Raw genomic sequence first — 136,282 nt, 5'->3', positions numbered from 1 at the left:
ATGGATACAAGAAGAATTGTAAAGATATTCTACAGAGAAGATGAACAGTGTAAACGTAATGCTGGGCATATGCTTGTAGAATGGTAAAGACATGAAATTGATTTTGTTTGATTCAGATTTTATTATTTTATTAGTACCTAGCTCCCACAACAGTTTTGTAAATTAATTATTGGCCATTTTAATATGTATTTAATCATTTTTAAATGCTTATTTTAAAACATTTACAAATACAGAGACAGCATAAAATTGGTAGTAAGACATACAAACAAAATTACATAGGAATAAAATATGAATTACAAATTATTTCGGATTCTTTATAGAAATAGGTATGAATTTCTGACCACAAATTAAAGGCCAACAGTTCGAGCCCCGGATATTCAGGTGCCGGGAGGGAAAAACAAAAAGTCACAGCGTAACTTAAAGGATTGTTTTATTGTCTGAGTGAGTTGATCACAATGGAGCAGCGACACGTCAGTCATTTTATCTTCTTCAGGCTCCGCGGGACACAAAATGGACGTCTCAGTGTTCCAAACTGCTGCCAGGCTTCCAGGCCGGTGTAGCTCTAAATTAGCAATTAACTCGCGAGCACCTGGAAATAAGCCAAAGTCTTGGAGGAACATTGTGTGTTTGCTTGTTGGAAACACTTGGGGAGTGTCATTTTCTTTTTCTGTACAATCCCTAGGAAGGTCAAAAGGGCCAAAAGCATTGCGAGGAGAATTAAATAGTTTTGATTTAGCGTGGAACAGTTTAACTTTGATTCACTATTTGAGAATTGCCTCTCTTGGGCGGCGAATACAATTGAATTGTGTGCCACAACAACTGACACAAGTCAATTACGCAGCTAAGCGGTGACAAAGCTGAGGACACAGAGGTATAAGAACAGGCAGATATCTCGCTTTATGCCTTTTTTGGTACCCAATGTACTGTAGCACCCAGACAACAATAGACAGTGCAGTGCACACCTTAAATTAAATGCACTTATTTAAACGTTCAGTATGAAATCAGCAAGATTTTTATTTTGGTTTATTGCACTCTGATAGAGTTCATGTGATCCCAATTGGACTCGTACAAGCACTATTAGAGAAGAATTAGCACTGAACATTAGTACTGTTGACAGTGGGCAAGGAAATCACACTGGACTACAGTTGTTTCTGTTCTCTTAATTATAATATATACCTGACTAGCAAGCTAGCTGAACATATCCATATCAAGATGTTCATGAGTGTCATATCATTTTGTTGTTGTTGTTATATTTAGCACACATCTTTATCGCAGCATAATTGATTACGCCTCCATTTTGTATAATTACTTGTTGATGTTTCTGGGTATTTTGCGCCATGCTCATTAGCACATGAGCAAAGCCACTCCAGCTTCTTTGCTGATGCGTCAGGGTGACTCCGTGCCATTTTATTAGCAGCTTGAACATGCTCTTTGTGTCTCTCGTCTGATAAAACAATGTATCGACATTATAAATGTTACACTAGCTAGTAAGCCATCCAAATATTGGCATGCCAGAATGACAAATATTGGACTATACTGGTGGGTTCCCATGCATCCAAAATGGATGTTTCATGCCAGGAGACGAATTGATTGTTTTGGGGTTTTGTTTTGTTTTTTTTGCTGAAAATGGCCAAAAAGTCATCAGAGTTATAGCATAACAACTGACAAAATTAAAATGACTCCAACATACTGTATCTGCTCATGCTTTTGTTTGGTAGTGTTGTCAAAAAAAACCAAATAGTAAAGCATGTGTAATATTATTAAACCCATACTTAGCTCAGATTGCTGTAGGTTACAACATATTAAACAGACTGTTTTGATAGTGCCAGCTAAGCAAATCCCCCTTTGCACACAGAGTAATTACTTGCGATCTTAATGGTGTCTCCAAGGGTCCCTCATCAGTCAGTCTGACATGAGACAAATAAGGCTTTAAATCTCTCTCAAAGTCGTGATTTAATGGTTCATAAGACACTCCTAATAACATTATATTGTTATCTTAAGCCCTCCCCTCTTATTGGTTAGTCTCTCTATCCTCTGTTATTTCGGGAAATTTACTGTATTTGTACTTAGGGGTCTTTTTTTGTTTTTTGGAGATTATAATGTGGGGCAAAAGGTCACTTGACTATTTTTTGGCCGGTAGGAGGCAACGCAAAGGTCAAATTTGCGCTGATAATTTTGTCCTAGGCTCCAATAAAGTCTCACTCTCTGGCTAAAGTACGCATTAGCGGACTATAACTGTGAGTCCATTGTGACAGAACACGACTTTCCGGGATTTGGGGTGGATGTTAGTTTGTCAGTGTGCGCTTCAGTTTCCTTGCCGAATGCCCTCCAGCTACTCTCCTGGTTTCCCCAGGTCACCATTCATCATTATTGAGAGGTTTGTTTCCCCTACAGTAGTTCTCCCATGACACGCTTTATGGATTTAGTGTGGAAAATAGGCCAACAGCGTGAAGGTGTGGACTAATGTGTGAGATTGAATTCCAGTGCTCCTCGTGTGGGTAGCAAAGAGTGTAATACAACTGTCAATTAACAAAAATTATAATAATTTTTGTAATAATTATGTGCCTTTGAGTGAATTCATTTATTTGATCATGCACCTATCTGTACACCCGCATTTGTTTTGGTTTTTTGTTTTTTTAAATGTAATTATAATTTAATTTAATCTACAGTGTCTTCATATGACTCATGTGTAACTGAAATTTCAGAACCAATGAAACAAAACTGATATCTATACGGAGCAAAAATCCATTTTTAAATTTTTTTTTATTTTTTATTGAAGCGTTTCAAATAGTTACACACCAATTACTTGTAGATTTGGCTTCCAGGGGGCTTGAGGAATCCCACAAAGCCCTTGTGAGGCACAGAGACTGATGAAACCTTCATCAATTCCTTTATCATTCCCTCCACAGGGAACATTTCGGCGGGAAATGCGAGCCACGGGACATCCGGTCCCTTGTATGTAATTGGAAATAATGGAATGAGCATTAGCATCAATGCTTCATAAACTAACCATTGTGAAAGAAAGAATGGATTATAGTAGGTGTAGACAGTTTTTTCTCTCTCTCTCTCATTCTTTTTTTTTTTTTTTGTGATGCCTTGGAGACCAATTAAACATTCCTCTCAGTGCTGGGTGGGCTATTGACGATGAAGTAAGTGAAAGAATCTAAAAAGAAAAAAGTAAAGCATTTATCTGCGAAGTAACAGCTGAGAAATATAAAATAAATGGCACTGCATATAATGCTTATAATCAATTCAGCTGTATATTCAAAGGGAAAACATTAAGTGACAATTAATTACTTACTTAATGTCACCAGAGATCATTTAATTAATTGCATAGTGTTTTATTTTTCAGTACTTCGTAAGATTTTTTAAATCATTGAGAAGTAGAAACATAAACAAAGCAATGTAAAATGCCTTTCAAAACTTTAGAAGTTGATGTGAAACAATAATTTTTCATTCTAAAATGAAACTAGGTGGATTTATTCTTTTTTTTTCTTTTTTTATGTTCTTTTGTTTCAAAATATGGCACAAGTACATTTAACTGCATTTTAAAGACTATAGCATTATGGGAGACATGGATGCTCAAACAAAATGAAACTTAGAATGCAATAAACACACAGTCCAGCTTTCAGTCTCCCATTAATGCCAGCAGTATACAACCGAGATGCAACATGCAGCACTGCTTTGTCATTAAGGAATCTCAGAGTGACCGCAGTGGATGCAAATGACTGTGGTTAAGACTATGCGCCAAAACATGTTGTTCACGCTAAATGTTTTGGGTTTTTTTTTTAATGTCCTAGCCATAGATTAACTTGTGGCTGGCACTCATTCAAGAGCAGTGTCATTGACAGAAACGATAATGAGTCACACACAGAGAGAGTGACTCTCCACTTGTTAGTTCTTATACGTCCGCTGTCATAAGAGACCCGAAAGTGCCCCTGAGGGTGAATGACCACAACAGACATAAAGCAATCAGTTCATCCAACCCCAGCTAATTAGAGTTCACCCGCTAATTACCAAAACAATTAAAGTAAAGAGGAGAAGCGTATTTTTCCAACAAGGGCACCTCTTCCAGTCCCCGAGTGCCACCTCGGTTGTCTTTGCGCAGTGGACTGAACAATACGCTCTATTTAAGAGGATAATGTCCCGAGGGACGGAGAGAGAGAGAGAGAGAGAGAGAGAGAGAGAGAGCAGACAGGTGCCACGAAAAAAAAAAAAAAAAAATACAACACGGCAGTTATTTCAAAAAGCACAAAGAATATGTCTGAAACGGAGTTAGCTGAAATTGTAGCTCCCGTATCTGTTCAGTCCCGTTGTTGCGAGTGAATTATGGTGGTAATTAAGTCGTAATGGATGAATAGTCATTATGGTTTTGCATCAGTTTTGGAGAAGGTACATTGCGCAGCAGAGTAATCCAATAATAGCATTGTTATTGTTGTTTTAGCTGACAGGGAACAGAAAATGTTTTACCGATGAATTATTGGCTTGTCTTCTTCCATTTTTACTAAGCTGACTCCAAAGGTAGCGATAGTATTTTGAGTCCAGAATGACTGAATGAACATACAGATATTGAATCAAAGCCCTGAGTCCTGAAAATTAAATGCACAACCTGTCCTCCAAAAACGCGTGGTCCATTTATATGAATTTGTTGAAGTAGATCACTTTGTACTGCTGTGCACAGGGTCTCTTTTGAGTATTTTCTTTATTCATTTGTGTGTCCAGAGGGCACTAAGTAATTACTGTAGATTAAATGTTACAGTGCTAACAGAAAAACACACTCTATTTAGCCATCTCCGCCCCATTGTTGCGGGGTTTTGTTTGAGAGAACACTGTCCGCATTTGAATGTCACAAATTGTCCTAATATGACCTAGGAGGCCTGCCCTTAAAAAAAAAACTGTTTTAAATCTGCATGTCATATGGATGGGATGTTATTGATAAATATTTGTAGTGCTTTTATGATGGTCCGTTAGCATCGCTTGGAAAGCTTACAAAATTGAATGCCTGTCAAACATCTAATATCCAAAATAAAACTCTCTTTACAGAAGTCATATTCATCGCAGGAGAAAGACACCGCAGTCACACAAATCCCCTCAGTTGTGCTCATTTCAAGTCCAAAACTTCTTACCAAATATTACAACACAGACTGCTCTAGCGCACTGTTCTACTGGGATGCTCTACTGCCAGTTGTAGCCAAATGGCAATTTTTTTCCGTGAAAGGCTTTCAGAGAGCCTTTTTAAAGAGGACGGAAGGCCTTGGGGAAAGTGCTAGCACACTATGAGGGCATATTAGCTCCACAGTTAGCCTGTAATGCACCTCCATGCTGCGATGGTGCTTGGTCACCACACAAAGTGAAGTATTAAGCATTAAGAGGCCAGTATTCTGTTACCAAGTTAAGAATTTTCACGGTAGCAGAATGCTTGTTTGGTTTGGAAAGAATTAGACATAGGCGTAGACAAAGAAGATGTACAGTTATAAATTCATCTGTAATCTATATTTATTCTAAATATTCCCACAAGAGAATTGAGGATTGACTCTGGGGTGGTTGTTGGTCAAGTACCTATAGACAACAGAAGCTTGAGGAAAGGTTAAGTTTGGCTGTTTAATATGTCAGGTATTCCCTTTGATGTAAGTTTTGGCTTACCTTGAGCTGGGATAGCTCAGGCTTTCTCTGTTGTGTATAAGGATGAGCCTGACAGGTATAATGCAGTTACAGGATCAAGTGCACTTATTTTAAAACATGTTTTCTTTTCTTTTTTTCTTTTTCCTTTTTTTTTGTTGAAGCTTGAAAAGAATAAAGAAAAATTGGTTTTCTTTCATCCCTTCAGTGAAATCTCAGTCCCTCAGTTCCTTAGAGATGAGATACCAAATAGTGTTTGTGCTTTTTTTTCTTGTGGATTTTTCATGAATATTTCCTTGAGAATAGCACATTTAAATTTTTGAATTTCAAAAAAAAAAAAACTGTTGAATCATGTGACTTATAACTACCCATTTCAATGCGTAACACCATGTCTCTGATGCTTAAAAGGACATTAAAACATAAAGTTCACAACATGACATCACACAAATGGGCCATGTAGTGACACGCCCACAGCTCGCACAACCCTGCGGGAAGGTGCCGCATTGCCTGATCTGGTATGAATGCGGCCTTAAGCCTGTCCCAGGCATTTCCAAGGCGTAGCACACATTCAGTCCCATCACATGATCCTGGGCTGTTGCACCAGGCATATGGATTCCCCACGCTTCAGTTTCACATTTCATGAAATACTGCATGTAAATCTATGCAAAGCTCTCAAAAACTTTCTCCTCACATTTGAGAGGAGCAGCATTTTTTGAAGAAAAAAAACTAACATTTGTGTAAGCGTTATATAAACCTAGGTTGTATTAGGCCAACACATTTATATTAATTTGATGAAAATCCTCAGTGTTGAGAGTGAGATGAATTAAATCTGCAGTCTCTCTGTTACTGTGGAAATCAGACCTGTCTGAAAACAAATATTTACATAAGTTTTCCATTAGCTAGCTGTCACAGGCTTCATATAATTCTTCTGTTTGTTTGTTTGTTTGTTTGTTTTTTAAATTCCAGTGTACTGGAACAAAGTCATATCAATATTTTTTGGCAGCACCGAACAAGAACATTATGTACACATGAACATATAAAACATAAATATGATATGATTAATATGACATTTGATATTGAAAAAAAATCTGTTGTAAAATACTGGCAGTTCATAAATTCTAATTATGTTTAATGTTTTCTAAACATTTATGCAAAGGTCTTTACAGTAAGTGAATTGACTATACTTTCTTGGGGTTTCCCATGGCAACCACAGTGTAAGATGCCACTCAGATTGCGTTGTTCTTTGTGTGTGTGAGCCCTGGTTTCCCGATCCCCCTGTCTTCACAAGCTGTTGTTTGAAAGAGAGAAGCAGTCCCAACAACATTCATTCAGCATGAGGACAATTGCCTAATGATTATTCAAAATTACACACATTTAGCATAAAAATTATTAGCATTATTTTTTATTTGTAGTTGTGGACATTAAAGGACGTGGTAAATGTGGTAGTTAATTCCAAAAACGCCGTTTTGACCTTGAACGATAAAACATAGCCCACAGCTAACTGCGAACAATGGAACGGGGAGGCCATCTTGTTTTATTGACACTGATGAAACGCCTTGGTATATTAATGGGGACCGAATGCCATACAAATGCTGTCTGGAGGCAAAGAGCAAATATTAATAATAAACAGTTAATCTTTACAGCTCAGCCAACCTTTAAGAATACCTTGAGGAGCCGACTGCCTTACATTTCATTTTTCTTCAGTCACCCCATGGGTCCTGTCAATGGTGGAGAAAAAAAAGAAATGTAAGCATTTGCATAAGCAGGAAATTTTAATTTTATTTACGGCATTTAAATTTGAATGCAATAATTAACTCTGGAACAAAATACCCCCAAGCTCAAAAGGCAAAATATTTCAGTAGTTTATAATATTAGCCATTGTGTATAATTGTTTTTTTCCAGAAGAAAATGGCAATTTTAGAGGCATAAAAAACCTCATACCTGCAATATCCCCTAATAAAATGTAGGGATTTAGCCATTAACCTGGAAACCATTGCCCTATACACTCTCATGTTTAAAAAAAAATGCATAATCAACAAACAAACATATTGTAATTAGTGGGATGCTGAATACTTCTGACTCTGATAAAACAAAGAAACGCTCATTAATACTTATAAAAGTATATAATCCAAACTCTAAAATGGCTGAATGCAGCGACTACTTTAAAAGAGTATTCTGCATGCCCCTGGGGAGCCACTTTTGGTGACATGACAGGGATTACCCTCCGGACCGAGGCCCACCCTGCCTGGGGCTCTGCGTTGCCTAGCTTAGATTGTTTTTTTTCTTAACATATTAACTGTTAACGTCCAGTAAATAAGTTCATTTCTATAACATCACCTATGTTGGACATGCATGTTTCCATAAGAAACATGTCAGAAACAACTTCTCAAGGTCAAATTACTCTTTAAGTCAAGAGCTGAGGTATATTGTTTTTGGTAGGCGTGTTCCTGGCATCTTTGCTCTTCAGAAGGACAGTTTTTTTTTGTAAAGCCTGTAAAATGTGCGGTGCAGTGACTTACCCATTCACCCTTTTATTTATTCAAGGGTGGACCTTCTCGTCTCCCTTATGAGAGAGAGACAGAGAATGCGGAGGGACTGGGAATGAGAACGGAGCAATTTGGGGAAAATAAAATGTATGAAACCAATCCATTAGCTTTCATAAAAGAAGGGCTCTTGTGCGAGCAGAATGATTTTTTTTTTTAAATTGTTACGTAGGAAAGTCAATGAATGGTCGGTAATGGCGTTCCTTTTATACGAGAACTGTCCCCTGTCTCTCCTTTGAAAATCATTTTTAAAATCCCGTAGCGTTGCTTAATTGGTCCGCCATTATCTGGACTGCAGGGATGAATTCGGCGCTGTTTGGTTCAAATTCCATGAAACAAAGAAATAAAATTCAGTTCAGTGTGTCAGAGGCCCTATTAAGCGTCTCATCAGCAACATTCTTTGCTGGTGTCCTGTGCAAACAGCCACTGAATGGGCCAATTATGCCCACCAGCCAGTTCATCAGAACGCATATTCCCCCATTTCATGCCCATCCATTTGTCAGCTTACTTCCGTCAGATAACTAACTGGAACATTCACGGTAAATTCATGCAAAGCAGTTACCTGACACAAATACGTTTAACGGCAGATGGGTTAAAAGTTCAAATGTTTCACTGTTTGTGCGTGAAATGCTCCGACAGAACCATATTTTAAAGCCTGCTTTCTGCAGAGATGTCTAGAAATGTAACAGCTGTAAAGCGTGGCCTCTTGGATATAGGTTTTTTTTTAATGTTCCCATAAAATATCTATAAAAATTTAGTATTCAAATGTATGTTCAGTGGTGTTCCAGACATAAGACTGCGATCCAAATTCGTAGCCTTTGGGTCATGTTCGTGGCTTCTGGTGAATGTAAATGGAATAATCCAAAGCTCTGGAATTTCTACTAAAGCCCATTCATGCAAAACAGGGAGAAGGAGCTACGTCGTAAGGAAGTTCGGTATGGATAAAGGCATGAGCTGGACACACTCCGAGCTGCAGGACAGGGGTCGAGGTAGTGGGTGTGCGCTTGCCCCCCTGCTGGGTCGAGACGACTTACTGTACGTTGTTCATGCAAATCCACCGCCACATTCCATAATGGGCTCCTGCAGACCTTCGTTGGCATGGAGATCGACTAGCGCAAGGTCACAACGTTGTTACATCCAGTATCACAGGCGTCATGAAGTTTTCCATATTGTTCAGACTACTGCTGGTGTCATGCCCCCTTTCAACCGGTTTCAACCGGTCTGCTGGGAACTGTCTAACCTATTCTCTTTTTTCCTTAATGAAAATTTTTTTTCTATTACTACTTTTACCATTTTTATTCACAGAATACTGCAGTGTCATGACCTGTCCATGTCAGTATTTGATTTAATGGGATGATTGAATAACATGTCAGATGTCATACTCAGTACATGCTGTACACTGTGTGCTTTTGCCAATCTTGTGAAGCTCAGAAGAATCTCAGGTTTGTCAGCGGACTGAATTTTCATGCATCACCAAGTACCTGAACCAAACAAAAAACAGAAAACAGAGGTAGAGAAAATGCATTTTCAGCAAATCAAAGTATCATGTTCTCTTATACACCACACATACGCAAATCTGAGCACTAAGTATGATTTCACGAAATGCTTTTAAAGGGCTTTATCCTCCTGCCATAAATCTTAAATCTGCAGAGACAGGCACACACCAAGAAAATAAAAAAATAGACACATCAATGTTAATCCATAATTCTGCAAGTTTTGCCGAATAATCAATTTTTTCTTTTACTTTTTCACCTGTGACTTCGTCCAACACTTCTTGCAATTTCAGTCAGCAAGATGGAATACTTATGGTCATAAAGACCCATTAGTTGACCACTGCACATCAAAGTGGTTTTTTATTGCAAACACCCGCTATTTCACCATATTTTTCACAAGCAGCAATTTTTTTTTTTTTTAAAGGGTCACTAAAGAGTAGCTTTATAATACACATTACTCTTTCAACGACCATTCTTTCATATTGCAAGCCTGCCTATTGCAGCAAAAAAAAAAAACTGCAGGGTAAATGCAGTTTGAGTTCTCAGCAGGTTATACAGTGCACACGGATATTGACAGCTGATCTGTTTATCCAGACACAAGCCTGCTTACGCCAGAGTCAGGGCTGTCCAGTTCATTTCGTAGAGTCCATTTCTTTTTTCTCTCTCTCTCTGATCTAATCCCAGCTACACGGGCGCGAGCGTACGTATCTCACTGCACACGGAGAGTCTTCTCCTTGTTAGCAGTTTTAATCAGAGGCTCCGAAACGTCCTCCACATCCATGACTGATTGTTCCGACGGAAGGTTTGTCACGTCCACAATTTTTTTTTTTCCATAACGTGGCATTAGCGTTAATCCCCCGAATGCCAATCTGCACAGATGAGACTGGTTTAATAAAAACGCTGAATTCTGGGGCCTCTGGTGGCACAGTCCGTGGGGCGCTATCCACATGCTCAATGCGAAGCGCAGCATTGGTGGTTCGAATCTGACCGCCGACCTTTGTCGCATGTCTCTCCTTCCCTCTCCTCCTAATTCTTCCTGTCTCTCTACACTGTTCTATCCAAATGAAGCTGGAAAAGCCTGAGGAAAAAAAAATGGTGAATGCTAACATAAAGATGTTGGGAGATGAACAAAGCTGAGAAAAAGGAAGTGGTGAGGGTGTCAGGCGTTTTCCTGTCGAGACAATGGCTGCCAAAGTGGCCAAGGCTGACACAGGCCCATTTGGCCTGAACAGAAGGGAGTGTCATTTTCACAGTATGCTTGTCTTTCTTTTCTTCTTTTTCTTTTTTCTTGGTGAAATGTCCACACTTTACTGTGCGCAGCATGCTTGATACTGAAATGCCTAAATGTTCTTTGTGATATCTTATCTACAGCTTACAGTACAAATTGGCAAGGGACTATGGAAGCTAAAATGAACTTCTTACAAGTAGTACGAGCCTTCTCGAACATGTATTTCTTAACAATGTCTTAACTTTGCAGAGGTGTAGAGAAATGAATGCTGATAAGCGATTTAAAACCAGGATATTTCTGTATCGCCAAAGAACAAGCTTGACCTTTGACCTTGAGATTTGACCTTTGACCTTGAGATTTGACCTTTGGGTAAAACAGGCTTATGTGTCACACTTGGGTGTGATACTGGGTAGGAAAGGATGGTTCTGGAGCGCACCTACTTACAGTGGCTGATGGTCCTGTGGCCTGGGGGGGTTGGGGATGAGGAGGGGGGTTGGGGGGGGGAAGGCAGTTGGATTCCTCACAGCTCTTATTTGTCTCTTAGCTTTCTTCTCCCTCTCCCTCCTTCTCCTCCTCCTCTCTCCCTTCTGTGTCTCATGTCCTATTCCATGTTTTCATGTTTAAACATTTAACATCAGCTGGAAGAACACACACGCACCGCTTGTTTCCTTACCCAGTTTAAATCCCACAGCGCTGGAGGCCTCAGGATTCATGCGGGTGGGAAATGAACACCCGAAATATTCGTGACAACAAAGATGGGGGTGGGGTGGTAGGGTGGGGAAAGAGTACAAACTGACAGGACAGTTTTTAACAGCATTAACTGGACTGAACATAAATCGGAGTGGGCGATCAGTGTAGCCTATTTTCACAGGGAGGGGAAGAACTGGGCACCCACTCAAAAAGCTTGGCTCACTGAGTCTGGATCTTTGAAAGGCCTTCAGAAGGTCTTTGACGTAGATCTCAATTGAACAAGCGCCAAGTGTGAACTTGCATGGGATTACAAAAAAGTAAAAGCTCCTTTGGAAACAGAGCAATTACTCCGTGCCGTCCTGTGATCTCTGAACATTGCTAATTCAAATGTATTTGTTAATTTATTCATTGATTAATTCAATTGTTTTTGCTCCTTGTTGAACGAACGCTGCCGCACTGATTCAGTGGTGTGTGCACAGTCTTAATTGCGTTCCTCAATGACAGATATATCTTTCCTTCATCAAAGGATCCGACGTGCCGTGGGCTTTCATCAGCGAAGCCCTTGCTGGTGCGGTTATCTCCTGCGTGTGATAAGCACTGACAGTTCCTGGAAGGTTCTAGCAGACTAAAGGAGGTTACTAAAAGGAGGTGTGACGTTTTACTGCTAGCCTAATCTGAATTAAAGGTAAAAAAAAAATGTACTTTTGTTGTGACTCAACAAAATTTTATGTTGTCAGGTTGATTTCTGAAATACATACATGTTGCTGTTAAATGGTAAGAAGGTTCCTGTCAAAATTAAGCATTATTTTACATGTGACACTTTTTTCCATATTTTTTTTCCCACAATTTTACAATATGTCTCATCATCCCACAAGCGATACCAGATAACAATATCAGACACGTCAGAGATGCTAAGAGCTTATATGTCTAAAGATGGGATTCAATTAACATTGGTCCTTAACTTTGACTAACAATTAAAAGCAAGAATCACTGAAACACTTTGTGTGAAGAAAAAGTATAACACTTGCTTTACAAAGTTAAGGACAAATTGGGATTGAAGAAAGTGAATAAAAACAACACCAAGTCCCTGAACACAGTGCTGGGTCACCACTTGTGGCCAGTACAGCTTGTATACTTCATGGCAGCCAGTCTCCCAGCATTTGGTGTCCTGCAGGAGGGAATACAATACCATTTACGCTCATGCTCAAGTGGGCTTAGATCTAGTGAATGGGAAGGCCTTGACACACTGAGCTTTTCAGTGTCATGCTCCTCAAACCACTGGGTGACCACTTACTCTCCGCAGATGGGAGAATAGCCATCTTGAAAAGACACCCCCATCGGCAAGAAGACTTACAGGGTCAAGATAACCTCTCAGTAGCGTTAAGCAACAATCGACATCATTTAGGCACTCAGCCGATCTCCAGAGTGTCCTACTTAAGTGCATACATACATGCACATCGGCAACGGACAGTGCCGATGCCAAGTCATCAGGGTTCATTGTCACAATTATGACATAAACCTTCCCTTCTATGGATTATGAGTGCAACCATGCCAGGAAAATTCACACCCAGACCACGACAGAACCAACCAGCAGAGCCCTCCACTGATGGTACACTGTTGCACTTCCATTTGTTTGTTCACTAATGATACGGCATTTTAATAGGAAATCTGTTGTTCAATGTATTAATGGATCTCCATATCTCCATCAACAACTGCTTTTAGCTTGACTAATAATTGACTTAGTTTTCTATACTGTATATGAAACCCCAAAAGAGTTGATCAAAAAGTCTGCATTATAATGTTTCTTTTTTTGGTGCATTTGCTGGGTCTCAGCTCAATACCTTTTGTTTTTTCATTTGACCATTTTAGTATGTATATGATAAAATAAATGTGTTGGTGTTAATGGCAATGAGACGGAAAGTTCATTTCATATCATAATACACTTTTGATATAGCTCCATTCAAATAAAGAATTTAAAAAAAAGAATATGAATTTCATCTCATTTAAAGGCTGTGGGATCTTAACACAGGCCGCTGCCAGGTTAACCACTCTGTGTGAAAAAAGTCATTGTGGATTGTGATGACAGCATGATATCTATTACCATTCCCATATGAATGTAAGAGAGAACAAAGTCAAATTGTGTGGGTGCGTGTTGGGCACCGCTCCAGTGATATTAATGAAACATCTATTAATGTCTGGCTTACCTTATTATAAGAGTGTGTGGGGGGGGAGTGTATGTGGTGCGTGCGGGTGTGTGGTGTGTGTTGTGTGTGTTTGTTTGTTTGTGTGCGTGTGTTTGTGTGTGCGTGCGTGTGTGTGTGTGTCCCTATCTACACATCATAGGGAGGACATTGCACATTCAGTGATGCGATGTCCTGCTTATGTTGCTGTTGTGATATGCATGAACAACTGTATAGATTTCCATATTACAGTTCCCAGTTTAGCGAGCTGGGAAATGACATTCCCTTTTCACATAAAATTATTCTGCTGGTAAGTCCATGAAACAGCAAATCTAGGGCTTGAGTATTGTTCCAGTTTACACAAGCACAGTCACTCTTTGACTGGAGTACGATCTCATTTAGGGGACTGCAATTTAAAGGAATAATCAAAGTGTCGCAACGGAACGATAACTAAATTATTAAATGTTTAGCAGGAGCAGTTATGCGGAGTTAAATAAGTTCCTCGAGCCGTAAATCTAGCAGAGCAAGTCTATTTCTTGAGTAACACGCAGCACCCACAACCTGTTGCACGTTCTCATATGTCAGGCACAGTAATTAACTGTCCCGGCATGAATATAAATTATGCATTCTGCACACATTGTTAAAAGTAACATTGTTAAATGCGAGACCCAGCTCTGAACTCCCGCTGATATCAGCCCTTTATTGCTCCAGAGGGACAGAATGTGAACTCACTGTGGTCATTAAAGATCCCATGACACTATTTGCAAAAAGTAGGGGGGTTCCCCGGTTCCCCGGTGTCCTGGCTAAAATCCCAGATCTGGCTCTCACAAAAACTTGCCGCCTAATCATCCCCTGATTTAATTGGCTAAAAAAAATGTCCTCTCCCTCCAGTGGAGCTGCTCAGTGGCCAACAATAGAGGATTGTGGCTGTACTGGGCAGCTCCCAGGTGTGAATGTGTGTGAGTGTGAAGCAGGGCGTTCCTGCAAAAAGAGCATCCGTGCTCAGTGAACCTACCCTGAGTAAATAAAGGTTAAATAAAAAAATAAAATAAAATAAAATAAAATAAAAAATAGAAAGGATGCTGTTCAGCCCACACCACACCACGATATCGTGTCAAGGACTGATATATCCTGTAGTTGTCGGGGCATAGCTTAAGGATCTACTGCGCTGTATTCCCTGTTGACAGAAAGGAAATACCGCCGGGTCCTTTGACGTAGAGCAACCACAGCATGGCCGTGGGCAACATCGCAGTACCAGGGGCTGCTTTATTACCCCCGCAAAAACAAGGTCTCTGCGTGGATCATCCCATAACTACGTAGTATCCACGCATAAGAAGGGTTTTTTTAAAACATTTTTAGAATCCATCACCCTGTGAATACCAGTGATTTCTTTACCTCTTCCATTTCAGGGCTCTAGGAATTCTGGGTCAATCAAAAGCTTAGGAACTGCCTTATAGTTACTTTTTATCACTACTATCATGTATAGAAAACTTGTAAATAATGTCCCAACCATTAGTTGGTATCTACATCAGAGATAGAGTCAGGGCCTCCCTCTATTCCCAGGGCACCAGTTATCAATATTATCTGACCAATAACTCTCAGTATATTACACATCTTACCTATTATATTTTCTATAAGCCAGAAAGATAAGTATCAACCCTGAGAAACTGCAGTGGTGACCAGAGTCTGATATTTCAGGATTCAGGAAACGACTACTCAGTCTACATGTGTATGGTCTTTTGACTTGTACTTTTGCACAGAATGCACAGTATCTCTATTTCCTTAGTCATATGTAATAAAAATAACCTACCAAAGAGAAGCGTGTTAATTCTTCTCATACCTTACACATGTATTAATACCATGTTGTCATCAATACAATTTTTACATGCGTTATATTTTTATCTATTTCAGTGTTTGGTTTAACTGTTTGAAAAATAGTTTTATTTATTTATTTATTTAATTCTACGTCAGTGTTCAGCACAGATTGTGACATCAGCATTGGAATGTTCAGTTAAGAACATTCTAATTGAATATTTGTGATTAGACACCTAATGAGAAATGTAAGGTAAGAGAGTAAGGTATAAGCCATTAATTGTAGGGGAGTGTGTATAACCTCTTAATCTTAGCTTGCATTCACTATGCCTTGAAATGTCGGTGTTCTTTGAAGACTGCTCGATCAGTATCAGGTCGGTGGGACTTTAAATTCCTCTCCTGTGCTGCTCCACTGCATAATAGCAATCAAAACAGTATAGGCCTTTCTCACGGGATGATTCATGTTATTTTGACATTTCTATTATCACTACAAGCAGGTCATTTATTTTTTTGTAACTTTCCCACCATTTCTATCTGTTCTTATTTGCCTTTACCTTGGACACTTTCAGGAGTTATTTTTCATCTGAATAGAACAGGAACCAGGATAAGAACGTCAATACTTTTTTTTGTTCACACATTAAAAAACCAGTTCGGTACAAATACACATTTTTCCACCTTTTGGAGAAAACTGGAGAAAATCTCAATTTAGCCATCCGTCTGAAAGTCCCCGTCATTAAAATCAATGTACCTGCAACATGCTGTGTCCCAGTATCTGCACCTGCACAAAAACACAGTACGGTCACCGCGTTCTGATAATGCTAAGTGCATTGCATCATCTCTGGCCGCCAGACGCAGATATAGATCATTTTGTTATTTATGCTTCACTCACGTTTTATTAGCCAGCGTAGGCATCGCTCCCAGTTTCATTTCAGGTCAACGGCCCTGTGCTGTCTGCATGTAGTTTCATGCTCGGTCGTCTGAATAAAGCAAGACTGCTGCCATCACTGCAAAGTAACATTGGTCTTGAATTAACAGGTTGTGTAATTATAGAGGTATGCACTGTGCACATGCAGTAGAGGCCAGTATAAATGCAGAAATAAATGAAAGTAATCAATGTGAAACTCTTATTACCATAAATTCACATATACCTTCTATATATTCACACATTCACATATACCTCTATACCTTTGTGTAAAAATCCAATAAATGCTTCTTGAACTTGTCAAATAGTTGTACTTAAGCATTCATAATGTTAGTGGCACAATTACAATAATACTGATAAATATAAACATACCGAAAATATATAAAAAACTATGTTTTAAAATAAAGTGAGAACCAAAGATCAAAATACATGACTCTGAAATTTAGAAATGGAGAATATACCATAGCAACTCACCTAAAAACGTGTCTTGTTTTTAAGTGTCTGATTTATATGTGGCACAATGTAATTCAATCAGTGTAAAATGACATTTTAAGTTTAACTAAGCAAATCCAGCTTGAGCCAAATTGATCGTAACACCAATATTGCCATTCTCATTTGCCATTCAATCCTCAGATAAGTGTCCATGCCTTCACATGAAATCTTTGTATCAGACACGGTCCAAAGTTCAGCCGCATCTCATTCCCATGCTAGACCAGCCGCAAGGCTCTGTTACCCCCGGAAACAGAAACGAGCAGATGTCTGCCACAGATGAAACCTGCGGCAAAAAAAAACAGTAATTGACCATTGAAAATGCAATGTTTTAGGATTCAAAATGCTAACTGGAGATAACAAAATACTAGAGGGAAAAAAAATATTCTGGATTAAATGTGGTTGGATCATTTAGTTAATATCACATTTGCTTATTGACTTATAGGTGGCTGGGCCATTTAGAGAGGGGAATACCTCCGCAGGAAAACTGGTAATAAAAATGAAAACAAATCAATTTAAACTGAAACGTAAAAGAATTTCTTTTCTGACTTTTCTTCTCCCCCGACTAAAAATGAGGGGCTTTCCCTTTTGAACTCTTCTGAGCTTTCCCGCTGTCTCCTCGGTTACCTCGAGCTCGCAGCGTGATGTCACAGAAGTGCAGAAGTGAGGTTATGAAATAGTGAGCTCCCCCAAAAGAAAATGTGTCACATTTGACGCTCCATCCATGTGTTATACGTGTTTTGGATTTTAAACGCCCTGAGAATAGTGATCAAATGCAGTGCTCAGACACTGCAAAGTCAGCTTTACTTTGAGGCATGGCCACAATGTCTCTAAAGAGAAATGACGGGGTCAATTTTAAAGGAACATAGTGTCCTCTATACATATATATCAGATGTGAAGATTGTCTTTACCCCCTGTACAGATTTACAGATATAATATCATAGCTCTCGTGCGACCAGGATGTAGCTAGAGATCCGTGAGCGATACGTCTGTATCACTGTGAGCCTTTATACGAGCGTACGCTGCTCTCCAGAGGAGCAGCCAGAACATACAGCAGCCATGAAAACATATGGAAAGACATATGGGAAATGGCTGAACAGGCCACATATCAAGTGAAGAAATGTGCGGGCTTTGATTAGCTGAAGCCCAACGAGTCCCAGGGAGACCTGCAATGAGTAAATTAGCCATTGGCTCTGTGCAACCCTCCCCCCAGCCTCCTCCCCACCCCCCACCTGCACCCCCCCCGCCCCCCCCCCCCCCCCGGAGAAATCAGTGTGTATGCGCCATTCCGGAGAGACACGCACAACAAAGACCGGAGCTGAAACACTTTCAAAGTCGTCCAGACGGAGTTTTACGCAAAATCCTGAATTAATCATAAGAGCGGGAATGAGAAGATTGATAATTCGCTGAAGACGTCTACACGTTGTCCGCAATATCGTAGCACCAGCTCTGCACGTGTCCGCGTGGGTTTTTGTCTCTGGGTACTCCGGTTTCCTCCTACAGCCCGAAGACATGCAGGTTAGGCTAATTGGAGACTTGCTAATTGCCCATAGGTATGCGTGTGTGAGTGAATGGTGGGTGAATGGTGTGTGTACCCTGCGATATATTGGCGACCTGTCCTGGGTATATTCCTGCCTTTTGCCCAATGCATGCTGGGATAGGTTTGAGCACCCCCCAAGACCCTGCCCAATGCATGCTGGGATAGGTTTGAGCACCCCCCCAAGACCCTGACCAGGATAAGTGGGTATAGATAATGGATGGATGGATATCATAGCACTTTAAAAATTTAGTGTAAAATGGTGCCTCTTATGGTACTGTCTCCTTCAACAGGTTTCTGTATCTGCACGCAGCTCAGCGAGCCGACATATTCAAGCTAAACAAATTTTACTTGAAAAGTCATAGACAGTGATGGCGGGATTTTGAGATTAATGCCAGACGATTACCAACGTAGCCAAGCGCATGTTGCTCCCGTGTTCGGCCTCATTTCCTGTTCTGTCTCACCAGATGGGGGAGTCTGGAAGGGGGACAGTTTAGGAAGCAGCAGACATTAATTTTAACTGAAAACCAGGATACAAAAAAAACAGCATTTCGCTCGTATGCAATTGCGCAATAATGATAGCATTCCATCCTTCTGTGAAGATGCATTCTGGCACTTTTTTTTTTTTTTTTTACCCCAGAGATAATGTACATAAAACAGCCACACCATATAATAAATAAATAACTCAGGGAAAGCCCATGTCAACTATAAACAGAGTTATAATGATGCTGGGGGGAAAAAAATAAGATAAAAGATGGAAGGAGTTGAACACATATGTTCCAAACGTCCTAGGGGCCTCCTGCTCCTGTAGAAATAAACCATTCATGAGAGACTCGCTCAGAATTTTTTTACGGCAGGTATTAAGTCCATGCACTGGCCGCCCTTCCGGCTAAAACAGAGATCCAGTTCTGAGATGACTAGTGCACCGGCTCGGCATTATATCACCATTACAGCCTCGCCTGATCCCAAAGCCACTCCGCTAAGCGTGAAAAATCCCCACTTAAAGGGGGATCCTACGCGAGGCTTTATTTACCGGCAGTCGATACGGCGACCGCGCCCTGTGTTTTAATGGAGGGCAGGTATTCGGGTGTACAGTCTCCGGTGAAACGATTCATTCCAGTCAGTCCTCATCGTGCCGGTATACAGCGCATGCCGTACCGACACAGCGCAGAGGCATTTTTATTTACGTTGCATCTATAACGCTTTTCTCCACCCGTGACCGGTGTAGACGGCTTAGTTTGTGAGCCGCGTCTCATTCTAAAGGGGCTGCCTTTCACACCGCCTCTCTTCTAATTGTGCCCGCTCTTCATCCGTCAGCTCCTCTTACCTCTGATTACCGGGGATTTGAGTGGATCCGCTTCACGTGCCCCACTGCTTTCACCGCCCAGGACACTGCACCTCCCTTTTTAGAGAAATAACCGTTTGCAGGACACGTCAGTATTGTGAGCAGCGTCAGTTAGGCTGGGAGAAAAATAAGCTTTTTTTTTTCTTTTTTTTTAAACAAAGAAAACAACACTAAAATTCTGTCCAACGAAACAGAATTTCAGAATGTCAGACGGCTTCTCAAGCAGAAATTCAGAATGTATGACTTGGAAAAAATAAAAGTCGACCGACTCTGGAGTCTGGAGTCAGTCATTATATGTTTCGGTACATTTTCCAACAGTCCGTTCAGCTGAACTTTGTAGGAGCGTTATACTTTTTGTTTTGTTGTTGTAAAAATCAATAACGTACCTCTTGAAGTATGGAGAAGGCCTACAAGCATTAAAAACGGGTGCTTTTGTGGTGGAAGCTTCGGAAATTCGGTCAATAACTCCATTGTACTGCAGAATAGGCCTACTCTGCCTACATACTGAGGCATTTTCTGGACGCCGTCTATAATTGGCCACATAATTGGCCTAATGAAAATGTAAATACCAATGAAGTGCATCCATGAAATCATTAGAATGCATCCCATCAGTCAACGTGACATAATGACAGCCATTGTTGCCCTAGAAGTCTAACTCTATTGGCCTTTCCTCATCCACTGCGACTACATTTACATGCATCTCACATCTCATCCCCGCAGGACTTTCTACAATTATTACTTGGCTGCAGATCTTTTGTTTCTGTCGCGCTATAATTGCGTGCTATTTAGACAGGGTTCAATGTAGTCAGCGCTGTGCTGTCGGGGGGGGGGGGGGGGGGGGGGGCGGGGTGTATCTATTTTTATTGACTCAAAGTGTTGATGTGACTTTCTGGTTTCAGGATTCCATACAGCGTCGTCTTGTACTGCAACCAGCCTTCCAGCAATCGCCTCTGACAAGCATTTTGCTGCCATCAAGGTCATCCCGCTGTCATAATGTCAGCCTTTATCTTCGGCCTGTTTATTTTCTGTTAAGCCAATTAATCATGGCCGCATCTCACAAGGGGGAAAAAAAGGCGTGATAAAAGTTTTAAATCCAATGCATCGACCGGCAGAGAATCCCAATGAAATGATCATTTGATAAAAATATTTGGCGTTTGTTTGCTTTTCATTTTTCAAGGCTTCATTTATGAGCGAGCGAATGTCTCACTAAAAGAAAAATTGCACGCCTTATCGGTCTAGTTGGCCTGTAACTATAGTGCATAAAGACCTGTCAGTAACTAATTTCCTGCAATGATTTGCATGCAGTAACTTCAATGTCAACATCCACAGAAGGTGACCATCTCGCTCCTGTACATCAATGTTGCTGGATTAGTGCTGCCCCCTGCTGGTCACTCACTTTTTTATTCAATGTTTCCCGGTAAAGCAGTCATCTTCCTTCCTGGTCCTGGCGGGCCGCAGGGTCTGCTGGTTTTCGTTGTCACTCGGCACTTAATTGATCAAATAAAGCGGTCGATTACGCAGTTTAACTCACCTCACCTGGTTTCTTGGTTTCTGAATTGGCTGCTGATATTAAGGCAAAAAACAAAAACCAGCGGACCCTGCAGTCAGCTAGGAGGACCGGGAAATAAAATCACTGCTGAAAAGCTTCAAAATCAAATTTACGCACCGTTGCCATCCTCCTGCCCTTTTCCCTTTCAGCAGTTCGTCCACGGTGACTTAAGGCCTGGTTCCGTAGCTTTGTGCCTCCTCGTGTAGCCTTCACTGTAAATCCAAAAGGCTTTCAAAAACCAAAAACAGGCCTTTCCGCCCCCCTCTCAGTTTAATGCCTTCCTTCTTTAAATTTCGCTCAGATTCGTTTTTCGGAAAGAAAAAAAAAAAAAAGAACCAAAAAATAAATAAATAAAGAATCTGTGGTGAGCAGTGATTGAGCTAAGAACCAAAACGTTTACTCATGACAATATGCCACGTGTCAGAATTGTAATGTAACAAAGCTAGGAATATGGATGACATTAGCTTCTACCAGCTGTCCCCCTCACGGTGAAGCTTCATCTCACCACATGTTACGCGAGACTGTTATGCAACATTAGCGCAGGCTAAAGAGAAGCTCTGAAGCTTTGGGGAGAAAAAAACTGCTAGTAAAAAAAAAAAAAACTGCTCTCTTATTTTTCATTTTGATACAGAATCCAAAAGTAGTTAGTTTGATTCCCAGGTGGAGTGTTGTTGTTACTTCACCTGGACTGCTTCAGTAAAATAAGTACATAAATAAAAAAACTTGGATAAATGAGTTGTATGTTAAACAAATAACGAAATAAATAAATGAATCTCTGTAAGTCACCCAGATAAGACCATCTGCTGAATGTCCAAATGTAATGAAAGTTATCTGTTGTCTTACTCATCACTAATAACACAAATGGATTGATTAGCAATGGTTTTCCCATTTTTGCCTAATAACATGTCACCTTGGCAAGATAATTAGGAAGCCTAACAAGTACCTAATACTTGCTTATTAGATGCTAATATATGATGACCTGATCGTTAATTAAGTGTTAACGATGACTTTCATAGTGCCTTGTACATGGTCACCCAGAATAAAGTGTTGCTAGCAATGCCACTCTCAAAATGTCATATCCATCAAAATAGAACATTGAACGCAGAAGGACTACAGCCTGGGGAAACATTTCACAAAAGCTTTCGCAAAAAACAACTCAAATTAAACTTTTAAGAACTCAAAGATGTCAAAGCAGACGTTTATCCTGCAGCTACAGCTTCTGTGAAAGATTCATCTGAAATTCATCCGGAACTTTCTTTCAGGATGTTTTTTCTCACAACATTTCCATCAGCACACTTCAGTCCATCTGCATTTCAATGGAGTGAATTACTCAGTCGTGTTCACAGACAGAAAAGTACTGAGCACCAGAGGGGTAAATGGATGTGGTACAATTAACATAACAAGGAGTCTGAACATGCAGTCTATGATTTAATGTTTGGAAAAAAAAAAAAAAATACCACGGTATATATTCCACTAACATGGATTGCAAAAAATTTGCAAGGAAGCCACATGAAATGAAAAAAAAATTGGAATAGTTTGCACTCAGCTGAACTTACCACAGAAATATTTATTGGGGAATTTATTTTTGTGTTGCTCTTGTAACTTTGCAAGTCACTTGGTCTAAAAGTGCCTGCTACAATTAAATTGCACATTATATTGAAATAGCATTTTTTTTTTCAGCAGAAAAGTCAGAAAGTGCCTAATACAATGCACACATGGGGGCTATTTTTAAATCAACCTTCAACCAACTGCTAAATCGGTTTTTCCTCACATTACGTTCCTACTAGTGGGTGTCATCATCAAAGAGCAGGTTGCTCCTGCACATTTCCGGATAGTAAAAGTTAAATTCATAAATGTGTAGACATGAGCAGTGCCCATTGATTAGTCTTGTAGAGAAAGTCCTTTGTCACTGAAGGGACATTTCAGTGTACAGTAGGTGTTCTTTCAAGCAACACTGCCACAATGTACTAGCTGCTGGTGGTTGTTAGACACCTTATAAGCCCTTGTTCTTCTCTTTCCCATCTCTATCTCTTTTTCTCTGTCCTTCCACTGTGTAGTTCCTGCCAGTGACCTCTTGACTGGCCTGCGACCCTAACAGTCTGACACCCCAACTAACCAGCCCCCTCCCCTCCGCTGTCATTGTGTTGGCTCCTCGCAAAGTATTGTGAGGTGAAGATTTCTAATATTCATAAAACACAAAGTCAGAACACAGCCTTATCAGGCAATAAAGCGAGGCGGCATGAATTAAATCAACATTTGTCCTGAAACGTTTCGAATTAAATGATAGCGCCGTTTATTCCTTGTCAAGAGTCTCTTTTTTTTTGTCGGTTCAAAGATCACGATATGAAATGAACGGCAATAAAATGTGTGTTTGCACCCGGGCGCTCGAATTTGTTTGCGAAGCCAAAGTCAAGGACAACGGCCTGGATTGAAAGGCAGGCCCCAGTGTCCTTTCACTAAAAAAAAAGAAGAAAAGAAAGACAAATATATAATTGTTTATGCGAGTGACACGGCAGTCACCCCTGGATTGATTTGCTTTTTTTCCCCCATGCAGGCCGTTTTTGTAAAAGACTAACATAATGTAATGAAATAAAGTTGTCTGCCGTCCTCATCTGTCAGCGACACACTGGATCCGCGTGGCAGTTAAATGGATGTCTGAGCCCAAGGGACATCTTTATTTAGAGAATCAATCTGAATGGCACAAGTGATAATGCAATTGCTTGTGTGGTTTTTTTTTCTTCTTCTTCTTTTAAAAAAAAGTAATAATAAATCCTGAAATGAAAATTAATTTGTATGGTTCCCTTGGGGGTCAGCTAGGACAAATCAGAATTTACAAACAGATGCATGGAAAATAATAAATCAGACACCGCCAGTGTAGGTGCCTATTATACTGATAGCACTCATTATACTGAAAATGATCATTCCCAGATATGTAAAGAACTTTTTGGAAATTGTTCCTTAGACTTCACAGATTAGCATGAAAGATAACATGCGGGAAAAATCTACTTTCTCCAAAGGATTTTTCAATCGATATCTGGAGTTGGTTGTCTGTATATATAACACTGAAAGCAAAGGAGCTTGATGTATTTCATGTGTATTGACATGTACATAATAGCACTATGCTACACCTCACTATTTGATTTCCGTAGACATAAATGTTTTGCTCTCACTCTGAACCTGGATATTTATTTTACAGTACAAAAAAAAAAAAAAAGCTCAAACTATTAAGCAAAATGAATTTGCATGTACAGCATCCAAGCAAGAAACCTTGCTATATTTGAGATTTGCACTCAACAGACATCACGAACGACGCAATTATCTGAAAAGCCAGCCTCGCGTAATCTGATTTTCTTTACGACGTGAACTTAACAAAGATGACAGTGCCTCAGATAATCTGCTTATCCCAGGGTCTTCTCTAATGGCCTGGCCAGCCTGTACCTACAGCGACTGGGGAGAAATAAAGGCAAAATTCAATATCTGCAGGAAAAAACTGGCAGCCTGGGAGGCTGAAGATAATTTATATAATTCTGGGTAAAAAGGACTCAGGGGCAGCACAGTTCCCATATAATAACACCAGAGAACAGAGCGAAAGTGATCCTGCCTGAGACACCAGCGCCCCAGTATGGGCAGAGGTCCCCCCGACTCAGGACACGGCCATATTTCGTGATCTCGGCTGGTTACCAGACAACCCTGTTGGGGATTTTATACCCTCCTCTCTGCATTTGTTTGCATAACTACCCTGTTTCACACCTGGAAGAAGTATATGTTGCAGGGTAGAGAAGCAGGTTTTTGTTGTTGTTGTTGTTGTTGTTGTTGTAATTACATTATTACTAAGGGAAAGACTGAGCTACAGTCATGGAATATAATTCTGATATAAGAAACAATCTACACATTTTCTTGACGTTACATGTCATTTTGCAAATAAAGTCAAACTAGATTTGAGGGTCATCTAATATTCACTGTGAATGCAATCTCATCCACAATGCCATGCATTGCTAACACAGTCCTCATGGAATGGAGTCAACCATTATGACATCACAAGGCCATAGACATCACGGTCAATTATGTCACACACCAGCTACAACAAATCATACAGCCACTTTTGACCCAATGAAGTCAGCCTCAGAGTCATAATGGATCAATGATATTCAGGAACGGGCCTGAAGCGGCCTGGTTTTATTATGACTTCTATGAATCGTGAGCCCGGCAATAAACCCTCCACTCATTTCCTTAAGTGCTCCAGTCGACAATAAATAAAAAGAGGCAGCATCACGTCAGGCTGTGGTCTTTGTCTGACCAAACATCCCTGGTGGCCATTTTGTTAAAAATGTGTCAAGTCCTTTCCGTGCTCATTTGCTCTTATAACCAAAGGCTGTTTCACAAGACGACAGGAATTCCTCCCCCCCTCCCCCCCCTCCCCCACCCCTCACAGCCTGCTGTAATAGCAGTCGCCGTCTATCGCTGATTACACAGAGCGATCACGTTTATCTAATTTATGGGACAAATGTGCATGCGGTGGCTTCCACAACATATCAGACATATTTATCATAATAAAACTGCTTCTTTTCAAAAGAAAATGATATGAAGGCTTTGAGGTTCATCAAGAGGACGCTGGTATGACCGAAAAGTGACTCCGCAGTGTACTGCAAAAGCCTAAGAATGGTGTTGGTGTACTGTATGTAATGTGTGCTGTATTGAGCAGCCCCAAAGACAAGCAGACATTTGAGTGTCCTTTTGAGTGCACCGTGCTGTGTCCAGTGCAGGGTCCAGGGCTCGACACACCGGCGTCAGATGGACGCGTCTGTATTTGCATGTGGCTCCCGATAGGCCGATACCACAGGATCAGCCTTCCTTCGGCACTGAAGCCTCCCAACACCCAGCCTCAACACCTCGTCAAAACGCCGCCCCCGGCCGGCACAGGAGGAAATAATTAAAGAGACGGCGCCCCGGCACTCGTGCAAAAATCCCCCCCCCCCCACGCAGAAATGGGCAGAAGACCGGTACGCGTGGATTTGGCACGAGGGCCCCCGTTTTTTTTTTTTTACCGTCTGAGTTTTGGACTCCCTTTGTCTCTGAACAGCGTGTGCTGGGGATCCAGACGGGCAACTTTGCATGGGTGCTTTTCCTTCAGTGATGGAGAACCTGTGTAACCTCTGGGACACGTGGAACACAGTGGGGTGATGGAACCACAGTTAAGCAGGTAAGCTTTAATTATTAATCTAATCACTACACAGATTAGATTAGAGTTCTATGACTGATTTTTCAGGAGAATGTCTCTTTATGACACTGGCATGCTAAAACCCATTGCGACAACATTGTACAAGTGGGTCCTTTTCCAGATTGTTAAATCTGAATCTCAAAACTTCCATCGCAACGCTGAAGAGACACAGGTCGAAATAAAAAATCTACGCGAATATTTACAACAGTTGATATGGTCTGCGTCACTGGCCACGGCTTGCATATGTGCAAGAAACGGACTTTCACATTCGAAAGGCTTTTTCCATTTGCAGTAAATAACGCAAGCAGATGGACGCGGTGTTCATCGGACCGATTTGCACGGGCGGTGAGTAGCTGTTAATTGAAAACAACGCCTTGGGACACAAAATGAAAAGCACGTATGAGAAATGACGAGTCCAACTCTCGGAGATTGTTAGGGTAATGGACACAACATGGCTTCCCAGACAGTATATACAATAGCTCCGCTATACCGTCAGCGACTGAAACACTTAAGAACCATACGTGCTCATTCAGACCGATTAATCCCAAATTAAATTACGCAATTATATGCCGGGAACTCCTAAAAACCCGGAGGACGCGACTGCTCTGCATGACCACAGCTGCCGAGCCAAGATAAGCTGTCAAATCTGAAGAGTCAACTTTCTGAGCCATTATGACTCATTACAGATCCTTATTACTTATCTGGCAGAATTCCAAAACTTGTAATGCAAGTGTGACATGTAGAGGGGGATGGCAATGAGATACTAAATTCATTCAGTTTTGCAGCAGCACACATCTCTAATTTTATACATTCTCTTTTTTTAGGAGGGAAGCCGATTTTTATTTTATTTTCTTCTAAATTAACATAAAAAAGGTGAATGTAAAGTTTGACTACAACCTCTCTTAAACTAAGTGTTATTGATATTTGCTTGTGAAATCTCTCCTCTGGGATAGACCTGGGACTCCTTTAGTCTGTTGTTATTATTGTTTTAATGGCAGCAGTGAGGCAGAGTGGTAAGGGACATAGCTCTGATATTGTAGATTCAGATCCCAGGCCATTGATCACACAATCCATCTTTCCACTGAGGCAATATGGGGATCGTGATTCCTGTCAAAACTGCAGAAATGTATCGATGCTGATTTTCTCTGCTAAAAAAAAAAAAAAAAAAAACAGAGAGAGAGAGGAATGCAAAACAAGATCAAAAGCCGGCTCTGTATGCTAACATTAATCATGCTTATAAAAAAAGGCAATGATGGATGGATGACGTTACTCTTCGTCGGTGGGGTCTACAATTTGTACTTGCACATCAAATCAAGCCTTCTGACAAAAGTCCCCAACATTAACTGAAGCGCTCATTTGAAATCCCATCGCTGAATGTATGCGTAACAGTATAATGCAGTTTGGTGTTAAATATATTACAATGGTCTTGTTTTTTTACCTGGCATTAAGAATCAGAATAAAATCTGCAAGAGTTCCCAACATAAAATACACTGAAGCTATAAAATATACAATCTAAGTATTGTACAACTACCTAAAATTATCCCACTCACCGATCTCCTGCAGTCCTGTTCTGTAGGTAGTAATTATTTTGTGTATCACATGGATTTAATTAATTCCCTGTTGAAATCTTTGTATTGATACCGTATATATGTGCAGATCTATGCACACTCAATCTTCAGTACGGATTTTTTTACCTGACCTTAAAAAACTGTAAAGATTTTGTTTATGCATTAGGAACATGCATATGCTTTCTGAAACAACTGTAGTTAATATGCAGTAAATGAGTATTGTCTTGTTTAATTAAACCAACTGAGACTTTGCAATGTGCAAGGTTTTGTTGGCAAAATGTGAAATAAATCTTTAACCAGTATGCAATCACATCTCTGAAAGCCTAAGCGACAGGCCTAAGCCATGTAGTTTCCAAGGCTAAGTATAGCGAACTGACTAAGAGTAGCTTAAAGAGGCATACCACATTTGGCAATATGTTATTTCTTATTTTAGAACACACTATTGTTTGAAAAACATAGACTACAATTATGTTGTGGGTACTGGTGGTCATTTTTACATCATTAATACTTGGCAAGGGTCAAGTTTGAAAGCGAGTAAGGGTCGCATCTGAACTAAAAGTTATCACAAAGCTATATTCTGAATTATGGCTTCATTCATATTAACTATCAATCGAAGAGTAAACACATACATTTGGAAACCTGTTTGAATTTAATCACCACTTCTACATTTCCCAATTAAATAGTGGATGTTTTCTTTGTGTCATGGTATTATCAAGTATATCATATGGGAAATTTAGCAAAGACACAAAATGTCCTGCACCAAAACTAAGCACAGGAACAATATTTTCCAGGTAAAATAGTACAGTTGAGCACTAGCACCACTCAACATATTCGCCCCCAAAATTCCATAAGCCACACATGAAAATTTTCCTGGATTTTATGTCTTCAGGCACAAAAAATGAATGTAGATGTAGAAGGGAGGTCCTGTAAGATATCTACCTGTCCTACCTGAGTTTCCAATTCACCTGCGTGGCGACAGAGGAGCTCGGAACACGACCAGCGATGTTAGACATCACCGCACAGCCGTGTGACCTGCCAGAATAAAAATGAGATCGCATCGTTAGGCCTGCTTCTTCTCTGTGTTTTGCGCCGCAAAATATAAAAAATGCAAATCCCCGCCTGACTGCTGCGAGACATTGCAAGCGCTCCAGCTGTGAAAATCTGCCGCTGGATTACAAGAGAGCAGCTAATTTCTTGTCTTACCATGAGACCAAAACAAATCAAAACTCCCATGCATATGAAAAATGCCCAAATGCTGCACCTTCTATTTAAAGGTTATTTTTTGGAACAAAAACCTTCTACACTGTAACTGTAATTAGAGAGTAGTTTGTAAAGCAATGCACAAATAGGTCAGAATGTTTTTTTCCTTTACATACACACACACACACACACACCATACTACACTTCCAATGTGGACAACCCTTCTAATTAGTGATTTTTTCATTGCTAGCAGGTGCATAAAATCAGCCATACTGCGATCTCTGTAGACAAACACTGGCAGTGGAATGGATCATACTAAAGAGCTCAGTGACTTTCAACAGTGGCGCTCATAGGATCCCATCTTTCCAACAAGTCAGTTCGTCAAATTTCTGCCCTGCTAGAGCTGCCCCAGTCAACTGTAAGGGCTGCTATTGTGCAGTGGAAACACACAACGCAGGCCTTATGCCCAACATCAGTTGCAAACCTCACTAATGTTCTTGTGGCTGAATGGAAGTGAATCCCTGTAGCCATGTTCAAAAATCTACTGGAAAGCCTTCTCAGAAGAGTGGAGGTTGTCACAGCAGCAAAGGGGGGGTCCAACTCCATATTAATGCCCATGGTTTGGAATGAGAAGTTCAACAAGTACATATGGGTTCGCATAGCATTATGAGAAATAAACAAGAGCTATACAATATTCCAAATACTAACATGATGTTTGAAAATGAGATGTCTTTGGAAAGCAAATGATACTTCTATTGTTGAGTACAGCATATTTCTGTGTGCAATACATTTATTTAATATGACCTCTCACCTCTGTAAACCACTTAATCTATTTATCTAAATCTAATTATCCAATGTAAAAAGATTTTTGAGTACATTTTGAAATGGTTACACTAATGATAACTAATTACTTCATTATTTATTAAAATGACATGATTGCCACAAGGTATAATTTGAACCTGCAGGACACCAATGCGCACCAATCAACAATACCACGTTTTGACTGACAATATATGCAAATTGTTTAAGTACTGAATCACTTAATAGGGTTTATGTAGCTGGGTGGCAAACATATCATTTCATATCTTAAATTCATAAATTAAGGCCAACTTAAAAATTACAGTTACACATAGAAAAAAACATCCTTAGAACAGAACAGCAACATAAGCAGTGGCAATGCAGTTTAATTAGCATAATTAGCTGTGCTTAATCATTGGCATCTGATTATTACAGGCAAAAAACAGAATGCTTCAATGATTGGTTTTGTTGGGTGACACATAGAAGTACTAACACTAATTATTCAATTCAGGCAAATACATAAATATTCAGTTTATTCAAGAATAAATATTAACAACCGTTAAAGCACAGAAGCACTCCCCCGGTAGCACATCTGTCATCACACGAACAAATTCTCATGCATTTTGTTTTATCAGATATTTATTTCAAATAAAGTGAAGGAATATGAAGTTTCCCCAGTAAACCAACACGGACGGCACAGTGTACCGGAGACAGAGGCAGCGGGAATGCGCAATTATCCAAAGGAGATCTACACTGTGTATAAATCACCGAGCATTATCATTCACCTGCGCGGCGCCTAGCCACATTTCATACAGCGCGTCCGCTTCTGTTCTTGAATTGTTCATGATAGCTGGTGGTGCTGCGGCTGTATTAAGTATGGATCATGAATTATACATTTAGGAGCGAGAGAGAAAGAGAGTCTCTTAGGCATAGCCCCATAAACCTTTCGGTTGCGGCGGCTTCTAAATTTAAATTCATTGCTATTCCGCGGCAGCTGTCTTACTTCATCATAGGTTTTAATCTACTGTTCGGGGGCGGAGCGTTCACCTGTACTTTCCTGCCGATGGTGTCCTGTGCCTGTTCATCGACTGTAAATACCGGCTGTGTGCTCGCGTTAAATGCGCTAACACCAAATGATAAACATAAATCAGGGAAGCAAGGGAGACTCAACTGCAGCTAAACGGCTGTCGTTGCTTACCAAAGTCCGTCAGCTAATTCAAAAAGAACTTCTGACAGCTGTCACTTTTTCATGGAGTCAAATATTTCACAATACTCCTGTCATGATGGCTTTGGATTCTAATCACGAAGCATACATTACTATTCTCAAAACTTACAAAAGTACTTCTTAAAACCAGCTTCAGAATGCATGCATATATATATCCATGTCAAGAGGATGCATATAAAACGAAGGGGTAATTAAAAATAATGGTGGAATGTGAAGCAGGGAAGCAGCTTGCAAACTGAGAAGGCATAAAATAACATCACTCAACATCACATACAGGATGTGCATGACGATAGCATCAACAAAATGTCTTACTGGAAATGTGGTGCAAGCAAAAAAAGTTCATCATAATATAAAATTATGTAAAAAGTTCCAATAACTTTCAGCTTTAGCTTTTCAGAGTTGAAATATGCCAAACCGCTTTGCACTTGGAAAAAAAAATGTTAGATCACCTGAATAAACATAGTCCGTACCCAGTGAATAGGTATAGTAGGTAGCTACATTTTTGAATTGGTAATCTGAAATCAGACCATCTGAAGATTAATTATCTTCCATAATTTATGGTGGCAGATAACTTATTGGACATTAATATAGTATATCAGGCTTGTGTTATAGTACCTTTGGTCAGGGTGTATGGTTAATAGGTTATTCAGAGCAGAATACAAATAAGCTTCCTGCAAGTACAATATTTTCCATTAACGTTAAAGAATCTCCAGCCATCTGCAACAGGAAATTGGACGATTGCAACTCATACAGACGGGAGATGCAGATCTTTTAAACCGATTTTGTAATGCTCTGTCAGGTTGTGGGGAATGAGTGCATCAAGCAAGCTGTCTGCTGCGAATGCATCAACCAACAAAGTTTTAAAGAACTCCTGCGCACAACAGCGTCTAGATGTTATGCAGCAAGAATCCAAGTTCCAAAATTTTCAGCAGACCAGAAAATATTTTTCATTTTGGAAACCAATTTATATATATATATTAGAAATGTATACATTTCAGGGGCCAGTCAAATACACATACTAGCATAGTGCAGCTGACCACAGACTCCTTCTAAGACCCACCCCATACACTCCCGCCACCTATTTTGGGTCCCAACCCATAACGTTTAAAAAAACGTTTCCTCAGTCTCTCACATTCTCTTTTGTCTCAGCCATACTCCCTTTGATCTATTCCTTTCTTCTCACCCCTTTCACGCAGATATCCTTTCCCTCTCACTCTCTCATCCCTCATTCCCATAACCACCCCTCCTAACCTCTTCTCTCAGCCTCTGACACAGGCCCTTAGCATGCTGTTCAAAAAAAACAACAGCGCTAAATATAGATTCAACAATGCAATGAACAATCCCCATTCTCACCAGCGAGAACTGTAGGGAGCAAAGGACTAAGAAGGACTAAGAGGGAACACATCTGATTTGTTCTTCTGTGCTTATCTTTTATTGTTTGTTTGCTTTGCTTTCTTCCTTCCTTTCTTTCTTTTTCTTTTGATGGGTCAGACGATTGTAAAAATCCTGAGGAAAGTCCCAGAAAACTGGAGATGATGAGGGCTGCCATTTGGTTAAATGCTAATTTAAAAAAATAATTTCCATTCCCCGTAAGACTCACTCACACTGCGTAAGACTGTTTAGGTAGAAATCTTCTGTAAGCAACGTATCATACGTGTATGGTCAAAACATGTATGTTTAGGACTTTGTTTTTAAAACATTTGTTGTTTTGCTCTGTTTTTAATTTGACCTTCATCAAGTTTTTTTGTTTTTCTGAACTGTGTAACCTAACCTTTTCACAACTTAAACAAGTCTACATTCAAACTTAACCCCTTAATTAGTGGAAACTACTGTCACTGTTCCTGGTAGCAAGGCCACGGAGCCTGTGTTTCACAGACTTATTAATCTGTGGCCAAAGGCATGCAGCCGGCTTGGAAAAAGCTGACTTGCATCCAAGGTATTTCCATATGGGGCGAAGGGACTGCAACAGCATCTGGCCTCAATTTGTGTTCTTTGGCTGCTGGCAAAATGACCCCCGACCCCGGTAAGGACTGACTGAGCACTATCAAAGGATCAAGATGTCACGGTTACAGGCGATAACAAGGACATTCAATGATGACTTTTTAAAAAATACTTATGCAAGAGGTTTTGTTTTCCCAATGTAATTGTTAGTTACAATCTGACAGGAACTGAGAATGAGAGAGATAGAGGGATATATTCCACTCTTTTTATATAAATATAAGTACTAAAGATTCCACTTATGCCCTGGGGAACAACTAATGGGATCTTTGTTAAATATGGCATCTAATGTCTTGGGAAACGACCACATTTCTTGGCTGCAACTGGAGGAAATGAGCCAGTCTGTCCTTTCCTTCACGCACCACTAGAGGGCGAACAGGCTTGCAGCGTATATTGAGCTTTTGAGCCGAGCCTGTTCACCTCTTGTTTAGTAGCTACCATATCATCAGTTTAATTAGTTAGGCTTCAGTCGCTCACTGTTTGATTCAGATTTCTATTTACCTCATGATGTTTACCACTGAGATTAAAGGATCAAGCTCATGTGCCGTTTGGTCTCTTACTGAAGACGTTTCATTGACAACCAGTGCAGCAAGTCAATCAGCTTTCAGATCAAGATGAGAAAGCAGGCTGTTTTTACTATTTTTGGACCATAATAAACATTTTTTTAAACTAATTTAACGGTAATTATAATGGCTACACTTTCCGTTTTTCTTTCTTTTTTTTTTTTTACTTAACTCATATCACAGTTAGAAGTAGGAAAATACATTTGGCAGTTTATATAAAGGCATCAAATGTCATTTGCAAGACTTCCATGTCATCTGGCAGAAACGCAGAGTACCATCTGGACGTCCAAGACATTTTCATATATTTATAACTAATATTAAACAGAAGGTTGCGACACAGTTCCGCATGACAATCCCAAAGACGACTGAGACATTGGGATTTGTGTGGCTTACGATGGTCCTCCAGAAGGAATTATGCTTGATTCGATCATGTTTATATTGAAGCCGCAAAGCAGAATCTGAAATCCAATAAAAGTCAAAATGTAAAAATAAAACATAAGTCAAAGTCCATTATACCATTCCACTCTTCAGTGAACTTAATCTGGTTTAAAAGATTTTTATGGCTGCGTTTCAACATCGCAGCCCAAATTGTGTGCAAGGCAAATATTACCAGGAGTCCTCATAATATAATTTAAATAAAATGTACAGCGCTATTTGAAAAGTGAGATTTAATAAGGGAAATTTCCTTTTTGTTGAGTTAGTCCTTATTTGACAGATAATGGAACTGAAAGAGAAAAATAATGTTAATAATTTTTTTGAGGCATCACATAAAATTGTCAAACACACCCTTTAACATTTTTACAATGACACATCTAATTAAAATACAATTTTCTGATTCTTACAAATTTCCCCGCTGACTGAAAGCTCCAGAGAAACATTAGCATAAAGAAAGGAAAAAATACAAAAGGGCCCCGTTCAATAGGGCTGTTGGGTAGTACAACGGATAGCGAACAGGGCTTGCAACTGAGAGGTTGCGGGTTTGATTTCCAGCTGGGGCACTACCGTTCTAACCGACTAGCAAGATACTTACTTAATCAGAACTGCTCCAGAAACACATCCAGCTGTATAGATGGACTGCTCATTAAAATCTGTGCACATTTATCTGGATTGCCGTCTGCTAAATGCTGAAATGTTAAGTACCTTCGATGCGGTTTGTGCTGTACAGAATGCAGAGCAGCGTTTCACCCAAAGAGTACAGCAGCAGACCACGCCGACGTAACATTCGGGCAACAAAACAGCTTCTGAAGGAACGCGGGTTGATTATTTTGTCTGAGATTATGTCAGCCGGTTTCATCAACCCCTCTTCCTGTTCCCACGATCGGCACTGCCGCACATCAAATCTGAACATACCCCCACTCCATCGACCCCCCCTGTACCCCCCCCCCCCCTTAAACAGGACACATCCTGCAGACTCCAGAGAGCCTCCACTCTCTCCACGCCCCCCCCCCCCTCGCTCAACTCAAGTTTGGAACGGCCGTTAAAACAGCCGCTCTAGCCCAGAGGTCCGGCGTCCACCATGGGGGGGCGGGGGGCGTGTCCATTTTACACCCCGTTCCTGTCCTCGATTGGCTGCGTCATCCCGTTCTGCTCACCGTTCGAGGTTCTCTAATCAGTGAGATCGACAGCATGGAGCCTATTATGGGCTGTGTGGATGGCAGTAATACTAGCCTGTGAGCTCTAATGGAAAAACAACGAGGGCTGGCACTGAGTCTCGCCCTACGGGCACCAGACTCCCTCCTGCCTCCCTGGACCAGCACTCTCTTTGCCTGGACTATGATCACTACATAACATGCACTGTGTCAACTGTGGAAAACAGAAATATTGCTAAAGACTTCTATATGCTTCTGCTGAATGTTCACATGGACACTATGCAGTAAGGAGTTCTTGGGTTTTGTTACATAGTTTCTACAATATAAAACTTTTTTTTATCATTAATTTGTAATACCTTGTAAGAATACATGAAATCACACGCCTCATTAGCATTTCTAGGACAGCTTTAATTATATCCTTCTAAAATAAATTGACCTCATAATTAGTGATTTTCCTCTGCCAAAAAAATATCACTGTGCTGAAAGAGACTCAGTGAGCACTAGAATTAAGTTATGTGAGGAAATTTGTTTTATCATAACAGAACTAGTTCACTTCAGACCATTAAAAAACTTTTGATTGAATTAATCAAACTATCGTCACCTTCCAAAATTTATACAAAGATCTGTAGAATGCTTTAGGCTAATAGAAGATATCAATATTGATTTTTTTCAGATAGAATTAATAATACAAGCGATGGCAAAAAAAAATACCAAAAGAATTGGTGTTCAAATTTTAAGTTCTCTTTAAGTTCAAGAGGGCCAATCTTTACTGAACAGAATATATATATTTTTGTGGGTCTCAGTCTATGGTCACGTGTAACTGAAACGTGGTCATGCATACAGCTGTTTACAGTGAGCTCCATGTCGATTCAAAAAAAGGTTTTTGCTTGATCTTATACGGCGCCAGATGCATCTCCAATGTTTCCCTATGAGGATGAGAATCCATATCTGCCATTCTCTCAATTTTAGCCTGGAATTTTCCAATAATAAACCATATCGGTGAGGAATTTGAGACCGTTTCCTCTGGGCTCTCTACGCACTACTTAAGGACCGTCAGCTCGGGGCGGGGGGGAGGGTCGAATGGGGAGGATTCCGTAGGCTCAGTAAAAGGCCCCTCTTTCGAACCTCAAAATCCCCCCCCCCCCCAGCCTCACCTGGTCACCGCTCGCGAGACACATCACCGTTAGCAGACGGCCACTATCAGCGGTACATGTCGTAGTCCCACGTTAGGAACACAGAGGACTCCAGCGATTATATTTCCATTCTTTTGTGTCAGCGACACTTTTTCATGTTGCAGGGTTGACTCTGCAGTGATTTTAAAAAGCATTGTTCCCCAGGATATTTCTGACCCTTACCACCCCCCCCCCCCCACCCACCCACCCACCGCCACACCACGCCATGCCACCCACCCACGCAGGTTCCCGCAGGGCACCGTTAATTGCCCAACTGATTATAGCCACACCGGTGGGCACATTCAAACAAAGAGACTGCGATCACCAGGGCACCTTTTTCATTGTTCTGATATGAACAGAAGGGGCACAGGAACATAAGAAAAGCTCACACCAGGTAACAAAGCTGCAGGAACCCGAATCCCCCCCCCCCCACCCCCCCACCCCTCCCCATTTCACATTGAGCCAATTGTCTGTGTGACAAACAAGTAATTACTCTTCATAAAATGCAAAGGACACAGAGTGGAACCTGCTGCAGGATGGTGAGAAGTTGCCTCAAACCTTAGGCTATGATTTTCCATTTTGTTTTGTGAATTTATATATATATATATATATATATATATAAATTATTTTTTTTTGTAATTGAGATCATTTCAGGGTAATGATGAGGGAGAATGGGTACAAATTAACTTTTATTATTTCAAGCATCTGAAAGGCACAAACCTTAATGTCCCATTTGACCCTGAGTTCTGAATTTAGAGTCATTCTCAAGATATACGTACATTCTGTGTACCATGCTAGAGATTTTCAATGGCCTACAACATACACCATATGACCCCCTTGGTCTGAGGCTGTTTTTCATGGTTTGGGCAAGGCCCCGTAGTTCAACCGAAGGCAAATCTTATGCTACACAATACAATCACATACTAGACTTCACACTAATGGCCATCTACTGTACCTCTGGAGGGAGAATTAATTCTGATTAAGTTTCAATTAGCGCTGATGAGCATCATTATCATACTCATTTTAATCAGGCACAGACACATTACAGCCACTCCATGGTAACTTTAATCCCCCCAATCATCTAAGTTATCTACTGAGCATCTCATCAGACAACGAAAGAACTTGCCACTTGTAGCATCTCAAACACTCATCATCCAAACATAACGCATGGATATTTTGGACAGTCCACTTCTCCCTTCCACCACAAGCCTAGGACTTTCAGCAACCTGGTTGAATTCACAGCAGTTCACTGGCAAAGCTCACAGGTTATGCTCATTGGTAAATTTTCCCCATTAAATAAATAGTTTCCTCGAATCTTTCCAAATTACAGCTTCGAGTCAAACGTCCATGGTTTTAGTGAATGCGTAATGAATGGGTTTGGTGACTCATGCACAAAGCTCAGAAATAGGTGGTTGAAAAAAAAAAAAAACTCTGTGGCAGAACAGCTGCAGAATGTATGAATTATGGTTCCGTGTATTTAGGAATAAAAGCAGCATGTAGCAATATTGGGGGAGGCAAATGGGAGAAATTCTGTTCACTGTTCAGTGAAGGCACAAGAGGCAACGCTCAGAAGACTGACAGTATAAACCTCAGGTGGGCATGCACATCTTTTCAAGATATTACCCAGAATACCTTGGAGACATCTCAAAAGCACAAAATTATTCTACCGTTGAGTGTTATACCACTATGCTGTCGAACTCAGTATAATAGGAAACATATAGTTTGTATGTAGCGTGATGTTTGTTTCGCTGCTTGAAAAGTGAACCAAATTAACTGGAAAACGAAATGTTCGCATTAAGGAGAAGGCTCTGGAGAGGATGCGATAAAGCAAATAGCTGTTTTGTCATTTGTTCTGCCACGTAAAACACAAGAAAGCCAGAGAGCCGGACCAGCCCAACGCTACAGAGGAGCGTGAGTCATGTTCCCCTGTCGCTGAGCAACATGGCTGACGTCACTCCAAAAGTCCGTTAGGCGTTTGAACAATCTTTGATTCGAAAAAAAAAAAAAAAAAAAGCACTAGATTCATAGAAACTAGATCATGGGACGGTAAATTAAGTAAAAACCTTAAGACATTTGATCGGAAATACAACAACAACAAACAACTGTAAACACTAAATTCATAGAAACTTGTTAGGCTATATCTTGGGATGGTAAATTAAGTAAAAAAATCTTGAGATATTGATCTGAAATACAACAACAACAACATTAAAAAACTGTAAAGCACCGGATTCATAGAAACATGTGTGGCTAGATATAATGGGACAGTAAATTAAGTAAAAAGTCTTCAGACATAGCAGGAAGTATCTCCTAAGCTTGGAGAGAAATAGTTTTCGCAATGTAGGAAAACATGTTGGTTTCTGTTGTGGATGAGGAAGGCATCACTGGCCAGTGTTCTGTGGTGTCCCCTGCAGAGCACTTCATCAAGAGTGTAAGCTCACACTGGATGCCATAACAACAACGGCTTTGTTTTCTTAATAAGTCGGGAGCCTCAGCTCCAAGCTCCAGGTTATTGGGAAGGCCCTTTAAAACTCCAAATTGTAGGATTTCCTGGCACCAATAGGCCTGGATTCAATCAACGTTTGTCCTTAATTTTAAGTAACAAAAATGAAAAGCAAAGATTTTCTTCTTCACAAACAATCAGAGTTCATGAAGGAAAAATGTTGCATAGACTTGTGAGTAACAGTCAAGGACAAATGTTGATTGAACACAGGTCACACCGATACGTATGCCACATGAACCCCTTAAAAATGCAATAGACATACTCAAACATACAGTTAAGACAGAGAACTACTTAAAACACCAACAACAACAAAAACCATCTTTAAATTGTTGAGTCGTTCGAGAGCAGCCAAGTTTGTTTCCTGTTGTTTTCCTTCCTCCTCAGCTGCCACGTTCTGGTTGCTAGGGTCAGGCGGCCAATGGCCAAAAGCCTGGGTGACGTTTCCCTGGCTTAGCGCTCGAGGCCCAGCAGGCCATTTCCTGGGAGAGCCGTAAGAAAGTGCGCAAACAGGAAGATGCGCTATCCCACCAGGGGATCTAAGTCAAACATAATGAAATGCCTGCGAGTCCATCTGGGCTTCGGCGAAGAAGAAAAAAAAAATCTCTCGCTGATAGAATGATGATCTGGTAATGGCTGCCAGGTGGGATGCAAACAACCCCGAGGGGTCAGAATGTGCTTCCTGGGCTTACACAGATGTCCCCGGCCTTTTGTGATACGTCTACATCCATCTGAGTATTGTCAACCATATGGTGGCTCTAATCCGATGGTTAGCTGAAGCCTTTTTGCTCTCCTATTATAAGAACTGCTTTAGGCTGATGTTCCCCATCTTAGAAAACATTTTTTCAGATTAATTGGCTCTAGGATGTTTGTTTGCTATTTATTTTCTTGTCGCTGTACCGTGTTTGTGTGTGTGTGTGTGTGCTCATAAGCAGTCTCTCATATATTTTAACTACTAAACATACTGTGAGTGAATTCCATGAGTTTTGAGATTTATGCGAAGCAACCAAGTCATGTTTTACAATATTTCTATACAAACAAAAGTTTTCATTTCCAAGTAAGATACACTTGTATATGTGCTGCCGATTTAGGTTATTTTCTCATATGTTTATTTAGTATTCCTCCTAAGCTGTTCTAAAACTAAGAGGAAGTTCCTTAAATGTGCTGTGGTCCAGGCCACGGGCATGCCTATATTTGGGTTGTGAATGCCCACAGCAAAGGCTCAAAAAGTTGTTTTCTTTTGAAACTCACAACAGTCACCCTTATGCTTCTTTAAATATCACATTGTCTAAATCGGTCTGAAATTCCCCAAACTGAGACCAGCCAAGTTCGTGTTTTTGCAAGGGTGGCACATTCCCTAGGAATGTCTATAAACGTGTCTCAGTGTGTATTTTTCCCCCCTCTGTTTTTGCATGGATGCTTGTACAGTTAGAGGCCACTCTTTTAAAAGCCCAGAAATTACTGCCAAAAAACATTTGCAATCTCCCTTGGCTTCCATCCTGAGTTTCGCAGAGCTGCGTGTCTGCTTTTAATCAAAACCAAACGGGCAGATCAGTTCCCAGCCCGAGAGATACTCGGGAGCGACTCGGAGGAAGTTTCTTCTCTGTGAGAAGAAGAAGAAAAAGAAGAAGAAGAAGAAGAAAGGAAAAAAAAGATGAACGGATGAGACGGAAAGAAAAGGCAGAGCCGAGAGCCAGGGAAGTGAAAGATGTGGGCTGTCCCAGAGACAGGAATCGCACGGCTTGTCAGGCTGCTCCTACAAGCGTTCAGAGTCAGCAGAACCTTAACGTGATCAAGATGGAGACCGTCTTCTGGCTTTTACCGTACCGGATTTGTGTGGCTCTGGGGGCTATTCAGGAAAGGTAACGACAGGAATTTTCAAAAAAAAAAAAAAAAAAAAACTGAACACGTTTAACTTGGATTGGGAATAATATACAGGAAGGATTCAGGTTTACGCAGTGCGTTTTGTTTGATGGGGTCCTCTTTTAAAGTGTGGACTGTTACAGAAATTAAACGGCACATCATTCATTTTTAGGGACTTCCTCAGGAATTCTCTCACCTTTTTTAAGTTCTGGTTTTGTTCATAACTGTGAGCTTTTAACTGACATTTTCTTACGTCCCGAGAAACTGCAGCGTGTCATGTGTTCTGCTAAATTATTTTTATTATTCTTTTTTTAATGTTTCCATGTTATGCACCACGTGTTGAAGACTTGTAAAGAAACTCGAGACTCATTTATTCCGCCGTGGATCCTGGTTCTGTGGTGTCCTTTGTGTCACTCAAACACGAGCAAGCAGTTCTAAAACAGGAAACAGCAGCGGGCAGGCCGGCCGGACCTGGTCCCTGTCAAACAAACCTCTGGACTGGGGACCTGCAGCGAGGAGTATTGACAGTAACTCAAACAACCGAGTCTCCCTCGGGCAGCTGGGACGCGAGGGTTTACTTTCACACAGGAGAAGGACAGACAGGGAGAGCTCTGCCATATCACCAGCACCCTGGAGAAAGAAATGAACCTCAAACTTTTCAATGCTCCAGACTAACACAGTACTAACTCAATAACTCAACCATATCTCCCCCATTGAGTCTTGTTCTGAGGTGCTGTTCCACTGGAAATGAAATTTTATTTTTGTTTTCCTGTAAAGAAGGTAAGAGGCTTTTTTGTATCTACAAAAGGCATTTAATTGTTAGAAGTCGATCTAATTTTCAGAACATATGTGTGGAATAAAATCAAAATGACATGATCTCTGGAGGAGAATCTGTACAGTTAGAACTCTCAGCGTGGTCAATTTCAAAGTCTTCCAGTTGTTTAGAAACACTGATGTTCTTTAAGGAATTTTATTATTTTATGACTGGAATTCATTTTAATGACTCTTTTGTTTGTTTAGGTTATTTGTTTTTGAGATAAGCTTAACCAGGTTTTCCACTGATTTAAACTGCGCAGAATGAAATAAAATGAAAATCCCTTCACAGCGCTTTGCAGTTAGAAATGATGCAATGGTTTCAGCTGCATAGTCAGATTTGTATCACTGAACTCCTTACATTTTTGCTAAACTCAACATTTAACTAGCATTTTTAATGTCATATTGCTTCAGAACTACTCAGAATATTTTATTTGAAGAAAAAAACAGACATACTCAGCAATACTTCGGTTTTGCTTTATTTTAATCAAAACGTTTGTTTTTCTAATTTAGAGTGAGACTTTGACCCCTTGTTGAGGTTCTACTATTTATGATTGTATTTCATTTCATAGCTTTACACTGCCTGTGTGGTAAATTGATCCAGGAAATTGCGAATATTGGGCTGTCACAGTGTTTTGTTGGATCATCTAGAGGCAGAGTTAAAATTTAATATATATGTGTAACTTTTCAAATATGCGATGCTGTTCCCTGTCATTTATGCCAAGCTTGAATGCTATACTCAAAGATATTTTGCTAAACGTTCGCCCTGTGCGAGTGCAGTTTGAATTCACTGGGTCAAAGAAAACATACATTCTTGACCAAGGGTAAACCAGCGGGGAACTGTGACCGTTTAACACTTGTGTAAACAAACAAAGGAACAAAAATCTACTTTGGTCTAAGTGTTCTGTCGGGGCTTGATTGATGCGATTCAATATGTCTTGCCATGCATCAGATATTTTCATAGGTCCCGATAACAAATAACACTTGAGGCCCACAATGATAATAATAATGAAAAGAAACACATTTGACAGTTGTTATATCAGTGCTTTTGAATTATGTAACACTTATTCCGAAAAGCGTTCATCTTGCGATTCCCACAGCTCACGGGTAACTGTAACCTAAACTTTTTTTCGCTTGACAACGAACCCGAGAGGTTTCCACGCTCAACGTCAGCCTTTTCTCTCTTTCAGCCGACGTCAGGAATAGAAGCCCCAGCCGCCCCGCTTTGACCGGATCTCACCAAAACTTTACGGCACACGCCGACCCATGAGTCACCCGAGACGCCATGCCTGTTGCCGTGCGGAGAAAAAGCTGGGAGGAGCACGTGACCCACAGGACCGGGTTACAGTACAGCTTCGACGACCTGGACGTGCTCTGTTGCCACGGGAACGCGCACAATGGCTGCCGGCCGGGTTCGGACGCGTCCGGGACGGGCCGCAGGGAGAGGTGCGCCTCCCTGCCGGAGTGTTGCCGCGAGCTACGGCCCGGCCGGCTCTCGTTCGCGCGCACGCGGCTGCGTTCGGCGGACGCGGACGATGACGAGCGCGACGCCCGTCCAGACGGGGGCGACTTCGCGCCCGTCGAGGGCAGCACGGAAACGCTGGTCTTCGAGCCCGACGACGACGACTCCGCCGACAGATCCAGCGACTCCGGCTCCACCGAGCCCGAGCGGACCGGGCCTTCAGAGACCAGGGCCTCTGGTAAGTATACGCCCCCCGCCGAGGCTCCAGGGGACGGGGCGGATGCCGGAGATAGCGACGGCGACCCTGAGGACGGATCGGAGGGGAGCGACCAAACGGCGAGGTCAGCGTGCGAGGAGGGTCCCTCGCCAGCCACGGGCTCTGACAAACACAGCAGCGGCGAGGCTGCCGCCCCTCCCGATTTTGTCGACCCCCCACAGGAGAGCGCTGCTAAAAGCCTTGACCCGTCTCCTAGCGACGCGGCTGACGCACGGGCCGCCGGGACGTTAGGCAACGTTTCAAACGATGATGCAATCCTGAGCGAGGCCGGCGGCGGCCATCTTGAGGCCTCGCCGCCTGTCAAAACCAAACCGTCATCCGGCGGAGTCGAAGCGACCGGGACAACAGCAACGAAGCCCCGTAACGACACAGTCGCTGAGAGTGATGTCATCAGGGACGTGCCGCTTTCGGAAGCCACGCATGTCCCAGAATGCAACGGCGGAAATTCAAATGCCAGCGTGACCAGCGAGGATCCAAGTTCTGACATAATCGATGGCCGAACATCAGAGTTCGACAAATCGGCACTCAGAGTGGATACGGTACATGAAGTGCCTTGTTATGATGAAGCAGGCTGCCAAGGCTATTGGGAGAATCCACCAAAGCTATCAGAAGAAGATGCCAACGCGACCTCAAATGTGGATATAATTGGTGAGGTTCCCCACTCAGGGAGAAGCCCTAGTGAAGCAGGGGAGGCTCAAACGGAAGCCAAGCTGAACACTCATAAGGATGAAGACAGCGTCGTTAAGTTACGCAAAAGAAAGGTAAGCCCCACGTGCCATGTGACAAAAATAGCCATGTTCAGACTGTTTATTCAGTTTATTGATTTTGCCCAACTGATATTATTAATAATTAACTTCCACCGTGTGTTTTTTTTCCATGGAAAGTTCAACTAAAAGTAAAAACTTCAAACTGTCTGGAAATTATATAACCTTTCCTTCTGAAAATAAGGCAGGCTACAAGTTTCATAGGACAGTAGCACAGTTGGATTTCTATTACCATGTGTCTTCAAAATGTGACCATATATATTCCATTATTTCACTTCCTGTATATCTCTCTCACAGCTGAGTAAATATTGGTAAGCAAAGGGAGTCCGGAGGGAGTTTCTCAACAATGTCCAGAGATTTTCTCGTGTGATTAAAAGTTATCTTTAAACGTGAATGAAAGCATTTTGGTGGGCAATACCCCGTATTTATCTGCATATAGGCAATACACGCTGAGCATCTGTTTGTACTCAAATAAAAAGTTGTGAATCTATAAAAATCTGGCATCACAACCAATGATAAAAAGTTAGAGATGTTTTAAGCCAAATTCTTGTGGTGTTAAATAGGTATGTTAATTGTACAGAAAGTATGCTGTAATGAACTTCATTGGCAGTATCTGCTCTATAAACCTATGTGCTGTATGCCGTGCCAATGGAGCCCGTTCCTGGTATTCTGTTTCCTGGCACTCACTTTGGATGCTTGTAGAATATCACACTAACAGACTCATTATTTTTTAATTGGCCCCATTAACCATGTTCAGATTACTGAGAAGAATTCACTCAAGCCTAACGTTCAAGGCTACATAATTGTTGGTAATTAAAGGCCAATTCCATGGGCTTGCTATTAACTGCAGGTTAGGTTATTGGTGTGTGTGTGTGTGTGTGTGTGTGTGCGTGCACGCGTACCACAAATGCCAATTCCACAGACTTGCTATTAACTGCAGGCTAGGTTACTGGTGTGTGTGTGTGTGTGTGTGTACATGTGTGTGCGTGCATGTGTGCGTGTGTGTCAAAACCCCTGCCAACAGGTCTCAGTTTGAATCAGAGGCCACACAACTACATTTTTATATGCATGTGTGATTGCAGATAATATCCCATGCTAAATTAAACTTAGCTTTGCACTACACATATGCCAGACGGGAGCAGGGATGAGGCCTATTGAGATTTTCAGGGCAAGAATGTCAATGCAGTGATCACATGACACATCTGTGTGTACCAGCTGACAACAGGGCACCAGCACTAGACATTACAAAGGCTCACACAAAGACATCCTGAAGCCTTACAACAGGTGCTGTATGATATAACCATCCAGGTGTTTCTCATTTGATTTTACCATGTCTGCACTGAACAGGATGATGATACACAGCAGTGGTAACCAACCCAGTTCCTGGAGATCTACCATCTTGTAGGTTTTCACCCCAACCCTAACAAAGCACACACTCCTCATTCAACAGCTAGAGACTGCACTGAGCTGCTAATTGGTAGAGTCAGGTGTGCCAAATTTGGTTTGAAATGAAAACCTACAGGATGGTAGATCTGCAGTAGATCTGGTATGTGCTTTCAAACCATTCACATGTCTTTTTTTCCTAACCGGCATCGATATTCTTTCTCACAATTTTAAAGCGTACATAAAAACATCCAGTAAATATACTCGTCACTGAAATACACCCGGAAAATCATCCAGTCATTCCCGCTCATAGAAAATAATTTATGAATGTGTGGGTTTAGAGGAGGTATGATGGAATACACTAGGAACAAATTCATTACCGAGCAAATGATTCCTGGTCCTGTTCATATTTCTAGCATTTAGAGCAAATATAAAAAGCAGTGCTTGGCAGAAATTGGGATATGGTTTTCAACGACGCATAAATACTTAACAGTACACTGATCCAAAAACAGTATACTGATAATGGAATACTGGCATCCTAGTACAATATAAATGGAAAATATTTTGATCCCCAGATGATCACTGCCAATATGACTTAGGGCTTTCTTTACTTTATCTTTGTTGAGACTGAAAATTATGAAATATGACAGTTGGAAATGGTACTTGGCAGAGCAGCATGATGTCTTGCATTACTTGACACACAAATTGCTTCATAAATCACGTTCATGGCCGCCAACTCCATGTACATAATATTTCTCTTGGTGTTTTTGAATATGTACATCATTTCGCTTTATTAACAAGGGTGACATCACTGAACGAACGAGAACCGTTGTGGGTGGTCACAAAAAAAGGCAATGTCAAGAGGGATACGAGAGTAAGGACAGGCTCACGAGAGAGGACATAGTTTGTGTTGAAAACAGGAAGTGGTTGAAGAACACGACAGCACTAAAGAGATTTAGACCGAAACGCAAACCACACAATCGCCATTAAGCGATTCGACGCGGCATTTCAGTCGGCCAGGAGCTAATTTTCTTGCTCTACGTAACCGCATAGATAGGCTTTGTTAAATACCAAAATAATGTGGGGGGTGGGAGGGAAAAGAGTGGAAGAAAAAAGCCATTGTATGGCCTGAGAAAAAAGCAGTTTTTAAGGCAGGCATTTCCATTACAGCAAGTGGTATAAATGCGGATCTTCCTCAGTTTGAGAAAATCGCAAAGGAGCTCCATTCACAGGGTAAATGACCGGAAATTGGAAAATAAATGTAAGCACCCCAACCAGAGAGATAATAAGGATGGGAACAGAAGCCAAACTGGCTCTCATTTATCACGGAATGGCAATTTCATTTTGAATCAATACCATCAAAAGGCTAAATAGCTGGCATAAAGTGACTTTTGTCCCCAGCCCACCCCGCACACATGTGATTCAGTGAAGCAGTGAAGCAACACAACTGGCAACACTGACATTTTACATCATGTGACATTTGCAGAGACAAAGCTTACATTTGTTTAGATCCGGTTGGCCTCGCGACTATTAGATCCGGTAATGGTGACATCATTCTCTGAACTGAGGCATAAGAGGGAATTTTCATATCTGTGCAGCGTCACACTGTCCATAAATTTAATTACTTTGGCCTTTGCATCTTCAATAATGCTTTTTAAGACGTTTTCACTCCAACCCTAACAAAGCACACCTCATTCGATAGCTAGTGCAGGGCTGCCCAACCCTGTTCCTGCAGATCCAAGTTCCTGTAAGTCTTCATTTCAACCATGCTCTAGCTCTTGAATGAGGTGTGCTCTGTTAGGGTTTTGACTGAAAACCTACAGGATGGTAGATCTCCTGGAACAGGGTTGGGAACCCTCTGCACGTTTACAATTTGCAGAACAGCCAGGGCAGGAAGGCAGAATGTAGGCCCAGGGAGATCATGCCAACCAAGGCCCCAGCGGCTGGCACACACTGTAGCCCATGGCATTGACTGTGTTCTTCAACGTGCTTCCCTTTCAACATACGCCTTGCTGAAAGTCACAAAGGTTTCTCCTGAACCAAAGAAGAGGTTTCAAAAGCCATCCCTGTTTAGATTTCCTGCTGGTGAGGAGGGCAAGTGGCAGTTTCCCTGCAAAACTTAGTGTTTACAACACAGGCAGCCAGAGAAATCCCGCAGTGGCAAGATTAATCACCCCCATAATTTAAGCCAATCGTCATAGTTTCAAAAATGAGGCAGTGAAAGTGGTCTTTCTGCCAGAAATAATTCAGTTGTCTACATTCTTTTAGATTTTATGCTCAGCCTATAAATCACTTTTTGCTGGTTGATATTGTTGCAGTGTCTGGTTGTGACCAAGAGGCAGGAGCAAGTATGCCACTTTAAAACTGGGATTCTTTTGCCTGTAACTGTATAAAATGGCAGATATAACTTGTCAAGTAACATAACAAAACTTTGTACCTTTTCTCTACCTGTAAGAAAAGGAATGGGTTTGGGTTTCTATTGCAACATCTGAATGCAGCAACAATTTGTATATGTGAAAAGTATATTCTATTCCATTCCATTCCACATCCCATAGGACGAATGTGCACATGTGTGTATCAAACGGCCAAAAACGGGCCTTCTTTTTTTGAAGCTCACTTCCTGGTCTTGTTAAGAAACATTGCTCACTAGCGGCAGTGTGGTTGGCTCCAGTCTCCAGCAGTCCTTCAGCCACTCGTTTCAATGTGAGTCATTGGTATCAATGTGGTCAAAATTCGAAGTCAAAAGTCAAAAAAAATTTCCCACAAGAAAATGTAGTCACAATAAGTGTTTTTTTTCTTTGCCTAATGTCTCCCCATGTGCTGTCTAGTTAAGTTATTGTGTTATTTTAGCATTTCGTGGTCGAATTGAGGACAGTTTGCATCACTGCCGAGTCATTGTGCATCACTGTATCTCATGTGGCTAGCAGACGACCCGGACCCGACCCATGACCATATAAGGGTCCCCCATTTTTCCCTGCTGCACAGTCCCTGGCTCAAATTTGTGCAACATGGCAGGATAAAAAATGCACTTCCATGGCTTCAGAAATGCTCTTCACAAGCCCAGGGAAGTCACTTTTATTTTTTCTACAGTGTATTTGTGCATGTGTGCATGTGTGTGCATGCTCCATTATTGGCGGGGAAATGGTTTGTATTCCGTATTTAAGGGAATGTGTTGTCGATTTAGACAGATCTTCCTGGATCGTTGCACACAACAGACATTCAGTGAAGCCAAATGCAATAGGATATGTGGAACTGAATAATCCTCCCTCAACATCTGGTGAATGAATAAAATTGCATGGAAACAGACAGTTGTTCAAAACAATGCACCACCACAAACAAGGCTGTGCACAGAAAAAAATATATATTTTTGCATTCATCGTTTCCTAGTCAAACTGTCATTTACTTGTTTACTTTGACCTCACTTTGTCTGAAAAATGTTAAATACTTATTCAAATAAATTAATGCGAAATTGCACGCACTTAATTTGATTTCACACCAGGCCTCACAAAATATTTTCAGACGGCATGACAGCGGCAGATGTTTGATAATTAGATATCTCTCTCCCCTGGATTCAGTGGCATTCAGTGTTAGCAGTATAACAGTGAGTGCCCTGCGTGCCTTTATGTAAATGCACCACCTGATGTCAGTGTTAGCTTTATTACTGCAGACAGACAAAGGCCGGCAGGCAGGCAGGCAGGGGAGGGAGGGAGGGAGCAGGAGAGAGGTAGAACGACGGAAGGAGATGAGATACAAATAAAGAAAAGAAGACGTCAGAAGCGAAGATAACGCGGGGAAGGAGGGAGAGAGAGCGTGTGTCCGCGGGGACACACGTCATTGGGCGTTCTTTGATAAGTACAGATGTCCTGGAAAAGTTTTTTTTTTCTGATGTCATCAAAACAGAAAAACCATCTGAAAATTTGCATTAACTTGGGAAAAAAAATTAATTGCTGTTACTGCATCCATGTGCCAGAGTATCAAAAGATCAAAAAGTCTGCTGTGCCTCTGAGGCCCTTTAGGAACAGTCTATAAAATGTGTACAAATATTACACACACACACACACACACACACACACACTCACACACACACACGATTCTACAAAAATAAGGTACTCAGATGTCCATATTATGGGAACTGTGGGTTAGAACATCTAAACATTTTTTAGGGAAAAAAAAATAGGAAAGAAAGTAATAATTGTATAAATAACCTCATAACTCATACATTACCATGAGATATTGCAACACTTCACAATATACAGTATGAAAAATGTATGAATTATTGCCTCTTTAAGATACAAACATTTTCTCTGAGTAAAGAAAGCGGTTTCAACTGAGTACGTTCCATGTGTGAACAGAACCAGATCTTCCATCACAAAAGAATGACTGCAACGTAGCTGTGATATAAAACAAACAGAAACCATAAAATTTCAAGATAAATGTTTTCCTGTTAGACATGTCCCCTGCTGCCAGCAGAAGTGTTTGCTTCATTTCACTGCTTAGATAATCACGAGCACTCCAGGCCCCAAATGTAACTTGGTGCGTGCATAGCTACAGCCCAGCTCAATCAGAAAGGATAAAGCGCCTGTGATCAAGCTACCTCCTGAAGCTGCCCAAATAATTAGCAAACTAAGGTACAGTCAAACGGCATGCTAGCTATCTCATAAGGCTAACCAGCCGAATTTCATATTTAGAATAGCATTTGTATCTGATCATTTGTGTATTATTTGGCAGGAAAAGGCTGACCATATTTAACCACAAGACAGGAAACTAACAAGACAAATGTGACTGTTGGCCGCGAGCATGCAACATTTCACAATTCCAACAAATCCATTTTGCTACTTAGCTGACTTACAGAATTGACGTAATGCCAACTGAACTAAAGGCAGATAAGGCACAAACATCTCTATCACTATGGCCAGCAGGAGGCGCTGCTCCATTTCTATATTTTGTCTCACAGTGTGAGTTAGTGCTGCACAATTAGAAGATGTAGTAAAAAGTTTATAATTGGTTCGGCCAACAGATGACAGCACATTAAGAAGTGTTCATATTTTCACAAGTTATCATGAGATAATCACAAAAAAAGAAAGCAAAGAAGTACATGGCCTGTTATTAAACTCGCCAGATGACAATGACTGATTACTCATAAGATAAATGTTCTAATGAATTAGGTAGTTGTGCTGTGATAAAAGTGGGAGGATATATTAGACTGGTAATGATTAGCCATATATATGAATATGTCCTATTCCATGTTTACTTTGCTCAGTGACTGAACCCTGTGGCATGCTACTTCATTCTTTACAGTGTCCCCTTTGAAAGTACTCCAACAACCCCCCCCCCCACCGCCACCCCCCCCCCCCCCCCCCCAGCACTTAATGCAGGATGGCATTTTGTCTTTAAAATTTAGTTTCTTTGTGCTTATTGTGTCTGTGTTTTATTATTTATCACATTTCTACGGCCAGCTGAAGTCCATTCTATTCAAAATTAACCCACAGCCACACCACACTCTTTAAATCTTCACATCTGTCTTTTTTTTTTTTTGCTGACAGGGCTCAAAGGAAGAGAGGGAGCGATCGCACTTAGACTCTATGGTGCTGCTGATCATGAAACTGGACCAACTGGACCAGGACATTGAGGACGCCTTGACCGCCTCCTCCTCCATATCCAGCACGCCCACTCTGAAAAGACGAAATGCTCATGTGAGTACGGATTTAGAACAAACTGTTTTTCTTTGTTAACTGTAGTCTGTCATTTTGAAAATGGAATATATGGCAATAATATTTAAAATATGTGGACTTTATGAAAACTATGTATGATAAATCTATTTTCAGAGTAATGTATGAAATAAACATAAGTAAATAGTGTGCCTTGGTCTACATATGGTAAAGTGTTGCTATATATTTTTCTGATCTTGAAAATACATTCTTGAAAATACATATTTAAGTATGTTGGTGGCATATTCCTTTTTTTGTAAGGGAGTGAAGTTAAACTTCTTGTTTATCTAAGCTCCTAAATGGACTGCCATTTTGATTATGTCACAGGTGACAGATCCCGAAGCAATAAACGGAGACGACGTTTTCCTCTCAACGCATCAACAAAAAATCGCCCAGCACGTGATTTACTCAGCTCTGACGTCACCGGGACCCACCACCGTATCTGGAGAGAGACCCAGGACTGGGGTAGGTCATGTGACATGTGAATTCTCAACCGTAATCATCGAGCCCTACAGCCCATTACTTCCAGCAAGAGTTCTTTGAGGAACACTAGCGCCACCCAGAACAAAATGGCCTCTGTTCGAGGGTTAAGAGCAAGGAATTTAACAACATGCCCTGGAACCTTATAAAGCAATATAGTGAGGAGAATAAATGGATGGAATGTGTAACGGAGGTTTTGAAATTTTTGTAATGCATGTTTTTTTTGGGGGGGGGGGGGGGATGGGGGGTGCGTTTTTTGGCCACTTTGCAGCAGTGCAGCAGGTGGGCCCAAGGGGTGTTCAGGCCCCTTGTCAGGGCGAGCGTAAACAAATGACGTCGTCTTTTTGCCTTTTGTCAGCAGTGACCTCGACAAGGCCCAGGCTACTGGCCTATTAGTGTTTGATTGCCACTTCAACAACGTGGCAACAATGACCGAGGAAAGTGAGGACATTCAAATGAAAGCAGCTGTGTGATTTAATTTAGCCCTTGGCCCGGTCTTTCTTTATTCTACCCCCCCCCCCCCCCCCCCCCACCCCCCTCTTCTTCTTCTTTTCCCTTCACAGACCATTGGAGTATTTGCTTACTGCTCAGACACAGTGAAAAGGGTCAAGCCTCACAGAGTGTGATGGAGTGGGCATGTCACTCCAGCACTTTACACTGTTTAACTAAGGGGGGGGTCGTTAAAGTCATAATTAGCGGTCTCTCCGCCAGCCCGAACAGCACATTGTGAATGGGGGGGGGGGGGGGGGCGGTGGAGGGGGGGCAGCGAAGTGTTGCATGGGAGATTAACGTCTTGGCCTCTCTTAACCTTCGGGTTAATGACTACGACTTTCCACCACTCATTAAAAACGAGGCGTACAGCTGCATTTTTTTAGGCGGGGAGGACTTGCTGCGCGGTTTTGTGTTACCCTTTCTGTGTTTGTCCCGACGTTCTGCGATTTCAGGGGCGGGTAAAGTTTGCAGATATTTGGCCCTGCTGTCAAAGACCATGTGGGGGTTTGTTCTCATTAGAGATGGTTAGCGCCTTTCTTGAACTATGGAGCTTACGTGCCAATATAAAAGTCTCTGCCATAGTTGTAAAGGAGAAACAAGTTGTGAAACACAGCTGAGGTGTGAAAACAATCAGAGTTGCCAAATGACATTGCATTTTGAATGTGTTTTGAATTTTTTTTCTTATCTATATTTTCTTGACAATATTCTAGAAATAGTCTACAAAGTGAAGGATGCCAAGTTAGCCCAATTCACAAATAGCCATTGTAGTCATGAGAGGGGCAGTTGTATCAGGGTAACATAAGAAAAACAATTATTTAGTTAGTAATTGATAGGTTATATAACACATACTTAATTTTCTTGAAAGTAATTACTTGTCTCACAAGAAGAAACTCAATGTCTTTTCTAAAGGTATAGTTGACTATTAAAGCACATTGGATTTGCAATAGGCACCAGCATTGGATAGTCCTTAAGTGAACTGAGCTTTAACTAGACTGCTGATTAAAGTTGCTGATGAGGCACTGTTGTTGCTAAAACTAAAGAAAGGTAATGAACCTGAAAAACTACAGAACATACCCAGCTGTAACCATGGCTTATACAGCGGCAAGTAAATACAGAAATACAAATGTAAAAAAAAGTAAAGATCTTCCTCAGCCAAAGTTTTTTCCCCCTGTAAATTACCTGTGGAGGCTTTGAGCTGGAATTTTTTTGGGGTGCCAGTTTTCCCTTCTGGCCGTCCTAACAGATGACTGGACGTGATATAAGACAGAATAGAACAGAATAACAGAGTGACTAAATGGCAGCCGATGCTGAGCCTGTTGTATTTTAAAAGAACCGTGGCACATGCTGGGCTCAGAAAAAATTTTTTGGGGGGGAAAGGGAGTTGGGGGGCTGATCCTGTGACCAGGCCCACATAGCAGCCACTTCATGCTTGACTTCAGGCTGTCCCACCACCTGGGACCTTTCTTAGGCTAGGGTGGAACAATAATGGTGCTCAGCGCTGCCCCTCTCCTGGAGTTCATGGCGGACGCTAGCTGAAATACCCAAAAACACAGCAGGAATAGGTAGAAAAAAAGTGAATGTAAGTGGTAACTGTCCTGCACGCACAGAGTTGCTGTGTATTCTGCCAAAAACATCACTCTTTATTTCCACTGACCACAATCCCTATGTTTAATAAAGCTATTTTATGCCTTGTATAACATTAGCAATTAATTTACGTGGAATCCACTCAAGTCAAAAATTACTGTCATCTGGAACGGCGTGCTGTACTCTTACGGTCTGCTAAGGTTTTTCCGATCAGCCAGCTCCATAACTTTCCAGTTGCACTGGCTCGACGTTGCAGTACTGCAGGACTGCGCCTGAAAAGATCGGATCTTCAGCTCCGATTGTAAATCCGCGGACCAGACGATGCGGTTCCGACGGATCATTCGGGAATTTTTTCCGCAAACCAAAGGGCCTTCGCCCTGCTCCCACAAGACGTGTGCGCTCTTTCAAAATTTGCCCACAAATGTTTTCTTACGTATTCTGTTAAGAGTACCTCCAGCCTATAATCACAGCTTGTTAATTATTCTGATGGAAATGTATTAGCGCTAAGCTCTGTTACATTTAGTCGAGTGGCATTGCGAAAGAGAGATAAGGAAACCTTTTAATTTTGTTATTTCATAAACACATTATATGGTTGCTGCACAACATTGAACTTCACTGTTTGTTTATTTGTATTTTGAAGACCACAGCACATGCATTGTAATATTTTTAAGACTTTCTATGTTCGTTTATGCAAGTGAACATTCATGTATGGGAAGAACTAAAATGCATCCATTCAGATGTTGGTATAATTAGACAAGCACTACAGCATAATGAACTTTGCTTCCGACCTTCAGAAAATAATCTGTATAAGTGCTCTATAATTGCTGGGGATTATAATGCCGTAGCTTTAAATATTATCAAATAATAATGTGTTGAAACTATTTTGAGGAGTACTAAGGAAGGGTTCATTGACATAACTAATAAAGTAGTCACAGAAACAAAGATCATCCGGTGTAAATACACTGCATGTACCCAGAAAGAACCGACACTTTAAAGATCCAGAAGAAGAGCATGATTAATTCCCCCTCGAAAAACTCTTTGGTCTTTAACTCAGAAAGATAGAATTTCTTGTTGAACTGAACAGATATTGGGGATTTGTGGTTTGCAACCCAGAGCAGATTTACAAATTATAGGATTGGATATATGCTTGAACATTAGAATGATGCTCCTATATCAAAACGCAATGCCTAAGTGACATGTTATTGGTATTTTATTGTCTTGATTCACCTAGCCTACTGAACCATAATGAGAAAGCCTGCAATATAAACTGCTTTTTTGGAGGCATACGACTGCAGTTTGCAAAAGAGCGTCATGCATCATACTCGGCCTGACATGATCTTCATTTCATATTCAAGAACGATGCTAAAACCATCATCTTTCAAATGCATTTTATCTGACTAAAGAGTGTCATTTGACAGCTCCACTGGAATTTGAGATGGCAGGAAATTGTTGTGATGGCGATTTTAATAGCTTTCGCCCATCTTATATAATGTCGCCAATCTCTTTTCAGCTTAATGTCTCAATGTCTTTCTCTGTATGGCGAATGAAGGCCTTAATTGTGTGGTACAGTAGAGCTTTATGTAGCTACTGTGGCTGTGCAGTTTTTAAAGAACTGGAGAGAGACAGAAATGAACCATTTCAGATACGTTTTTGTGCTTCCAAACTTCCTCCACCATACGATGTATTGATATCTTCAGGACACTAATTCTACTGATCTCTCAACCATTACGAGTTGATCTTACATCCTGATCACAGTCACAGGAAATTAGTTTCCACAGCCTACATGTATTAAAGATACACAGATACAAGGTGTTGGGTTTTGGTGGACATTTTGTTGAAGAAATGAGGTGGAAGGGAACATTTATTCTTCTGCATTTGCTTATGATCCTGTGGCCAGGTGTATATGCCATTTTAACAGTGTAGATGAGGTCTTGAGGTGCTTTTTTTTCAGACAGGAAAATGGCCGCTGGATCAGTTATGTTTCAGTGTTATCAACCTGCCCTCGCTATCATAAGCATTGCAGTGTCGAGGTGATTTCCAACAAAATATGTGCACCTACTGAAAAAAATGTGCTGCATTACAAGAAATGGAAGGGGAATAATCTCTCCAGAATCCCGCAATCTAGCACAGATATAAGGCCTTATCATCCTGGAGGCCGCCGGTGGAATGTGGGCAGTGTCCCCGGACAATCTCAAGACGCTCAGGGTCAGTGCACGGTGGACTGCAGGGCAGGCGCCTTTTCAAAACGAAAAAGAAAATGAAACTGAGCGAATAGGGAATATTTCCAAGACTTTCTTTTCTTTCTTTTGTGCGAGTGAACATTCATGTATGGGAAGAAGTAAAAATGCATCCATTGAGATTTAGGTATAATTAGACAAGCATTACAGTATTATGAATGTCTGGGCTTTGCTTCCGATCTTATAATCTGTATAATTGTTCTGTTGGGAGTATGATGCCATTGCTTTAAACATTATCCCATATTAATGTGTTGAGACTATATTTTTCCAAAGACTAGTGAGGAAAGGTTCATTGGCATAAATAATAAAGCAGTCGCAGATCATCAGTAGCTGGATGATCTCAACAAAGATCATCCAGCGTAAATGCTGGTCAAAGGCTTCGTATCGCTGACATGATAAAATGGCCCTCGTTGTTATCAGTGTGCCAGAGCCAGTGGAGCCTCACTGCTGAGTGTGTGAGTGCGTTCCTCCACCCCACCCCACCCCCAAATTCCTCACGCCATGGCAGGTAAACATGGAGGTGGGGGGGAGGGGGAGATCACCCACTGTGATTACCGCCCCTTGTCGAGCGTGTCGTAGTTTCCCGGGACAGCGAACGTCGGCAGCGGCGGCAAAGTCGGTCATCGTCTACCTTCCGTCCGCCATCGATTTAGAACCGTTCCCGCCATTCCCCGCCATTCCCACTGCCGCGTGTCGCTGTGTCCCGAGCGGCTCCGGCTGGAATAACTTCCGGAACTCTGAAGGAAAAGGGATTCCGCGTGCGAGAGATGGAAAAGGGACAGGCGCCAAATTCGGGAAGATGGGATGGGGGCTTTTCAGCCGTGACGAGCGGCTTTTCCCCAGTTTTCAGGCGAGAGCACACTGCACTGATGTCTTTCCCAAAATGTGAATGCATCTGTCTGGATGACAAATTAATTCCCCTTCAGTTCGCAGGAAAGGAAACTAAAATACGACAAAAAAAGGGCCCCATCGAACAAACGCCCTTCCTTTCCTTTTATAGTTTAAGACTGCTTTTCGTGACAGTGCTTCATAAATCTGGGGCTTCCATCTCCCGTCTGAATCTGACATCGCCAGCGAATGTGCTCACTGACTGATGGAATTCAGAGACATTTGCTTTTTCTCCCCATCTGATTGTCCTTACTTATCTTATGATAAGTTGTTTTTTTTGCAATTTTACATTAAAGCCGGGTCTGTGGTGTTTGCGTGATAAGGCTTCTGTCATTCCCTGGAACATTCCGGTTTGGAAACAATAGGAATTTAACTGGACAAACATCCCAATCCAATGTATTTTGTGGAGGATAAAGATCTTTGTTTTATTCTTTTTCCTCTCAAATTGCGCCAGGAAGGATTCATTTATATTTCTAACAATGGCCATCACCAGAATAATCTGGCCATTTGTCTAGTTATTCTTTTTTGTTTGATGTTAGTGCTGATGGCCTATGGCTCAAAAAATATGTAGGCCTACATGTGCAGACAGATAACTGAAAAATGTAGCATCCTTGTAAATGGGGGGACAACAGAAACATGCAAATCAGAAGATGGTTCCTCCGGAAAGGCCCAGGCCAGGATTCAAACCCAGGACCATCTTGCTGTGAGGCGACAGTTTAATAATTAGGCTGTAGCTATTTGCCATATGCACGTGTACGCATTAAACAAAGAACATGTAGTCATTTTAAAAAGTAGAGAAGTTTCTTTTGGGGGAAAAAAACCCCGTTGCGAGTCAACTTCTGTTCAACCTGCTCTGGAAGACGGTGCATTCAAGGTTATGGGTGCAATAGTGAACGTCCCAAGGGCACAGCATGTAGAGCTTACAGGAGCAGAGACTGCAGACTCAGCAAAAAACGCAAAATAACAAGAACGAATCTGGCAGCGGTGACATCGGCCTTCTCGCCATCCCGCTTGATGACAGAACCATACTTTTTAAGGCTAGCATTAGGGTTAGTACAGCAGTGGGCTTTTGGTGTTTTTTTTTATAAAACAAAGTTGTTTTCTCTTTTTGGATGCGATAGTTTTATGTATTAAAGTGAGGCGAAAGTGAGGATTAGGGGTAAGGAACGCAGTAGTGTTCAGGCTGAGAAGAGATTTTAGTGATGTTTTTGAGGTAACTTGCGTCATTATTTTTTCCGAAATTGTTCATCGTTTCTAGCTCATCTTAAATCACAAAACAAAATCTCATATTTAAGGAAGTCAATTCATTTTTACTGCAACTTTACTTTCTACCAGGTAATTAGAAAATAACAATGGCCAAAATCAAACTTACATTTGACTTGTCTTTGACAATAATATGATACAGTATGTATTACAAATAGCAAAATAACAGGCGAAGTCTCTTATGTAGCTGTAGCATCTCCCCTTTCAGTAATCCACACTCAGCAGTCTGTAGGCAGTGGAGTACAGCGTCCTGCCCCAGACCTGCTGAGCAGGGAAAACTGCTGTTATTCCGGCTCGGAATGAGTGAGCAAGCAATCTGCGGAATTCCTGGAGGCCTCGCGTAACTACAGGCCACAGCTGTGCCTCGCATATTTCTGCCTTCTTCCATTTGTGGCAGGTCTGAGTACTGTGAAGCATGCGTATGCACCACCCAGTGTATCAATATCCATCCATCCATCTGTCCATCCATCCATCCATCCGTCCGTCCATCCAATTTTAAGTTCATAAGTTCAGTGATGCCTATATATGTTATAAATCATGTATTTAGGCTAGTCATTTTCTAACATGAAATATCATGCAAATGCATATTTTTATTGTGCGTATATAAAAGGAACATCTATAATAAGTTTAAACATTATAAGAAATCTTATATTTAAATATAAATATAACGGGAATGGGAAGCTTGCCACAAATAATCTTCCCACTCTTTTACACAGCACTTTTCAACCAGCCTCGATAAAAAGAGCCGGTAGCCACGACAACTGCAGTCCCGGTCACATGATCGTCCTCCGCACAAAATTCCCGCTAGAATTCGGGCGTGTCTGCAGCTGTGCCCGCGGAAAACTGGGTACGGCGCCACGCTCGGCCTCGAGTCTCACAGCGGGTTACGACTGCCCATAAAATACCCTCAATGCGCTGCCTGTTCATTAAGGGCGTAAGCACCGGGCGTCTTGCTGTTCAGCATTTTATGTACGTATTATTTTAACGTAGATTTTATTTTAATGCCTTGTTACAGAGTAATAAATTCAGCACCCCTCTGGATCCCGTCCTAATGGGAGTTTTAATAATCGGCAAAACAGTCGGGAGGCAAACTAATAATTCTGGTGCATCATAGCAGTGAACGTATGGGTTTCTCCTCATTTTGCAGTGGGATATATTTTATGGCAGAATACCAATGAGGAGCTACATACACTGCCTTGCTTTCACTGTGAAAACTTCTCCTGCAGCGTTTGTCCATGCTTAATTCCAATAACCAATCCCAATTGGAAAGGACTACCACTGCAATGCATGCTTGAAATAATGCACTCCACCAAATAGTGTCCAGTTAGCACACACTCTTTCTATATACTGCATGTTATCAAACAGCAGAGGCAACAGCTCACACTATCCACGTTCAGTAATTCCACACACTCCCTAGCATTGTAGAGAAAATGTGAGGTCATCGTTAACGTGACAATATCAGAAACAAATACTGCCAGTTTTGAGTCATAAAGGCACAAGATACTCCAACCAAACTTGCTTCCTATCTGTTTGAGCTGTCTGCTCAGTCATCAAACAGTCATAAATCAATCAGTTGAACACTGTTTCAGAATTAGAGCTCGTAAATAGCATACCAACACTGTTTATTGGGGAAGACGGTGGGGTTATTCTGCTCTGAATATGTGCCTAATATTTACATTTATATTTCCTCGATTATGGACAATGGTTGTATTTATTTAATTATTTAGCATTTTATGGAGGGAAGCTCAAAGACTTTGGGAGGTGACAGAACTGTGGTATTTACGGTTTAAAGATGCAGGACAAGGTAAGCTGTAAGCATATCAATATTTAGAATGCTGGTACATTCTTTCTGATTGAGGCAAATATACTGGAAAAGGGTTTGTTTTTCATTTTCTGTATACAAATGGATATGAGAGGAACATTAAGACCAGACAAAAAGTAAATATAAGACTGCTTTGTTTAGTTATTCATGTTTACAGTGCAGTCTTGTAAGATGATCATTTGAATTATAATGACCAAACAAAGAACACTAAAAAGTTACAAAACATCTAAAAATGCTAAATAAATAAATAAAATGCGGTGAAGCAAAATGATCTAATGTGAATAATTGGAAATCTGGGAGCTCCAGGCTGGTTCTCAGAAGATGGCTTTGAGTAATGGGAATCTGACCCACATGCAGGGTGCAAGTCTGTCAGCAGCCTCCTCATGGTCATGTGATCACACAACCGTAACTATGCAGGGCTACCTGCAGGGAGGGACTATGGTTTGGTTACTATGGCAACCTCAGTGTACCGCTCCTGCGTTTCCATAGAGATTTCTTACGTGTGTCCATTTTGGGTGTTTATGTAGTACATATATGAAGGTGGCAAGACACAGAAGGGCATTTCGTACCATACTTCGACTTTAAAATAAATGTATAAATAAAACCAATTTTGAGGTCTTTTTCAAAGTTTGGCAAGTTAGTTTTGGATAAAATCAAGGACCGTAATATATTTGCAATAACAATGTTATGTAAAAATATGAAAATTACAACAAACAATGATGAAGAACAAAATTTCTGGCAAATTACTATTATTATTTTAATCCATGGGAAAATTTCTCGACTTTGGTCATGGTTTCCCATTTGGTTGGGTAAAATGCCTCATAAACATGGAGAACAATTCTGCTCCATGGCAACAGCAGTAACTGAAACATAAAATGTTTGCTTTTCTCAGAACAGACATTTAAGCAATTATCTAAATTCAAGAACTGCTGATGATAATGAAAATAAATAAATGTAAGTGTAATCTCTTAAATAGTTATGTTAGAAGTTTTTGACGTGAATTGGCTAGTGTTGCCATGGCATTAAGAATTGTTTGGAGAGAAAAAAAACACGCCTGCAGAAACATTATGCATTTTGGCTAATCTCTATGAATTCTACAAGGAATTAAAGGAAAACGCTTTGAAATTATCCACTTATTTCACTCGACATATTTCCCTGAATATTAAGACCAGCATAACATAATTCAGCGCAACAATTTTCCCCCTACAAGGATGCTGTACAGAAATAATAGTGTTTTTGTTCCGACTGCCTAAGGTTCCTTTGATGCAGCTCTGAACGCTTTGGTCTACAGCAGGTTCCATCACTTGCTAATGGGCCCATTAATCCCCGGTGCTTTAGATGACACAACTTAATGCTTTGATACATACTGCAATACCACACTACCTGTGAGGGTGAAATCCAGTGCAAGCCGAATCCTGTACAGATGAATAATCAACAACAAACACGCCTAAGACGCAAGGAGCGCTTTATTTGTCAGGTTTTGACGCAAACCCAACTCGCACTGGAGCTCATTTAAGCGTTTAAGCTTTTCTTTATACATGAAACCAGCCATGAAAAGTGTCTCAGGATTATTATTTCCATTTAATAATAAGTTCTAGTTTTTGCCTGTTCTTCGATCCACGGCGTCAGCTGTATTTGCAGAGTTCTTATGTCTGACACATTTCTGATCCGGTCACTGGTGTCCAGTCCACCAAAAAGTAGATAAATGAGGTAAACATGATTAAAGATGAAGAAAGACGGAGAGGTATTAGTGTCCAGATGTGTTTTGCTTTCTTAGGGCTCCCAGTTTTTCTTTTCTTCACCAGGAAAGGTCAGTGAAATTTAAAACAAATTTAATTACAGAAGCCCTTCTAAAATTCCATCCATCCATCCATTATCTAACCTGTTTATTCCTGGTCAGCTGTTTCCTGTGTCAGACATTAAATCATAAGCCTGCTGCATCCTTCTGTTTTCATTAGGCCATCCAATCAAGCGCCACAAGGACTATTTCCAAAGAACAATGACACTTTAAAGTAGTGTTCACTTCTGACTTGGCTGATTGCCTAAAACTGCTTGGCTTTCCTTAACCTGGAAAAAAACAGTAAAACTCACAAAGCATACATTTGAACAAGTGAAATCCAAGACACTTGCTACAGCACACTGAATTTTTATGCTGTTTTCAGCGCATTAAAACTGAATCGAATTTATGCATTTACCTGTATAAATAGGATTTACAAGGATACAGGGATCTCAGCACGCATTTTTAAGGCATTAAGTAAACGTAGGAAACAACTAAACTGGCATTTATTTAAAGACTACTGGAGCAGGTCCTGTTCCAGCATTCGCTGACAGCATTATCTCACATTTAAGAGCCTAAGTAGCCTACTAGAATGAACGATGGACACTTGCACTTTGACATTCAGGTACAATGAGCTCAATCAGAGAGAGAATGAACATGTCTTTGATGCTCAGCTTATCTCCCGTCTTAACTGCCTGCAAGCAAATGTGGAGAAAGGACAGCTACGCAGAGAGAGATAAAGAGAAAATGTGGTGAAAGGATCCATCTCATTTAATAGAAGAATAGAATTTACTAGGGTTGAACTAGTACGAATTATTAAATGCCAGTCTGAAAGCCAATCTTCATCAGTAAGAACCTGCACATCTCTATTACAGGTCTCATTGCAAAGTGTTATAGCAAGAAGCGCGTGTAGGTGGTTTTGCACGTGTACACGCTTGTTGATGCAGGCCTACCTCTGTGTTTATGGGAATGTGTCACTCTGTCTTCCGGAAGTGCCAAGGTTTCTTTCTCAACCCCATCCAACGGAGCCAGGAAGAGAATGCTGTCCAACTATATCGCTGCCAAAGCTTTTAATCACTTCCTGTGGACATGAAACAGATGATAACAATTTTAAGGTGGTGCTTTATTGCATAAGTGACAGAACAACCCTCTTCCACATACTTCCAAATGAGTGTGCCTTTCCAGCTAAGACCTATTATTATCACTATTATTATTATAGGAAATAATTTCCATGCATTCAGGAAACATCCTACTCTATTAAAATGACCAACATACATATGCACTGTAAATGAGAACCTTTATAATAAACTTCAAAATCATCAGCACATTTTCACACAAACTGCAGATATCCTTCAGTCTGTAACGGAGTCTAGGCCAGTCTAAGTGTCACTTGTAACAAGAGTGAGAACTTTTTTTATTCAGCCAAAGGCTTCCGACACCCACAGAATCCGCAGCCGTGGAGTTTGTGGTTTCTCAAATTGCGTTGTGTAAGTTCAGCATTCCAGAGTTTTCGTAACCTCGAAATTATCCACGCGTCATCGATGTTGCCAAGGTGCTCCACGGGTCAGCTTGTATTTGAAAAACAGATCTCCAAAACGCCTAATGCAGAGCCGCCCTCTCCTGCCAGTGCAGCCTGAATGGAGATGCATGTTAAACATCACTTAAGACACCTCTATCTGGGTTAAGCTTCTGCTTCAGCAATGCAGTGCAGTTTACACAGCGAAGGAGCAGGAATCTCTGAGTTTAATTTAATTTAATTTACCTTTTGCTCCAACACTCATGGATGAAATAGTGCATTAAGACAGTACTGCCTCTCTTGAAAAGATACCCTTTCCCAAGAAGTCAGTCAGTCAGTCTCTCTCTCTCTCTCTAATGACCAACGTCATAGAGGGAGAGATGTTAATCCATCATAATTTATTATTTCATACTAGAAATGCGATTCTGATTCATAGAGAGCTGCAATCTAAACACCCTCAATAAGCTGTTGTGGAGAGGTTTGGAATTAAGATAAAACCAGACAGGAATGCACGAGCCTGCTATGGTGTTTTGCAATGAGGGAGCCAGACAGATGGGGTCCAAGACAGCACCTTATCTTGTAATCACCGTAAGCGCAGTGGCACGCATTCGAGTTGTATGGGTGACCAGATTCAGCATTTTAAAAATGCATTTAGTTAAGAAATCATGATAGAATGATCATCAAAAAAAGTTAAAATTAACCTCTGGTTGGGGGGGGGGGGGGGGGGGGGGGGGGGGGGGGTCTTGAAGGTATTCATGCTATATGCAGTTCTCCACTCCTATTTATTGTAAAGGTATCAGCCCTGTGTAGTTTCATTTAAAAAAGGAACAAGAACAAAAAAATATGAGCAATGGATAGTTAAGTTTGAGCTGAGGTTTGAAAATTCAATAGTGAAACAATCTGCTGAATAAAAGCAAATTTTACTTCTCTTTTTGAAAGTATTCGGCTTGTCCTCCAATTATGGAAGCTCGCAGCTGAGTTTTTTATCTTCTCAGCTAGTAGCAAATAAATTATATTCATGCAATCAGTTCTTTCCTTAAATCATACACTTCACATCTCCAACTGACCGTAGGCATGCGTATGTAGGACCTTATTTAGTGAGCGCGTGTGTACTATTATCATCCTAACATCATTTTACAGAGGTGCTGAAAGAAGCTACGCTACTCCTTGACATCAGGGGGGGTAATTCACAAAGAAGTTGGCTGGATAACTGTGCCAAGCAAAACCTGGAACAGCTCTTTTTCGTTTTTTACTTCAGTCTATGTTCCAGATTTGGGAACATCCTGGGTTTTGTGCAGGTATTCAGCTACCCCAGTAACCCTGCTTTGTGAAACAGGGCCCGGGGACAGTAAGCGAATAAGCGGTCGGCTTTAAGTGGCTGTTTACTGCTCACTCGCTGGGGTTTTTCTCCGCAAACAGGCAGCGACGCAGCAGCTCCCACGGCATCGGTCACATGTCGCTGGCGGCGGCTGAGTTTTGTTTGGCGAGGAAAGCGCTCGCATGCCAGCGCGGCGCTCATGTATATCCTGAAACACAGTGTCGCTGTCAAACGGCTCCGCATTCCACACCGGCTGACTTAACGTTGCGTCACCGAATCTCTTTCTCCGGCGCTGACACGCTATGAAAACAGACCTGATCCGCCCATTGAGCGGCTGATTTTGTCAATATCCTCACGAACAATAGCGGCTTGTTAAAAGTAAAGACCCTGTTTTGACAACGCAGAAGCGACGGTGGTTCATACCGCTACAGAGCAGAGCAGCACGAGTCCGTGGATAGCGTTTCAAAATGACATTTTGCTATTTTCAGAACAGGGAAAGCGCAGCACTATTGAACTAAGGTGTTTGGATTTACACATATGCGTGGCAGGGCTGTGTCTGTATTATGGCCAATCGGGTCAACACCTTGAAGAAAACCCTGCATTTGTGCAAACTGTTAATTCTGACAGGATCCCAACTTCATAATCATAATGCGTACAGCCAGGAAGACGTCACCAATAATATTAAAATATGAATTGGTTCCAAGACCAGCTGATATGCTTGTGAGGCTTGACGTTTCACTACTGGAGACCAGGTGGTCCTGCAGCCTCTCACCCAAAGTTCAAATGAAACCCACGACCGTGCATAGAGCAAATACATTCTTCTGAGAATGCCACCCACTCATTTAGATTTTCCACGACTGTTCTCTGTATTTTAAAATGTAACTATTGTTTACATCACAGAATGATTCACTGTCCCAACAAATTTATACAGATACTGATTTATGCATCCTCTCATTTTAGCAATGTTTTGAGCTATATGATTTGCGCTATGCGGAAACGTTCATTGGATTGCCTTCGTGAACCCAGAAAATTTGGTATTGCAGAAAAAACTGCCCTGTCGTGGTTTTATCTTTTTCAAATGAATACTTGCCCTTTTTTTGCTAAAACTAAAAAGCCACTTTAAATCTTCCCTCCAGGCCTCTCCTACATGTACCAAAATGGTATCCTTTAAAAGGCTCAAATAATAAATTGTTTTACAGAAAATCTGCGTAATGTGTTATATATTAATCATACTCGGAAGTGCTGAAAGACACTTAAAGAGTTCAACAATGTGAAGAATGCAGAGGTGTCTTTTTTTCAGTGGGCTAAATGTTGTTAAGGTCAACAAGTGCACAACTGCGTTGTGCCAAAACATGAGGTCTAGTTCTCTTCATCAAGTTGTATGAAATACAGATATTCCCTTTCATGTTTCAGGGTTCGAGTAAATGGCTTTCATTTCAAGTTTAATTTGACTTTTTATGGCATTCATATTTCCGAGATTTCTAAAAAGGAATTTGGGTGAACATAATGCCAAACTGCAGTGACTTCTGCTGATGCTGATTCCTTTGTTCCAATAAAAAGGAATGCATGTTGATCATCAAATGCCACAATTACAGTGATTACTTATTTAGCAGTTTCTCTGATATGTTCACAGTGTATAATAATTATGTATAACTGCACACAATAATAAGGTTCATCGATGTTTATAATGTGAATGTAATTGTTATATCTGTTTGTGATGAACAGAACCAATAACAGCTGGTTTTCATTTCTTGTTTGCAGACAATGCCATCTATTTCAGAAAATGACAGAGCTGGTAAGTCTTTGTTTGTTTTTTGTATACGAAAAGAAAAATGCCGTGTTTTCAACTCCAACCATAGGATGTCACGTGAATTACACTGTTGTCACTTTTCTGGCCATAGACAGCACTCATCTACCTTTAAAATTTAAACCACCTGTTGTCAAGCTTAATCTTCAAAGCTTATTGTTATGGGATGGTACTTTGTAATCACTGAAGCAACAAACAACACAGGAAAAAACAATAAAAAGCAAAACAGAAGCAGTCACTTCTGCTTTCAAAAATGATTTGGAACATTAAATCTTTTGTTGAATTTTAAATAACGATTACAGTAGCTGAGATTTTTCCACAGTGATGTTTGTTGAATGCATTCAAGATGGACGAGTTTCCTCTATTTGGTCATTCTAGTTTTCTCACATAGTCAATCTCTAAAGGAATATGTATCACATAAGATGAGATCCGTTTGACCTCCTGGATGATTCTCACAATGTATTAAATCCCACCAAAGTGGTACTGTAAAAAACATTAGAAGAACTAAATCTCACCTTTGCATTCAATCATTAACAAGGTACATAAACCTTATCGTTAATTCTGCTTAAAATGGCACTTACAGTCAGTCTTCACCACTGATTGTTTATAGCCGTCTAGTCGTTTTCTCGATGACTTCAATATAGCATAATTTACGAGGAGAACCGGTATTACCATTACACTACTATCTGCGTTTGAGAGTACTCCCATACATTCCAGCTTGACAGGACACCCTAACATCGTTACGATGTTTATAATCAGTCAGGGGTCTGAGGGGAGATCCACCGAGTTTGTAAACAGTTTTCTGGTAGTGGAGAAGCGATCTGCCTGTTCGGTCCGCGGACGTCCATTTGCTTTCACTGGCTGGGCTGATAAGGTACAGGGGGACGTGATCCCGACTCATGCCCTGCCTGCTCACAGACCCCCCAATCGTGTGAGAGATAAAAAGAGACTGTAGTCCTGGTCAGAATCCCCCGTTTCCTGCTGTAAAATCCCCCCCCCCCTCCCTGACCCACTAGGCCAGCATTTGCAAGAGGCCCATACAGCTTAACTGTAAATATTTGATTTGGTTAGAGACTGAGGCAGCAGACACCTGGACACTTGAAGCACAGTTGGCACATTTTTCCCAATTCTCCTCTTTTTCCTATTTTCCTGTAAATGTTATTGTGACGGCAGCCTGTGTTCAAGCAACATTTGCCTTTAACTTTGAATATAGAGTAAGTGTAAGGGTTATCCTTTTTCTTCATGAAGTGAAACCCAGTTCATTTGTTAATATCTCATATGATCTCTGCTGTGTGCAGTAGGAGCAGTTAGAATTAACACGTAGGCAGCTCATTGCAAAATGGTGTAAAATAATGCTAGATTGCTTTATTTGTGTGTGTGTCTGCTTGTATGTGTGAATATGCATTAGTGCATGTGTTTGTATCTTTATATTTGTGTGTGTGTGTGCCTGTTTGTATGCGTGAATATGCACTAGTGCATGTGTTTGTATCTTTATATTTGTGTGTGTGTGTGTGCCTGTTTGTATGCGTGAGTGCATGTGCTTGTGTCTTTGTATTTGCACGTGTGCGTTCAGTTTGTACAGGTGTCAGTACCATGTGACCTCACTAGGGCGGAATTCCCAGGTGGACAGTGGTTTCTAACCAAAGAACTCCTGCTGCCCTGCGGGCTCCGTGTCGGGATGAGAAGCAGTGCATCCTGGGACGAGCAGAGCTGAGACAGGGTCACATGTGCGGGCGCTGAGAACGCTAGTTATGAATTCCAGCATTCTGAATAAGCTGAAGCGGTCTGAGTCCACAGACGGTGAGCTGACGGTAGTCCAGTCATAACAGAACAGGACAGGAACAGGGTCTGGATCAGCAGCCTGGTTTAACTACACTGTATGTGCTGAGGAGCAGTTTCCATTCTTCTCATATTGTGGTGGACAAATGTTCAGGGCTGGCTCAACTCTATAATGAAAACATGTCACTGAAGGGGAATCTTTATGGGGCGTCGGGGGCAGAGTGGAGCCATCCAGGGTTAAATATCATGGAGCACTGGGGTTTTGTAGCGTAATGGAGGTCAGTCTTGGAGAGGTGAGGGGTTTTCCAGTAAGCAGGGCAAGTCTGTCCTGGACACAGTAAACTTTGGGATTGATTCACCATCCTAGCCCAGATCTCCATTGGGGCGTACAATAATATGCTCCCCATGAGTCAGATGAGAAAATAAGGAAATCTGAGACAAATGCCACACAGCAATACGCTGAAAATCACCGCTATATAAATCCGCTTATTTACATATCCAATGCTAACACATTTGATTCATGCCAAATTTCAGTTTGAATATTCATAATCCCTTCCTCCACAGTCCTTAAAAATATATTAAATACCGAGCCTGAGCCCTTTTCTATGAATCTCAATAATGAGCAGGTCCTGCCATCCGTCAGGTATCATTTCAGAAAGGTCACGTGTTCTTCTGGCACAGACAAATGGCTGAGTGAACGTGATCAGTGAGCGATCGGCGGGTTTGAAACGGCTCAACGGGCTGCTGCTTCCACTTCCCCTTCCTCTCGGGGGGTAATTGCAGGGCCGGCCGGGCAGGAGGACACAACAGCAGTGCGGTCTTTCACTGGAGCACAATTAGAAAGGGGATCTCCTCTGTAATGAGTGAACAGGGTAATGCTGGGGGGAGGAGGGAGAGGAGCTGGGGGGAGGAGGGGGGAGGACAGGGGGGCAGGGGGTGTGAATCATGCCTGAGTCAAAAGATAGTAGCGGGGGCCGTGGATTTGGTACCTTGTGTGAACTCTCTCTCTCCCCCCCTCTTCTCCCTTTTTTACTCACTCCCCCTCTCTGTCAGTCTCTCTCTCTTTGTGTCTGTCTGTCTCCCTGCCTCTCTCGGCTCCCCTTCTCTCTCCTGCCCTCCCTCCATCTGTCCATCCGTCTGTCCCCTCTCTCTCTTTCCTTCTGTCTGTCTATCCCACCTTGTCACTCAATCCCTCTCCCCCTTCTCTCTCTCTCTCTCCCTCCCTCCCTCTCCCCCTTCTCTCTCTCTCTCCTTTCCATCGCTCCCTGTTCTGTGCTTTGATGTGTGATCAGTCGTGCCTGCGAGCATTCCTCCAGGCTTCCTCGGGGCGGGCCCCAGAAAACAATGGACCCCTTTTTTTTCGGAGGGGTCGCCTTCACCTGCACCTGAGCGCCCAGCGTCCTCTCGCTTCGGGGGCGGACATGAAAGCGGCCGCGGACTGCAAAGCGCTCTGGGATATTAGCGCCGTGACCTGACAGACGAGCGTGAGCCAGCTTCCGCACGGCCGCGTGCCAAACTTCAGAGGGCCCCCACGCGCCCCCCCCCCCCCCCCCCCCCCCCCACGCGCCCCGCCCCCCCCCCCCCCCCCGCCCTCAGTGAAGCAGCTCTGTTCAGCTCGGCCGCAGATCGACGGGCTCAGGTGCAGGAGTCTATTTAAGGCCCCGTTTATTAACGCATAATCCGAGGACGCTGAGTCACTCCTCAGAAAGTGCCAGCTCATTGGATTAGCTCGCAGCGCAGCTAGCACTAGCTGCGTGAGGCGATATGGTGAAATGTTTCCCTATGACAGAAGCATGGATTTTGGCGTTCTTGCTGCACTCGTATTTTGCACGTGTGGACAGCGACCTCACAATAAGCTTTAGATTTCGTGCGTACGTGTAGCGTTATGCGGCCTTCCTTTGCGGCCTTGCTAATGAACCAGGATGCGTGCAGTGGTGGGAGAGACAGAGGGACCGCATCTGATTCCAAGCTAATTTCCCAGCTGAACTTCTGCCCATTCTAAAAATATCACAGTGGGAATATATACACACACAACACAATGTGGGCTGCGTTCCACCGATTCGGAGTTTGTGATCTATTGCTGAAATGTGGGGGGGGGTGGGGTGGGGTGGGGGGGTTTTGGCAGTTTCAAATTACATCAGCGACCAGGGAATGATGGAGACCGCTACACCTATTCCTGTTTAAACGAGCAGGGGAGTAGCCGTAAAAAAAAAAAAAAAGGAAGCCGTTTTTATCGTTCGAGCCGGTGATAAATCGAGGCGATTTTGGAACGGAGTGTTTGGAGCGTTCCATTGGCACGTCCCGTCTGCAGTCCGTCAGCAGGGGGGTTCCAGTCTGGCCTCTTTTCAGACGGCAAGTTTCGCACGTCTCGTCTGCACTTCCTCCTCCCCAGAACTCCCCGTGTGTCACTCCCTTCTTGTGAAAAATCGCTTCGATGACTTAAGTTTCTCGCGCTTACACACACTTGCTAATAGCTTTCTCCTGCTGTGATGTACTAGCACGAGGAATTTCTCCCACATCATTTTGTCGGAGGTGCTTTTTAATCAAAGCGGAATGGCACGGAAAAACGGAAACAAGAATAGGTCACATGATTAATTTAATTAATCTAACCATTACGAGTTTGGAGAGAGAAGACTGTTATGTGCTCTCTTACTCAAATGCAATGCTAATGGATACTGCTAAAAATACTGCTTATTTTCTCACCATTTTGTGTGTTTTATTTTTGTGCCAAATTACATGCCATGACAGTGATCTTCATTCCTGGTCCTGGAGGGCCACAGTGTCTGCTGTTTTTGTTTTTGTTTCTGCCTTAATATCAGCAACCAATTTCAGACCCAAGTAACCAGGTTAGGTGAGCTAACTGTGTAACCGACTGCTTTACCCGATCAAATAAGTGCCGAGGAACAACAAAAACCAGCAGACCCCACAGCCCGCCAGGACAGGACCGAAGATCACTGCCTCATGGGGACATTTTAGCAAAGCTTCAAATGTTGTTTGTTTATTTTTCTGTGAGAATCGTTCGCCCTTGGACACATGCTCAGTAGCTGAAGATTCTCTCTGTTTGTGTAAGACCGCGTTCCCAGACTTCAGACGGTCAAACCGTGACCTCCCAGCTCTCTCTCCCAGTAGCCTCTCACGTGCAGCCTTTGCCAGGTTAAACAAACAATCAATTTTTAATTTTACTGAACTACCTACCCGAACAAAAACAAAATGGATGCGTAATGTAGACCTGTTAGTGGGTCTCAGGTAGGACGGCTTAAGAGAAATCCTTGCGGTGTTTTTCCTTGGACAGGCAAGCTCCCTGCTGGATATGATACAAGCTGAACTGAATTAAGGGGAGGACATTTCCAACAATTATGTCTGCATTAAAACGACAAACAGCTCCACCATACTGCGTAGTTTTAAAGCTTCGGGTGAGGTGAGCATCTGTAATTCCTCTGTTCTCATCTCAATGTAAACCCGAGGACCGCAGGAAGTCTTTTCCTGTGCTTGAATGTGCCTCCACAGTTGAGTGGCCTAACATGCTTCAGATGCCTTTGGCTCAAATAAACACACTGGTAGATTTAAAAAAAAAAAAAAAGATTAACTATGAATAGATGTATTCTGTCAGAAAAAGGGGTGTGGTCTGGGTCCGTTTTTGTTCTCTAAGGTACAACGTTCTCTCACCAGGTCATATTTGTACCTTAGAATAATAATCTAAAAGGGTAAATAATCTAAAATGTGCACACCTTTGACGGTGCTACCCCAATGACAAGCCATTGTACCCCTATAGGTACAATTTTTTTTTCGGACACTGACTATGAATGGTCAATAAGGACACCACATATAAGTAAGTCTCCCTGTTTATCACCCATGATGAGTTTCATTTGACTTACTTGGAGAGGGAGAGCTGACTAGGAGCATGGCGAACACCCAATTTATAAACACAATTTTTTTTTCCGTCGCCAGCACGGCCACAGCTAATTCTGTGTTCTAAATTAAAAGTGTAAAATTGATTGTACGTTTCCGTATTAGATTAAGGAGATAAGCTATAATCAGAGGTATGTGTGCCTGTTTCTCTTGTTACTGAATAAAGGGCAAAGCACAGATGTCCGATCCAGGGAGGATATCTTTGTTACAGAACCAGACGTTCTTGCAGATGGCTGTACCAAAGGCCACATGCCACACATATCTAAGAACAAGAAAAAAAAAAAAGATTTCCTACTTTCTCTTGTAGGTCAAAATGTGGTGGCAGCTATTCTTTTTCTGCCACAGCACCGCCATCCCCCCCACCCATCTACTTTGGCCCCTCCCACAGCTTGACACCTCCCTCAGCAGTTTGGCGCACTGCAGTCCCAGAATGCCTCACGTTTGCCATAAACCTGCCTTTTATCACGCAGCCCTCTTCGGGTGCTGTGATCGAGGTCGCTGCGCGCACTGTGCGGCTATTTTAGAAATGGGAGAGGGCCCAGGCACTATAGGGGAGGTAAGGACCGAGAAACAGGGCCGAGATAAAACCATACTGTCTCTATCTCTCTCTCTTCTCTCTCCCGCAACAGTAGCAGACTACTTTGGCCTGCACTCCTGTTTAGTTTGAGCTATTATTTCCCTTAGTTTTCTGTCTGGTAGTCGGTGTTTCATCTAAAAGTACACACAAATCAAACATGCTAAATTGGTCTTCATTCAGCACTTTTTACCCTCCTCTCAGGCTAGTCAGAAGCGGAATAGCCACCCAATAAAACAAATAGACTTTTAGTGCCATTTTAACACAATGATTGAGTCTTTGTAAAAAATAAATTATGGGAGAATGGTGCTTGATGCTGAAAAAACACCCTATTATGGCATCAAAGCTATGCAATGGAAGAAAGATTCACACATCTGCAAGAGATTACACTTAGAGAGTTCGAGTGGTTCGGTGCTCGTAATTTTACTCATTTCCGATAAAGAGCATGAGCTTAGCGGGCGAGTTTAACTGAAATTTGTAGCGAAAACACAGCTCTGTGTCATCGACAGCCCATATATCCGCGAGCACTTTCTTTAACTGCCTAAATTTGTCTCGCTCGCATGATCTTATTTTCTCATTTTGTATATTAACACGCAAGTGAAGAAACGCAAACGACCAAACACTCACACACACACACCACGTCAATTAATTCCTTTCTCTGGCTGCTGCTACTACGAGAGCAGTAAAGGGGGGGTCCACAGTCAACTCAGCAGGGAAAAACTATCACAGTCAAAGCCAACTCTGAAGCATTCCATAGTAGGACCTTCAGGGCTTTGCAAAATGTGCTCGACCCACAACGGCCACCGAGCAGACGCATGACAAATGGAGCGACACACCAAGCTCTGAAGCACTCCAGGGGAGGCTGCGTGAAGCTAGGCCCGGTGGGACTGAACAATCCAAAAACTATTCTATCTGCCTTGAACGGCACGAAGTATGAATCATTTAAGTTGAGACTTAAGGAATTTTTTCTTGTGCGTAGCCTTTGCTTTTAAGACGCTACATGGCGATGCAGCCTGGCTTCATTGGAAAGCTGGCATAAAGACAAAGCTGATCGATAAGGTGTGCGAGCAGTAGGCCTAACGACCTTACCGCCGTCACTCAGGAGTTTAGCTGCGTGTGCGTACGCATACGGGGCCCTGGCTGTGTCGGGCTTAATTCTGGCCGAGCGGCTGAGCTTGCATAAAACGAAATGTAGTCTGAGCGTCTCACTTTATCGTGACGAAATAGGAGAGGTCCCCTTTAAATACCGCCAATAAAGAGCGCGCTCGTGCAGCGGCTACCGGCGCTAGCAACCGCTTCCAGACACGGCCCCTCCGTGGGCTCACCGCCAACTTTCCATATCGGCGTGGCCGTGGAGAGCGTGGTGTAGTACTCTCTCCCCGCTGCAGAGAGGGGGGGGGGGAGAGAGGGAGAGAGGTAAGGGAGAGAGGGAGCGTGAGGGAGAGAGACAGAGAGAGAGAGGGAGAGACAGAGAGAGAGGGAGGTAGAGAGAGAGTGGGGAGGGAGACAGAGTGGTAGGGGAAGAGGGAGAGTGAGGGAGAGAGATAGAGAGAGAAAGGGAGAGAGACAGAGAGAGAGAGGTAGAGACAGAGAGAGAGAGCTGCACTGAGAACGCTGTCTGGAGATGATGCACAGGACAGGAGGGTGTAGCGCGAGCAGCAGGATTTGGGTGCAGCAGCAGTAAAACACACACGCGTATACCTGGGGGGGGGGTGGGAGGGCGGTTGGGTGCTTGAGCAGGGAGAAGCCCGGCGAGCGATGAGAGAGAGAGAGAGAGAGCGCCGCAGCGAAGCGGAGAAAAAGCGTTCCCTCCAGCGCGTGGCCAGGCGAGCCGCAGTATGTCCCAGGCGGTGAAGCTGCTGCTCCAGCGCTCCTTCAGCGATCACATCAAGCACTCCCGCGCCCGGGCGCTGGACCTGATCAGCAGGGGCGCCAGGGAGAGGCGACTCGCGGGTGAGCCCGGCTCCTTACTTACGCGCCCCCGCGCCCGTCTGCGTCCGCACGCCTGCAGCATGAATGACAGGGGGACAAGGGGGGGCCCGGGGGGGGGGGACGGGGGACAAGGGGGGCCCGGGGGGGGGGCGGGGGACAAGGGGGGGGGAGCTGATCAGTCAGGGAGGTGGGAGGATTTCTACTATGCATGTTTTTTAGCCCATCCAGTGTCCTTGTGATTTGCCGGTTTAATTTGTGAAATTACAATGAGGCTACATGATCATGCTGAATATATTAAGTACTTGTACTGGTATTATTTTATTATATTTCTTTTTTTTGACTAACTGCTTAAGTTTTAGTAAAACATGACAACTCTATGACATTAGTGAATATCTCATTCAGTGCACATACTGTAAATGAGCAATCTCAACCACAGAAAAAAAACATCCGTTTGGTTATGATGTCCGGAGCTGGAAGATGATGTTAGCTGCTCGATACAGGAAATTGCTGTGTCATCTCAGAACTGGCAGAGGAGAGATTTTAAAGACCCAGGGAAAATATTGTCAGCAGATGATAGTTTGTTCAAATGAACTGTTTTATTATTACATTTTTGTTTCATTACTGTATTTCGAATCTAAACAGCCTTATGTGGTGTATAATTACAAAGATACAAGAGCATGCGTAGACTACTTATGTGGGACAAATTGACCGCATCTTGTTTCTAAGTGATGTCATATAAATAGTGACTTCTGGGAAATCTACAGAACACTCTGGAATATGATGGTTGTGAGACAGTTGTAAGAAGGGAAACCCATATTAATATGGGGTATCAGTATATTTATTACACAAGAAGCATTTATAAATGTCTTTATTATGTAATATTTCACTTAGAATCAACAGGGCTTGCATTAATAACATAATTATTCACATAGTTCTATCATCACCTTTTTCATATTCTTAACCGGACTCATCGGTTGTTTTGGTTTGTGTTTGTATGTCTTTACACTTTAAGAGCAAAGGTAATTTCTTTTTGGATTTGCCTCGATGAACCCCATTCCCTTCATAAAAAGCAAGCCAGGCAGCGACGTGTGCAATTCACTGGAAATGAGTTTGTAACGCGTTTCATTTTCCTGATGAAGGAAACAAGCTTCTGGAGTCTCCTCTGGCTCACACACAGAATCATCCTCACAGCCAAATTACTGCCGGGGCTCGTTTGAGAGCTAACACCACTCAGTATCAGACCACATCTCTTTATTTCTTTTTCTTTGATCACACACTGATTCCTTCTAGCCAGATTTTGACCCATATAAAAGAAAACATTATCAACACAATGTGCGACTCTGATTCTTACAAGGCGTTGCACAGGCGTAAAGCGCGTCTGTGACACCGTTCAAATAGTTCAGAGGAAATCCAGTGAAGCACTCACAGGGCCACAATGTCCTTGGACTGTCCCAAAGCTCATTTCAACAGTAAAGCCGTCGTCTTTTCTTCTTAACAAAGACGATAGGTGTCAGAATGCATTTCAGGATGGTACTGAAGTGTAAATGGTAAATGGACTGCATTTATATAGCGCTTTTATCCAAAGCGCTTTACAATTGATGACTCTCATTCGCCAGAGCAGTTAGGGGTTAGGTGTCTTGCTCACTTTGACACGCCCAGGGCGGGGTTTGAACCAGCAACCCTCCGACTGCCAGACAATCGGTCTTACCTCCTGAGCTATGTCGGCCTGTGTGTACAGTGGCTCACTGAGTACTTACCCATCTGTTCTGTGCTGCTAGGAACAACTGTGAGTAATTATTACTCTGTGTGTGTGTGTGTGGGTGTGTATGTGTGATTAAGTCTTAGCTTCTAGGCCTAAGCATAAGCTTCTTTACACTGAAACCAATGTTAAGATTCTCAAAACGAAACGTAGAAGCTGCTGATGGTGTTGTGGCCAAAAATATAATTGGTTTTAATTAGATGGCAGGTCTTAGACGGAGCTGGCGTACTAGAAAGTATATTTTGGGAGAATATCAACTGATGCACAGTCTGCTTGCTTGGCACATCACAACGCCTCTGTGAAAGTATAATTGTGCAGTATGGCTTTCCATTTCTAATAAGTGGATCAGCCCTAGCCAGGAGTTGTGAGATGCATTTGCCTGTGCACTAATGCTACACACAAGACCACACAGACTCACAATTACGCTAATCCCTTCTCCAAAAACCAACTGTTGCTCTCAAAAAAGAGAACAAGGCAGCACATCCCACAGTCTGTTAAAAAACAGATTAATCGCATTGAACTTATTATTATTTATTAGGCATTCAATAATCTGAATTCAATTCCAAGTGGTTTCAGCTACAAAGCCATAAACATGTGGTATGTGCAACTTTGTTCTTTTTCTTTTTTTGAGTGTGTGCTTGTGTGTGTGTGTGTGTGCGCGCGCGTGTGTGTGTGTGTTTGTGTGTACATGTCTGTTTGCGTGCGTCTTTTGGATTCTCTTTATTATCCTTTTCATGTCTACCCTTTAAGGTCCAAAAATAGCCAAGTTTACAATGTTACACAAGCCATTTACAACAAACATCAGTGTGGACAAATTGCTTATATGTAACAAATTGATTTTTAACTCTTGTTTTGATCTACAAAGAAAAGTTTTTCTTGGAAAAGAAGCCGTATTACTAGTCACAATTCATTTGGCACAATTATAACTGCCTCACTTTAAAATACTTGCTTTGACTGTGTTCAATATTGTACGTTTTTCAAGTACAGCTACATTTGAAAATATTTGTGAAGTTGTGAAGTAACGTGACTTATTGAGCAAAGCAACTCAAAGTAAACAGAGCGCTTTATCTTATGCTTTGGGTTGACAGAGGTCCTGAACGCATTCCTCATTTTCAATGGACCTCGCTAGTACAGCGAGTACAGCTCTTTTCATCCACTTATAAAAAGATAAATACTCCAATAGAGTGCGTCATCTGCTGCAGCTACGCTCCCAGAAGAAAGGGTTCCAAGCAGATCCACTGTGTCTCCATAGAGGAACCACATCTACACCAAGGGGACTTTGTCAGGGCATAATGATAATGATAAATGATAAAAATGAAGCAGAGTAGTAATCTGGGTTAAGCTGTGAAGCCAAACTTTCCTCTTCCTCCTCCTCCTCCTCCTCCTCCTCCTCTCTTTCAGTCAACTCCCCATAGGTGTTATGATGCACATGCTGAGGCATCCATTTTGTATCTGTGAGCGCACGTCCATTGACTCATTAGAATCAAGACATGTAATATTGTACAGGTAATTGTATGAAGCTTTGAGTGCTCAATTATATCAATTAATAAGTCATTTTATTAACTAAATACGCTGCGACAATCTTGTAAATGAATTGAGTGTGTAAATTGCATGGCAATTAAAAAAAATATTTCAATCTTTAATCAGCTATGCGGTTCATGGTTTTCAATAACAACTGGGTTACGTAATTATAATGGTAATTAATTCAGGCAGCAGTAATTAAAACAGTTAACATTCCACCTAGACGTGTATATATGTGCAGGATAAATACATTCCAGATGTTCAAAACCCCTCTAGCATTACTGAACACTTTGGCCTATATGCTTTATTTGCGTTCTCCTGGTTTATGATTTGAGAGTCATAAAGTTCTGCACATTCTATGGACTTTCCAGCTCTATGGCAACTGCTCAACAAACCTCCAGAAACAAGGTTGCAACATGTAAGCAATATCCGTAGGTAAATGTCAGGAACAGAATTTCTCTGCAATCTGACAAGCAGAGGTGTGGGAAAGCCGCCAGATTTAAATCCTGCTCCAGGTTATGAGTGAACTGATTTATTGATATTACTGTCAGTGTGCTATATTTCATTAGAGATAAACGTATGTCAGAACAGCTGCTAATAAATGTTTCTACGATTTTTTTAATTTGTTAAAAATAACCTGTGTCTCAGTTAATGAAAATATAGTTGAAATATCGACATGTATATTTCTGTACAATATACCATATTTCACACAGCTCTGTTGTAATTTTATGAATGAGTAAGAATGTGCGAAATTTTTCAATGGCTAGTGAAATAAACAACAGTTTTTATACCACATTGCCTAAAACATCGGATGTGTTAGCATTGTTGGTAACAAAAATGCAATGCACATTTGTTGAGGTACAAATGTGTATTGAACAAAGATCATGTTCAGAATGAACAAAGATCATGCACCGTGTTTGGCTGGCACATGGTATGACTGCAGTGCGTGTTAAAGCAGGGGGGTGCTGAAGTTCACCCAAACGTGTTTTGTCTTGAAGGTGAATTCTGCACGTGAAAGTCACACGGCTGTGGTCTGCTCTTGTGAAAGCCACGGACGGGCACGTACCGTTGCATGTATCACGCTTGGCCTTCGAATGACTGGAGAGATGGTTGGGGGAGGGGGGGGGGGGGTTTCGCAGAGAAGGAACGTAGGCATGCTGTCTTTGTTTGCTCTTCGTGTTGGGTCATGCTTGTGTTGAGTTTCTTGGGGGGGGGGGGCTTCTTTACACCTGACTACCGAAAAATTGGGTAACTTTATGGCCCGATGCTCAAGCTAAAATGCTGCTAATCAGCCATTACGGTCAATATTCGTGTCGCTTTGGAAGTTCTCCTTAAAGTGAAGTAAAAGTTTATATACAATAAATGCTATTTTAAGCACCAATGGTACATATTTTGTTAGCATTAAAATGGCAAATATTAATATATAGGACTTGTTAGGTATCATTGCCTTCCCCCCCTCAGTTTCAGATGGAAATGCATTTGTGTCAACGTGTGAGCAATGAGCAATAGAACCTTAATACATCCTCCCACCATAGTACTGAACATACTCGGAAGGCACTGAAAGATGGGGGTTTCTGAAGCGTCAGCCGCAGCTGTGGTGAAGAAACATGCCCTCATTACCCTGGGAAATGCCTGAGCGAACGTCGTGTCTCGAGCGGTGCCAGTTCACTTCATCGTTATCGCGACTCGTGACGGTGCGGTCGGGTGGTACCGCGACCCCCTGGCCTCTGCCGGGATTTCGTGCGCTCCGCGCCAAGGCGACCGGGAGGAATCCTGGGTAGGCCGTAAACGGAAACCGCTCCGTGGACAATGCGCACCGCATTCCTGTCTGCCCTTACACGCGAAAAAAACGTTCCCTCCTTTGTCCGCGGTTTTGTTTTCCCGCTGAGCGGCGGGACACCTGAACCGCGGCCGTAATCCCAAAATACCGCTCAGCGCCTCGCCCCCTCTCCCTGACATCACACCATCCCTCAAGTGCAGGAAAAGCCCCCCCCTCCCCCCACCCTTGACCCCCGCGCTTTGTCAACGCGAAAAAAGGAGTCGTCATTATTTCAATTACTGGTTGACCTCAGAAGGAGCGCAACTCTAAACCGAGCGTGCTGAACTCAGACACCTTCCGAATCTGAAGAGGCGAGCACTCAGCTTAACTGTAGTCTGTGTGTGGTAGGCCCCAAACCCATCCCCAACCCCCCAACCCCCCTGCAGTTCAGTTCTGTTCAGTTAAGTTTCAAGTGCAGTATGACTCTGTAGACAGGCAATGGCCAATATCCACAGGATTACTAAACGGGGCGTGGCAGTGGCACACATTTGAGCTGGGCACCATACGCTTCTATATCCGGCGGTAGAGTGAATTACATTCGGCCAAGTTAATTCAACATTAATACAGTTGCATGCGATATAGCCTACCACTTTCCAAAAGATTACCAGTTATCGCCAGTGAAAGATTTGCCCCCTCCACCAGTCAGTGCTAGCTCATATGTAGGACCGTGTACGCAGTGTGGAAAATAGTCACTGATTCAATAGCAAGGGCATCAGAGGAAACACTTCAGCTCAACTGATTCTCACACAGAAAGTAGTTGGCACAGTGGTCACCAATAATTGGCTATTACACATTGCAGATATTTAAGGCTTTAGCTTTTGAATTGTTTCAGTGCAAGAGCCAAAAGTAGATTAAAACAAAACAAGATGCCCCTCACTAACTTGTTTGTGGGGTTTTTGTTTCATTGTCAAATTTTTGTCTGCAATCCAAAACCAGAAAACCAGCTGGTTTGAATTCTGTCAAGTAACCGCAGGCACTAATTTATTTACTTTCATATCAAAACACTAACTCACAGTCAAAACTGCCCATAAAAGTGAAACTCTTACCTCATGAAATAATCTAATTCTGCCGATTATTGCTTGACACTTGCATGAAAACAGACTGTCATTTTGATTGGCCCACAAGAAAGTGCTGCCATCACCCATTTTGGCTGATGGGAATGTTTTCAGAGAGTGGCAGGGTCCATATCCCATATTACATTAGGCTACGTTTCTCTAAACTACTTCTGCGAGTCTCCCCCTTCTTCCCCTTAAGAAAACACAGTTACCGAGCTTTTAACAAGCTGTGATGCCCTCTGGCAGTGTGCAATGAAAGCCTATATTTTACTGCACATTATAACACATTGGCAGACTATGGTCTTCTAATGAGCCAAGAATGCAATTTCTAGCTTTACATAAAAACACACGCGAGTGTGCCATTTGAATGTTTGCATTTGGAGTCCGCTGAGGTGCGAACTCCGGTCTGGTCGAAGCGCGTATCTTAGTCACTCACTGTGGGGACGGGCCCTGTACTTGTCCAGTGTTGTTCATATTTGTGTATACTGTGAGTGCCTGAGTCCTAAGACATCACCCCAGCACAGGAACACAAATGCATATTGGGCATATTTCTGCCTGGCTTTGGCGGGGGGGGTGGGGGGGGTAGGCTCCAACTCCCCTCAACGGAATCACTGGAGCTGAACTTTAACCAGACTGAAACCAACCCGGCAAGATAACCTCCCGCTGACAGGGCGGCTGGGTCTCCTCTGCCTGCTCTGGGGAGAGAAAGGCTGGTGGTTTTGGGTTTCACTGACCGCCATGGTCCTCTCTCTCTGTCTCCACCGGGGAATGAGAGGAGGGGCTCGTGACGCTCACTGTTCGATGGCTGTCCAAATGATGTGCTTTCTCTTTGAGCTTTTTGTCGTCCCCCGTACGTAGGCAATGAGCATTATCTACTTTTCTAGTTTATTACCTAATATAACCTGCTTAAACTTTTTGATTTGCTGTGATAGATCCCTTACTACATTTCTGTTACATCAATTCTACCTTTCTGCACCGGATGGGCCAGTGGAGGATGGGCTTCCCCTCGATAGCCGGGTTTCCATTTTGATCAGCCAAATTCAGACCAGATTTTTTTCCCCCCCATTTTTGCCCTTCTGTTACTCTGTAAAACATCTTTGTGACAGTTTTCTGAGCAAAAAGCACAACACAAATTCAAAAAATTGATTTGATTTTGATGTGATTTGATATTTTGATTGAGGACAGAGAAGGGAGAACAATAGGGAAGAGCTCTGCTGGAGGTCCTGTCTCGATCCCCACCAAGTCCTGAACACGGCCCATCGCCAAAGTGCCTGGGTGTTTCCAGAGCTTGGCTCTTCCTCCTGAAACTTTAGGGAGGGTCTCTGTGGGGTACGGTGGTCACTGGCAGGGACGGTGCGGAATGCCATTAAAGCCGTCGGGGTCCTGAAAGGAAAAGGGGGTTCCCTCCGGGGCCCAGGGGGTGTGCCACCCGGACACAGGAAATGGGGGATCTGAGAGGGAAGGGGATTAAGTCATCCAACTGAGTCTTTGAGCAGGAAGTCGGCCGGGCCCACAGCACAAACTCCTCACAGGGAGCCGGACAATCAGCCGCTCCCCCCCCCCCCCCCCCCCCCCCAAAAAGCACCGCCCCCCGGAGGAGCCGAGGGAGACTCCCGGTGAAAGAGGCTCTGTAGCGCAGCGGTGAAAGACCCACCGTGGCCGTTACGCCACGCTCCGCCTTTGATGCGCTTTGTGTTGGCCACCTGAGCGTTCGTGATGGGTGTGATTGGGCCAAGAGGAGTGCAACTGCAACCCCCCCAGCCAACCCGACCCGCACTGGTTCCCCAACAAAATTTGATATTCATTATGCATTCATTCAAAGAAAAAAAACACACATAATTAAGTATATTCAAGAATTCAAATGAAGTATTAAGATTTTCATTTAATCATCCATACATTTCAAGAGATGGCTTTCCCATGACAAACAAGGTTTCCTTTTTAGGAAGAAGGTCCAAGCTCTGTTGCTTCCATTGCTGTTTGTCTTTCATATGATTAGGTCATCAATTCTGGAGAGAGAATGTGACTCACGGAGCAGAATATTTCTGTCACAAGAGGGGCTAAGGCTGTCTTTGATATCGCAACGCAAATAACTTAATCATTACCCAAAAAATAAATAAATAAAAACATTTGCAAAGTCTGTAAATGGCTGCATATGTCTCACAAAAAAAGCCCGTTCAAAAGATCAAAAAGTCTTAAAGCACATTCTGCTCTTGGTGTTCATGCACCATTGATTCTGATAAATTTACTTGAGCTTGTGAGTCGAAGAGAGATTTCATCCTTCTCTTACAATATCTCAACAACCGCAGCAAGTGTGATAAGCTCTATTCAACTAATAGTTTTTTTCCAAATGTTTTCACCTTTTATCTTTTGGCTTGCCAACAAGTTGCTGCTATGTAATACAAGACATGTGTATTCTCCAAGACTCTCCAATATAGCTACAAATAACGATGAAAAATGAATGTTTTGAATTTCTCCTGCAAGTCAGAGGGCTTGCAGAAAATCTTGAGCTCATACAAGAGAGATATTGTTTCCCAAATAGTTGTGATCTCCTGCCCACCCAGATTGCTCAAAGAAACGCTACCATGAGTCAGGGGTCAATTGTAAAGTTAACCTCAATAGTGCAAGATAATACAGGCTTTTTTTAAATACATAGATGAAGTTCAAAGGTCATGCCGTTGAATTTCTGGAGCACATACTAAAGGGAGCAAACTGTTCAAAAAGAATCTGAGTTCATTCTCATTTATCTTATATTTTATTCAGTTTTGTTTAAAATGTTTTTTGTTTCATTTTTTTTTTTACCAAGAACACCTTCCTGTGTATTTGTGCGTGTGTGTGCATGCCTTGTACCCAGAAAAATTTCCTCCAATGGTAATGTGACTTCGTGTTTGTTTTTCAGTCAGATTAATAAAAAATAATAATAATTCACAAAACAGCAACTAATAAGTTTTATTTTGTTGTTGTTGCCTTTGGCCTTTTGGATGGCCTTGTCCTTATCACAGTTTCCACTGTGAGGCCGTCTCTCTGGGTCTGTTTCATGGGGGTCTGCTTCAGCAGCTTATCACACTGATTCCTATCTCCATGCAAATGAGCGACGTGCTGCTGGTCTGTGAAAAAGGACAGAAGCACACGGTCACAGCACCACCCGCGTCCCGCTTTCAGTTTTAATGAATGACCGATGAGTAATTAACTTTTTTTTAAAACTCTGGTTCCCTTTGGACTGTCATTGCATAAATATGCGACTCCCCCCCCCCCCCCCCCCCAAAAAAAAGAGGAAAAATGAGATGGATTGGGAAACTGCTTGTGAAACAGCAGTGAGAGGCTCACAGGACAGACTTGGGGGTCAGATCCACAAACGAAGTGTTTTCATGTACTCCTCTGCCTGTAATCACCCCCGCCCCCAACCCGTTCCCATTCGCGGCTCCCTCGTTCCCACCATGCTGTCTCTCACCTCACATCTCTGCCGAACGCAGAGGCAGGCGCCGTTATCTGCTGCCCCTCCACTCCCAGACCCCCCCTCCCCCACCCCGCCCCCCTCCCCTTAAGAGCAGAGCTCTGGGGCTCCGTGTGACCAGCGAAGCCAACACAGCCCGGCCTTTTCGCAAGCAGTCCGCTAGATCCGCTGCCCTCCCCCTTCCCTTCTTTAGCGGGGTGGAAGGGGGTGGAAAAGACCCTGAGATTCAACCCAAGACCATATGTCCCTGTTGCCCCGCTGGCCAGGGCAAGGGGTGGGGGCTTTACAGCTGGAATGTATTAATACGCACAATAGGATTTAGCCTTGGTGCACTCGACCCCCCCCCCCCCTTCCCAGAGAGAGAAAGCCCTCCTCACCGACTCCTGTTCATTGTCGCCCTTTCATTAACTCCAGAGTAAATAAAGCCACACTACAGGTCACTGCCATCGGGGGGGCGAGCCGCCCAAATATTGACAGTGCATCAGGTCGCTCCCGACAACCTAAAAACAACAAGACATAATCTGCCATGAGCGGGCTTCTGTGAGCCTGTCAGATAAGAGGTTTTAACAAGCTGGCAGCACTTACCACTTAAATGGTGCCTGTTCTTACAGGTCCCTTACAGATCACGGTAGAAAAATGGAGAACTATTTCACCTGTACACTGGAATTACAGGTGACATTTACAAGTCATTATTGTACTACCTCACTGCGGTGCGAAGTAGTTCCAATCTCGTAAACTGGTGACAAATGAACTGCCGCCATTTTAAGTGCAGACTTAAAATGCTGTTCTCAGCGTATCTAGAACTCATGCTAGAGTTTGGAAACTTAAGTGAAATCTAGTCAAATCAGAACACATACAATACCATTATGAATACTCATGACTAATGCATATTACTCCAGGTGTGTTATTATTGAATTGGCAAGAGCAGATAGTTCAGCATTGTGATGGGGATGTCATCAAAATGCTTATTAATAAATCTGGAAGAGTACTTTATTTGCCTTTGCAAGTTTTATCCAGAAATTACAGACATTCAAATGTCTGCATAATGTGCAGTCTTATCTCTGAAGATAACAGTGAAGAAGTAAGGAAAAAAGTAGGAAAACCCTGATTTAATGATCAGACACAGCAACAACCTCAGAGTCAGACTACACACTAACATATGCAACCAAGGACATGTGTGCTGGACCTATATAATGCATGCATGGATGTGTGTTTGCGGGCAGGTCAAAACAATGTACATTAAGAGGAAACTGCACTCATCAGAGTATAAAAACAAAACTCATAATCATACAAATACAGCTCCCTAAATTTAAAATATGTTGCGATACAAAAAATATCCTCAAGCAGGGTAATATAGAAGCTACAGCCTTGCTTAACAGGGCAAACATGAAAATGAAAATGATAACTGCCTCTTCAGGCACAGCTACACTCCAGTTTAAAAATAAACTGGAAAAAACGGTTGACACGTGCAAGAGGATTAACCTCCCACAATTTAAGTAAGAAATAGAGCATCTGAGCTGACAGTTGTTCTGTGGAAGTGCATGCTGGGACATGCACATATTAGAGTCCCAGGCATTCAGCTTGGCAGCTGCCATTATGTACATCCAGGGTGGTGTTTTATAGACATTTTAAGCTTAAAAAAAGTGTTTTGAGGCACAGACGTGACAGAAACAATTTCTCAGTTTGGTGATCTAACCTTCAGTTTCAGTGGATGGAAATGGTGCATTCAAACATCACTTTGTTCATTTTAATAATGCAACTTTCTAAATTCAAATTTACTTCTTGACTGACTGTTAATTTTGAGTCTAATTTTGAGCCTTGGCTGGTTCAGAATAAAAAGTATCCTACTATGCAATGTAACCCTTTCGTAAAGAGAATGTCATTGAATTAGACTAGCACAAAGAATAATATTCCATCCGGTTGATCATCACTGGAACCCCCCCCCCCACCCTACATGGTGTCCTACATCACAGAGAAGTCGGGGGGTTTTTGAGTTCCTGTCCTTCCCCGTTAAAGAGGGGAGGGGTGGGGTGGGGCGGTGACTCAACCTGCCGGTAAATTTGTCCACGAAGCAACTGGCGTGACATGGGCCCTCGCTAATCGCTTCTGACCGCTCGATCTAACCGCACACCTGCACCGGTCCCAGCGTGACGCCTAATCCAATCAGAGCCCTTTTCACCGAATTTCACAGGCGGCCGCTCGGGGGCTCCAGGTCAGCAGTTAATAACGACGTTAAAATGTCCGACCTCCTCTGTTACTCCACTCCCCCCCCCCCCAAACTTCCTATTTAAACACAGGAACCCCCCCATCCTCCCCCCCCCCCCTTCTCCACCATGCGCATTTTTATTTTATCATCCTGCGCTGCTAAGTAGGTCAGGTTGTCCTTGGAAATAAATGAGCCAACTGCAGCCTCTCGTTCGGGGCAGAAGGTCTCTTATCAGCTAGCTTTTTTTTTTCTTTCGGAGAGACACCCCGTTGGTTGGTTCTCATCATTATTTTCGCGGAGCGGTTGTAAATCATCAGGGAAATGGCGCACTGCGCGGCGCGTGTTAAAACAGGAACGGCGGTGTTGAAACTGTTGAAGCCAAGCTCTTTTCGCTCCTCCTCCTCGTCGCGCGATTGCCGAAACTCGCCGGCACTGCGCTTGACAAACCATCCCCGGCCAGCAAGTTCCTCTTCCTAAGGAGCCACGGCGTAGTACTTGGGGGTCAGACCAAATCCCAATATCAAACCACCCTCTGGTATAAAGGCAACACAGCCTGACGAGAGTTGCGGTTTTACAGTTTGGATCTGTGCTTCTGCCCTGTAAAAACACAGTGGGGAAAATGCACTTGGCAGCACCGCAGCTCAGGCCCCTCAAATCCATGACATTCGCTTAAATAGGCGGTGTCAGACTTAAGCCTTCAATTTGTCACACAGCCCGTTTTGCGGCGAAGGCCGATCGCGGCGCTCAGCTGTTCGTGCTCGTTCCCATGTCAGAGCGGACAGGAGCTCCCGTGTGCTCCATCAGCTCGGTGGCGATGAAGCAACTTTACTTTACCCCACAACAGGCGGCCGTTTGTTCAACTTCACGAAACTGCAGCATTTGCCCAAAAAACTACACTACGAAAAAGCCAAATCCCATTGACCGTTTGGTGCAGATCCAGCCAATGGGATTTTGCTACTAATCTGCAGATGGGATTATAGCTGTATTTCAAACATCTTAACTAAATGTGATGTTGAAGGCAGCCGCACAGCTGTCGAGAATTACTGTGATCGCTTTTAAATGAAGTGTTCCAAAAGGGCCTTTTCCAGGTGTGTGTCCATGGGCACCTCTACACGTCTACAGTTAATTTGCTGGGACTCATCGCAGTACTTGCTAAATTGACTTGCACACTTATCCCAGTGAGAGGCGCGAAATGCATGTATGTGCCTTCGTGAACGTAAAAGCAGGTTGGGCTCATGGTATAGATCACCCATATACGAGAACTTAAAGAACAACCCCCTTAACTCTGATATGGTTGTTCCTGAGAAGTGTAAGCAAGAGTACTGTGTATGTGGCTTGTTGTAGAATACCCAGGGCTGGTGCACCACAAATGTGCTGAAAAATCAATCAGTTGGACTTAAAACTCACCCTATTGTTACCACCGCTGTTTACTGATCCTGTCCCTTAAGGTTATGAACTACCTTAACTTCATGACACAAAAATTTGGCGACTGTTGCCATCAACTATTGGTTATTGGCTTCTGGGGCTACAGTTGTTTGCAGTGGCAACAGTTTTGTAGACAGGATAACTAAACCCCTATGCCCCAGCTCAATAAATTCCTTGTTGTCTGATTCCATCCAGCGTGTATTTACAGGAAACAGAAACTGCTCGTAGACAACAGCCATTTTCAGCTGGCTGCTGGCAGTATCTGACTTCTATCAGGCATTTAAAGAATGCCTGATACCCATTCGCGGCTCGCGAGGCACTTGCAAATGCAACTGCACATGTGCACCGTCGCACGTAGGACCTGACACAGCGAACGGGCGCTAGGGGGTTCAGCTGATGAATGATTCCAGTGTGCAAATGGCAAATTTCAGCAGATTCAGCAGAATTTCAGACTCTCAGCAGACCCTCTGTAGACTTTAACTCACAGAAACGAAAATAACAAAACCAGAGCACAGATCAAAGTGTGTATGAGGCGTTACTGCATATACGTCTAGAGGGCAGAGGTGCTTTACCTCACCTCAACATTAAGAATAGAAGAAATCTGCATGCTAAAAAAAAGGGCTCTATTCCTCAACATTCTGAGATTTCTTTCAAAGAAATGTTCTTACAACTGCTTTACACAGCCGGGAATGTGACTGCAGACAAAAGGCAATTTCAGTGAAAGCTATAACACATGCCCACCACAAGAGCACATCAGGAGCTAAACAGAGGAGTTAGGTCCACCGTTTTTCTATACGGCTCTGTGGACTATTGATATTTGCTTAGTTTATCCTGAGCTGCCTGTCTGACAGAAATGGCTCTGAAAGTAACAGATTAGAGGATACCTGCAAGCTTTATTCTGCAAAATACAAATGAGGATATTGTCCACGATCACATTTATCTTCCTGCCGCTGAACACAAGAGGTGGTCAACCCTAAATGCAGAAAAAAAGACATTTTGTAATAACGTGATTAACTGGGTCGTGTGAAACGGCGCCTCATTTTTCAGAGGAAACGGAGGGCATAATTTTGGCCACGCTCCGGAAAATCAGGTATAATCAAGATAACAATGCGTGACCACATGCTTACTTGAGTGTACAGCTTAATCTTTTATCTCCATTATGTCTTGTTTAGGCTCGCAGACCTTCCACACCACACACAGGGTGAACGAGGAAAACGTTTTTTTTTTTTTTTTTCTTTTTTCCTGAAAATGAAAGGAAACACGGCCTACATCTAAGAGGCATACATCTGCCCTAAAGTTGACTAGTTTCTGGGACCTCATGTACAGTAGTGTATGACATGGAAAGAAGAGGAGGTACATGTATTTTCATGTACAGTATAATGGCACACAACACTTTGCAGCTATGATTTATATATTATTTCAAAAAAGGGATTTGGCACGTGTTTGGCAGCTGGACAGTCCCCTATTTGCTGTGCCAGGTCAGAATAATTAAAAAATGTCAGCCATTCTGGCAGAAAGGCTTTGCATGAAGATTTGGCTACTGTGGTAAGAGGCGAATCACCTGCATTTGGTCAAATATCATATCTAAACCCTCAGCATAGCCTAATTAAAGCCCAGAAAATGTGCAGAAGTTTCTTATAAAGTGGTTAAAACTTGCAGTATTTTGGAAAAGGCCAGTTCGTTGTTATGAATGCCTTTTTTAAAGACTCGTGACTTTTGTTACCTTTAACGCGTGCCTCGTCTTCTCTTGGGGAAAGCGCTTCGTATTGCATAATTACAGCTATAAATCATCACATAGTTTGCATGGCGGTGTGACACAGCTGATGTTAAGAACTGCAGTAGCGAGATTGCTGGGCCTACCTCAAAGTGACCTGTGAGTGCTTTCAGCGAGAATGCTGCCAACTCAAGGAAAAAGCAGCTATGATGTGCTATTAAGGACGATATTTAATTAGAATCGGGAATTTTATACAGTGCAGAGCAGCTCTGTTCTCCCAGAACCATCGCTCAACGGATGATAGTCTCCCATTATGTGAGATGTGATATGCAATACCATCGTCGCTATATGATTTCATGCAGAGAATTTGTCTGAAGTAAGGCTCAAGTGAGCGTTTTTCCGTGAAGCCCCTCCTACACTCTATCCGCTGTATTTTAGTATAGTCAATGTAAAACACATTATCACAAGATTGTTCTGAGTCTGTGTGAGTCTGTGTGTGTGTGTGTGTCTCTGTGTGTCTCTGTGTTCATTGTTCAAACACCACAGTCACTTGCATCTTGAGAAAAACAGCCATATGGACGCAAGCTTCAAAAATCTTGGGGGGTGAAATGAGCAGCCTTGCCATATTCCCTCAGCATCAACTCTGACTCTCTTCCAAACTATTTTGGAGAGCTTCCTGTGCATCTATGTCACCCTCTCTGCCTGCTTGGATTCTGCTCCTGAGCTCAAAAGGAAATCTTCACATTCACATTACCAGACTTATGCAAAATGTACCATCTGTATAATACTGCTATCACAAAGAAACTCCTGGAACAAAACCAGAAGCCATAATAATAACCGCATTGTAAGAGGCAAACGTGGGAACCCAGAGAGGCTGGATCACGGCCTTTTCTCTACATCTTTTCAGAGTTAAGCAAATAAAGAAAAACATGTTGTGAGCATTAAATATATTTCTGGAACAACATTCTGCAATATGTTGACCCACTATACTGTATGGTTATAGCAGAAATGGACAACACAACACCAGTAAAAACATATTTAGAACAGATATACGGTAACGCTTTCTTTCTCTGAAAGTAAACAAGGACAAACTGATGGCTATAGCATGACTGACTGATTGTCTGACTGCAACGCGCCTGGAATTTTGTTTTATCTTTTCAGATGAACGATAACTTTGAAGTCAATCCCACATTTGATATCTTAACTGTCCCTGTAACATGTGGTTTCTTTACTTGACCTAGTGTTTTTCACATTTGTCTCCCTAAATAAAGTTTGCACGTGAACCCCTAGACAACAATTTTGATTTGATACCAGTAAAGAAAATGGCAAAACAATTATGTTTGATTTTGGCCTGTAAAATTCCATATCTAAGGCCAGTTTTTATGTAAAAAGGGAGGGTCACATAATTAAAGTTTAGAGCTAAACTTGTGATGTTGAATGTAATCTTAATCTAATTTCCCCGGTGATTTCTGTAATTGCCTACCCAGATTGTGAAAGCGCCCTCTTCCTACCAAACAAAAGCTTCTTGTGAGAATGTTTCTCAATGTAGTAACATTTGGAACCATCTCAGTAAAAAACATTTTTTTACAAGAATCTAAAGGTTAGGGGTGATCAGCACAAAATGAGTGTGCAACACGAAAATTCCTCCCTAGACAGTTAAACAAGGGCGTTTAAAAAAAATAATAAAAATCTAATCTTCCACACACTGGAATAATTACCATTTTTTCACCAGTCCGATCTCATCGAGTCCCAAAAGCTTTTGACGGGTGACCGAACGGTGACTGTGCCGACAGACGTCAGGCAAGCTGCTGTTCTTTCCTGGGTTAACGTGGGAGAGAAGGAGCATCTCTCCGATACGCTGCTCGCACACTCTCTCACCCGCCATTCACTAAATCAACATGTCCCATATCTCCCAACCCAGGCATGACTAATTTAAGGAATATGAACTGGACATGTTCCAGCTCATTCAGTGGTTTTTACTTTTGTGGGGGGGGGGGGGTGGTTGGTTACCCTTGAAAATAGCAAACATTACTCATAGCTTTATTATGAAATGTTTTGAGCTTTTCCATGAATGCAGTTGTCCATCCGTTCGTATGACGCAAGACATCCCTGTGGCTTATAATAACAAAAACATACATAGTTTCAGAGGAGTATTCTCTCCGTACATGACATAGCCTACATCTAAATACGTCCCCTTAGGTTTGAGTCCTGTAATACAGCCCTTCGGAATAAATGTAAAACAGGTAAATGAGATGGTCTTGTCTTTAAAAACAAATTGCGGAAGACCCAAATTATTAAGGAGCACGTTTCCAAGAAGAAGCTTGTGAAAATTCTTCATACCTATCTGCTTGTCAACAATTCCTGAGCTAACCCAAACATATTTAATAGCTATGACGCACGAGGAGCTGCTGTAATGACTTCAGAATCACGCAATAACCCTCCAGATATCAAAATACAGGACAATGCTCATATTTAACACGGACTACACTGTTCTGTTGTCATATATTATGCATATAAAATAAATTGTTTTCTTGTTTGTCGTGGCTGAAGGGTTGAATATTTGGGTAGGATTATCCGGCCGAGCTCATTTTATCGGTAAGCCTCGCGCAGAATACTGCACTGCGGGTCGAAGGCGTAACGAAAGCGTGCTGTGTGCGCGCCGCGCGGCCAGAGATCTGCCGGAGATGTAGGCTACATTTTTACTGCTTCCTGGCAAGTCACCGTACGCCATTTTTACTGTCGAGATCCGGGACAGAATGTTCTCCGGGCCTCCGCAACATGACTGCCTTTCCATTCTGCTGGAAGCAACCAGAGCCGTGCGTGGAGATCACAGCGTCACTCTCGATTCGAGAGCAAGAGCTTTCGCCAGAACGAAACTTCATCCCGCTATCCCATGTCTGAGATTCTACTAAAAAAAAATTTAAAAATTAAAAAAAAAAAAACAATAAATCAATAAAAAACAAGATCTTTTTTTTTTTTTTTTTTTTTTGAAGAACAGTGGTTCTGAAGAAAGTCACAAATGCGTGTTGGCTTTCATTGTTACTCAGCACTTAACTGATCAATTAATGCACTTGGTGACACAGTCAGCTCACCTCACCTGGTTTCTTTGTTATGAATTTGCAGCTGCTTTGAACAAGAGCCAGGAGGCCCTGTGGCTCTCCAGGACCAGGGTTGAGGGCCAGTAGTTCAGAGACAGGACTGTTGTTTTTCATAGGTCAGTGACCACACCATACTTCTCTACTTCTGTCAGGCCCTCTCAGTTTATCCTCCCTTTAGATCCAGAGGAAGCGGGCCAAAGTTAAACAATTTTCTAACTTTGCTCACAGATTTTTTTCATAACTAGGCCAGGCCAAAGTTAGCTGAGTCAATATAGGTCAGCGTGACCAATGCTGTATTCACATAAGCATGAACTATGTGAGCAAGCCTGATTCTACATCTACACTGTAAAAAAAAAAGACCTAAAGATTTTGGCAGTATTTGTTTGCATAACGCAAGCAACAGTGGAGAATAGTTTATAAATACTTCTCTTGAAGCGTGCTCATAACATAAGGAAAATTCAGTCTGTGATTTTTATATAGGGCCTATATAATGATGTATTGGTTCATTACATGATATTAACAAAGGAGTACATCAGAAAGAAAAAGTCTTGAAAAGGGTAACTGTACACTCCTGTCAAATAATAGAAAACAAGTGGACAACTATTAAGCGTCACTGTTGCAAGATAATGTTGCTACCAGTTATAATGCCCAAAATATAGCAGTGTTTGCAATGATGTGTAGTTGTGAAGGTAAGACAAGCACAGATCATAGTTGAGTTGTCAGGTTTCTTCTCACATTAATGCATAACACAGAAAGCAGCACCAAACGCAGTGGTATGTATCAGAAAGCTTGTTTTGTCCCCATCATTTATCATTTCAAAATAGTTCCAATCATCGCGCATTATATTTTCAACATTTCTGAAGTCATTATTCCATAGCAATCATGTCTTTTTCCCTTGATTAATAACGCAAGTGTACAGGGTGTGCGCTATCAAAACACACTCGTGCAATGCAGTGGAGCTCAAGGATATCAGTTGGTACTTGAAGACGGGGCACACACCCTGAATGTCTCAGTCCGGATGATTCATTTCTTTAATATAACACAAATTCCAGGTCCCCAAAATTCCCAACTATTACCCCGCTGGCATTATCATATGACAGCTCGGACAGACACCCTGCCAAAGTCACATGATATCGCAAGGTTTTATGGATCAAAACACTCCACTGCAGACACGGCCACTGGCCACTGGTGCTTGTGTTGGGGGAATTACCAGACCTTTATTTTTTTTATTCCGATGAAGGCACTGGTCTAAAATCATGGTAATGTGATCTCTGTTCAATTTAATGATAAGTTCCTGTCCGTAATTTTCAGTCATGCGTTTAAAGTCACTTATTTCTCTCTTGACATTGTGACCTTTTATTTTTGGAGCGATCAATTAATAAGGACATTTTGAAATGAATTATCATTTATAGTTATGTTATATTGTATGAATTGTACTTCCCTTAAAAAAACGCAGTATGTGACTGGTCTTCAGAGACACCCAGTAAACTGCTTAAGAATTAACATACGATTATTTTTGTGTGATATTTTAAAGCTTACGTGGGTGTGAATGTTTAAAAGAAAATGAATGGCATCCTTGTGAATTTCCCAGGCCTATATTTGGCTTGTGAAAAAAAAAAAAAAGAAAGTCTGGCCTGCCTATATTTCTGTCCTATTATTCTCAAGGTTTAGAAGCAGGCATGAAATGGGGTTAATATTTATCTCTGTTTATTAGTGAAGGAGATCAAAAGGGAACCCTATCTAGGCTGCAGTCGGTTATTTCCAGCTTGGAAGTGAAGACAAAAGACGCTGTGTCTTGTCCTATCCTCTGAGGCCCCGTTGTCAGAGTCTACAGAGTCACAACGTCTTTAAAGACCACTGGAGGCAGCTCATCAAGATTATGTCTGCTCGCCCTGTTCATAACAGGAACAATGAAAATGGTTTTGTTTTCGTTTGGGCCCTGTAAAAGATATTACAATGATAAATTAATACGCCCCTCTAAACAGTCAGCAGAATGAAATGGAGGAAGTGCCCGGCAAATGCATGCATTTAAAATCAAAGGAAGGTATGTATGTATCCATGTCTGTCAGTTAGTATGATCGTATATTATTGTGTAACTTAATACAGACCTGTACGACAGTACATATCTTGTTGTGGTGTCTTTTTGTAGGGCATATTCGCTAGTGGCGCGGTCAAGGAAAAGGGTGTTGCATTTAATCCCTGGGTCCTCAGCTGGCGTGCAACATTTTTTCCTGTTGCACATCACATTTTTTTTTTCAGTTTTAATGCTGTTGGGGTTAAAACTAAAACTGAACTGACTGCAGGGGTGGAGCTTGGGTCTTTAGCATGGGGAGCGAGGGCGGGGCAGGGCGCTCTGTAGGGGCCTTTGAGACCAAATTATTTTAAAATTCACGACTGGAAAATAGTTGATATCCTATTACAAACATAAATCAGGTATTGTCACATATTGCGACAAATATCTAAGTCTTATAAAACATTCAGCGAACGTTTGCTAGAACGCATATTCTGAAATATAGTTAAACAGTAGACAGGACCATGGACAACAATACACAGGCCTATTAAAATGTAGCGAAGACACGGCGATCTAAAGTTACAAAACGGACACAGCGTTAGAAACACAGAGACGCAAAACGCAGGCCGTCACATGCACGCGCATACACAAACGCACACGTTTGGCGTAAATAAATAATATGAATGTTTCACTTACCAAGTTGTTGACTCTGTTCGGCTGATATACTCCAGTCCATGCTGTGGTTTACATGTGTTAACACCGCATGTGTTAATTGCATCATCATTAGCAGAACACAGTAATAATCCAAAGGTAAAATAGAACAGTAAGCTCAACGGTTCATTGCTAGCTCCACAGGCTACTTGCTAGCATGAGCTGCAAAGTTTGTACTTCCTCTGCCTTCACGATTGTCATGCAAAGAACACGAGACAAATACTTTTTAAAGTGGAACTCAGGGGGCAATTAAACTTTATCATTATCTCACTCCGTACGCTTTCCCGCACCGGAATCGTACGTTTAGTGCATTTACTTATCTAACGTTAAGTGTCTAAACATAACTTTACCTTCACAAGTAGGCCCCAGCTGTAGGCGACATGCTACGTCAGATCAATTCCAGGCGGATACACGTCATCAATCAAATATGACAGGGTTTTTGTTTTCATAATAATGAATGGTGATTCATTCTAATTCTCGCTAATGAAAAGGCTCAGCTAGAGAATCTGTTTTCATTTCAGCTGTGCTGCAGGGCTTCATAAAAATAAACAACAACGGCTCAGGGATTTTCCGGCGTTAAATGAAATCATATTATACATAATGTGTTTTTTTAATGTAAAAACATGTATATAATCCGTTTTTTGTTTTGTCTTCATCATCATCTTTGAGAGAGAGGGAGAGAGAGACTGTTGTTAATTAACAAATAATCTTAAACAATGGACATTCCGGTCGTGGACTCATCAAAATATTCCCACAACAGCAACAAGCAACATTTTTGTCTTCAAACAGGCACATTGTGTATATATTCTTCAACTTTTTTGGAAGCTCCAGCTGCTGCAGAATCGCCCCCCCCCCCCCCCCCCCCCCAAAAAAAAGTATTTTAGGTAACTAATATATTTGACCCATTCAACAACCGGAAAATACATAAAGGGCAGGATGTGACCTGGCTGGGAATCTTCTCCTTTGCTTTTTCATGGGATTCTCTGTAGCCTGCTCCCCCGTCAGCGCTGTGCTGGCCTGGCCATGTATGGGAAAATCTTTCGGCTTTTCTCCGTGGCTCAGCCGCAGAGTGTAAACACGTCTCCCCCCTCACATGGCGCTTTCTCGCTCAGACCTGTAATTTCTAAATGGTGGCTTGAAGCAAGTCCGTTTTATGACCGGAGCCCATTGGGTCTCATTAGCTCTTAGCTTTCCACGGTGATTCAGTTCAGCAGAGAACTGACCCCAGACATAGCAGGAAGACAGTGATCTTGTTGCAGAAGTGGCATAAATGGGTACATATTACTCAAAACTATTACGAGTTACTCTCAGTAATCAGCTAAACAAAACTTTGGAGCTAGTGTAGTCGAAGAATTTGCACTCGATAACGTGATAATGTTCCTGAAGATTAATATTGGTGCCAGAGGTTATTCGTGTTTCTGTGATTTTAGATTATTTTCCCTCGAATGTGTGCTAAATCTCGGGCTTGCCAGTTGAAATACAGCACTGGAATATAGCTCACGCATGAACATACTGCATTTGTATAGGCCATTTAAAAATATATTTACTTCATATTCTAGTAGGCTATCTGAATTCATAAAAATGTATTTTATTGTATAATATATTGCCGATTGATATAAATGCTATTAAGTTGAGGAATACTCTCCTGTCTGCAAAGGAATGTAAGCAAGCGTGAGTATATTTATGATCATAATCATAGTATTGTATCACAACTAACCTGCGGGGGGGGGGGGGGGGGGGGGCTTACGGTTTGTAGGGGGTTGTCCTCTATCAGGTATGCCGTTGGTGTAGCCGAAGGAGGCGGGGCTTTGCTACAGCTTCCCATTCTCGAACACTGAAACAGGGTTCATTTGCGCTCCTTGGGCAGCTCGTACGGGGAGCAGACTTTAAATGTGTCTGTGGTTGACGGAAAAGAAAAACTGAGAAATATTAATCATGGATTTATTGAATGACGCGAAGAGCAGAGGACTTGCGTCTTCGGTCTGATTTTTCTTCTTTGCTGTTTCCTTCTGAAATGCCGGTCAAAATTCTAGTACGGGGATGAGATGAGTGGCTCTCCTTAACATCTGGTATAAAACTCTCTGGGCTTAAGTAGTGTCACTGGATTTGTTTACACGGGGAAAAAGCTTAAAACAAAAGAATGATCTTAACTCGTGAGTATATTTTATGCACATAATAAAACTCCACTTACTGTGTCCCAAGCTATTTCGTCTAACTTTTAAATTTCAAACAATGTATTTCCATGATGCATGACTAAATTTCCTTGATATGTAATATTTTGAGAATTTCATAAAATGTTTGGTACTTGTTTTATAACTAACGGGCAATTAGTTCTAATGTAAATGTTTATTATTTCGCTGTATTAACTCGACCGTTCTTTTGTCTGCTGCAACACTGTAGTTTCTCGGCGAGACATCGTTTCAGTCTACGTCTGTATGTCGCTTCGTATGTAGGTACCTTGGGGGTTTAAAAAATAGGCTAAATGGCCCATTTCCCGTTATATCAGATTTAAACATAGGTTTTTGATTAATTGAGGGAAAATATAAAACACTTCTGACTTTCTGAAGATGAAATGTTAACGCTGCATGATGTAAAATGTGATGTTGCACCTTTAACACTTGACAGTAACACTGATGTTCTTGAAATCGCTCCTGATAAGACCGTCTGCTACGTGATTGTAATGCAAATGTACTGCAATTAAGTATCAAGAACTACATGAGCCCCAGTTTTATATTCCAAATTTTGATTGATTGGTTGTTTTGCATAATTTTTTCTGCATAAAGTTTGTCTTACAGATGATGCACTTTTTCAAATGTTGTGCGTTTTTTAAAGGCTGCCTGTTAGTTTGGCGGACATTGGTGATGCTGGGTGTTGACTGGGCTATCTTTCATTGTGAGAAATGCCTTTGATCTACTCGGAGAAGGAACACCTCCTGTAGACTGTGTATACCATAGGGGGATCTGGCAGGCTTGCAAAGAGGGACAGCCAACAACCCCCATACACCCTCCCTCCCCTCCCCAAAGAATGATGAAGCTATCTTTCTTTTGCTTATATAGCAACGGGCGCGTGTCTTTTCTCGGTTTCCTAATGAAACAGTTACGTATTTTCAGGTTTTTTGTAACTTTTTTTTTAGGGAGGAGAAATTAAGTTTTTCAAAGTGTCCATATCGTGCATTTCTCCCTCCTCGACCAGCTGTCGGTTCTCGGTTAGAGAAGAGCAGACCTGACAGCACCGTGGCCAAGGGGGTGTAAATCCATCACCCATGTAGAAAAGAGCAATTAGGACATGCATTTGGATGTTCCATCTGGACAGCAGCCTGTGTATGGTCCATGGCATGGATAATTGCCATTAGGTATTCCCATTATTCCAACAAGTGTGTCCCCTCCGTGTGTTCTGCCAGGAACGGCAGATCGGGACAGAAGGCTCTAGCCTATATAGAGTGACGCGGGGCTTTGGCGCGAGCAGTTATTTAACAGTTTGGAGTGACAGTGGTCGAACGTCGCAGAGTGGAACCGTTCTTGTGATCTGCGCATAAGGCTTCACAGAGATGTGGGGGGAAAAGCATGGATTTCATCCATGAAAGTTGCATGACTGTTGTGCATTTAAGGCATTCCTGTGTTACACACTGAGAGAACAAGGCTTGAAGCTGTTATACATTAAGTACATAAATAGAGTTTTTGGGAATGAACCACATGTATAAGATCTTGCCTTGCAATGGCTAGAAAGAGCCATTTATGGTGATTTGAAACAACATTCAACTCTCTAGCTGAACAGGAAAAATTCACCCCTTACTCACTCCGTCCTCTGAATATCAAAGCGCCCTAAAATGCCTCTATAATTTGCGTACATGCAGAGCCGCAATCCGTTAAAATTCAAAGTTATGCTAACTCAAAGAATGCTAACTGCATTCCTTTGGAGCGCACGCAAGCCACACATCAAGCGATATTCTTGTCCTGTTTCAAGTCAAATATTGGCCACCAATTGTGAGAGGGGGGGGGGGGGGGGACACTTCCTAAGGTTTCAAGAGCATTAGCCTACATCATGTCATAAGTCTGAGTGGGAGTTGGGAGAGTAAAGTCATTGCTCCTGAACACCGTGGCCACGCGAGTGGCTTTCTGTGTGCTTACCTTTCCGTGTGGCTCCACAGTGAGTACTGGTATGGGCAGAGAGCTGACTGGATCCAAACATGAAGTCTCACAAATTATCAATGCACTGCACAAGAGGAGGGGGGGGGGGGGCTCAGGAGAAAAATTTTGATTGTTTTTTTTTTCAGTGGCAGTGTGTAGACACTGACACACGCACAAACACACAAACCTGTGTTGTTCATCAGGTGTACAAGTTTAAATCCTTCATCCTTAAAATTTTCTTTTAAATCTGGCCCGATAGGATCGATAAGGGGACTGGCAGTCTGTTGGAGGGCAGGTAGGCTGTTCTTCTCTTCTCTGCTCTGTGTGAGCTTTGCTTCTCTTCAGACCCAAGGCTGACACGATTGCCAGAGTCTGTGTTTTTGTTGGACATAGTGGGTCTGTTATCTGGCCTTGAACAAAATGGGGAGTGTGTGTGTGTGTGGGGGGGGGGGGGGTCATTCTCAATACAGGATGGTTCAGTACAGTAAACAAGTTCACACGCTTCCTACTAATAAGGAAAAGGGAAATGAGGTAATTCGCCGGCACTGGGAGGCTGTAGACAATACAGAACCGGTCCTATCCGAGAGGTTCATGCCGTACGCGGACGGCGTGATAGTGTGTGTACTCTCTGTACGTTCTAATGGAAACGTGTTACCGTTTGTTTGTGCGGATCCAAGGTTCAGTTCACTAGAGTATGGCGGATATTGTGTGAGCTGAATGAATTTGATAAGGATAGAAAACTTCTTTTTTTTTAACTTTGCATTTATTTCATTGGGTAATACATATTTTTGAGCTGAATCAGGCAATTGCGTTCTAGAAAAAAACATAATCTACCTCTGTGATGTTATTGCTATTCTTATTTTTGTCTGTTTTCATTTCCTTATGTTCTATATGATCTTGGGAGACCGTTTGCATTGTTGACGTGTCTGGATAAATACTGTCGGATGTGTGATGTCACTATAATTGTGGGAGGGTTAACTAACATAAATCCATGTTAAGCCCGTTCAGTATTGCAATAGCAAGGTAATGTATTGGAGACATGGGACCAGTTTATTAGACACAGATTAAGTCTAGTCCTAGACTAAGTTCAATTTTGAATGGACATTCTACAAACAAAACTCAATTTAATCCCAGACTAAACTCAGTTTAATCTCAATCTATGTCCACAAAACCAGCCCATAGAGTCTTATTTCTATTTTACTTATGGATCTGGAATGGCTTCAACATATGACACTACCTGCATGTTGGTCTTTTGTAAAAAAAAAATATGTTGGAAAAAGTCCAGTAAGCCGGCTTCTCCAAAACTGAAGAGTTCTGTGTCTGCTTTTTTTTCTTTCTTTTTTTTAACCACTGAATAGAACAGCCTTGTTTATTGTTTGCTGTGCATGTAGTCCTTTGTTTGTGGTATCACAGGGCTACATGGTGACTACTGGGGGCTCTAATGACGTGGACTGTGTTTGTTTGAGAGTAGGGGGAGGAGGAGGAGGGGCGGAGAGGGTAAGCTCGGGTCAGCAGATATTTCTCTGTTTAATTTATTGTGTTTCCTGCCCCTCTTACCTGTCTCAAATTAGCGGCTTCTTCCTGTATGTTCTACCGATTTAAGTCAGCGGTTGGATGAGCCGTGTTAAATTACCCACAATCCTGTGCTGTGTGCTCAGGAGAGGAGAACGGTGGAATGGAGGCGATGATTGTTCCCCCTCTGTGGAATGTGTCAAATTTGCATGCAAACTGGTGTGTCTGGGGTTGCTAATGGTCTGTTAAAGCACATGGTTAATCTGCATATTGGGAATTTGCAGCTACAGTACATTTTTGGTGCGTTTTTATGGCTCTGTGCACAATTTTCTTTTTATGATTTTATCTTTTTACAGCAGAGGAAACCTGGTCTAATTTTTATCATGTGACATGACTTGTTTTCAAGTTTATTTTTTTTATGTATCAAGGGTCTGTACTCAGGTCCAGGAGGGCCACAGAGTCTGCTGCGTTTTTCACTTTTAAATGGACAAACAGGTCAGATTTAAGAATTTAGGTGAGGACAGTTAACTGTTTGACAAACTGCTTTAAGTGATCCCTTAAGCACTGAGTAACAGTAAACACCAGCAGACCTGCAGCTGGTCAGGATCAGGGTTGCAGACCACTGATATGTATTATTATCATAGCAACTATACGTGAAATATTTTATTAGAAAAAGACCTATCGTGCAAAAACGTCATTGTGCAATCTGCTCTGATAGGTTGAGTTTAAGGGGTTGGTATCACTAAATGAAGTCTTTATGAGATTACCCTTCTGTGGCTTCTCTCTAAATGATCTCACGTGTGCTTTCCAAGCCAAAGGCATGCTAATGCTAGCACCCAGGTGCGCCTGCAGTGCGACATTAGCCGTGTAGCAGGGTAGCGTTAGCGCTTAGCGGCGTCGGGGGCTCGTTGTTGGTAATGATTCACTGCGCCTCTGCTTCTCCGCATTGCTGCGGGGTCTGGAATCTCGCTCCGAGCCTGGAACGAGGAAAGTCACGTACTCCTCCGAGCAGCAGTTCTCTTGGCTTGCCCTTCCTGCCCTGTCAGGGCTGACCCCCACCCCACCTCCCCCCTGCCCCCCCCCCCTCCCCCCGACCCTGTTTGTTTTTCTAGCCTCCTTGTTAACCCCAAAAGAGGAAAACCACTTTTTTTTTTTTTTTTTTTACAGTCCTGTTGATTTGCAATCTCCATGGTGAAATACAGCACACCGTGGTAACTGCCAATGAAATTAGGCGGAACCCCTTCCTCCGGTTCCAAAAAAAAAAAAAGTGGTTTTCCAGTTTTCCAGAAACCACTTCAGAGGAGAGAGTCGTATAGAAGCAGGACCTTATGGATGTTTTTTTCCCCCACTTTTCGCGCACACACAGTCCTCAGAGTGGGGGCTCGTGTTGAGCGTGGGGGGGGGGGCGGTGCGTAATGGCGGCTTTGGCGCCGTGGTAACGAGCGATCCCCGGCGCGGTCCGTGTGATGTTGGGGGCTGAAGAGAGATCGCCGTGCGGGGCCCCGTCGGCGTCGATTCTCACAGGTCCCGTGTGAACTTTCTCACCCACACAACACCCCGGAGGGCATTGGGGGGGGGGGGGGGGGCGTACGCTGTCCAGGGACCACAGTCTGAAGGGGCCCCGACACGACGTAGGGGAGGGGCTCCCAGGGGCTCCGGGGACACCATTTGCTCCACAGGCCCTCTCTGCGACACCATTTAGCAAGCTCTGTCTAAATGCCCTCAAATGGTTAATAAGCGGTCGTCGTCGTCCCCACCCCCCACCCCCCCCACCCCAATCCCTGCAGCACAATGGTCCCCGACACCGTTTGTCGGCAGTTAGCAGGGCTGTCAGAAATGCAGCCCAGCCGTCGCAGCGTAAAAGGGGGGGGGGGGGGGGCAGCCTGTTTGTGCTAATCAGAAAACAAGGGGAATGCTAATGACCGCAAGCTATCACTAACCGTCTCTCTCTCTCTCTCTCTCTCTCTCTCTCCGGTCCGCTGCGTTAGTTTGGGAGGTAGGATGCTCATTTCAGGTAACCAGTCGCAGGGAATCAGTGCTTACGCCTGCAGATTTTCTGCTCTTTGGCAGAAGTGGCGTGAGGAGGGCACTAAAAATGGATCCCCCTCGCTGGTCCGTTTCCCCAAACGCAGCAAGGGCGCGCTGGGGTGGCTCTGGGCACCATCTGGCGCTGATCCCCGTTATTATCTGTGCGGATACCGCATGGAACTGGGCCCTCGCTGGCCGTTTCTCTTCCTGTGAATGATGGGAACACTGGTGGATTATGGGCTTTAGCTGGCTAATGCCTTCAAAGCTGAGAGCAGATTCAGATTTCTGACATTCTAAGCCCTCGGAGAAAAAAAAAACACCTTACACCAAAGACCCTGATCACAGACAGAGTTATCAGTTATCTAACACCGCCTGCTTTTTTTTTTTTTTTTTTTTTTGAGAGAGAGAGAGAGATCGTTTTTAACGGTCTTAATCATCTAGGATTAAGATTATGTGCCGGTTTTCTTCTTTTCTGTGGAACATCTTTGCTTGGGGAAACAATTCTGTCGTTCCGTGCAGTTTGGTTGGAATTTTATACGTGCCTTGTCGACGGTAAAGCGGTTCATGCCCGTTTTGATGGCATGAACCGCTTTTTTTTGGGGGGGGGGGGGGGGGGCTGCAGATAAAAGCTGACTGGAAAGCAGTGGGCTACCTCTGCGGCTCTTGATTAGCTGCACGGGTTCAGTTAGGCGCCAATAATTAGCTTGCCATAGCACAGACCAGCCTTACAGTGAAACTTCCTGTTCTGTTAATATCTAACAGAGCTGTTTCATTTTCTCCTTTTCTCCCCCCGCAGAGATCGAGGCCAAGGAGGCGTGTGATTGGCTGAGGGCTGCTGGCTTCCCACAGTATGCGCAGCTCTACGAAGGTAAATGGCCCAACCAGCTGCCCATACCTGCATTCTCCATTGGAGAAGGGGTTACCATAGCAATTAAAGACTGACATCTCCAGAACCTTCTTTCTGCATCACCACATTTACGCTATGCTTTTAGTGAACCTTTTATTTGCATCAGCGTTACGGTACAGTTGCTAGATCAAGTACCAGATGCTTGTAGATGCTGCCGCTTGATCTTAGTTAAACACGCAGTCATATTTTAAAAGGTGTTGGTGAAATGACACTTTCAAAAAATCGGATGGACAGAGTCGTTTCCGTTCCAGGAGACCTGGAAATTTGGACTTTTATTTGGATGGGATGTTATGAAGAAGAGTTTGCACCCGCACCACTACGTCCTTCACTCGGGTTGGGTCGAATGTTCCGGATGCCCTTGATTGACTCAAAGGCGTTCTGCGTGGAGACAAAGGGCTCCCTGCGTTTGCTTAGTTACAGGGGGGCATTCCTGAAGGCCCCGCCGCGGGCGAAGCTCCCCGCCGCCAGGAGTTTCCAGCGGGGCAGCTGTGTTTGCCCGCTCGGCTGGGATGCACTTCCTCTTTTGTTTCATCGGGAGGAAGGTGGGGGGTTGTTTTGGTGGGGGGGGGGGGGGGGGGGTTGGGGGGTGGATCTTGTGGGATCTGGTGACAGATCCTCCTGGCTTGGAGGACCCACGCATTCTTTCCACAAGCTCAGCACCCCCTAATCTGGGTCAGGCGCCCTCTCTTCGTTCCCCCAAGGCCCTGGTGGAGGAGCGGATTCTGCCCCTTTGAAGAGGCAGCAGCTCTGGGTTTTATCAACCGTGTGATTCCCGCTATCTCCACCCCCCACCACCACCACCACCACCCCACCTGACCCCTATGTTCTCCTCTCCTCTCCTTCTCCCCTCAGATTCACTGTTCCCCATCGAAATCTCCTCCGTGACCAGGGACCATGACTTCCTCGACCGGGATGCCATCGAGGCCCTGTGCAGGTAAGACCTCACACCCTCAATGATGCCCGCATCCCCCCCCCACCCCCCCCATACCCCGCACCCCTCCCCACCCCCCCCCACACCCCGCACCCCCTCAAAAAAACAAAAACAAAAAAAAGAAACCCCTGTGCTACAAACTCTTCCAGGCTCTTAATGGCATTCTTTCACCTGCGTAACCAAAAACATATTTGTCGGACGATTTGCAGGAGAGATTACCTCAGATATCGCACACTTAAAAAAAAAAGACGATAAGACGATAAGCCACTTCTCCGCCCTGTCTTTGAGGCCGACTCTAGGTAGGGGAAGATGATTACTGCTTCACAGATGCTTCGGTTTCCCTCCTTTCAAAACACGTATCGAATGGAGGCATCAGTCCGTTATCTAGGAATGTCCTTCTCCTGTCACGCTACTCTCTCGTCGTCGTTCCTCCCAGTGGGAGTTTGAAATGGGCCCGGCCATGCGTGTTACTACACAGGCAGTCAGTTAACAGGGGAAAAGGCGCAACAAAAAAAAAAAACACCAGAGGAGCGCTTGCGTTACTAGCAAATGCGTTATGTGATGTGATGGGGTGGTGCCATTCAAAAAGGCCGTTTGGAGGGGACGGCGGGTTACGTGATTGTCTTTCGCGTACGTGTGGCTTGTGAGGGAAAGCGTTTGAGTGCAGGAGGCAGTGGAGCCGGGCCGGTGGAGCGGGGGGGGGGGCGGGGGGGTCGGGTCCACAGCTGATTGAAGGCAGACGAGCCCAGCCCAGCTGGTGGCTCTCATCTGGAAGGCATTACTCAACGCTAAGCGAAGCCTCCAGTTCAGCTCGGTTGATCTCTTGAAAAGTAGTCTGGAAGGACACCTACCAGGTGTGGCGGGGGGGATAAGCTTTCTCTTCTGTTTTTTAGCCGTTTTCCCACATTTTTTTCCTCCCCTTTCCTAAGCTTGTCCTTTACCACCTCATTAAGAAGCTTTCTTTTCCCTCTTTGTAAAAGGTTTTTTTTTTTTTTGCAGATGTGTTATGTTTGTTAACGAGTCAAACAATAGGTCTGAAGAGAGGCTTGGACCGAAAGCTGGAATGTCTTTTTAAAATTCCCTTTGTGTGTGTGTGTGTGTGTGTGTGTGTGTGTGCGTGCGTGCGTGTGTGTGTGTGTGTGTGCGTGTGTGTGTTATTCACAGGCGGCTCAACACCCTGAATAAATGTGCTGTGATGAGGCTGGAAATTACTCCACAGAGAAAACAAGTGAGTTTACTATCTTTAATTTAAGTTTTACTATCTTTAATTTAAGTATATTATCTTGCATTTCCTTTTCATCGTTTGGCGCTTAAAAGGAGAGTTCCCTTTTCCACACGGATTCACTTTTAATGGTCAGGAGTCTGTTGTATGTCATAGTTTTTTTTTTTTTTTTTTACTTGAGGTAAGATAAGTTTATATGAAAAGGAACGTGTATATGCATGGAACACGCTTGTTCTCTAGTATAATTATTAGAATTGTATTTTTATAACTTTGTGTGTGTGTGTGTGTGTGTGAAGGAGAGAGGGTGGGTGGGTGTTTTAAACTCATACTGAGTTTGAGAAATAAAAAAGATATTTGCTGGAATTAGCCTCAGGATAAATGGCAACCATACAACTGCTGTCAGCGCAGTTTTCATCGTGGCATGTCTTGCTTCTGGACATTTTTTCCATGAGTGAATTTCTCTCTCGGTGCAAAAAAAGCTGTGTCAGTCTGTCATCTGCATACAGACGACCCCCTTAGTGAATGGGCCTGAATGATCAACAGTGTCACTGTTGACCTCTGGGATCGAGGAGGGTCAGAAGACACCGAAGGGGGTCATTTGCTGACTTTATAAAGGCGCGACCCTACCTAGCGCTGGAATGCGTTCATGCTCGTTGTGTAACTGCCTTCCATTCAGGCTTTTTGTATGCGCGGTATGCAGCGCGCTGCTTGTCACAGTCCTTGACGGACAGTCAGGGCGTAAGATCATTTAGACGCACCCCGTCAAATTCTCACAGTCAAACCGTGCTGTTGGACGCCCCCCCCCCCTTGGAAACGCTTCATGCGATCGGAATCGAATTGAAACGGAGCCCTTTTATCGTGGAATCTGCTAGCACGTGAGCTAGCGACGGGCTCCTTTCATCCGCGGTGTGTCACAGGGTTAATTAGTTTTAGCGCGGGCAGTGCGACAGACGGGGCGGGGTCTGGGGGGGGGGGGGTCCTCGTCCCGCGGGGGCTGTCCCTGATGAAAGAGCACGTGCGACCCTCCAGGGGCGGTAAATCGGCCTGGTTTTTTTACGGACGTTTTGTCACCGTTTCATTAGTCACCGCGAGGAGACTTCAGAAGCTCCGCGAAGCCGCGATCACTGTCTCAGCCGCGCTTTTTAGAAGTTAAGACCGCCTCTGGGTACAGTGGCCGCTATTCAGTCGTGGAATTGGGGTATCCGAGCACAAAGTCCCTTTGAAAAGGAAGCTGCTGTTGGAAAGGGTCTGGGGGACTTCCTAACCCCCCGGCCTGACTGGAGTTTAAGACCGGAGCGGGGATGGAATTTCCTGTTGCCTCTGGGGCAGTGATAAAGTAACTGGAGACACATGTGGCTCTTGTGAGTCTGACATGGACAAGTAACGCACAATGCCCTCCCCAGTTATCTTATCTCCCAAATGAGTAAATTAACTTCAGAACCACAGTTAAGAAGGTTACAAGGTTTAATAATGCATCTTAGAGTCCACATACATTCCAGAAGGTGTCAACCAAGGTCCGATCAGTAATGTAATATTTGGACCCAAAAGGTTAGGAGCCATTGACCAAAGATTTGTCAGATGTTGTATGAGCTTTGGCTCCAGATATGACAGTACGTATGGGAACATATGAGAGGTTGGTGAGTTGGTGAGTTGGTGCAAACGAGAAGGTGAGTGAATGAGCTGTGGTCATGTGATCGGGCCCTTCTCTCGGCGAGTTCTCACCTGTGCCCCCCCCCCCCCCCCCCCCCCCCCCGCAGAGCGAGGACTCGGACGAGGATGAGCCGTGCGCCATCAGCGCCCGCTGGACCTTCCAGAGGCACAGCAAGCGCTGGTCCCGGCTGGACGAGCTGGACGTGTTCTCGCCCCCGGGCGAGCCCGCCCCCCCGCCGGCCGCGGAAGGTTCCGGCGCGGGGCTGAAGGTGGGCGTCAGCGCCGAGAGCGTGCTGAGCGACCTGAGCGAGCAGCCGGAGGTCAGCTCCCTGCACAGCCTGGGGAGCAGCACGGGGAGCCAGGGGGCGGCCTCCACCACCGCCTCCACCACCGCCCCCTCCACCGCCAGGGCCGACTCGGTGACCAGCGTCTGCTCCTCGGCCGGCTCGGGCCCCTGCGACGACCGCTCCTCCGAGGGCCCGCCCCCGCCCTCCTCGCCCAGGGAGGTGCCCGGCGTCCTGGCCGCCCTCAACGGCAAGCCGGGCGGCAAGAGCACGCGCTCCAAGGCCAAGAGCTTCCTGAAGCGGATGGAGAGCCTGCGGCTGAAGAGCTCGCCCAGCAAGAAGAAGAAGGTCATGTCCAAGCTGATGATCGGCGAGCCGGTGCTGCAGGAGGGCGTGGACCAGGAGAAGCTGCGCCGGCTCAACTGCGTGGAGATCTCCAGCCTCAACGGGCCGGGGGGCGGGCCCAGGAGCCGCAGCGTGTCCTACTCCGGCCAGACCAGCGGCAGCAGCAGCAGCAGCAGCAGCCAATCGGAGGCCGGCAGCAGCGCGGTCAGCACGCCCAGCCCCGTCACCCGGGCCCGGAGCCGAAGCGCCGTCGGCGGCAACAACAACAACAAGCGCGGCGGCATGTACCTGGAGGGCTTCGACCCCTTCAGCCTGCTGCACCTGCAGCCCTCCCTGGAGGAGGAGGAGCCGGGCCAGGCCCCGGGGCCGGCGGGGGGCGACGCGGTGGCCCAGCAGAACCGCCGCAACCGGAAGGAAGCGGCGACGAAGGCGGCGGCGGCGGCGGACGAGGAAGAGGAGGAGGAGGAGGAGGAGGAGGTGATCTTCTTCATCCCCGAGGGCCACAAGCCCGGGACGTTCCCCAAGGCGCTCCGCAACGGCAGCCCCCGCCTCCGGCTGCGGCGGGGCAGCAGCGACGACAGCTCCAAGGGCTCCACCCGCCGAAACTCGGCCGGCTCCCTGGACAGCCGGCTCAGCTTCTACGACAACGTGCCGTCCCCGCTGCTCCTCCTGGACCGCGAGGAGGAGGAGGGGGAGGGCGAGGAGGAGGGGCAGGGGCGGGCCCGCTGCCCCAAGCTGGACGACATCCTGCAGCACGTGCGCGGGCTGCAGCGCTTCGTCAGCGAGTGGTCGGAGCAGACGTGCGAGGAGGGGGGCGGAGACTCGGACTCGGCGCTGGACTCGGTCTCGCCGTGCCCCTCCTCGCCGCTCCAGAACCGCCTGGAGGAGGCAGAGAACGGCAGCGACCTGGACAGCACCGGCAGCCCCGCCGGCGAGCAGGACGAGGCGCTGGCCGCGCGCGAGAGGCGGGACTCCGGCGTGGGGGCCTCGCTCACCCGGTCCAACAGGTGACCTCATCCTTTCCGCGGAAAAAAAAAATCTCCGCTCGTTTATTACATTACAGGCATTTAGCAGACGCTCTTATCCAGAGCGACTTACACGAACTTCTTACACAGCATTTACAGTACATTACATGCATTTATACGGCTGGATATATTCTGAAGCAATGCAGGTTAAGTACCAGCAGTAACAGCAGCGTCCTCACCGGGAATCGAACCTGTGACCTTTCGGTTACAAGGCCAGCTCTCTACCCATTATACCACACTGCCGTTTATCTGTCCGTCTGTGCCCCCCCCCCGCCGTTTGATCTCCGTCCTTATCTCTTTACCCCTGTCCCTGTTTAAAGGGAGTAGCGCTTTTACCCTCTGCCCCCTGTTACGCAATGGCCTCGCTAACAGCGTTTGGCTTCGCTCAGGAATGCCGTATATCAGGGAGACGGACTGTGAGCAACGTGCCCAGAGCCAATAGTATGCGAGAGGAATGCCAGAGCCGTTGTCATCTTTGAGGGGGGAGGGACTGTAATCTTGATTGATTCTCAATATGTAATAGTTAGGGAGATCACTATCTTGGTAATTCAATTAGATTTGATCCGATTTCTTTCTTTCTTTTTTTTTTAACTCAGAGGGAGGATAAATGTTTTGTTAGCCACCTGTCGGAAATAGCGTGGTTTGTCAATCCTTTAGGACACAACTATAGCTACCAGGTATTCACTGCCCCCCCCCCCCCTTTAGGACAGACCTACAGCCTCCAGGTATTCACTGACCCCCTATTCCCACCCCCTCCTGTGTATGTTACCTGCAGGCCTCAGAGGCTACGCTGGCACAGCTTCCAGGTATTCACTGACCCCCTATTCCCACCCCCTCTCCCATGTATGTGTTACCTGCAGGCCTCAGAGGCTACGCTGGCACAGCCTTCAGGTATTCACTGACCCCCTATTCCCACCCCCTCCTGTGTGTGTTACCTGCAGGCCTCAGAGGCTACGCTGGCACAGCTTCCAGAGCTCCCACCGGCCCAGCCTGTCCTCCGCGCTGCTCCAGATCAACTGCCAGTCCGTCCTGCAGATGAACCTCCTGCAGAAGTTCTCGCTCCTCAAGCTCACCGCCCTGCTGGAGAAGTACACCCCCACCAACAAGCACGGCTTCAGCTGGTGCGTATCGCTTCCCAGGGCCTTAGCACTCAGCATGCTGGGGGGAGCGGGGGTAAAGGGTCTAGGGTTTCAGTTTTTTCAGACGGTAATTATGCCCCGTGATATCAACACTGGGAAGGAGACATCCAGAACGTTCACTTTCGACAGTTTTGTCTGTACGGCGTAGCCGAACGAGCCGAAGTAACAGGACCTCCCGATGACCCCCGGTGCTCGAGCAGGCTGAGCCGGGGTGGTGTAAAGTCGGTCGAAAGGAGAACGATTCATTTTGTTTTTACTTTAAGTTGGTAGCATGTCCCGGTTCCCCCTCTTCAGATATCTCAGTCCTGGAGTCCCAAGGGTGCCCCGTGAGGCCCAATTAGCTAATGCAGGTGTGGACCCCTCTCCCCCTTGCCCCCCCCCCCCCCACCACCCCACCCATTTACTCTAACGGTGCAACTGGAAAATCCGCCCCCCCTCCCCCCACTTACAGCCATTCCAGGAATTTCGGCTGTGCAAAGAGTCCCACGCCCAGTGGGGCTGAGCGGTGCCTCCCCGTGTTTTTAAAGCGCCCCTCTGTTCAGAAGGCCGACGTTGCGTCGGCCGCGCGCCGTCCCACAGAGCGGCCGCTTGTGTTCTCCGCTGACAGAGCGCCGCGTCGACGGTGGTCCCCGCGTGTTTGGGGTTCCCCGCGGCGGTCGCGATGTGTTCCTCTCGGATTCCTCGCCCCGTCCCTCACACAGGGGCCCGCTTTATGCCCGCTTATAAACACGCGCTTCCCTTCTTCTTAAAAAAAAAATAAAGCGTTTTTTTAAATCCCCTCGGGGTAGGTTTATTTACGTTGCCATGGCGAGAACAGAGGGCATCACAAGGGGGGGGGGGGGAGCGGTGCGAAATCTGGGGTTGAAAATGTGCCGAAACAGGACTGCTCTTGTGCGGGAGGCGACGCCCCCGGTCACATGGGCCGGCTTGTTTTTCAGTTTTTCGTTTGTTTGTTTTTCCGTCTTATAGGCATTAGGCACGTGTGGGTCTGAACTGTTACAGGCTCTGTCAGTCACATACAGCCCACCAGAGAGCTTAATGCTAAATCACATGCATTTGAGTAACAGTTAAAGGTTTTTGGGTACAATGGTGGAAGTGGCCAGTCATGTGACCTGTGATGCAATTGCCTTAGCAGGTTTTAAGACTTTTTTTAAAACGCATGTTAATGACATTTCTAAGAGCTGAATAGATATGACTTTTGCTTATCGAATGTATCCCTGGACAGAACGTTTGTCAGTTAATCAGCCTGAGCAGTCAATCACTGTAACCATAGAAACGAGAAGGTTCTAAGAATCGAGGACAGCGTTCCGCTCATCGGCTGCGGTGTTCTGGCTGTCCCCCTTCGCAGGGCTGTGCCCAAGTTCATGAAGAGGATCAAGGTGCGCGACTACAAAGACCGGAACGTTTTCGGGGTCCCCCTCCAGGTGAACGTCCAGCGCAGTGGGCAGCCCCTGCCCCAGAGCATCCAGCAGGCCATGCGGTACCTACGCAGCCAGTGCCTGGACCAGGTCAGTAAAAAAAAACTTTAAAAAAACACATGCGGCTGTCACAAGGGTCATCTGACCATCAGCAGAGATGTTTACTGTGCAAACAAAAAAGATTTCACGCCTTTGCTGGAGAATATCAGACGAAGAGAATTATGTCATCGGTGTGTCTTAGCACAACAGTATCCCCTTTTTCCATTCACCATTACGTAAGGACATATGGCGATCCAGAATCCTCCAAACGTATCCCTCTGTATGAGTGTGCAGCCTTAACGTTACGTGATCTCCTCACAAACTGAGGACCAAGGACAGAGCGGTCGGTGGATTTTGAAGGGGGGGGGGGGGTAAATGGGTCATGTTGGCCGGCCCATGCTGGGATACCGAGCCAGCCACTGTTTGTTTTCGTAAAGGCGAGTGCCCCCCCCCCCCTCCACCCCGTGCCCCCCCCCCCCACCCCGCTAACGCCCGTGACCGTTCCGCCGTCTCCCCCCGCCGCAGGTGGGGCTGTTCCGGAAGTCGGGGGTGAAGTCGCGCATCCAGGCGCTGCGCCAGATGAACGAGGCGTGCGCGGACGGCGTGGGCGTCGGCTACGAGGGCCAGTCGGCCTACGACGTGGCCGACATGCTCAAGCAGTACTTCCGGGACCTGCCCGAGCCGCTGCTCACCAGCAAGCTGTCCGAGACCTTCCTGCAGATCTACCAGTGTGAGCCTCAGCCGCCGCCGCAGCCCAAAAAAAACACCGCTTTTACACCCAAAAGCCCGGATGCTCCGATGCCGCTAACGATACTGCTGTTGCTAGGGGGTGTACTATCATTCTCATTACATTACACTACAGGCATTTAGCAGACGCACTTATCCAGAGCGACTCACACACACGACTGACATTGCATTTCACATTGCATCCATTTATACAGCTGGAACTGAAGCAATGCAGGTTAAGTACCTTGCTCAATTCAAGGCTGCTAAGCACAAGTTTGATGACCCCATCCCCCTTTCCCTTGCATGTATTTTTGTGTATTGGACTCTTGTAGTTGTGTTACGTGGAAATATCAAGGTCAGGCACTATCTTTTTTGACTCCTGTATATTTAGGAATTGCTGGTCTTCCATTCAGTTAGGCGGTTATGTTCCCAGGCCCAGTGCATATTAGATTAAACGTGATGTTGTAGAGCAGTGGGGAGGCGGTTGCTCAGTAGAAGGATCCCAATGGTAGATCACATGCTTTTCCCCTCTTCGTTTCTGTTAGTGTTCCTCTGTAGTTGAGGGGGGGGGGTGGGGGGGGGCACATGTGATCTGAAACAGCACAGGGCTCCTCTCAGAATCTGCATTAATCATGCGGTCAGTTAATGGTTTTCATAACACAAACCTCCCAACCCCCTCATCCAGACAAAGATGTTTAGTTTGTCCCACGACCTCTTAATGCTCCAACATCCAAGAAGGGGGTAGACTGGTAAACTGAAACGGTGATTTTCCATGCAGTTGACCTGCCGTTTAACATTGAGAGTTCAAAGCATTCGTAGTCCTCTGTTCTGGGTACTTTTAAAAAAAAAAGATTTTTACGACCAGTCTGGTGGATGTTGTTGACGGATTTAACACGGAAAAGGAAACTGTAAATATCCATCAGATGACTTGAGGACACACAATGAATTCTTTTTATCTTTTTTTACAGTTTTTTTTTTCCCCTGTTAGACTGGAAACTATGTGCTGTTCAGCCTAAATTGCTGATTAGATTTACCTTTTAAAGGTCAGCTTAGTGTATTTTTCTGAAATTAAATTGGATTTTTTTTAGCACAAATATTTTGAACCTTCTTGATAGAATATTTTTAAACCCAAGATAAGCCAGGAGGGGGATTGTGCTTTAGGAGCTTTCAGCCCACTGATTTAGACACAAACAAACCATTTCTGACTCAAACAAATAGTTTCACTCCATTACAAGTTTTTCCCAATTCATCTGAATGGAAAAGTCTGTATGGGCAGTCAAAGCAAGCTCAATGGCAGTTATTTGAAAGGACAGATTGATACATGTTGATTCACGGGTCCAAGCTTGAAGGCAATCACGTTTGAAATTGAGCTCTCTTGTCCGTGGCTATGATTGTTTGTACATGGCTTCTAAGTAAGCTCTGTAGCGTGTATGATATTCTTTCATACATGGCAGTGATTTCTATAGGAAAAATGATTTGCTGGTTGAAAATGTTTGATTTCCAGGCTAATCAAACATGCTATATATTAAATATCAGTTTGCTGAAGTTGTCCCCTGTAGGGGTATCCATGTTCCTGTGGAACAGGATATTTCAGGGCATCTCAACAGTAGGATAGTACCCCCTAAATGACCTCCCATCTCCTGCCCCCCTCCCCCCTTCCAGATCAAACATGCTATATATTAAATATCAGTTTGCTGAAGTTGTCCCCTGTAGGGGTATCCATGTTCCTGTGGAACAGGATATTTCAGGGCATCTCAACAGTAGGATAGTACCCCCTAAATGACCTCCCATCTCCTGCCCCCCTCCCCCCTTCCAGACGTGCCCAAAGACCTGCGTCTCCAGGCCATCAAGGCGGCAACGCTGCTGCTGCCCGACGACCACCGGGAGGCGCTGCAGACGCTGCTCTTCTTCCTCAGCGACGTCACCGCCAACGTGGCGGAGAACCAGATGACCAGCACCAACCTGGCCGTGTGCCTGGCGCCCTCCCTCTTCCACCTCAACACCCTGAAGAGGGAGAACTCCTCCCCCAGGTAAGGGGCACGGGCAGGCCAGTCCCGCCTCCACGGCTCAGCCCAAACTGGGGGGGGGGGGGGGGGGTCTAAACTCACGCTGTCCATCCGTCATCTAACCTGCTTCCTGGTCAGGGTCGTAGGGGGGAGGGTTGGAGCGAAAATGAAATTAATCACCACCCAAATCTCAAAGGTCTGTCTAATGATGAACCTCCATTAGCAGTTTTTACTGCTTTCTTTATTGCATATTAATTACATCTAAAAATTGGAATAAACACCCGTACACAAGCCACAAGCATGCAGCGCACATGCACACACATATAAACACACACACACACACACACACACAGAGTGCCATCTGGCCTTTGTGCTGAGGTTTCCTGTGTTCTCACGCTGCTCGTGTACCCAAATTCTTGCGCCTTTGCCCCGGTCCCATTGTTTGAGGGGAAAAGCCGTTTCTGACGGGAACGCCGTTTCTGACGGGAACGCCGTTTCTCCGCGACAGGGTGATGCACAGAAAGCACAGCCTCGGAAAGCCGGACCAGAAGGACCTGAACGAGAACCTGGCCGCCACCCAGGGGCTGGCGCACATGATCGCCGAATGCAAGAAGCTCTTCCAGGTGCGCTCTCTCTCCGCAAAGCATCATGGGAAACGCTCTGGGAGGGGAGGGGAGGGGAGGGGAGGAAAGCGGAGGGGGCTCAAATATGACCAGTTCAGATGTCTGTCAGTGTTCCCAAGTGTCCTCTGAAAAAAGCTGGCTTATTTGGAACACATTGCAAAAAAATAACTAGCAGATTTGCCTCACTTAAAGAAAATGTGCCCATCACTTAGCATTCTGTTTGCTGAGGTTTGGAGCTTAATGCAATTGGCAAACATCTCTTGTATAACCATCTCTTGAGCCCTCCTGTCGTACATTACTCACTGGAGAGTGCTATCAACGCACGTTTCCAGCCTCAGCTCACCTTTCACCCTTTTAATGAGCAAAATGTGAGTGGGGAAAAGCCTAAATTGGATAGGTATGGATAATGAATTTAGGCGAAGTAAATTGAATTTGATGATTTCATAAAATTAGCATTCATCAGCAATTTAATTCCGGAGCCATTCACGAGGGGGAGCATTTTTGTTTAGGACTTATTTCGAGGAAAACGATTGTAAGGAGATAGAGAAAGAGGCAGTGTTTCCCGCTCACTTTTTTCCCCGTGAAACCTTCTCGGCTTCCGTTGGAGATTAACCCGATCCCGTCCCGCCGACGTTCCCAGATTCCCGAGGAAATGAGCCGCTGCAGGAATTCCTACATGGAGCAGGGCCTGCACCCGCCCAGGCTGGAGGAGCTGGGAGAGGCCGGCCCGGACCAGGCCCCCGGGTTCAGGGCCTTCCTGAAGGAGGGCCTGGACAGCCTGCTGAAGGAGGCCAGGGACAAGTTTAAGGGCTACGACAGCTACTCCACCCCGGAGCAGACCGAGCTGGCCTGCAAGAAGGTGCTTGGGTTCTCTCTCATAACATTAATAATCTCTCTCAGTCTCTCTCTCTCTCACTCTCTCTCTCTCTCTCTCTCTCCACCTTCCTCTCTCCCCATGCATACTTCCTGAGGAATTCTCTGAATGGGATTTCTTATTCACCTCATGTCTTTAAATGCAGTTTGGCTTTCAGTTGTAGCACCACATCAGGCTTCAGTAGATTCCACTCCTGAAGGTCTTGTACAACATCCCAGTTTACCGTAGAATCCAATCGGCAATGGGTATCTCCAACAGGCCTTATGCAGTGTAGGATAACGGTTAAGGAACTGGCCTTGCAACCTAAATATTTGCAGGTTTAATTCCCAGGCAAGACACCGCCGTTGTATACAGTATATCCAGCTGTATAAATGAATACTGTGTAAAAAATGCAAAAAGCTGAGTAAGTCACTGTGGATAAGAGCATCTGCTAATCCTTCAATTTGTTTTTGTTTTTCTATATTTACCAGACAATTTCATCGATCAGTGCTCTGACTTGTCACGCACCATATGAAAGTGTTGCTCCTGTTCGATGGTGCACCTGGTCTCTTTTGTCATAAAGCAAAGCACAGCTGAAGTGCTTTAAAAAAAAGGCTGAGGGGCGTTATTTTTCACAGAATCTCTTTGTTTATGCAAACTGTTTTCATTCTTTACTTTTGAGTCACGGTCACAGTCCGTTGGGTTCGGTTTTTAACCGTTCCTTGGGCCGTACGATCCGAAACACCCTCCCTCGCTCTTCTCCTCCGTTTTGTTCCTCCCTGCGGTTTGGGAGTCCCTGTTAAAAGACAGAGTATCTGGTCATTGTTAGCGGGATTAAGGCTTTCTCGGGGCTCCAATTAAGTTAATGGGATCGCATTTGCTGTGCTGTTCTTTAAAAAAAGAAAGATTGTCAACAAGTCGAACCGCAGTTTAAGTAAGATAAGCAAGAGGAAGTAAACTGGCTTGCTTGCAGCCCCCAGACTTTATTTTGTCGTAAAAAATAAAAGCTGTGTCCTTAAACAACCTCGGAGCTGGTGGATACAGCCTTGTTAACTCAAACCATCTCAGAGAGCCACTTCCTCTGTCTTATTAGGCCCATACGCCGACATCTTGCACAAAGACTTTTACGATGCTATTAGTTAAGATAACTGCATTAATCTTTGCATCTGAGCTTTTACTGTTGTCAGATGCCTCATCAGTCTCTCTTTGCCCCCCCCCCACCACTGCCACCCCCCCCCTTCACCACCCCTGTCCCACTTCCCACTCCTGTACGTGCATCCTGTGATCCTGTGCCAGTGTTAGAAAGGCACCATAACTCGGGTGTCTCAGTGGCGTAGTCTGTAGAGCACCGTCCAACACGCCAGCGCTTTGAATCCATCCGCGCGACCCTTGTCATGTGACCCTCCCTCTCTCTCGCCCCCCATTCTTCCTGTCCCTTTTACACTGCATTGTCCAATAAAGCTTGTAAGTCCCTAAAAGACACCATCTCCACTGCTCTCCGAACATACCCCACGTTCCCCGTGCACGTTCGTTTGGGGCCTGCTGTCCATCGCTGGTCTCTGAGTCTCACCCTGGCCCTCTCGCTGTTGCAGGTGCACGACGGATACCCGCTGCGCGTGTGGAAGGCTACGGCGGAGGTCCCGGCCGCCCCGGAGGAGGTTCTGACCCGGCTCCTGCGGGAGCAGCACCGCTGGGACGAGGACCTGCTGGAGTCCAAGGTGGTGGAGAACCTGGGCGGCCAGACGGAGGTCTACCAGTACGTCCAGAACAGCATGGCGCCGCACCCCACCCGCGACCACGTGGTACTGAGGTGAGTCTCTGTCCAAGCCCCGCCCCACTCCCTTCAGCCAATGGCCTGCCACATTAACTGCACACAAGCCGCACCCCACTCCCTTCAGCCAATGGCCTGCCACTTTAACTACACTGGCTATTTTCCCTCCGCCAATTGCCTGGATTAAAGCTACATTTGATGTTTACAGTATATTACAGTATATTCGATTTCTATGAGGACACTGGAAGCTTCTTTATCAGAAACTGACTTTTTTTCATTTGAGACATCACGTGAATGTGTTTTTTTTTTTTTGTTTTTTTTAACAGAATGTGGGCGACTGATCTGCCCAAGGGTGCGTGCGCAATAATCGCCAAGTCGGTGGACCACGACGGGGCGGCGCAGATGGGCGTGCGGGTCAACGTGCTGACGTCGCGCTACTTCATCGAGCCCTGCGGGTCCAACAAGTCGCGGCTCACCTACATCTGCAGGACGGACTGCAGGTGAGGCGGACGCAGTCCATGGGACTGAAGCGTGTGGAACTTCACTTGATCCCTAAGCCCTTGTTTAAGTCTCTGCACTGTTCATATATCCTCTGACGAATGCCCAACACATTTCCAAGCTTCGATACATCCCTCACCCAGTAAAATCCTACCTATTTGCATTTTGGTGTATGCGGCTATGTTCAATAGTTAAATGAACAGTTTAACTATACCCAGCAAAATTGTATCTGTTTAAGATTTCAGGGAGTTTTTATATATTAAGTAGATAAACTAAGTGCTTCTTCGACAAAGACGCTACACTCATCTCTTGTGTAGGATAGAAGGTTGAGACCCGGTAGAGCAGTGACTAGGCGAGAAATGGCTTCTCTGTCTGACAAGTTACATGTTTCTCCATCTCCACCACAGGGGGCGCTGTCCAGAATGGTACAACAAGATGTTTGGGCACACGTGTGCGGCCGAGGTGGGGCGAATAAGAGACTCCTTCACCAGTCAGCCCGAAAAATGAGCGAAGCAGCGGGAGAGAGGCCCGCGTGTTCCACGGCCGCCGTCACGCCGAGCGACTCCGCCCCCTATCCGCCGTCACGCCAAGTGACTCCGCCACCTTGGACTTGGACCTGGGCGCTTCTGCGTCGCCATGGGCAACGTTGGGAGGGGGCACGGGAGGGGGTTGTGGCCGCTTCTGGGAAGCGACAGAACAGACTGGAACGTGTGCGCGGTGAACACGTTTTTGTGAACGCTCGGATACCGTATGTGAACGCTTTATTTGGGATTTCCAGCGTGGAAAAGCAGAGGTCGCGGTGCGTTGCGACTGCACCACCGCGCGTTGGTTTGGGTGGTGTGGACGGTGCCTGAGAGGAGTTGCGTGGAACAGAGGAAGACACGCCTGCTTGTTATCCAAGATGGCGTCCAGCAGCGGTAACCAAACCTGCTCCTGGAGATCTACCATCCTGTATGTTTTCACTCCAGCCCAAAGTAGCACACTTCCTTCAACAGCTTTTGTTAAAATGCTAATTATCAGAATCGGGTGTGCCAGATTAGGGTTGAAATGAAAACCTACAGGACAGTAGATCTCCAGGAACAGAGTTGGTTAACACTGGTTTGGAGGAACGCAGGCTAGGTTGGGGTGGCTGGGTCACCATTAGATTAGAAGGTAATGCAGAGTTTATAATCCTCAAGATTATAATCCCCCCTGTATGTGAAAAGCAAGAAGGACCAAAGTTTTACAGTTTACTCTTGTAAACTCTTACAATTTAAGATCGCAAGACAAGAGCAAAATTGTATTCGGTCTCATCAGGAATTGCACAAAGAGCGTTGTTTGGGAATGTAATTTTGTTTCTAAAGACAATCCACATTTTATACGTTCGCACCGAGCCACTTGGTGTTCATAAGCATTGAATATACATTAATGTCATTACAATACATCAAACTATAGTAGAGTATCTACATTTTACATCACATCTACGGCCCTTTACATAAGTACTGATTTATTTCTCTTCAGCATGGCGAGGAAGACAGTGAGTTGTGCTTTTAGAATGTTTTACAAACGTGCAGCCCAATAAAAATAAATAAAAATAGAATATCCATGATTATAATCTGCTTGATATTAGAACAAAGTTGAGAGACAGAGGAGGCGGTCTAATAAGCATCTCTGTAATTACTGGTTTTTAAATTCTAATGAATCGGTCCTTTTATAAAGGTGATTTTATACAGGTTTTACTGTAAAACACAAAGATGTAGAAAAAATAAAGATATTGTATCTAATTTAAGGTGAACAGCCAAATGGCAATGTACAATCATGTCATTAAAAGAAGGAAAGTACTTTATGTATGCTTCTTACATACCTGTTTCAGTGTTACATAAAATATGAAGTTAAAATGAAAAGAATTCATAAGCTTTTTAAAAAAATACATTTTCAGATTCTGCAAAAAATATTGTTAAATATACAATAAATTTTCTGTACATACTGTGTATTCCAAATGTACACTTTAACTGTATACTGCCAAATGAGAATAATGCATGACAATAAATATTAATTTAACATATTCATGTATTTATACCTCAGATATGTTTTGTATCTTGTGTCCTTTTACTGTAAATGTTGTGTGAAAGGTATGGTGAATAAATGTTTTATCATTTGTATTATTTCTGTACAGACTGTCAACATTAAATGCACTATTAAATGTGTCAAAATGAGAAGAGCTGTCTTCGTGGTTGTTCTCCTGTGGCTGACTGATGGATTACTTACTGCTTTGTCATCCTATTCTGAAAATATTCTGAGGTGTAATTCTTCTTTAAAGGATGTGCTTTAGCAGAAGTAGCCAAGCATGCAATAAACATGCATATAATATTACATCTGAGGGAATAGTATTAAAAGCTAAATCAAGCTTTGTAATGGGTTTTACAAGCCAAATCAAGCCATCCAAGTAAAAGTGTCTTAGTCTAGGTTTCCTGTAAGAACAGTAATCTCAGCTGTGCTAACATTAGTATTATGGTACAACACTGCTTTGGACAAAGGCCTAGTTGTGTTGTGGGCTAGGGCCAGTCTGCTGGATGGTCACAAGTTTTAAGTATTGAATAGGGGCTGGTCCTCTCGTCTGTCCCATTACATTACATTACAGGCACTTAGCAGACACTCTTTACATTGTACTCTCTCTCTCTCCCTGCATATCTTCAAAGGCAGATGACATTAGAGTTTGGGGCGATCACGGGCGAGCCATCTTTCGCCAGAGCCCCGCCCCCCCGCTCTTACGCCCAGACCTCGTTAGCGGAGTTCATTAGCCATTCCTCACATTGCGATGTCGCTCACTTCCTCTTCAAGGGTATCGTTTTACCCGTTTTAGTCACACTTAGCTGGGCCTGCAGATGTCGTTCATCCAGCATTTTCATCCAAACCTGGAGGGCGATTGAGTGGGCGGCGGTGTAGTACGATGGGTAAGGAGTTAGTCTTGTAACCTAAAGGTCACAAGTTTGATTCCCTGGTAGGACACTGCTTTTGTACCCTTGAGCAAGGTACTTAACCTGCATCGCTTCAGTATATATCCAGCTTTATAAATGGATGCTATGTGTAAAAAAAAAAATTTTTTAATTAAAAAAAGTTGTGTAAGTCACTCTGGATAAGAGCATCTGCTAAATGCCTGTAATGTAATGAGATCAGTCTGTTAGGAAAGAGTGTGATTCTGTGGATTCAGCTATGAAAGTTTTTTTTTTTTTATAAAGTTAGGTTCCCTGAAACGTCATGTAGTGATTGATAAACTGCAGGCTGTATGACGGACAGCCAAGTCCGTAATCCAGAACTGCACGCCAACAGCACTTCCATGTTCATGTGGGAAAGATTATCAATTCTGACAAGAGGACGCTGTTTCAAGAAGGACCTGTGAACTTTTTAACGCTGTGAAAATTGAACATTTGGCCAGCACTTGTGAGGGAAAACATCTCAAAGAGGAGGCAAATGAGAACTGGTAGTAGATAAAGTTTCAAAACAAAGGTCGATAAATAAAAGCGACTCTCCAGAAATGTGAGAAGCTTTTCCCACGCTGATAACTGTGCAGAAAGACGAGGAAACAGCCACAGTCTTCTTCTCTTTCCTCCTCTTGACCCGCGCATTTCTTTGTGTGCAGTTTCCTCAAATAAGGATATGCATTCACGTAGATGGCAAAGTAACCATGTCTGTGTAGTTTTGAAAACGTAATGCCTAAAAAACGTTTAGTGCAACATGATTTTTCATTTAATATTCATTTGAAAGTTACTTTTTATAAACCGTTTTGTCTGGTCGTTTTGATTTGTACGTATGGGCCAGAACAAGAGGACAGGACTGGCATCACTACAGTGCGGTTCAGATGCTCTCGTACCCAAGGCAACGGAAAATCCCCTGGAAGTGATCGTTTTAGCCGCCGTAACCCCTTAAGTGCGAACAGGACGATTGCTAGCAGCTGAACCGCTGACATCATGATTTTCCCCCAGAATTTCTAACAAGGAATGATGACCTTAGAGTCTGGGAATGGTTGCTAGGAGCCAGCGGTGGCAAAATGAGCGAGATGTAGAGGGAGGCCTGTTGCTCTTTAAACTGATATTGATTATTTGTCTTGTAACAAGTTTTTTTTTAATTGATTCTCACAAAAATACCAAACAAGGCACATGCTCCAATACCTGATTTCTTGCAATGGTGTGTAATTGTAACATTTTGATCCAGATTTTCAAAAATTATCTGGAGTATCCTGTTCCATGGATAGTTACATATTTATATATTTAGCAATCAATAATGTTTAATATATAAATATTCCTTCATAAACTACTTATTATCTATGACACGAAAAGAACACCTTACTTGTAGAGACTACATCAGCTCAGTTCTCTAGTTATTAGGGTTAGGATTAGGATTAGGGTTAGCAAATGACGATCATAGAATTCTAGGGTACTAATTCCATGATCCTCATCTGCTATGAAGACAGAACGAAATGTTAGTTGTTCAGTACTGCTATCCTGCCATCTGGTGGCCATCATCTAGAACTGCAACTGTCTAATTACAGGATATTTTTACACGGCAACGGTTCAGATTTTCTGCGCACCATTGGTCCAAATGGCCTAAATTGGCAAGGCAGGCCTGATTAATTCCAATAAAAGCAGATGTTGCTGAAAATAGCTGGTTGCGGTAGAGGGACTAAGGCCGTCTGGAGGAAAATATAATCGCTGGTTCTGTTTTTTTTTTTTTTTTTTAATCGCATACAAAGACGGTCGTTTTTCAAAACCGTTTGAGCCATGCTGTGGAGCCGTCCTGCGCTCGCCTGATAAGAACACGGGTTTTGTGTCTTAACAATGCGCCGTAAAATACGAGCAGAAGAGAATGACCTGAGCGGGTCATGTGGTCCGCGACCATCTGTAACCATGGTGCATATTCAAATCAAGTAGGCTACTGCTTTCATTCTTCAACCACATCGCTTTAACAGACCTACGCTGTAAACAAACTCATTCCGGGCCTGTACCACTGCATTCCGGCTTTGCATAATGTATGGAGTCTCACATCCAGTGGAACTGTTTAGAAACGTATTTCGTCTTACACATTTAAACCTCGGTAAATGTTCATCAAGGGCTATTGGGTAATCTGTTAACACAGGCACACTAATATAAGACATGTGAAAGCTGCTTGTGATATGACTCCAGTGGTTTAAAAAGCCATTGCTGAAAGATTTCTTCATCTTATGAGCAAGATAATTTATTTTTTATGTGTAAATTATCATTTTGGACACAATTTAAAACAGATGAGTGCAAAACTCAAACTTAAACTTGACAAGAGATTGATATTGGACACTGAATTGTATTGTTTTTGTACCTGATATGATTCATATATTGAGTAATTTTCTATGTGGGGGGGGGGGGGGGGGTTGTCAAAACAATGAGACAATAAGGGTAGGCCTAATGAAAACTGATTTAGTACAGTTAATGGGAATTCACTATCTAATTTTCCCATGTAGGTCATAATAATAGTTCCAGATATAGAGTACACTGCCGATGCTGTTCGAATGATGGACATTCTGATCGTTATTGGAGAAAGGCTCTTAAGAGGACCCCTTTTTCTTGGCGATCACACACCAGTTTCCGTGGTCGAAGCAGGAGCTCTGAACGCTGAGCTCCGGGACGCTGTCCTCGATCAGGCGGGTCAGCTCTCCTCCCCTGAAAACGTGGTAGTAGCGCATCAGGTCTCCAGCGTCCGCCCGGTCGCCCTCCCGCCCGTCCAGGCTCACCGTCTCCAGGATGGAGCCCGCGGAGCCCGGCGGGGCGGCTCGCGTCCCGGCGCCGCGGTTCAAGACGTTCGCGCTCCTCACCGCGGCGGAGAGCTGGCGGGTTTCCGCGGCGACGTGGTCCCCGCGGGCGCGTCCTCGCTCGCCCCCGTTCACCTCTGTCAGAGCGCCGGCGACTTTCAGCCACTGCTCCCCCGCCTCCTCCTCCTCCTGATTCGCCGGTTCCGCGAACACGTCGTCGTCGTCGTCGTCGAGGCTGGTCTGCCGGAGCAGCGGGCCGCCGAGGCCCAGATCGACGCTGCCGTGCCGGACGGGCTGAACCAGAACCGCGCTGTCCGCCCACTGCGCCGGGCCGCTCCGGAGCTGAAGCCCCTCCACGCAGCGCCTCATGCCGGACTCGTCCAGGGACTTGGAGAAGAACCAGGACCGCAGGGCCCGGCTCAAGCAGGCGCGGGGCGCCCTGGCGTCTTCCCGCTGGGACGGGATTCTGAAGCAGCACCTGCCCATCGCCACGTAGTCCCCCCCCAAACTGTGGGCGCGCCGCCCGCCCGTCCCGCCCCCCAGGGGGTCCGTCCCCGCGCGGCCCTCCGGCAGGTCGGCGCGACCCGAACGCGCGTCCCCGGATTCGGAAGAGTTCCTGGAGCACAAGGCCCCGTTCCACGGCACCAGGACGTCCTGCTTGGGGAAGCGGCGCAGCTTCTGTTCCTGGGCCCAGACGTAAATCATGAGCTCCCCTCCCGGGGCCACCGTCCTCGCCATCTCTCTTATCGCGCACACCCTCCTCTCCGGGGTGGAAAAATGATGAATCACTACGAATAAAGAGCACTGCGTTTCAAGAGCTAATCGGTTATGCTGTCGGCTATGTTATGCTGTAAACCGAGGAACACTCATTTTTACTCGACTGACTGTAAGCACTTGAAGTGCTACAAAGCCACTTCATACTTCGATGACTATGGCCAGACATGCCAGGCCATTCACTAGATAACAGATTCAAGCCTGGTTAATTCAAGGAGTTTCTCCTTCAGTATCCTGCCTCCAGCTGGTATGACCAAACACCAATGCCCAAACCAAACGCATACACTTAGTTAGCTAATTTTGGCAACCTGTTGTTTTTATTTATTTATTTTAATCTCATGACTAGGGGATTAAAGACCTTCTGCAGACTCTCTTCCTAAACTCTTTGCTTTTTTTGTGCACCACATCTTTCTGAATTTGCCATTCTTCTGCATCCCTACCGAGACCTTGTTTCTTTGTTCTCTTCATCTCTTTTCCCTCTTATTTTTTCTCTCTGTGCTGCTTTATCTGTGTTTCCCTGTAAAACTGAAGAGCCTCAAAGACCATCTCTCTGGCCAAGTCCTGGACTCAAAGACACACACACATGCACACACACACACAGACACGCACCCACACACACATGCAAGCACACACATACACACACATGCAGGCATGCATGCACACACATGCACACACACACATACACACACAAGCATGCATGTGTGCACACACACACTCACAAATATACAGTATATACATGAGCGCACAGACAAGCATGTGCACAGAAAATTACCACTTATTATCCCACTCCAGTCTGCAAGTTTCTCAGCAACACAATGTGCTAAAGACTTTGTAAATCTGTTTGCATACTGAAGATTCGGCACAAAGGCCTAACCCTGGAGGAAAATCATACATCTGCCCTTGATATTGAGAGGTCTGGATTCAATCAACATTTGCCATTCATTTTAACTTTACAACATCAGTCCTTGCAAATATTGTTTGGCGAATTCTGCAACCATTTAAATTATACCATCAAACTGCACTAGTGCAGAGAAATAAATTAACACTTGCTTTCATTTATAAGTCAGAGGACAGTTATCAGCCTGGATGACATCTTGAAGTGAAACACATGTTACTGGTAACATCCACCTGTGATAGTTGTTAACCATTTTAAGAGTAGGTTTTAAGCCAGGAACGTTCAGTCAAAATTCTCCATCAGTGTTCTAGAACTCCATTGCTTTCAGCAGTGATTGATACGTCAGCGTTAGAATGTTCAGTTAAGAACATTCCGATCACGTATCTGTGACCTCACACCTTAAAGGGTTAAATGCGTAAGATGGAGTGTGGTTACCGCCGATGGATATGACAGCGCTGAAGATGCTGTTCCTGAAGGGGAGGCGAAGGTTGTCACACACCAGCACTTCATTCCCCTGCTTCCTGGCTTTGGCCACTAGGGGGCCACACAGATCACAGCCCACCGTGCGGACTTCACGATTGACATTCAGATACTTCCCAGTGCCACAGCCTGCCAAAACAAAAGGCATTCAAACGAAGGTCATTTTTCTCAGAAATAGAAAGCATTTTTTTTTTCATGTTATAGCGGCAACGATTATGCACGGTGCAAATCTCCTGTCGTGACATCCTTGTTTTCTGTGCAGTTTTATCAAAATGCAAGATGGATAGTCACACTATGGGTGTTTTTGACATGACTGCCCCAAAAGACTCCTGCCCCCTGTCCCATATGCACGATTCAGTGTACAATTTAGTGTCATTGTAGCACGTTGACAAACAAGAGGCATATAGGTTTAAAAATGTAAATTTAAAATGAACTTTATTCCAGAGAGCTAATGGAAAAGCTTACCAATGTCAGCCACCAGACTGCCCGGTTTCTGTTGGAGGAGGAACTGTCGAACCCGAGGCCAGGCCTTGCCCTGCAGGTGGCCCAGGTAGGGAGCGGTCTTCTCGTAGACGCTGTGCACATAGCGCCTCTCCAGAAAGGCCGCTTCAGTCTCCATCCTTGTTCTTCAGGTGCATTTCCGTTGTGACTCAGGCCACGGTGTCCTGCTTAGTATGCAAGTCATTCTCATCACCGACGCCAAGCCCTGCGACAAAACAGAGCCGTACACATTCTGGGACTGTCTTCCTTTTCGGGTGCAAGAATAATAAAGGACGAATATGTGTAAAGGGAGAGAAAAAACTAATCAGTGACAAAATAGTGGTGTCCAGGGAGTGATACAGTTTTAATCGTCTGATTGGGTTATTACAGAATGGGGTACACAGAAGGTCTAGAAGGCCTTAGAGTTAGAAATGACTGCTTTCCTTATCCTTCCTAACAAGACATCAGCTGACACCAAGTAAGAAGCGACTTGATGTAAAATGTAATTTAACAAAAAAACACATATTTATAATTTATTATTAATTCTGTTTTTGGAAACCTTTTGAAATGGTGAAGATTAGAGAATATAGCCTACATTTTATTAGCTACAGTAAAAAAAAAAGGAAAAAAAAGAAAAAAAAGTGTGACATCAGTTATTTGTTGCTCGATATTGAGGCAGCGTTATTAAATTCAAAGGAAATTGAAATTAATGCTTAATAAGCATATTGCTTTACATGATTAGAATCTCATATTTCAATTTAATCTTAAGGCCTTCTGAGTTAGTCTTTCTGTGTCTGGTGTTTCAATTATGAATAAGATGCACTTCTCTAAAGTGCTTCCTGGTAATATCTAGATGTTCATCGCACACTGGCATGCAGCTAAAATGAACCTTGGCTGGCAGTGCTCGAGGGCATTCAAAAACTAGAATACTAGATTTAAAAAATAAATTACAATTTTAGTGGCTGACCTGTTAAAATTTTTATACTGTTTTGTTGATGAAAAATGACTGTTTTCTTTTTGGAGTTATTCATTTTCAAGATGCTATGAAGAAAAATAGTTTTACAATCACAAATCTCATAGGTGATGAACTTTGTTTTGTTCACTAATTAAATTACACGCGCACACACAATAAAACTGTCAATCAATTTCACTTAGTTCTACGGTATTCCTGCGCTGTGATTCCAATGAAATAGCTGCATGCACAGTTTATCAGAGGGTGAAAGCGATGACAACATAATAGACAACACTGACGGCATCCTCCTCCTCAGAAACCCACGCGCAGAGAGCCGCGTACGTCGCAGACGCGGAAACTAGCGGCTCCGGCACACGCTCGCCGCGCGGAGCTACTGTTATCAAAGCACGCCGCGGCACCGCGTCTAACGGCTCCCGCATACAGCCCGGACAAAACAGCTCACCTGTTTGTTTGTCCTTTTTTCCCCCCACATCGCTTCGATCCTGTTCCTGCTCCGGCTCGCACCTGTCCCAGGACGGCAGCGCATCTGAGATGGTTTCGGCACGGCAGCGGTCCCGCTCCGTCAGCGTGCTTCCGTCTCCCCCCGGACCCTCCGCGCCTGCCAGACGGCGCTCATTTGTGCCGCTGTCCCCGGGAGAGCAGAGGAGGCCAGCCAGCGCGCAGCATCAACCGCTCCAGCACTCCGGCAGGAGAGGAGCTGCTGTAATCTGTTCTGAGGAGAGCAAACAAGACAGGCTCCTGAGAACCTGAACCCTCGCACGCGCGCACACACACACACACACACAGGCGCACACACACAGGCACACACACGCACACACACATACACACACCGGCACTCACACACAGGCGCACACACACACAGGCACACAGATGCACACACACAGGCACACACACGCGCACACACACACGCACACAGACGCACACACAAACACACACACACAGGCGCACACACACACACACACAGACACACAGACGCACACACACACAGGCACACAAACGCACACACACACACACACAGGCACACAGGCACACACACACAGACACACACACACACACACACACACACACAGACGCACACACACACAGGCACACAGACGCACATACAAACACACACACACAGGCACACACGCACACACACACAGACACGCACACACACACACACACAGGCTCACACACACAGACTCACACATAAACGTAAATGCTTCCTCTCCTCATTCAGTCACAGGTGACAAAATGAATCCGCTCTTCGTTTGACAGCCCTTCCAGGCTTCTGTTTCCAGCTGCGGAGCGGTGCACGGATAACAAGGCTCCTCTGCCCACCCTTCTGTGTGAGCGCGCAACCTCTCTTTCCTTCCCCGGTCACATTCCAACTTCTTCTGTCACTCTTATTGTCATTCCTGCAGCACGTTCTCTCACTATGACGCCAGCCAGCCAGGCAGGCTTTTGTTGCAATGATTAACTGAAACGTTTGAAATGTAACTGTTCCCGGCTTTCAAACAAGGCACACTCGTGCCTTTACATTACACCGCAAAAATGTGGTTTAAGGCTAGAAAAGATTGTATATCGAAGGAAAATGTGAAGTAATTCAGCCCCTGTTTGAAGAGGCAATATTCAGTCAGGGTCAAGATCTTTATACAGAAGTGTCAAGGTGTGAAAAAACCAATTTCACTGCAGTCAGTCTCCACTCTCCATGCACATTCTGTACATGTGCTTTGTTCCACTATCAGTGGCTATAGTTAGGCATTGTTAGACATCTACAGTCAGCTCTGAAAGAGACTAATATTGATTGACGATGACTACGACAACATTTGTTTTGTTTAAAGTGTGTCATTTCTAAACAGGAACACTTCAAGTGTGACACAGCGTGTCTGTTCTGTATGAATATTCACTTCAATTTCACTTATGATTTAAAACAGTCACTTTTGATTGGTTAATAAATATATTAATTCTGTATTAATTATACAATAATAATTCTCCAACTTCCAAATACTTTAGATCCTGAAGAGGGCAGTATTAGAACTTTACTACTACTACTTTTAGGATAAAAACAATGAATAAAACTATCAGAGAAATCATTGACATATCATACACAGAAAGGGAGAGAGAGAGAGAGAGAGAGAGAGAGAGAGATTCATATATATTTAGATTTATATTTGAGTGTGGCAACTTTGAGAAACAGGAATAATTACACAGTCAAGCAATGACACACATATATTGAGGGTATTGTCCCATCTTGGGGTTATGAAACAGCTACATTTGCACAGTTTGCACATAAAGGGTTACAGTGAATCAGTAAAAATGCAGATAACCTTAGACAAGTGTGTGCATGTACTGTCTAAGTGCCCGATCAAGTGAATATCTATGTAAGTATAGGGACAGTGACAAAATCTTATTTTCTCTAGCACATTTTAACTGAAATAGAACAATGCAGGTGATATTAAAGTGCAGACTGTCAGCTTTAATTTGAAAGAAAAGGTCTTGCTAGCTATGAAAGATCAAAGGATCAAAGGTAGCTGATTATGTCTTATATTAACATCTAGGAGACATACCAACTGATATAAACATGACGCAGATGAGCAGGTACAGCGAGCACAGAAGAACAAAATGTAGAAAATTATCATTTTTGTTATAATTGCTTTCAACAGCATAACATTTGTCAGGCAGTCCTCGTTATGGCCTGAAATGAGAATCAATAAAAGTATGGAAATGGTTTCCATGGCAATTGCACAAAGGAATCATCGACAAGATGGCTGTTATAGCCTGTTACAAAACGATAACATTTTTTATTATTCATTTAGTCATTTCTTTCGAGAGGACTGGATCAGGCTTCCAAACATGCAATGATACATAACAAAATAATGTTGAGAAGTTGAAACAAAGTGTTCTCTTTAATACTTTTTAAGCCATCAACCAAGGACATCTATATTAGAGAATATCAAATGTTCAGTCTAAACTTTGGAAGAAGTATCCCGGCAGTGTTGAGAATGAGTCACTTCCTGGACGTGTCATACAGTGTGCGTCCTCTATTGTCAGAGAATTTTAAGGCTAAGGAATAGGTTAAGGTTTACTTTGTCTCCCAAAAATTATTGTGCCCTCAGTAGGTCCTCCGGAACATTTATTTCACAGTTTTGAATGACTCATAGTTCTCATAGTGTTCTACAGACAACAGTTGAGAGAGAGAAGGCAGATGAAGGCGAAAAAAGAAAGCTGACCTAATTTGTTCAGTTTTTTTATTTATTTATTTTTATTTATACCCTTGCTCATGATGGCTAAGCCTAAGAAAGAATGTCTGGGTTGGATGTGTGTCATCTGAAGCAGCTGATAGTAAATACTCAGCAATTCATAAATAATTCACTGCAATGATTATGTTTGGCTGAATGCGATGCCTCTAATTTCATCTAGAGTACACCATGTCCCTTTTCGTAATCACAGGGAATATTTAAATGCTGCTTTTAAAGGTCCGTGCTAACATTAAGGGCTCAAGAAGCCACTTATGCAATCTGCCAAAATAAATAAATAAATAAATATATAAAAATCAATATTCGTTAAAGATTAAAAGTAGCGCTGCTCCACATTTGACTGGTGTGTTTCTGAGGACCAGAATAAAGAGGAAAAAGACCATACCGCAGGGCGAGAATCAAAAACAAAAACTTTAAATAATTGCAGCGACTGCAAAGTGCCTCAGCGAGGACAGTTAGACACGAGCAACGGGAGTGCAGAGAGGCTTATCCGCATGGATTAGGCCCGTGGCGAAACAAGGCCCTCCTGGAGAAACTCTGCATGACCGTTGGCCAGTAATACGGCGCTGCTGATGTCACGCGTCGCATCACTATAGATCTGCAGGAGAGAGACGGTGCATCCGCAGGGAGCAGAGGCCATTATCTTCTACGGATACGCGGGCACGCTGGCGAAGCCCCAGCGTCTTAGCGTTCACATTTCACCTCACTGTCAGTTTAATGGTTTTTAAAAAAAACCACGTAATGCCCGCCGTGCAGGACGGCTTCCGCGTTGCAAACCGAGAAAGACAGACGACAGAAAATTTCGACTGCAAATTGGGAGAAAAAAAAAGTTTTCTTTTCACATCAAAAATGTATCATCCGTTTGATTTGTAAAACCGTAAATTGAATTTACGCAGAAACGTGAAGGGACGAATTTGTTCAGGTATTCCCAGTGAAGGAGGAGCACGCCCGTTCGAATATTTACTGTACCAGAAAACCTGCAGCCTCTCTGAAAGTGCAATGAAATCTTTATTCTGCATTAAGTAATGACCAATGCAGTGAAAATATTTTTTAAACTATTCATTTTGATTTTAATTCAATGCCCCTTGTACTGTAGGCTTCACCACAAAAGATATGGTTCTTGAGATCAAGACCAGAGACTTGTGTCCCCTACAGGGGACGAAAATGAACTGCCAGGTCTTAAGAGGATATCGCAGCGTTGAATTACCTCTTCCTGGCACACAGCTTCCTGCAGCAATCAGGATCCATCTGGCAGCCCCAAGAGCACAACTGAGATTTCGTAAAGGTGTCTGGATGGATGAAGATGACCTTCTCAGGACACATCTGTGGGAGAGCCATCAGACTGTGAGAGGATGTTGTGATCATGCAGAAAGGCGTCTCGTTTCAGTGCGGACGCGGGGCAGGTGCAACGTGATACGTGCTATTTGTGGCTCTGCAGAAAATAAGTCTGTTCTCCCGCTTCCTCGCAGGCACAAGACGTTTTTATAGACGAACTGATCGCGGCGTCTGAGGAAGGAAGGACAAATTGGCCATTTAAACGGAAGGAAAAAGACATGAAAATAACAGATGTGAATGGGGGGGGGGGGGGGGGGGAGTGTGGAAAATACCAGCTGCATTCTGGGTACCCCTGCAAAGTACACAGGAAGGTTGCAGTGTATTGCTAAATAACATCCCAAATAGCGTTCCATTCAAGGATAAAGCTTGGATGGAAAGCTGACCGTCCCTTCAGTAAGTCCAGCCATCTGCGTTCATGGTTCATATTCATATCCTGTATAAATTCATTTTATTGTGTTTTCACAGGCTATCCTTGGCAAATATTTGATAAATAAATCAATATCATAACCTGGCATCATATGCCAGAGATATTAATTGTAAATTCATTGATATACAGTAACACTTATTTCTGCCTGTTGAAACCTATCCCAGCATGCTTTGGGGCGAGACGCAGGAATACACCCTGGACAGTTTGCCACTCCATCGCAGGGCATCTCACATTATGTATTTGTGCTTATCACAGTCTGTATTAATTGGTGTTGTGACCACACTTGTGTAACACTGCAGTAAAACCTTCCCATTGCGTGGTATTGGTACCATGGTGAAAACGCAATATAACTGGAATCTCATTATGACCTCCACCTATGACCAGAAGTTTTTTTACAGCATAAACACATCACCGTGGTAACCAGACGGTCACATCATTAAAATGGGGGGGGGGGGGGAATAATGTTGTGCACTCTGCTTAAACTGACATTTTCTCCCCACAGAAAAAGCACCTGCTTTACCTGCTTCTGCACACAAAGGCTGGCATATCTCACCCGATGTTCAATCACATTATTTTTCACCTCACACGATATTTTTATCTCCTGTCATAATTCGCTGCCAGACACCTTCAATTAATTCAGGTCTTCTGTATAAACACGTTTTATATACATTTCCAGAAGTACAGCATGCCAGATGTAATTCCTTCAGCACAGCGCAGAAAAAAACATCACAACCTACAAGGAGTCAGCAGCAAGACCACATACCCAAATCCCAAAAAGTACGCCCTCTACTGTCTGAAAATCTCTCAGGGAACACGGAGGGGAAACTAAATCCACTCAAAAAAGACAAATGAATAGCTGAATAAAATGTCTAAACTGCATGAGCGGAGTGAAACACCACAGGCACTACAACTCGCTGGAACTTGGACCGAGTACCAATGGGCCAGAAACACTAATACACGCGACTTCCCTTACAACTGGTTTACAAGCAGTTTCTCACACCGGATGCGAGATCAAAGTTGTGGAACATCAAGCAAACGGGAAGAGCGATGGATGATTTAGGGTTCCGGAATGCTGTCACCTTATTAATGAACACCAGAGTGTTTTAACGTGTTCCTTCAGAAGAATGATTGATGTCAATAGCCACCCAAAGATGCCTTCCTGTGTTAAAGTCAATGATGGTTTGTGATTTCCTTGGGATATTTATTTCATACTAATGTGTACAAATAAAAAGAAAATAAAGTAAAAATGCATGCCAAAAATAATAAATAATTTTAAAGCATAATTCATCTATAGCTCCCTTGTGCCACTCCTTTATATGTAGGCAAAATTCATTTATTTTATCATCATAATTCAGGTTTATGAGCTTTTATTTTGGTTATCTAATAATATTGCCATCCAAAATCCATGCACTACATTCACTTGCCTTTTTAATAGCACATTAATATTCATAATTCTCTGTTAGGATAATGACCCACTAGGAGTCCTACTCACCAAAGAAAAAATGGAAAATCACCATTACAGTAAAACAGTAGCTTGCTGGTGTGAATGAAAATAAAATTCTGAGTCGTTCACTGGTTGTGACTTATTGAATGGTGATAGGTAAGTACTGTTTTCCATAACGATTGTGTTTGGCGGTAGTGATGGTGATGAGCTGGGAACAAGGAAGCAAGCCGCAGTGACATAACATTTGAGTTGTTAATGATGAGCTCACCACATTATTATGCGTGGAGCAGCAGGTGATTTGGAGAGGTCAGACCATTTTCAAATGCCATTTGCTGGACTGCTGTCGCCATGGAAATGCGGTAATGTTGTTTGACCCTGGCTAATTCCCTTCCCATGCAAACACTGCTTAACAATGAAAATAAGTGCACAATGCTATACAGAAAGACCCTTTAAAGCAAATTATCAGACAAAGCAATAATCTGTGATGTCAATATTAACTTTTAAATGTTACATACACTTTAAATACATTTTAAATGTATGTATAAACATTTTAGTATTTAACTTTAACTGACAAACAATTGGGCTCCACGTGTGGTAGATGAATCCTGAAATGGACGATTCCACAATACGCCTTTTGCATCATAATTTGTCTTAGCAGAAGAAGAAACATCATTAAGCCTATCAAAAATCATAGAAAAAATAAGGGTGAAAATTATATTTTAGCATGGGGATACCTTCTGTTCATTCTGTATGTTAATAGACCTGTGGACTTTTCTGATATAAACAAAATTTAACGTGATGTTTTTTAGAACAATAACTCTTGAGCTGTGCATTTTAATGACAAATTTGGTGGTTGCATAACTGTTTACATAACTTTCCTAAAAAGGTAACTTCCCCTAAAATGGAAGATAAAGGCCCAGTCCCTCATCTGCCCCCCCCCCCCCCCCCCTCGCCCGCTGACTCCCCAGGAGTGGGTACATGCTGCTCCCAATGCTGAGTCAGCCCCAATAATGTAGGATGTGGGGGAGCGTGTGGATCTCTAAATGCCCTCTTCACAGAAGGCTGATTGGCTGGCTTCAGCAAAGCAGCAAATTTATTCCCCATAACTCTGTGTTACATCACCTGGTTACATTATTTTTCTATTATTCTCATACATTAAATATGACATCATCATAAATAAAATAAATTTGCTGGATAGCTGATTTTGTTGATTTGCTTTTAGCTAGACAATTAAGTGGAATTTGCACACAAATGAATGAGCTGCTATAAACCAACATGTTCACGAAAAGAGAAATGACGTGAAATTATTTTTTTTATGCCATCAAAGTACGGCCAAACTATTTAAGGTTGTGAATTCAGAGGTGGCAAAGATGTCATAGTTTTGAAAGGGACATGCACCTTGGTCAACCTGATTAGTCAATGCAAAAAATACACTTTGTTTATAGCATGCCTTTCGGTACATTAATGTAAAGCTACAGCATGTTTACACAGACAACCCCATTGGCTACAGTCAGGTAATGCAAATAAAGTAATTTGTACATGCAGTTTGCAATCAAATTTGCAATCTACTGACTGTGTTCATTCAGGAACACAGATGCATACCAGTGTTTGAGCTGGCTAGCCTGCATAAGCATGCCTAGTTATGATGTTAACATTGAATGACAGTGCGGTGTCCTTATGATGTCATTTAGAATTATTTAGTGCCAGAATTCTCTAGAGC

The 136,282-nt window shown here is 43.5% G+C and overlaps 2 protein-coding genes and 1 long non-coding RNA gene across 11 annotated transcripts in view; 1 reads left to right on the top strand and 2 right to left on the bottom strand.

Annotated features, from left to right (window-relative positions):
- Positions 1–21,553: 21,553 nt before the first annotated feature.
- Positions 21,554–96,229, bottom strand: LOC118232148. Of its 3 annotated transcripts, XR_004766223.1 has the most exons (5): positions 96,004–96,229; positions 95,639–95,679; positions 63,002–63,129; positions 29,142–29,225; positions 21,554–21,619 (listed from the first exon to the last, which is right to left on the bottom strand). It is a non-coding gene; the product is annotated as an uncharacterized LOC118232148 (long non-coding RNA). The 3 variants fall into 3 exon arrangements; XR_004766222.1 differs by lacking the exons at positions 21,554–21,619; positions 29,142–29,225; positions 63,002–63,129 and adding exons at positions 83,842–84,141; positions 84,866–84,988; XR_004766221.1 differs by lacking the exons at positions 21,554–21,619; positions 29,142–29,225; positions 63,002–63,129; positions 96,004–96,229 and adding exons at positions 83,842–84,141; positions 84,866–84,988 and having other exon boundaries at positions 95,639–95,718.
- Positions 40,745–120,955, top strand: LOC118232147 (rho GTPase-activating protein 7-like). 3 transcript variants are annotated; one of them, XM_035426799.1, is made up of 18 exons: positions 40,745–41,878; positions 43,102–44,411; positions 51,341–51,490; positions 51,833–51,970; positions 66,644–66,677; positions 104,117–104,188; positions 105,080–105,161; positions 106,323–106,386; positions 108,138–109,666; positions 110,626–110,805; positions 112,172–112,331; positions 112,806–113,010; positions 114,823–115,036; positions 115,521–115,635; positions 116,276–116,494; positions 118,081–118,298; positions 118,586–118,759; positions 119,165–120,955. In XM_035426799.1, exons 2-18 carry the CDS (start codon positions 43,197–43,199, stop codon positions 119,262–119,264), a joined length of 4,869 nt encoding a protein of 1,622 aa, XP_035282690.1. In that variant the 5' UTR covers positions 40,745–41,878; positions 43,102–43,196; the 3' UTR covers positions 119,265–120,955. The 3 variants fall into 3 exon arrangements, with proteins under 3 accessions (XP_035282690.1, XP_035282691.1, XP_035282692.1); XM_035426800.1 differs by lacking the exons at positions 40,745–41,878; positions 43,102–44,411; positions 51,341–51,490; positions 51,833–51,970; positions 66,644–66,677 and adding an exon at positions 74,681–74,904; XM_035426801.1 differs by lacking the exons at positions 40,745–41,878; positions 43,102–44,411; positions 51,341–51,490; positions 51,833–51,970; positions 66,644–66,677 and adding an exon at positions 97,499–97,806.
- Positions 120,956–123,946: 2,991 nt separating this feature from the next.
- Positions 123,947–136,282, bottom strand: part of LOC118231276 (probable tRNA methyltransferase 9B) — a 13,748-nt gene continuing 1,412 nt past the window's right edge. Inside the window, exons 3-7 of one of the 5 annotated variants that reach the window (XM_035424941.1) lie at positions 128,560–128,829; positions 127,130–127,370; positions 126,620–126,793; positions 124,281–125,303; positions 123,947–124,248 (exon numbers count right to left, since the gene is read on the bottom strand). In XM_035424941.1, coding sequence (XP_035280832.1) covers positions 124,312–125,303; positions 126,620–126,793; positions 127,130–127,283 — 1,320 coding nt within the window. In that variant the 5' untranslated portion in view covers positions 127,284–127,370; positions 128,560–128,829 and the 3' untranslated portion in view covers positions 123,947–124,248; positions 124,281–124,311. Of the gene's footprint in view, positions 125,304–126,619; positions 126,794–127,129; positions 127,371–128,559; positions 128,830–129,305; positions 129,640–132,563; positions 132,743–136,282 lie in introns of those variants that run through there. The other 4 variants (XM_035424939.1, XM_035424940.1, XM_035424937.1 and 1 more) reach the window with 4 other exon arrangements.

The sequence above is a fragment of the Anguilla anguilla genome, chromosome 7 (genome assembly GCF_013347855.1).
Source record: "Anguilla anguilla isolate fAngAng1 chromosome 7, fAngAng1.pri, whole genome shotgun sequence".
NCBI lineage: Eukaryota > Metazoa > Chordata > Actinopteri > Anguilliformes > Anguillidae > Anguilla > Anguilla anguilla.
The sequence above is the reverse complement of the archived record's forward strand: the minus strand, read 5'-3'. Positions and strand labels throughout refer to the sequence as shown.

Excerpts from the sequence above, each read along its gene's own strand:
- LOC118232147 (XM_035426799.1), top strand. The coding sequence starts at position 43,197 with ATGCCTGTTGCCGTGCGGAGAAAAAGCTGGGAGGAGCACGTGACCCAC. Across the intron at positions 51,971-66,643 it reads GAGAGAGACCCAGGACTGGG|ACAATGCCATCTATTTCAGA; the intron begins GTAGGTCATGTG and ends TCTTGTTTGCAG. Across the intron at positions 105,162-106,322 it reads GCCATCGAGGCCCTGTGCAG|GCGGCTCAACACCCTGAATA; the intron begins GTAAGACCTCAC and ends TGTTATTCACAG.